This window comes from Lissotriton helveticus, chromosome 1_2, assembly GCF_964261635.1.
Source record: "Lissotriton helveticus chromosome 1_2, aLisHel1.1, whole genome shotgun sequence".
NCBI lineage: Eukaryota > Metazoa > Chordata > Amphibia > Caudata > Salamandridae > Lissotriton > Lissotriton helveticus.
The window spans coordinates 396193414-396337592 of NC_136058.1; positions in this window are offsets into that span (position 1 = coordinate 396193414).

Below are 144179 nucleotides of genomic sequence, written 5' to 3' on the forward strand. Positions count from 1 at the left end.
ACTGAGTGAGACAGGAAGTATGCACTGAGTGAGATGGGAAGTATGCACTGAGTGAGACGGGAAGAATGCACTGAGTGTGATTGGAAGTATGCACTGAGTGAGACAGGAAGTATGCACTGAGTGAGATGGGAAGCATGCACTAAGTGAGAGGGAAGCATGAACTGAGTGAGACAGGAAGTATGCACTGAGTGAGATGGGAAGTATGCACTGAGTGAGACGGGAAGAATGCACTGAGTGTGATTGGAAGTATGCAACGAGGGACACAGGAAGTATGCACTGAGTGAGACAGGAAGTATGCACTGAGTGACACAGGAAGTATGCAATGAGTGACACAGGAAGTATGCACTGGGTGAGATGGGAAGTATGCAATGAGTGACACAGGAAGTATGCACTGAGTGAGATTGGAAGTATGCACTAAGTGAGATGGGAAGCATGAACTGAGTGAGACAGGAAGTATGCACTGAGTGAGATGGAAGTATGCACTGAGTGAGACGGGAAGAATGCACTGAGTGTGATTGGAAGTATGCAATGAGTGACACAGGAAGTATGCACTGAGTGAGACTGGATGTTAGACGGACCGGGAGGGTCGGCCGAGATTACGGGGAGAGGTCTCCAGGGAGAGCCGTCTCCAACGACTGTACAGATAAGTAACTTCCCCCCCACAGACGGACACCACACAAGTTTGAAGGTTAACGAGACTTTATATGCAATTCTTAGGTTACGGTGATAGATACAAGGAGGTCTGGACTCAGGGGTCCCCTCGGTTCTAGTCTCTGGCTTTAGGAAAGGGGTAGCGGGACAGTCTTTGTTACCAATGAGTGGAAAATAGCTCTCAATCCTCGAGCTCGGCGTTTCTAGATGATCGGGCCGTGGCGGGGCCAGGCAGGTCCCGAGATGGACGAAGGAAAACAACGGTCCGCGGCGGAGCCTGCAGGTCCCGGTGAAGATGGCGGTTACAACGGTCCGCGGCCACGCCAGCAGGTCCCGACGACGATGAAGGTGATGAAGATTACGAAGGCTGTGGCAGCGCCAACAGGCAGGACGATGGTGCACAAGACAGAGCTACGGCAGCGCCAGTAGTCCGTCCAGGATGAGTTCTTCTTTACGTCTCTCGACTCCAAGATACAACTGCCTTCCTGCTCTGGAGCTGCCCCAGTTATAGGGCTGGTGTGCTTTGATGTCCGGGCCCTCGCACTTGGAGGTCGGGGGGTCCGGGATGAGGGAGTCCAGACACACAGCAGGGAGGTGGAGCCAGTGCCCGGGGAGGCGATGGGTGAGCGGCACTTGGCGGGGGAGAGCCATCGACACCTCTTTCTCCCATTGACTTGCCAAGTAGCCCGCTCACCTCCTGGGTGGAGGGTGGTGCCGGGATGTCTGAGGCCTGGCCAGGCCCAGGGTTGAGGTCGGCCGGAGGCCAGGCGGCCACGTGGTGGAGTGTCCAAGATGGCGCCCCGGGATGGGCGCGTAGACGGGCAGTGGATCGGGCCCACGAGGTTGACATACTCGAGGGCAGGGGTCCCTGAGGGGACGGAGGCCGTGCAAGAGTGGTGTGGGGTTCCTGCGGGACCGGGCTGAAGCCGGGTCGGGCTGGGGGAGAGCGGCCTTCCCTGTGGCCTGTCCAACACTGGAAGTATGCATTGAGTGAGAAGGGAAGCATGCACTGAGTGAGACAGGAAGTATGCACTGAGTGAGATGGGAAGCATGCACTGAGTGAGACAGAAAGTATGCACTGAGTGAGATGGGAAGTATGCCCTGAGTGAGACGGGAAGAATGCACTGAGTGTGAATGGAAGTATGCACTGAGTGAGACAGGAAGCATGCACTGAGTGAGATGGGAAGCATGCACTGAGTCAGACAGGAAGTATGCACTGAGTGAGATGGGAAGCATGCACTGAGTGAGACAGGAAGTATGCACTGAGTGAGATGGGAAGTATGCACTGAGTGAGACGGGAAGAATGCACTGAGTGTGATTGGAAGTATGCACTGAGTGAGATGGGAAGAATGCACTGAGTGAGACGGGAAGTATGCACTGAGTGAGACAGGAAGTATGCACTGAGTGGAAGGGAAGCATGCGCTGAGTGAGACAGGAAGTATGCACTGAGTGAGACAGGAAGTATGCACTGAGTGAGACGGGAAGTATGCACTGAGTGAGACGGAAATATGCACTGAGTGAGACAGGGAGTATGCACTGAGTGAGACAGGAAGCATGCACTGAGTGAGACAGAAAGTATGCACTGAGTGAGACGGGAAGTATGTACTGAGTGAGACAGGGAGTATGCAGTGAGTGAGACAGGAAGTATGCACTGAGTGAGACAGGAAGCATGCACTGAGTGAGACAGGGAGTATGCACTAAGTGTGACAGGAAGTATGCACTGAGTGAAACGGGAAGTATGCACTGAGTGAGACAGGAAGTATGCACTGAGTGAGACTGGAAGTATGCACTGAGTGAGACAGGAAGTATGCACTGAGTGTCACAGGAAGTATCAATGAGTGAAACAGGAAGCATGCACTGAGTGAGACAGGAACCATGCACTGACAGGGAGTATGCACTGAGTGAGACAGGAAGTATGCACTGAGTGAGACAGGAAGCATGCACTGAGTGGGAAGGGAAGTATGCACTGAGTGTGACAGGAAGTATGCACTGAGTGACACGGGAAGTATGCACTGAGTGAGACAGGAAGTATGCACTGAGTGTGACAGGAAGTATGCACTGAGTGAGACGGGAAGTATGCACTGAGTGAGACAGGAAGTATGCACTAAGTGTGACAGGAAGTATGCACTGAGTGAGATGGGAAGTATGCACTGAGTGAAACGGGAAGTATGCACTGAGTGAAACGGGAAGTATGCACTGAGTGAAACAGGAAGTATGCACTGAGTTAGACAGGAAGTATGCACTGAGTGAGACAGGAAGTATGCACTGAGTGAGACAGGAAGCATGCACTGAGTGAGACAGGGAGTATGCACTGAGTGTGACAGGAAGTATGCAATGAGTAAGACAGGAAGTATGCACTGAGTGAGACAGGGAGTATGCACTGAGTGAGACAGGAAGTATGCACTGAGTGAGACAGGAAGCATGCACTGAGTGGGAAGGGAAGTATGCACTGAGTGAGACAGGAAGTATGCACTGAGTGAGACGGGAAGTATGCACTGAGTGAGACAGGAAGTATGCACTAAGTGTGACAGGAAGTATGCACTGAGTGAGACGGGAAGTATGCACTGAGTGAGACAGGAAGTATGCACTGAGTGACACAGGAAGTATCAATGAGTGAAACAGGAAGCATGCACTGAGTGAGACGAGAGAGACGGGAAGTATACACTGAGTGAGACAGGAAGTATGCACTGAGTGAGACAGCAAGTATGCACTGAGTGAGGCGGGAAGTATGGACGGGAAGTATGCACTGAGTGAGACAGGAAGTGTGCACTGAGTGAGACAGGAAGTATGCACTGAGTGAGACTAGAAGTATGCACTGAGTGAGACAGGAAGTATGCACCGAGTCACACAGGAAGTATCAATGAGTGAGACAGGAAGAATGCACTGAGTGAGACGGGAAGTATGCACTGAGTGAGACAGGAAGCATGCACTGAGTGAGACAGCAAGTATGCACTGAGTGAGGCGGGAAGTATGGACGGGAAGTATGCACTGAGTGAGACAGGAAGTGTGCACTGAGTGAGACAGGAAGTATGCACTGAGTGAGACTGGAAGTATGCACTGAGTGAGACAGGAAGTATGCACTGAGTGTCACAGGAAGTATCAATGAGTGAAACAGGAAGCATGCACTGAGTGAGACAGGAACCATGCACTAGGTGAGACGGGAAGTATGCACTGAGTGAGACGAGAAGTATGCACTGAGTGAGACAGGAAGTATGCACTGAGTGAGACAGGAAGTATGGACGGGAAGTATGTACTGAGTGAGACAGGAAGTGTGCACTGAGTGAGACAGGAAGTACGGACGGGAAGTATGCACTGAGTGAGACAGGAAGTGTGCACTGAGTGAGACAGGAAGTATGCACTGAGTGAGACTGGAAGTATGCACTGAGTGAGACAGGAAGTATGCACTGAGTGAGACAGGAAGTATGGATGGGAAGTATGCACTGAGTGAGACAGGAAGTGTGCACTGAGTGAGACAGGAAGTATGTACTGAGTGGGACAGTAAGCATGCGCTGAGCGAGACGGGAAGTATGCACTGAGTGAGACTGGAAGTATGCACTGAGTGACACAGGAAGTATGCAATGAGTGACACAGGAAGTATGCAATGAGTGACACAGGAAGTATGCACTGAGTGAGATGGGAAGTATGCAATGGGTGACACAGGAAGTATGCACTGAGTGAGATGGGAAGTATGCACTGAGTGAGACAGGAAGTATGCACTGAGTGAGATGGGAAGTATGCACTGAGTGAGACCGGAAGAATGCACTGAGTGAGACGGGAAGAATGCACTGAGTGTGATTGGAAGTATGCAATGAGTGACACAGGAAGTATGCACTGAGTGAGACAGGAAGTATGCAATGAGTGACACAGGAAGTATGCACTGAGTGAGACAGGAAGTGTGCACTGAGTGTGACAGGAAGTATGCACTGTGTGTGACAGGAAGTATGCACTGAGGGAGACAGGAAGTATGCACTGAGTGAGACAGGAAGTAAGCACTGCGTGAGACAGGAAGTATGCACGGAGTGGGACGGGAAGTATGCAGTGAGTGAGACAGGAAGTATGCACTGAGTGAGACGGGAAGTATGCACTGAGTGAGACGGGAAGTATGCACTGAGTGAGACTGGAAGTATGCACTGAGTGAGATAGGAAGTATGCACTGAGTGAGACAGGAAGTATGCACTGAGTGAGATGGGAAGTATGCACTGAGTGAGACGGGAAGAATGCACTGAGTGAGACAGGAAGTATGCACTGAGTGAGATGGGAAGCATGCACTAAGTGAGATGGGAAGCATGAACTGAGTGAGACAGGAAGTATGCACTGAGTGAGATGGGAAGTATGCACTGAGTGAGACGGGAAGAATGCACTGAGTGTGATTGGAAGTATGCACTGAGTGAGACAGGAAGTATGCACTGAGTGAGATGGGAAGCATGCACTAAGTGAGATGGGAAGCATGAACTGAGTGAGACAGGAAGTATGCACTGAGTGAGATGGGAAGTATGCACTGAGTGAGACGGGAAGAATGCACTGAGTGTGATTGGAAGTATGCAATGAGGGACACAGGAAGTATGCACTGAGTGAGACAGGAAGTATGCACTGAGTGACACAGGAAGTATGCAATGAGTGACACAGGAAGTATGCACTGGGTGAGATGGGAAGTATGCAATGAGTGACACAGGAAGTATGCACTGAGTGAGATTGGAAGTATGCACTAAGTGAGATGGGAAGCATGAACTGAGTGAGACAGGAAGTATGCACTGAGTGAGATGGAAGTATGCACTGAGTGAGACGGGAAGAATGCACTGAGTGTGATTGGAAGTATGCAATGAGTGACACAGGAAGTATGCACTGAGTGAGACTGGAAGTATGCATTGAGTGAGAAGGGAAGCATGCACTGAGTGAGACAGGAAGTATGCACTGAGTGAGATGGGAAGCATGCACTGAGTGAGACAGGAAGTATGCACTGAGTGAGATGGGAAGTATGCCCTGAGTGAGACCGGAAGAATGCACTGAGTGTGATTGGAAGTATGCACTGAGTGAGACAGGAAGCATGCACTGAGTGAGATGGGAAGCATGCACTAAGTCAGACAGGAAGTATGCACTGAGTGAGATGGGAAGCATGCACTGAGTGAGACAGGAAGTATGCACTGAGTGAGATGGGAAGTATGCACTGAGTGAGACGGGAAGAATGCACTGAGTGTGATTGGAAGTATGCACTGAGTGAGATGGGAAGAATGCACTGAGTGAGACGGGAAGTATGCACTGAGTGTGATTGGAAGTTTGCACTGAGTGAGACAGGAAGCATGCACTGAGTGAGACGGGAAGTATGCAATGAGTGACACAGGAAGTATGCACTGAGTGAGACAGGAAGTATGCAATGAGTGACACAGGAAGTATGCACTGAGTGAGATGGGAAGTATGCAATGAGTGACACAGGAAGTATGCACTGAGTGAGACTGGAAGTATGCATTGAGTGAGAAGGGAAGCATGCACTGAGTGAGACAGGAAGTATGCACTGAGTGAGATGGGAAGTATGCACTGAGTGAGACAGGAAGCATGCACTGAGTGGGAAGGGAAGTATGCACTGAGTGAGACAGGAAGTATGCACTGAGTGAGACGGGAAGTATGCACTGAGTGAGACAGGAAGTATGCACTAAGTGTGACAGGAAGTATGCACTGAGTGAGACGGGAAATATGCACTGAGTGAAACGGGAAGTATGCACTGAGTGAAACGGGAAGTATGCACTGAGTGAGACAGGAAGTATGCACTGAGTGAGACAGGAAGTATGCACTGAGTGTGACAGGAAGTATGCACTGAGTGGGACAGGAAGTATGCACTGAGTGAGACAGGAAGTATGCACTGAGTGACACAGGAAGTATCAATGAGTGAAACAGGAAGCATGCACTGAGTGAGACGAGAGAGACGGGAAGTATACACTGAGTGAGACAGGAAGTATGCACTGAGTGAGACAGCAAATATGCACTGAGTGAGGCGGGAAGTATGGACGGGAAGTATGGACAGGAAGTATGCACTGAGTGAGACAGGAAGTGTGCACTGAGTGAGACAGGAAGTATGCACTGAGTGAGACTAGAAGTATGCACTGAGTGAGACAGGAAGTATGCACTGAGTGAGACGAGAAGTATGCACTGAGTGAGACAGGAAGTATGCACCGAGTCACACAGGAAGTATCAATGAGTGAGACAGGAAGAATGCACTGAGTGAGACGGGAAGTATGCACTGAGTGAGACAGGAAGTATGCACTGAGTGAGACAGCAAGTATGCACTGAGTGAGGCGGGAAGTATGGACGGGAAGTATGCACTGAGTGAGACAGGAAGTGTGCACTGAGTGAGACAGGAAGTATGCACTGAGTGAGACTGGAAGTATGCACTGAGTGAGACAGGAAGTATGCACTGAGTGTCACAGGAAGTATCAATGAGTGAAACAGGAAGCATGCACTGAGTGAGACAGGAACCATGCACTGAGTGAGACGGGAAGTATGCACTGAGTGAGACGAGAAGTATGCACTGAGTGAGACAGGAAGTATGCACTGAGTGAGACAGGAAGTATGCACTGAGTGAGGCGGGAAGTATGGACGGGAAGTATGTACTGAGTATGACAGGAAGTATGCACTGAGTGAGACAGGAAGTACGGACGGGAAGTATGCACTGAGTGAGACAGGAAGTGTGCACTGAGTGAGACAGGAAGTATGCACTGAGTGAGACTGGAAGTGTGCACTGAGTGAGACAGGAAGTATGCACTGAGTGGGACAGGAAGCATGCGCTGAGCGAGACGGGAAGTATGCACTGAGTGAGACTGGAAGTATGCGCTGAGTGAGACGGGAAGTATGCACTGAGTGACACAAGAAGTATGCAATGAGTGACACAGGAAGTATGCACTGAGTGAGATGGGAAGTATGCAATGGGTGACACAGGAAGTATGCACTGAGTGAGATGGGAAGTATGCACTGAGTGAGACAGGAAGTATGCACTGAGTGAGATGGGAAGTATGCACTGAGTGAGACCGGAAGAATGCACTGAGTGAGACGGGAAGAATGCACTGAGTGTGATTGGAAGTATGCAATGAGTGACACAGGAAGTATGCACTGAGTGAGACAGGAAGTATGCAATGAGTGACACAGGAAGTATGCACTGAGTGAGACAGGAAGTGTGCACTGAGTGTGACAGGAAGTATGCACTGTGTGTGACAGGAAGTATGCACTGAGGGAGACAGGAAGTATGCACTGAGTGAGACGGGAAGTATGCAGTGAGTGAGACAGGAAGTATGCACTGAGTGAGACGGGAAGTATGCACTGAGTGAGACGGGAAGTATGCACTGAGTGAGACTGGAAGTATGCACTGAGTGAGATAGGAAGTATGCACTGAGTGAGATGGGAAGTATGCACTGAGTGAGACGGGAAGAATGCACTGAGTGAGACAGGAAGTATGCACTGAGTGAGATGGGAAGCATGCACTAAGTGAGATGGGAAGCATGAACTGAGTGAGACAGGAAGTATGCACTGAGTGAGATGGGAAGTATGCACTGAGTGAGACGGGAAGAATGCACTGAGTGTGATTGGAAGTATGCACTGAGTGAGACAGGAAGTATGCACTGAGTGAGATGGGAAGCATGCACTAAGTGAGATGGGAAGCATGAACTGAGTGAGACAGGAAGTATGCACTGAGTGAGATGGGAAGTATGCACTGAGTGAGACGGGAAGAATGCACTGAGTGTGATTGGAAGTATGCAACGAGGGACACAGGAAGTATGCACTGAGTGAGACAGGAAGTATGCACTGAGTGACACAGGAAGTATGCAATGAGTGACACAGGAAGTATGCACTGGGTGAGATGGGAAGTATGCAATGAGTGACACAGGAAGTATGCACTGAGTGAGATTGGAAGTATGCACTAAGTGAGATGGGAAGCATGAACTGAGTGAGACAGGAAGTATGCACTGAGTGAGATGGAAGTATGCACTGAGTGAGACGGGAAGAATGCACTGAGTGTGATTGGAAGTATGCAATGAGTGACACAGGAAGTATGCACTGAGTGAGACTGGAAGTATGCATTGAGTGAGAAGGGAAGCATGCACTGAGTGAGACAGGAAGTATGCACTGAGTGAGATGGGAAGCATGCACTGAGTGAGACAGAAAGTATGCACTGAGTGAGATGGGAAGTATGCCCTGAGTGAGACGGGAAGAATGCACTGAGTGTGAATGGAAGTATGCACTGAGTGAGACAGGAAGCATGCACTGAGTGAGATGGGAAGCATGCACTGAGTCAGACAGGAAGTATGCACTGAGTGAGATGGGAAGCATGCACTGAGTGAGACAGGAAGTATGCACTGAGTGAGATGGGAAGTATGCACTGAGTGAGACGGGAAGAATGCACTGAGTGTGATTGGAAGTATGCACTGAGTGAGATGGGAAGAATGCACTGAGTGAGACGGGAAGTATGCACTGAGTGAGACAGGAAGTATGCACTGAGTGGAAGGGAAGCATGCGCTGAGTGAGACAGGAAGTATGCACTGAGTGAGACAGGAAGTATGCACTGAGTGAGACGGGAAGTATGCACTGAGTGAGACGGAAATATGCACTGAGTGAGACAGGGAGTATGCACTGAGTGAGACAGGAAGCATGCACTGAGTGAGACAGAAAGTATGCACTGAGTGAGACGGGAAGTATGCACTGAGTGAGACAGGAAGTATGCACTGAGTGAGACTGGAAGTATGCACTGAGTGAGACAGGAAGTATGCACTGAGTGTCACAGGAAGTATCAATGAGTGAAACAGGAAGCATGCACTGAGTGAGACAGGAACCATGCACTGAGTGAGACGGGAAGTATGCACTGAGTGAGACGAGAAGTATGCACTGAGTGAGACAGGAAGTATGCACTGAGTGAGACAGGAAGTATGCACTGAGTGAGGCGGGAAGTATGGACGGGAAGTATGTACTGAGTGAGACAGGAAGTATGCACTGAGTGAGACAGGAAGTACGGACGGGAAGTATGCACTGAGTGAGACAGGAAGTGTGCACTGAGTGAGACAGGAAGTATGCACTGAGTGAGACTGGAAGTATGCACTGAGTGAGACAGGAAGTATGCACTGAGTGAGACAGGAAGTATGGATGGGAAGTATGCACTGAGTGAGACAGGAAGTGTGCACTGAGTGAGACAGGAAGTATGCACTGAGTGGGACAGGAAGCATGCGCTGAGCGAGACGGGAAGTATGCACTGAGTGAGACTGGAAGTATGCGCTGAGTGAGACGGGAAGTATGCACTGAGTGACACAAGAAGTATGCAATGAGTGACACAGGAAGTATGCACTGAGTGAGATGGGAAGTATGCAATGGGTGACACAGGAAGTATGCACTGAGTGAGATGGGAAGTATGCACTGAGTGAGACAGGAAGTATGCACTGAGTGAGATGGGAAGTATGCACTGAGTGAGACCGGAAGAATGCACTGAGTGAGACGGGAAGCATGCACTGAGTGTGATTGGAAGTATGCAATGAGTGACACAGGAAGTATGCACTGAGTGAGACAGGAAGTATGCAATGAGTGACACAGGAAGTATGCACTGAGTGAGACAGGAAGTGTGCACTGAGTGTGACAGGAAGTATGCACTGTGTGTGACAGGAAGTATGCACTGAGGGAGACAGGAAGTATGCACTGAGTGAGACGGGAAGTATGCAGTGAGTGAGACAGGAAGTATGCACTGAGTGAGACGGGAAGTATGCACTGAGTGAGACGGGAAGTATGCACTGAGTGAGACTGGAAGTATGCACTGAGTGAGATAGGAAGTATGCACTGAGTGAGATGGGAAGTATGCACTGAGTGAGACGGGAAGAATGCACTGAGTGAGACAGGAAGTATGCACTGAGTGAGATGGGAAGCATGCACTAAGTGAGATGGGAAGCATGAACTGAGTGAGACAGGAAGTATGCACTGAGTGAGATGGGAAGTATGCACTGAGTGAGACGGGAAGAATGCACTGAGTGTGATTGGAAGTATGCACTGAGTGAGACAGGAAGTATGCACTGAGTGAGATGGGAAGCATGCACTAAGTGAGATGGGAAGCATGAACTGAGTGAGACAGGAAGTATGCACTGAGTGAGATGGGAAGTATGCACTGAGTGAGACGGGAAGAATGCACTGAGTGTGATTGGAAGTATGCAATGAGGGACACAGGAAGTATGCACTGAGTGAGACAGGAAGTATGCACTGAGTGACACAGGAAGTATGCAATGAGTGACACAGGAAGTATGCACTGGGTGAGATGGGAAGTATGCAATGAGTGACACAGGAAGTATGCACTGAGTGAGATTGGAAGTATGCACTAAGTGAGATGGGAAGCATGAACTGAGTGAGACAGGAAGTATGCACTGAGTGAGATGGAAGTATGCACTGAGTGAGACGGGAAGAATGCACTGAGTGTGATTGGAAGTATGCAATGAGTGACACAGGAAGTATGCACTGAGTGAGACTGGAAGTATGCATTGAGTGAGAAGGGAAGCATGCACTGAGTGAGACAGGAAGTATGCACTGAGTGAGATGGGAAGCATGCACTGAGTGAGACAGGAAGTATGCACTGAGTGAGATGGGAAGTGTTGGACGTGGCCCATCTGGCAGGTCCGCCCCTGAAGTTTTTATGGTATATGTAACCTGGGGATGGTGATTCCCCCTCTGAGTGAGTGTGAGGAGAGAGCGACCTACCCTTCCATAGGAATACATGGGGAATGGATGAGTCCTCTGTAGTTCCCGGTGCGTAGGGTGTGCAGGGTCAAGTCTGGTATGTATGAACTCGTGAGATTGAATGCTGCGCAACGGTATATGAGGTATGAGTGTGTCTAGTGTAGAAGTCCCCCTTTTGGAAGTTGGCATATTTGTGGAATATGTGCCTGGCGTATGATTGGCCGGGGCTGGCTGGTGAGCCTGGCTCCCAGGATCTGGGAGGGTCTGCCCCGGTGGTGAATGGAGTGTTTAGCATACTGATGTGAGGGGAGGAGTGAGCCTGGGTCTGCTTGTGGATTGACTGTCTGGTTTGAGTGTCATGAATGAGGCTGGGTTTTCCCCAGACAATGCTGGCTCCACCCCCTGGGGTGCGGCTGATGTTCCTAGCCTGGCCAGTGTAAAGAATCCCCCCATAACCAGTTCCAGCTGGTTCTCCCCCTGCCTGCCCCTTCAGACCAAGAATGTGTGTATAAAAAGGGTGCTGTGACACTCTGGACTTGTTCTTGTTCTCAACTTGAATCTACCAGGGGCTGCTGCTGCTTGGGCTCAGGGTTGGTTTGCCTCCCTGAGCCCTGCCCTACTCCTGGACTGCTGATGGCCTTTTTCCCTGCCAGGAGCTGCTGTGCTCCCCCTGAGTTCCTGGACTCTTTGCTGGACCTTGCTGTCTCTCTAACCTGTGGTGCTTAAGGACACTGTATCCCCGCTACCTGCACTGGGAGCACTGGTTCGGACCGGCGAGCGCGTGGGAGCAGGTCATCTTGACCTAGCGCTTGGGGTAGCGCCTTATTCTTCTTTCCCCGGCGGTCCATGCCGCTACTTGCTGATCATACCCCCCTGACAGGTGCCTACCCTGCACAGGGACTCTGCGCTGTGCCCATCGAGTGCCCACCTCGATTTCCGTCCCTTCTACCCGAACCGGTGCCCACCCGGCATTGCTCCGAGATCGTCTCCGCCGCTGCCGGATTCCGCCTGTGAGGCACGGCGCCCGCCTCCCTATCCAGGGCCGCGCTGCCATTGGCGGCCCCGGAGAAAGCAGGCTGCATGCTCATTGGTCCCGGCCGCCGGGACTCCGGCGACGTCATTGCTGGGCCGCGCAGGGATTGGCCCGGCCCGGAGGGCTTCCCCAGGCGCCCCCGGCAGTCTATCGATCTTCCCGAGGAAGGAGCGCTGCCATCGACGCACCAAGGAGCCTAGAGGAGAGGAGTTGAGACCCCGTAGAGCCGCCGCCTCTAACAGCCGGTGAGTGCGGACGCTCCCCTGCCCGGGGGAGTGCTGTGGGTCCGCGAGGCCTCCTCCCTGGGTCCCAGAGTCCGGAAGGACTCCCACGATGCTCCGCATTCGGCTCCTCCTTCCTTGAGCCCCAGAGAGGCTCCCTCTTGGCCCCCCCTCATCTCCGAGCCCGGCGAGGCTCCCCCTTGGGCCCCCTGTACCTCCGAGCCCGGCGAGGCTCCCCCTTGGGCCCCCTTTACCTCCGAGCCCGGCGAGGCTCCCCCTTTGGCCCCCTTTACCTCCGAGCCCGGCGAGGCTCCCCCTTGGGCCCCCTTCATCTCTCGAGCCCGGCGAGGCTCCGCCTTGGGCCCCCTCAACCCCAGAGCCCGAGAGGCTCCACCGTGTCATTACCCCCAGAGCCCCGAGAGGCTCCACCGTGCCAATGCCCCCTCGTTCTCGAGCCCGAGTGGCTCCACCAGTTGGCACCCTTTGTCCCCAGGGCCGGCGAGGCTCACACGATGTCCCTCAGTTGCCCAGCACTTAGTGGGCAACTGCTACGTTTAGGTTTGCCCCGGGCTCCCTGCCCTGAACATCGAGACTCCTGGGCCCCTTGCCCCAGAAAGGCCCGCTGGCCTGTGGATGGCTATGGACTAAGACTAAAGTGATCCCTACAAGTATTCTATGTGGCACCTCTACGGGTGCTCCTGTATGTTGTGTACCTTGTCCTACTTCCCCCCCCCCTGAATACCAGATGTCCCCGGTATGTGATTCCTGACAGTGGTCCCTTGGCCCTGTGCTGTACCTTCTTCCCTGTGGCCCCTGCCCGTGCCCCTGGCACCTTGTACAATGTGTGTTCCTATGTGTACTGCTTAATACAAAGACTATTTTCATATATATATTTGGTGTGGAGTCCCTTTTGTGGGAGGCCGGGGATGTTGTTGTTGGTAGGTGCGTGCGCAAATGCTTCACATGTCCTCCGAGATAGGCCTGGCTGCCCGCGCCGCGTTACCTAGAGGGCGAGCAGGGGTCGATTTTACATAGGAGTGGAGGTCTCTGACTGGCTGGGGTGCAAGTCCTGGCCGGCCGGGGGTCCCATTTCCTACACTGGTGGCTAGCGGTGGGATCCGGACTTGTGTTTGCGCAGTACCACAACGATAACTGGCCTCCCTACAAAACTCTGTATTGTAAATGGTCGCAAAGAAAGGAGATTATTGTTTTAAGAGTTTACGTAAATGTCCGTTCTGTGAAAGATGTGTTCTGGTTAGGTGGCCCTAGCTAGGGAGGGTAGATCAACTCCCTAGTACAATGTGCTTTCTGGACTCACCGGAAGGGTGGGATCCAGTGGTGGCAGCATAATTATGTTCAATGTATATGGTCCCTGTCCCTTCCCTGGAATAATGGTACCTGCCACATAGGGTCAGGTCAGGTTGATAAAAATGTCTGTGAAAAATGTTAAAGATTGTTAGAAATACCCGTCCTGTGGAAAGTTTTAAGGGTTACTTAAATATCTGTTCTGTAGAAAAAAATGTACATGTATACTGAGAGTTAGGTGTCCCTAGCTTGGGAGGGTAAATCATCTCCCTAGTGTAGTATGGTTTTCTGGATTCACCAGAAGGGTGGGATCCAGTGGTGGTTGCAAAATTGTGTTCAAATATGTATGGTCCTTGTCCCTGCCCTAGAGTAATGGTACCTGTGCCCCGAGGGGCAGGTTGAGGAATCAGGGGCGGTGGAAAACTGTCCTACCAGTCTAGGGAACGGTATGTGCATGAATGTTGAGGTATGCTGAGTAATGGAGTATAAGTTCTCTGGGATGGGGAGCTTGCTGAATCAACGTTAATCTTGTCCTTCCTTATCCCGATGAATGTGTTGGAGGCATCATGTGTTCCGTGCACCGCTGAATGTGTTTGATGCGTCAGGTGTCCCCCCCCCTTTTTGCCCTGCTAATTGTGTTTGATGCATCATGCGTTCCGTACCCCGCTGAATGTGGTTTAGGCGTCAGGTGTCGCCCTGGCTGAATTTATGTTAAGTTGTATCCCGGACAAGGAAGACCTGCTGGCGCTGCCGCAGCTTGCCTTGGGGAGAGCTGAACCTTGAGACCTGCTGGCGCTGCTGCAGCTTGTTTTGTTAAAGTTATGGTAGTTGTATCCCGGACAAGGAAGACCTGCTGGCGCTGCCGCGGCTTGCCTTGGGGAGAGCTGAACCTTGAGACCGGCTGGCGCTGCTGCAGCTCGTTTTGTTAAAGTTATGGTAGTTGTATCCCGGACAAGGAAGACCTGCTGGCTCGGCCGCGGCTTGCCTTGGGGAGAGCTGAACCTTGAGACCGGCTAGTACTGCCGCGGCTCGTTTTGTTGAATTCATGTTAGTTGTATCCCAGACAAGGAAGACCTGCTGGCGCGGCCGCGGCTTGCCTTGGGGAGAGCTGAACGCTTAGTTCCCAGGTGGAAGACCAGTGGAGGGAGGAAGTTCCAAGACTGATAGGAAAGTGTGTTCTGAGGGTGTTTCTCCTGGGAGAACGCGGAACCTCAGAAGTAGAGGTAGGGTGGGGCATTCTTGCCCGTGACCTCTGGCAAGCCTGAGGGTGTGGACCCTAGGTGGAAGGAACAGTGGTAGTCGTGGCTACCCTGAGAAAGGGAGTGGAGAAGGGCTATTGTGGGCCCGGGGTTACCACCCCCCACTTCGGATTCGCAGGGACCAGTGGTATCTGGGTGGCCTAGGGCCTGGTCCTAGTCACGGACAACTAAGGCGTGCCAGTGGGGTAGCCTGGTTGGACCTATGTCTTTATTATTTTTTTATTTTTTTATTTTTCTTAATTTTTAGCCTGTGTGTGTCTATCGGTCCAGGTAGGCGTCGAACTGGAGGGTGGCTCGGTAGCGCGGGCCACGTCCATGTTCTATCGCCCTGCAGCAGGGAAGTCCATCACGGTAGTGATTGGTTGTTGGACAGGCCACATGAAGGGCCGCTCTCCCCCGGCCCAACCAGGCCCGAGCCCGGTCACGCAAGAACCACACACCACCATTGCACGTCCTCCGTCCCCTCGGGGACCCCTGCCCTCGAACATGTCGACCTCGTGGGTCCGATCCACTGCCGGCCCACGCGCCCATCCTGGGGCGCCATCTTGGACACTCCACCACGAGGCCGCCTGGCCCCCGGTCGACCTCAACCCTGGGCCTGGCCCGGCCTCAGACATCCCGGCACCACCATCCACCCAGGAGGTGAGCGGGCTACTTGGCAAGTCAATGGGAGAAAGAGGTGTCGATGGCTCTCCCCCGCCAAGTGCCGCTCGCCCATCGCCTCCCCGGACGCTGGCTCCACCCCCCTGCTGGGTGTCTGGACTCCCTCATCCCGGACCTCCCGACCTCCAAGTGTGAGGGTCCGGACATCAAAGCACACCAGCCCTATAACTGGGGCAGCTCCAGAGCAGGAAGACAGTTGTATCTTGGAGTCGAGAGACGCAAAGAGGAACTCATCCTAGACGGACTACTGGCGCTGCCGTAGCTCTGTCTTGTGCACCATCGTCCTGCCTGCTGGCGCTGCCGCAACCTTCGCAACCTTCATATCCTTCATCGTCGTCGGGACCTGCTGGCGTGGCCGCGGACCGTTTGTAACCGTCATCTTCACCGGGACCTGCTGGCTCCGCCGCGGACCGTCGTTTCCTTCGTCCATCTCGGGACCTGCTGGCTCCGCCGCGGCCCGATCATCTAGAACGCCGAGCTCGAGGATTGAGAGCTATATCCATCTTTTGGTAACAAGACTGTCCCGCTACCCCTTTTCCCAAACCAGAGACCAGAATCGAGGGGACCCCTGAGTCCAGACCTCCTTGTATCATTTCATCGTAACTTAAAGAATTGCCTATAAAGTCTCGTTGAACTTTAACCTTGTGTGGTGTCCGTCTGTGGGGGGGAAGTTACTTGTCTGTACGATCGATGGAGACGGCTCTCTCCGGAGACCTCTCCCCTTATTCTCGGCCGACCCTCCCGGTCCGTCTAACATTGGTGGCCAGCGGCGCGATCCGAATCACCGCATAAACGTACAGAGAGTAGCTCACCCCACGACGGAATCACAATGACAACTAAAGAAAGCGGATCGACCGAGAAGTTCCAGATGGAGAAATTGGATGAGTACAGCCATCGTGAACTAAAACAATTCTGCATCGAACTAGGTATCGCTACCACCGGACTAAGCACCAAAGACGATTTTAAGCATGCCCTAGAATCTTGGGCAGAAACCGGGGCTGCTGGAACCCCCGATCAAAGCACCGCAGCAAAAACCACCACGGCCCCTGAAGAGCGAAGAACGGGTCTCTCGCAAGACGAGATCCAGGAAAGAGAAAAAACCCGACTACACGAGCTGGAAATGGCCCGACTCAAAATGGACGTTGAACTTAAGTTGGCCGAACAAAAAATCAACTTAGAGCACCTGCGTCTCCGAGAAGAAAGAGAGGAGAAACAGAGACAAAGGGAGCTCGAGGAAAAGAAACTGGCGTACGAACACGAGCGGAACCTAGCTGAGATCAACCTACGCAAGCAGAATAAAGGAGTAGGGGTGCCCGAGCAACCCCACACCCCAGGGGCAACAGAGAAAAAGGTACACATCCCCAAGGATGTCGTCCGAGAATACTTCCGAGAGGACGACATCCAGCAATGGTTTAAGGCCTATGAAATCGCTATGACTGGACACCGGATCGATAGAAGCGATTGGGGAGCCGGTCTATGGGGGAGATTCCTCAATGAGGGCCGCGATGCCCTGCTACAGCTCCCGGACCACCAGATGACCTCCTATGACCATATGAAAGCTGCACTCCTCACCCGCTATGGCCTCACACCCGAGATGTACCGTCAGAGGTTCCGAGACTGCACCCGCATCCCGGGTACAACTTGGGTGGACTATGTAAACTACTTTAGCCGAGCCTTCGAGGGCTGGATCAAAGGAAGCAACGTCACAACCTACGAACAACTGTTCAATCTTATGGTATGGGAGCATCTGTCGAACAATTGCTTCATTGAACTCCGCCAGCACCTCCTCGACAGCAAGTTAACGGATCCCCGGCAGCTCGCAGCCGAAGCTGACCGGTGGGAGATCACCAGAGTGGGCCGGAATGGGTCCTACGAACAGATCCGGAACAACAATGGTCAGCACCGACCCAGAGGAGGAGGAGGGGGCCAAGGACGCGGAAGAGACAACGGCCCGGTCGCCCCCGCTACCAACACCACCCCCCCGGCCAACCGGGGCAGCACCCCGGCGCGACCGGGATACCGAGCCAATGTTACGTGCCATCGATGCCAACGAGTCGGCCACTATGCAAACGACCCAAGCTGCCCCCAGTACCAGAGCCCAAGGCCCCGCCAAGTAGCCGCTGCTGCTCTAGGGGAGGAACAGATCACAGAGGAACAAGAGGAATATGAACAAGAGCATCAAGAGTGGGAGCCAGCCGCCATGGCTCTAGCATGCTTAGGGGGGAAAGACATGGTCCCGCGGGTCCCCCTACCCGCTAACACCCAGAAGTATAGCCAATGGGTGAGCATCAATGGACGCCGGGCCGAAGCCCTTCGTGACACCGGGGCCAGTGTAACAGCCGTCCGCTGTCACCTGGTGACCCCAGAACAGTATCTACCGAACATTCTCTGCCCTGTACGTTCAGCCGATAACTCAGAAAGTCTGTGTCGGATGGCCTGCGTCCCCTTCGAATGGGGAGGGGTCTCCGGCATGTTGAAAGTAACGGTCCGAGACGATGCCACCGTAGACTGCCTCCTGGGGAATGACCTTGAAAGCTCTCCGTGGGCAGCCGTAGAACGAAGAGAACACCTGGGGATGTTAGGCGTCCCGGACTGGGCGTGCGTCACCACCCGGTCCATGGCCGCCCGTGCCAACCACCGCCCAGAAGAACCCGAATGGCCGGCGCCACCGCCTCCGGTCGCCCCAGCCGAAACCACCGACCGTGACGTCCCCCCCGAACCAGCTCAACCTTCCGACCTCGCTAACCTCGACCAGTGGCCTCAAGAGGGGGGGCCCACGCAAGAACAATTTCGCCAAGAACAGAAGACCTGTCCCTCCCTCGAGGGACTCCGCCAGCAAGCGCTCGCCCAAAGCGCAGGGGATACCTCCGGAACTCACTGGGTCTACTGGGACAATGATCTGCTGTACAGTGAGCAAAGAATCGCAGAGCTGGGGGCCAGCCGAGTACTAGTGGTGCCACTCCGTTTTAGAGACTTTCTGCTAAACCTGGCCCACGATGTCCCCCTGGCAGGACACCTGGGACAAGATAAAACCTACAGTCGCCTAGTGACCCACTTCTTCTGGCCCAAAATGAGGAACGATGTACACCAGCATTGCCGATCTTGCCCCACGTGCCAAGCCAGTGGAAAGAGCGGCCGCAAACTAAAGGCCCCCCTGCAACCTTTTCCCGTGGTCACCACCCCGTTCGAGAGGGTCGGGATAGACATCGTGGGGCCCCTGGACCCGCGCACAAAACAAGGCCATCGATTCATCTTGGTGCTAGTGGACCACGCCACCCGCTACCCTGAGGCTGTTCCCCTGCGGACTGTGACAGCCCCGGTAGTCGGCCGGGCTCTGATGGGGATCTTCTCCCGTGTGGGCTTCCCCCGAGAAGTCGTCAGCGACAGAGGCACGAACTTTATTTCTAAATATATGAAATCCCTCTGGCAACAGTGCGGGGTTACCTACCGATTCACGACCCCCTATCACCCTCAAGGGAACGGACTCGTCGAGCGGTTCAACCGCACGCTAAAAGGGATGATCGGGGGGTTGGAAGAGCCCCTCCGTCGCCAGTGGGATGTGCTGCTGCCGTGCCTCCTCTTCGCCTATCGGGAGGTCCCCCAGAAATCCCTGGGCTTCAGCCCGTTTGAACTGCTATATGGACACCCAGTGCGGGGGCCGCTCAGCCTAGTCAAAGAAGGCTGGGAGATGCCTCCGCTAAAGAACCCTCCAGATGTCTTCCGGTACCTCCTAACCCTCCGCAACCAGACCCGGCGGTTCAGGGAGCTGGCAAAAGCTAACCTAGAGGCCAGTCAAGAGGACATGAAAAAGTGGTATGACCGGAATGCCTCATCCATTGAATTTGAACCTGGCCAGCAGGTATGGGTGATGTCCCCCACCGAGCCATGCGCCCTGCAAGACAAATGGATGGGGCCCTTCAAAGTAGTCGAGCGCAAGGGCCCTGCCACCTATCTCATCGACATGGAATCTTCCCGGAACCCCCTCCGGGTCCTCCACGCTAACAGACTGAAGCCCCACTTTGTGCGTACAGAACTCAGCCTCCTGATGGCCACAGACAATGAGGCTGAAGAAGACTCCGAGCCCCTCCCTGACCTCCTACGGACTCGGGAGCAAGACGGCTCCGTGGATGGGGTCCGACTCTCGGAGGCCCTCACCAGAGAGCAACGCCAGGAGTGTCGAGTCCTCCTGTCACAGTTCGCCAGCCTGTTCTCCCTCACCCCAGGTGTCACTTCCTGGTGTGTGCACGATGTGGACACGGGGGACAGCCCCCCTATCCGCCACCGGGCCTACCGCGTGCCAGATCGGGTACGGGCCTGCATCCAGGAAGAAGTAGCCAAGATGCTCACGCTCGGGGTCATCGAGCCCTCAGACAGCCCCTGGGCCAGCCCTGTAGTACTGGTCCCCAAAGCAGCTGCCCCCGGCACCACACCAGAACTCCGGTTCTGCGTCGACTACCGGGGCTTGAATGCGGTCACCAGAACAGACGCACATCCCATCCCCCGGGCAGATGAACTAATCGACCGCATGGGAGCTGCCCGCTACCTCAGTATCTTCGACCTGACGGCGGGCTACTGGCAAATCGGCCTCACACCCCGGGCGCAAGAACGTTCTGCCTTTTCCACCCCCGATGGCCATTACCATTTCACAGTCATGCCCTTCGGCATGAAGAATGCCCCAGCAACATTCCAACGGCTCGTCAATCAGGTCCTGGCGGGGCTCGAAGGATTCAGCGCCGCCTACCTAGACGACATCGCTGTATACAGCCACCATTGGACCGAGCACCTCCACCACCTCCGAGCAGTGCTGCAAGCCCTTCAGCGAGCTGGCCTCACGATCAAGGCCAGCAAGTGTCAAATTGGGCAAGGGTCTGTAACCTACCTCGGGCACCAGGTGGGAAGCGGCCTGGTGGCCCCTCTGCAGCTAAAAATTGCCGCCATCCAGTCCTGGCAGCCCCCCATCACCCAGACTGAGGTACGAGCCTTCCTGGGCCTCACGGGCTATTACCGAAGGTTCGTGAAAGACTATGGTACTATAGTGGGGCCCCTCACAGAACTCACGTCAAAAAATCAGCCCAAGAAAGTCAACTGGACCCCAGAGTGTCAAGCTGCATTTGAACAATTGAAAGCCGCCATGTGTTCCGCCCCTGTGCTCCAGGCCCCCGACTACAGCCGGGAGTTCGTCGTCCAGACGGATGCCTCCGACCATGGCATTGGGGCAGTCCTGTCTCAAGTGAACACCGAAGGCCTTGATCAACCGGTGGCCTTCATCAGCCGGCGACTCCTGCCACGGGAACAACGCTGGAGCACCATAGAGAGGGAGGCCTTCGCTGTGGTATGGGCCCTCAAGAAGCTCCGGCCCTACCTTTTTGGCACACACTTTCGGGTGCAGACCGACCACCGACCCCTGCAGTGGCTGATGCAGATGCGGGGGGAAAACCCAAAGTTACTACGCTGGTCCATCTCCCTACAAGGTATGGACTTCACAGTTGAACACCGGCCTGGGCCAGATCACGCCAACGCGGATGGCCTGTCCCGGTTCTTCCGCCTCGACGAGGAGAGTCCCCAAGAGGATGGGTAACTCTCCCCGCCTTCAGCTGGGGGGGACGCATGTTGGACAGGCCACATGAAGGGCCGCTCTCCCCCGGCCCAACCAGGCCCGAGCCCGGTCACGCAAGAACCACACACCACCATTGCACGTCCTCCGTCCCCTCGGGGACCCCTGCCCTCGAACATGTCGACCTCGTGGGTCCGATCCACTGCCGGCCCACGCGCCCATCCTGGGGCGCCATCTTGGACACTCCACCACGAGGCCGCCTGGCCCCCGGTCGACCTCAACCCTGGGCCTGGCCCGGCCTCAGACATCCCGGCACCACCATCCACCCAGGAGGTGAGCGGGCTACTTGGCAAGTCAATGGGAGAAAGAGGTGTCGATGGCTCTCCCCCGCCAAGTGCCGCTCGCCCATCGCCTCCCCGGACGCTGGCTCCACCCCCCTGCTGGGTGTCTGGACTCCCTCATCCCGGACCTCCCGACCTCCAAGTGTGAGGGTCCGGACATCAAAGCACACCAGCCCTATAACTGGGGCAGCTCCAGAGCAGTAGACAGTTGTATCTTGGAGTCGAGAGACGCAAAGAGGAACTCATCCTAGACGGACTACTGGCGCTGCCGTAGCTCTGTCTTGTGCACCATCGTCCTGCCTGCTGGCGCTGCCGCAACCTTCGCAACCTTCATATCCTTCATCGTCGTCGGGACCTGCTGGCGTGGCCGCGGACCGTTTGTAACCGTCATCTTCACCGGGACCTGCTGGCTCCGCCGCGGACCGTCGTTTCCTTCGTCCATCTCGGGACCTGCTGGCTCCGCCGCGGCCCGATCATCTAGAACGCCGAGCTCGAGGATTGAGAGCTATATCCATCTTTTGGTAACAAGACTGTCCCGCTACCCCTTTTCCCAAACCAGAGACCAGAATCGAGGGGACCCCTGAGTCCAGACCTCCTTGTATCATTTCATCGTAACTTAAAGAATTGCCTATAAAGTCTCGTTGAACTTTAACCTTGTGTGGTGTCCGTCTGTGGGGGGGAAGTTACTTGTCTGTACGATCGCTGGAGACGGCTCTCTCCGGAGACCTCTCCCCTTATTCTCGGCCGACCCTCCCGGTCCGTCTAACATTGGTCTACCCTGCGTTTGGGCTGGGAGGGGCATGTGTTGGACGTGGCCCATCTGGCAGGTCTGCCCCTGAAGTTTTTATGGTATATGTAACCTGGGGATGGTGATTCCCCCTCTGAGTGAGTGTGAGGAGAGAGCGACCTACCCTTCCATAGGAATACATGGGGAATGGATGAGTCCTCTGTAGTTCCCGGTGCGTAGGGTGTGCAGGGTCAAGTCTGGTATGTATGAACTCGTGAGATTGAATGCTGCGCAACGGTATATGAGGTATGAGTGTGTCTAGTGTAGAAGTCCCCCTTTTGGAAGTTGGCATATTTGTGGAACATGTGCCTGGCGTATGATTGGCCGGGGCTGGCTGGTGAGCCTGGCTCCCAGGATCTGGGAGGGTCTGCCCCGGTGGTGAATGGAGTGTTTAGCATACTGATGTGAGGGGAGGAGTGAGCCTGGGTCTGCTTGTGGATTGACTGTCTGGTTTGAGTGTCATGAATGAGGCTGGGTTTTCCCCAGACAATGCTGGCTCCACCCCCTGGGGTGCGGCTGATGTTCCTAGCCTGGCCAGTGTAAAGAATCCCCCCATAACCAGTTCCAGCTGGTTCTCCCCCTGCCTGCCCCTTCAGACCAAGAATGTGTGTATAAAAAGGGTGCTGTGACACTCTGGACTTGTTCTTGTTCTCAACTTGAATCTACCAGGGGCTGCTGCTGCTTGGGCTCAGGGTTGGTTTGCCTCCCTGAGCCCTGCCCTACTCCTGGACTGCTGATGGCCTTTTTCCCTGCCAGGAGCTGCTGTGCTCCCCCTGAGTTCCTGGACTCTTTGCTGGACCTTGCTGTCTCTCTAACCTGTGGTGCTTAAGGACACTGTATCCCCGCTACCTGCACTGGGAGCACTGGTTCGGACCGGCGAGCGCGTGGGAGCAGGTCATCTTGACCTAGCGCTTGGGGTAGCGCCTTATTCTTCTTTCCCCGGCGGTCCATGCCGCTACTTGCTGATCATACCCCCCTGACAGGTGCCTACCCTGCACAGGGACTCTGCGCTGTGCCCATCGAGTGCCCACCTCGATTTCCGTCCCTTCTACCCGAACCGGTGCCCACCCGGCATTGCTCCGAGATCGTCTCCGCCGCTGCGGGATTCCGCCTGTGAGGCACGGCGCCCGCCTCCCTATCCAGGGCCGCGCTGCCATTGGCGGCCCCGGAGAAAGCAGGCTGCATGCTCATTGGTCCCGGCCGCCGGGACTCCGGCGACGTCATTGCTGGGCCGCGCAGGGATTGGCCCGGCCCGGAGGGCTTCCCCAGGCGCCCCCGGCAGTCTATCGATCTTCCCGAGGAAGGAGCGCTGCCATCGACGCACCAAGGAGCCTAGAGGAGAGGAGCTGAGACCCCGTAGAGCCGCCGCCTCTAACAGCCGGTGAGTGCGGACGCTCCCCTGCCCGGGGGAGTGCTGTGGGTCCGCGAGGCCTCCTCCCTGGGTCCCAGAGTCCGGAAGGACTCCCACGATGCTCCGCATTCGGCTCCTCCTTCCTTGAGCCCCAGAGAGGCTCCCTCTTGGCCCCCCCTCATCACCGAGCCCGGCGAGGCTCCCCCTTGGGCCCCCTTTACCTCCGAGCCCGGCGAGGCTCCCCCTTGGGCCCCCTTTACCTCCGAGCCCGGCGAGGCTCCCCCTTTGGCCCCCTTTACCTCCGAGCCCGGCGAGGCTCCCCCTTGGGCCCCCTTCATCTCTCGAGCCCGGCGAGGCTCCGCCTTGGGCCCCCTCAACCCCAGAGCTCGAGAGGCTCCACCGTGTCATTACCCCCAGAGCCCCGAGAGGCTCCACCGTGCCAATGCCCCCTCGTTCTCGAGCCCGAGTGGCTCCACCAGTTGGCACCCTTTGTCCCCAGGGCCGGCGAGGCTCACACGATGTCCCTCAGTTGCCCAGCACTTAGTGGGCAACTGCTACGTTTAGGTTTGCCCCGGGCTCCCTGCCCTGAACATCGAGACTCCTGGGCCCCTTGCCCCAGAAAGGCCCGCTGGCCTGTGGATGGCTATGGACTAAGACTAAAGTGATCCCTACAAGTATTCTATGTGGCACCTCTACGGGTGCTCCTGTATGTTGTGTACCTTGTCCTACTTCCCCCCCCCCCTGAATACCAGATGTCCCCGGTATGTGATTCCTGACAGTGGTCCCTTGGCCCTGTGCTGTACCTTCTTCCCTGTGGCCCCTGCCCGTGCCCCTGGCACCTTGTACAATGTGTGTTCCTATGTGTACTGCTTAATACAAAGACTATTTTCATATATATATTTGGTGTGGAGTCCCTTTTGTGGGAGGCCGGGGATGTTGTTGTTGGTAGGTGCGTGCGCAAATGCTTCACATGTCCTCCGAGATAGGCCTGGCTGCCCGCGCCGCGTTACCTAGAGGGCGAGCAGGGGTCGATTTTACATAGGAGTGGTGGTCTCTGACTGGCTGGGGTGCAAGTCCTGGCCGGCCGGGGGTCCCATTTCCTACAGGAAGTATGCCCTGAGTGAGACGGGAAGAATGCACTGAGTGTGATTGGAAGTATGCACTGAGTGAGACAGGAAGCATGCACTGAGTGAGATGGGAAGCATGCACTGAGTCAGACAGGAAGTATGCACTGAGTGAGATGGGAAGCATGCACTGAGTGAGACAGGAAGTATGCACTGAGTGAGATGGGAAGTATGCACTGAGTGAGACGGGAAGAATGCACTGAGTGTGATTGGAAGTATGCACTGAGTGAGATGGGAAGAATGCACTGAGTGAGACGGGAAGTATGCACTGAGTGAGACAGGAAGTATGCACTGAGTGGAAGGGAAGCATGCGCTGAGTGAGACAGGAAGTATGCACTGAGTGAGACAGGAAGTATGCACTGAGTGAGACGGGAAGTATGCACTGAGTGAGACGGAAATATGCACTGAGTGAGACAGGGAGTATGCACTGAGTGAGACAGGAAGCATGCACTGAGTGAGACAGAAAGTATGCACTGAGTGAGACGGGAAGTATGCACTGAGTGAGACAGGGAGTATGCAGTGAGTGAGACAGGAAGTATGCACTGAGTGAGCGAGGAAGCATGCACTGAGTGAGACAGGGAGTATGCACTAAGTGTGACAGGACGTATGCACTGAGTGAAACAGGAAGTATGCACTGAGTGAGACAGGGAGTATGCACTGAGTGAGACAGGAAGTATGCACTGAGTGAGACAGGAAGCATGCACTGAGTGGGAAGGGAAGTATGCACTGAGTGTGACAGGAAGTATGCACTGAGTGACACGGGAAGTATGCACTGAGTGAGACAGGAAGTATGCACTGAGTGTGACAGGAAGTATGCACTGAGTGAGACGGGAAGTATGCACTGAGTGAGACAGGAAGTATGCACTAAGTGTGACAGGAAGTATGCACTGAGTGAGATGGGAAGTATGCACTGAGTGAAACGGGAAGTATGCACTGAGTGAAACGGGAAGTATGCACTGAGTGAAACAGGAAGTATGCACTGAGTGAGACAGGAAGTATGCACTGAGTGAGACAGGAAGTATGCACTGAGTGAGACAGGAAGCATGCACTGAGTGAGACAGGGAGTATGCACTGAGTGTGACAGGAAGTATGCAATGAGTGAGACAGGAAGTATGCACTGAGTGAGACAGGAAGCATGCACTGAGTGGGAAGGGAAGTATGCACTGAGTGAGACAGGAAGTATGCACTGAGTGAGACGGGAAGTATGCACTGAGTGAGACAGGAAGTATGCACTAAGTGTGACAGGAAGTATGCACTGAGTGAGACGGGAAGTATGCACTGAGTGAAACGGGAAGTATGCACTGAGTGAAACGGGAAGTATGCACTGAGTGAGACAGGAAGTATGCACTGAGTGAGACAGGAAGTATGCACTGAGTGTGACAGGAAGTATGCACTGAGTGGGACAGGAAGTATGCACTGAGTGAGACAGGAAGTATGCACTGAGTGACACAGGAAGTATCAATGAGTGAAACAGGAAGCATGCACTGAGTGAGACGAGAGAGACGGGAAGTATACACTGAGTGAGACAGGAAGTATGCACTGAGTGAGACAGCAAGTATGCACTGAGTGAGGCGGGAAGTATGGACGGGAAGTATGCACTGAGTGAGACAGGAAGTGTGCACTGAGTGAGACAGGAAGTATGCACTGAGTGAGACTAGAAGTATGCACTGAGTGAGACAGGAAGTATGCACCGAGTCACACAGGAAGTATCAATGAGTGAGACAGGAAGAATGCACTGAGTGAGACGGGAAGTATGCACTGAGTGAGACAGGAAGCATGCACTGAGTGAGACAGCAAGTATGCACTGAGTGAGGCGGGAAGTATGGACGGGAAGTATGCACTGAGTGAGACAGGAAGTGTGCACTGAGTGAGACAGGAAGTATGCACTGAGTGAGACTGGAAGTATGCACTGAGTGAGACAGGAAGTAGGCACTGAGTGTCACAGGAAGTATCAATGAGTGAAACAGGAAGCATGCACTGAGTGAGACAGGAACCATGCACTGAGTGAGACGGGAAGTATGCACTGAGTGAGACGAGAAGTATGCACTGAGTGAGACAGGAAGTATGCACTGAGTGAGACAGGAAGTATGCACTGAGTGAGGCGGGAAGTATGGACGGGAAGTATGTACTGAGTGAGACAGGAAGTGTGCACTGAGTGAGACAGGAAGTACGGACGGGAAGTATGCACTGAGTGAGACAGGAAGTGTGCACTGAGTGAGACAGGAAGTATGCACTGAGTGAGACTGGAAGTATGCACTGAGTGAGACAGGAAGTATGCACTGAGTGAGACAGGAAGTATGGATGGGAAGTATGCACTGAGTGAGACAGGAAGTGTGCACTGAGTGAGACAGGAAGTATGCACTGAGTGGGACAGTAAGCATGCGCTGAGCGAGACGGGAAGTATGCACTGAGTGAGACTGGAAGTATGCGCTGAGTGAGACGGGAAGTATGCACTGAGTGACACAGGAAGTATGCAATGAGTGACACAGGAAGTATGCACTGAGTGAGATGGGAAGTATGCAATGGGTGACACAGGAAGTATGCACTGAGTGAGATGGGAAGTATGCACTGAGTGAGACAGGAAGTATGCACTGAGTGAGATGGGAAGTATGCACTGAGTGAGACCGGAAGAATGCACTGAGTGAGACGGGAAGAATGCACTGAGTGTGATTGGAAGTATGCAATGAGTGACACAGGAAGTATGCACTGAGTGAGACAGGAAGTATGCAATGAGTGACACAGGAAGTATGCACTGAGTGAGACTGGAAGTGTGCACTGAGTGTGACAGGAAGTATGCACTGTGTGTGACAGGAAGTATGCACTGAGAGAGACAGGAAGTATGCACTGAGTGAGACAGGAAGTATGCACTGCGTGAGACAGGAAGTATGCACGGAGTGAGACGGGAAGTATGCAGTGAGTGAGACAGGAAGTATGCACTGAGTGAGACGGGAAGTATGCACTGAGTGAGACTGGAAGTATGCACTGAGTGAGATAGGAAGTATGCACTGAGTGAGACAGGAAGTATGCACTGAGTGAGATGGGAAGTATGCACTGAGTGAGACGGGAAGAATGCACTGAGTGAGACAGGAAGTATGCACTGAGTGAGATGGGAAGCATGCACTAAGTGAGATGGGAAGCATGAACTGAGTGAGACAGGAAGTATGCACTGAGTGAGATGGGAAGTATGCACTGAGTGAGACGGGAAGAATGCACTGAGTGTGATTGGAAGTATGCACTGAGTGAGACAGGAAGTATGCACTGAGTGAGATGGGAAGCATGCACTAAGTGAGATGGGAAGCATGAACTGAGTGAGACAGGAAGTATGCACTGAGTGAGATGGGAAGTATGCACTGAGTGAGACGGGAAGAATGCACTGAGTGTGATTGGAAGTATGCAATGAGGGACACAGGAAGTATGCACTGAGTGAGACAGGAAGTATGCACTGAGTGACACAGGAAGTATGCAATGAGTGACACAGGAAGTATGCACTGGGTGAGATGGGAAGTATGCAATGAGTGACACAGGAAGTATGCACTGAGTGAGATTGGAAGTATGCACTAAGTGAGATGGGAAGCATGAACTGAGTGAGACAGGAAGTATGCACTGAGTGAGATGGAAGTATGCACTGAGTGAGACGGGAAGAATGCACTGAGTGTGATTGGAAGTATGCAATGAGTGACACAGGAAGTATGCACTGAGTGAGACTGGAAGTATGCATTGAGTGAGAAGGGAAGCATGCACTGAGTGAGACAGGAAGTATGCACTGAGTGAGATGGGAAGCATGCACTGAGTGAGACAGGAAGTATGCACTGAGTGAGATGGGAAGTATGCCCTGAGTGAGACGGGAAGAATGCACTGAGTGTGATTGGAAGTATGCACTGAGTGAGACAGGACGCATGCACTGAGTGAGATGGGAAGCATGCACTGAGTCAGACAGGAAGTATGCACTGAGTGAGATGGGAAGCATGCACTGAGTGAGACAGGAAGTATGCACTGAGTGAGATGGGAAGTATGCACTGAGTGAGACGGGAAGAATGCACTGAGTGTGATTGGAAGTATGCACTGAGTGAGATGGGAAGAATGCACTGAGTGAGACGGGAAGTATGCACTGAGTGTGATTGGAAGTTTGCACTGAGTGAGACAGGAAGCATGCACTGAGTGAGACGGGAAGTATGCAATGAGTGACACAGGAAGTATGCACTGAGTGAGACAGGAAGTATGCAATGAGTGACACAGGAAGTATGCACTGAGTGAGATGGGAAGTATGCAATGAGTGACACAGGAAGTATGCACTGAGTGAGACTGGAAGTATGCATTGAGTGAGAAGGGAAGCATGCACTGAGTGAGACAGGAAGTATGCACTGAGTGAGATGGGAAGTATGCACTGAGTGAGACAGGAAGCATGCACTGAGTGGGAAGGGAAGTATGCACTGAGTGAGACAGGAAGTATGCACTGAGTGAGACGGGAAGTATGCACTGAGTGAGACAGGAAGTATGCACTAAGTGTGACAGGAAGTATGCACTGAGTGAGACGGGAAGTATGCACTGAGTGAAACGGGAAGTATGCACTGAGTGAAACGGGAAGTATGCACTGAGTGAGACAGGAAGTATGCACTGAGTGAGACAGGAAGTATGCACTGAGTGTGACAGGAAGTATGCACTGAGTCGGACAGGAAGTATGCACTGAGTGAGACAGGAAGTATGCACTGAGTGACACAGGAAGTATCAATGAGTGAAACAGGAAGCATGCACTGAGTGAGACGAGAGAGACGGGAAGTATACACTGAGTGAGACAGGAAGTATGCACTGAGTGAGACAGCAAATATGCACTGAGTGAGGCGGGAAGTATGGACGGGAAGTATGGACGGGAAGTATGCACTGAGTGAGACAGGAAGTGTGCACTGAGTGAGACAGGAAGTATGCACTGAGTGAGACTAGAAGTATGCACTGAGTGAGACAGGAAGTATGCACTGAGTGAGACGAGAAGTATGCACTGAGTGAGACAGGAAGTATGCACCGAGTCACACAGGAAGTATCAATGAGTGAGACAGGAAGAATGCACTGAGTGAGACGGGAAGTATGCACTGAGTGAGACAGGAAGTATGCACTGAGTGAGACAGCAAGTATGCACTGAGTGAGGCGGGAAGTATGGACGGGAAGTATGCACTGAGTGAGACAGGAAGTGTGCACTGAGTGAGACAGGAAGTATGCACTGAGTGAGACTGGAAGTATGCACTGAGTGAGACAGGAAGTATGCACTGAGTGTCACAGGAAGTATCAATGAGTGAAACAGGAAGCATGCACTGAGTGAGACAGGAACCATGCACTGAGTGAGACGGGAAGTATGCACTGAGTGAGACGAGAAGTATGCACTGAGTGAGACGAGAAGTATGCACTGAGTGAGACAGGAAGTATGCACTGAGTGAGACAGGAAGTATGCACTGAGTGAGGCGGGAAGTATGGACGGGAAGTATGTACTGAGTGAGACAGGAAGTGTGCACTGAGTGAGACAGGAAGTACGGACGGGAAGTATGCACTGAGTGAGACAGGAAGTGTGCACTGAGTGAGACAGGAAGTATTCACTGAGTGAGACTGGAAGTATGCACTGAGTGAGACCGGAAGTATGCACTGAGTGAGACAGGAAGTATGGATGGGAAGTATGCACTGAGTGAGACAGGAAGTGTGCACTGAGTGAGACAGGAAGTATGCACTGAGTGGGACAGGAAGCATGCGCTGAGCGAGACGGGAAGTATGCACTGAGTGAGACTGGAAGTATGCGCTGAGTGAGACGGGAAGTATGCACTGAGTGACACAAGAAGTATGCAATGAGTGACACAGGAAGTATGCACTGAGTGAGATGGGAAGTATGCAATGGGTGACACAGGAAGTATGCACTGAGTGAGATGGGAAGTATGCACTGAGTGAGACAGGAAGTATGCACTGAGTGAGATGGGAAGTATGCACTGAGTGAGACCGGAAGAATGCACTGAGTGAGACGGGAAGAATGCACTGAGTGTGATTGGAAGTATGCAATGAGTGACACAGGAAGTATGCACTGAGTGAGACAGGAAGTATGCAATGAGTGACACAGGAAGTATGCACTGAGTGAGACAGGAAGTGTGCACTGAGTGTGACAGGAAGTATGCACTGTGTGTGACAGGAAGTATGCACTGAGGGAGACAGGAAGTATGCACTGAGTGAGACAGGAAGTATGCACTGCGTGAGACAGGAAGTATGCACGGAGTGAGACGGGAAGTATGCAGTGAGTGAGACAGGAAGTATGCACTGAGTGAGACGGGAAGTATGCACTGAGTGAGACGGGAAGTATGCACTGAGTGAGACTGGAAGTATGCACTGAGTGAGATAGGAAGTATGCACTGAGTGAGATGGGAAGTATGCACTGAGTGAGACGGGAAGAATGCACTGAGTGAGACAGGAAGTATGCACTGAGTGAGATGGGAAGCATGCACTAAGTGAGATGGGAAGCATGAACTGAGTGAGACAGGAAGTATGCACTGAGTGAGATGGGAAGTATGCACTGAGTGAGACGGGAAGAATGCACTGAGTGTGATTGGAAGTATGCACTGAGTGAGACAGGAAGTATGCACTGAGTGAGATGGGAAGCATGCACTAAGTGAGATGGGAAGCATGAACTGAGTGAGACAGGAAGTATGCACTGAGTGAGATGGGAAGTATGCACTGAGTGAGACGGGAAGAATGCACTGAGTGTGATTGGAAGTATGCAATGAGGGACACAGAAAGTATGCACTGAGTGAGACAGGAAGTATGCACTGAGTGACACAGGAAGTATGCAATGAGTGACACAGGAAGTATGCACTGGGTGAGATGGGAAGTATGCAATGAGTGACACAGGAAGTATGCACTGAGTGAGATTGGAAGTATGCACTAAGTGAGATGGGAAGCATGAACTGAGTGAGACAGGAAGTATGCACTGCGTGAGATGGAAGTATGCACTGAGTGAGACGGGAAGAATGCACTGAGTGTGATTGGAAGTATGCAATGAGTGACACAGGAAGTATGCACTGAGTGAGACTGGAAGTATGCATTGAGTGAGAAGGGAAGCATGCACTGAGTAAGACAGGAAGTATGCACTGAGTGAGATGGAAAGCATGCACTGAGTGAGACAGGAAGTATGCACTGAGTGAGATGGGAAGTATGCCCTGAGTGAGACGGGAAGAATGCACTGAGTGTGATTGGAAGTATGCACTGAGTGAGACAGGAAGCATGCACTGAGTGAGATGGGAAGCATGCACTGAGTCAGACAGGAAGTATGCACTGAGTGAGATGGGAAGCATGCACTGAGTGAGACAGGAAGTATGCACTGAGTGAGATGGGAAGTATGCACTGAGTGAGACGGGAAGAATGCACTGAGTGTGATTGGAAGTATGCACTGAGTGAGATGGGAAGAATGCACTGAGTGAGACGGGAAGTATGCACTGAGTGAGACAGGAAGTATGCACTGAGTGGAAGGGAAGCATGCGCTGAGTGAGACAGGAAGTATGCACTGAGTGAGACAGGAAGTATGCACTGAGTGAGACGGGAAGTATGCACTGAGTGAGACGGAAATATGCACTGAGTGAGACAGGGAGTATGCACTGAGTGAGACAGGAAGCATGCACTGAGTGAGACAGAAAGTATGCACTGAGTGAGACGGGAAGTATGCACTGAGTGAGACAGGGAGTATGCAGTGAGTGAGACAGGAAGTATGCACTGAGTGAGACAGGAAGCATGCACTGAGTGGGAAGGGAAGTATGCACTGAGTGTGACAGGAAGTATGCACTGAGTGACACGGGAAGTATGCACTGAGTGTGACAGGAAGTATGCACTGAGTGAGACAGGAAGTATGCACTGAGTGAGACGGGAAGTATGCACTGAGTGAGACAGGAAGTATGCACTAAGTGTGACAGGAAGTATGCACTGAGTGAGACGGGAAGTATGCACTGAGTGAAACGGGAAGTATGCACTGAGTGAAACGGGAAGTATGCACTGAGTGAGACAGGAAGTATGCACTGAGTGAGACAGGAAGTATGCACTGAGTGTGACAGGAAGTATGCACTGAGTGGGACAGGAAGTATGCACTGAGTGAGACAGGAAGTATGCACTGAGTGACACAGGAAGTATCAATGAGTGAAACAGGAAGCATGCACTGAGTGAGACGAGAGAGACGGGAAGTATACACTGAGTGAGACAGGAAGTATGCACTGAGTGAGACAGCAAGTATGCACTGAGTGAGGCGGGAAGTATGGACGGGAAGTATGCACTGAGTGAGACAGGAAGTTTGCACTGAGTGAGACAGGAAGTATGCACTGAGTGAGACTAGAAGTATGCACTGAGTGAGACAGGAAGTATGCACCGAGTCACACAGGAAGTATCAATGAGTGAGACAGGAAGAATGCACTGAGTGAGACGGGAAGTATGCACTGAGTGAGACAGGAAGTATGCACTGAGTGAGACGAGAAGTATGCACTGAGTGAGACAGGAAGTATGCACCGAGTCACACAGGAAGTATCAATGAGTGAGACAGGAAGAATGCACTGAGTGAGACGGAAAGTATGCACTGAGTGAGACAGGAAGTATGCACTGAGTGAGACAGCAAGTATGCACTGAGTGAGGCGGGAAGTATGGACGGGAAGTATGCACTGAGTGAGACAGGAAGTGTGCACTGAGTGAGACAGGAAGTATGCACTGAGTGAGACTGGAAGTATGCACTGAGTGAGACAGGAAGTATGCACTGAGTGTCACAGGAAGTATCAATGAGTGAAACAGGAAGCATGCACTGAGTGAGACAGGAACCATGCACTGAGTGAGACGGGAAGTATGCACTGAGTGAGACGAGAAGTATGCACTGAGTGAGACGAGAAGTATGCACTGAGTGAGACAGGAAGTATGCACTGAGTGAGACAGGAAGTATGCACTGAGTGAGGCGGGAAGTATGGACGGGAAGTATGTACTGAGTGAGACAGGAAGTGTGCACTGAGTGAGACAGGAAGTACGGACGGGAAGTATGCACTGAGTGAGACAGGAAGTGTGCACTGAGTGAGACAGGAAGTATGCACTGAGTGAGACTGGAAGTATGCACTGAGTGAGACAGGAAGTATGCACTGAGTGAGACAGGAAGTATGGATGGGAAGTATGCACTGAGTGAGACAGGAAGTGTGCACTGAGTGTGACAGGAAGTATGCACTGTGTGTGACAGGAAGTATGCACTGAGGGAGACAGGAAGTATGCACTGAGTGAGACAGGAAGTATGCACTGCGTGAGACAGGAAGTATGCACGGAGTGAGACGGGAAGTATGCAGTGAGTGAGACAGGAAGTATGCACTGAGTGAGACGGGAAGTATGCACTGAGTGAGACGGGAAGTATGCACTGAGTGAGACTGGAAGTATGCACTGAGTGAGATAGGAAGTATGCACTGAGTGAGATGGGAAGTATGCACTGAGTGAGACGGGAAGAATGCACTGAGTGAGACAGGAAGTATGCACTGAGTGAGATGGGAAGCATGCACTAAGTGAGATGGGAAGCATGAACTGAGTGAGACGGGAAGTATGCACTGAGTGAGATGGGAAGTATGCACTGAGTGAGACGGGAAGAATGCACTGAGTGTGATTGGAAGTATGCACTGAGTGAGACAGGAAGTATGCACTGAGTGAGATGGGAAGCATGCACTAAGTGAGATGGGAAGCATGAACTGAGTGAGACAGGAAGTATGCACTGAGTGAGATGGGAAGTATGCACTGAGTGAGACGGGAAGAATGCACTGAGTGTGATTGGAAGTATGCAATGAGGGACACAGGAAGTATGCACTGAGTGAGACAGGAAGTATGCACTGAGTGACACAGGAAGTATGCAATGAGTGACACAGGAAGTATGCACTGGGTGAGATGGGAAGTATGCAATGAGTGACACAGGAAGTATGCACTGAGTGAGATTGGAAGTATGCACTAAGTGAGATGGGAAGCATGAACTGAGTGAGACAGGAAGTATGCACTGAGTGAGATGGAAGTATGCACTGAGTGAGACGGGAAGAATGCACTGAGTGTGATTGGAAGTATGCAATGAGTGACACAGGAAGTATGCACTGAGTGAGACTGGAAGTATGCATTGAGTGAGAAGGGAAGCATGCACTGAGTAAGACAGGAAGTATGCACTGAGTGAGATGGAAAGCATGCACTGAGTGAGACAGGAAGTATGCACTGAGTGAGATGGGAAGTATGCCCTGAGTGAGACGGGAAGAATGCACTGAGTGTGATTGGAAGTATGCACTGAGTGAGACAGGACGCATGCACTGAGTGAGATGGGAAGCATGCACTGAGTCAGACAGGAAGTATGCACTGAGTGAGATGGGAAGCATGCACTGAGTGAGACAGGAAGTATGCACTGAGTGAGATGGGAAGTATGCACTGAGTGAGACGGGAAGAATGCACTGAGTGTGATTGGAAGTATGCACTGAGTGAGACGGGAAGTATGCACTGAGTGTGATTGGAAGTTTGCACTGAGTGAGACAGGAAGCATGCACTGAGTGAGACGGGAAGTATGCAATGAGTGACACAGGAAGTATGCACTGAGTGAGACAGGAAGTATGCAATGAGTGACACAGGAAGTATGCACTGAGTGAGATGGGAAGTATGCAATGAGTGACACAGGAAGTATGCACTGAGTGAGACTGGAAGTATGCATTGAGTGAGAAGGGAAGCATGCACTGAGTGAGACAGGAAGTATGCACTGAGTGAGATGGGAAGTATGCACTGAGTGAGACAGGAAGCATGCACTGAGTGGGAAGGGAAGTATGCACTGAGTGAGACAGGAAGTATGCACTGAGTGAGACGGGATGTATGCACTGAGTGAGACAGGAAGTATGCACTAAGTGTGACAGGAAGTATGCACTGAGTGAGACGGGAAGTATGCACTGAGTGAAACGGGAAGTATGCACTGAGTGAAACGGGAAGTATGCACTGAGTGAGACAGGAAGTATGCACTGAGTGAGACAGGAAGTATGCACTGAGTGTGACAGGAAGTATGCACTGAGTGGGACAGGAAGTATGCACTGAGTGAGACAGGAAGTATGCACTGAGTGACACAGGAAGTATCAATGAGTGAAACAGGAAGCATGCACTGAGTGAGACGAGAGAGACGGGAAGTATACACTGAGTGAGACAGGAAGTATGCACTGAGTGAGACAGCAAATATGCACTGAGTGAGGCGGGAAGTATGGACGGGAAGTATGGACGGGAAGTATGCACTGAGTGAGACAGGAAGTGTGCACTGAGTGAGACAGGAAGTATGCACTGAGTGAGACTAGAAGTATGCACTGAGTGAGACAGGAAGTATGCACTGAGTGAGACGAGAAGTATGCACTGAGTGAGACAGGAAGTATGCACCGAGTCACACAGGAAGTATCAATGAGTGAGACAGGAAGAATGCACTGAGTGAGACGGGAAGTATGCACTGAGTGAGACAGGAAGTATGCACTGAGTGAGACAGCAAGTATGCACTGAGTGAGGCGGGAAGTATGGACGGGAAGTATGCACTGAGTGAGACAGGAAGTGTGCACTGAGTGAGACAGGAAGTATGCACTGAGTGAGACTGGAAGTATGCACTGAGTGAGACAGGAAGTATGCACTGAGTGTCACAGGAAGTATCAATGAGTGAAACAGGAAGCATGCACTGAGTGAGACAGGAACCATGCACTGAGTGAGACGGGAAGTATGCACTGAGTGAGACGAGAAGTATGCACTGAGTGAGACGAGAAGTATGCACTGAGTGAGACAGGAAGTATGCACTGAGTGAGACAGGAAGTATGCACTGAGTGAGGCGGGAAGTATGGACGGGAAGTATGTACTGAGTGAGACAGGAAGTGTGCACTGAGTGAGACAGGAAGTACGGACGGGAAGTATGCACTGAGTGAGACAGGAAGTGTGCACTGAGTGAGACAGGAAGTATTCACTGAGTGAGACTGGAAGTATGCACTGAGTGAGACCGGAAGTATGCACTGAGTGAGACAGGAAGTATGGATGGGAAGTATGCACTGAGTGAGACAGGAAGTGTGCACTGAGTGAGACAGGAAGTATGCACTGAGTGGGACAGGAAGCATGCGCTGAGCGAGACGGGAAGTATGCACTGAGTGAGACTGGAAGTATGCGCTGAGTGAGACGGGAAGTATGCACTGAGTGACACAAGAAGTATGCAATGAGTGACACAGGAAGTATGCACTGAGTGAGATGGGAAGTATGCAATGGGTGACACAGGAAGTATGCACTGAGTGAGATGGGAAGTATGCACTGAGTGAGACAGGAAGTATGCACTGAGTGAGATGGGAAGTATGCACTGAGTGAGACCGGAAGAATGCACTGAGTGAGACGGGAAGAATGCACTGAGTGTGATTGGAAGTATGCAATGAGTGACACAGGAAGTATGCACTGAGTGAGACAGGAAGTATGCAATGAGTGACACAGGAAGTATGCACTGAGTGAGACAGGAAGTGTGCACTGAGTGTGACAGGAAGTATGCACTGTGTGTGACAGGAAGTATGCACTGAGGGAGACAGGAAGTATGCACTGAGTGAGACAGGAAGTATGCACTGCGTGAGACAGGAAGTATGCACGGAGTGAGACGGGAAGTATGCAGTGAGTGAGACAGGAAGTATGCACTGAGTGAGACGGGAAGTATGCACTGAGTGAGACGGGAAGTATGCACTGAGTGAGACTGGAAGTATGCACTGAGTGAGATAGGAAGTATGCACTGAGTGAGATGGGAAGTATGCACTGAGTGAGACGGGAAGAATGCACTGAGTGAGACAGGAAGTATGCACTGAGTGAGATGGGAAGCATGCACTAAGTGAGATGGGAAGCATGAACTGAGTGAGACAGGAAGTATGCACTGAGTGAGATGGGAAGTATGCACTGAGTGAGACGGGAAGAATGCACTGAGTGTGATTGGAAGTATGCACTGAGTGAGACAGGAAGTATGCACTGAGTGAGATGGGAAGCATGCACTAAGTGAGATGGGAAGCATGAACTGAGTGAGACAGGAAGTATGCACTGAGTGAGATGGGAAGTATGCACTGAGTGAGACGGGAAGAATGCACTGAGTGTGATTGGAAGTATGCAATGAGGGACACAGGAAGTATGCACTGAGTGAGACAGGAAGTATGCACTGAGTGACACAGGAAGTATGCAATGAGTGACACAGGAAGTATGCACTGGGTGAGATGGGAAGTATGCAATGAGTGACACAGGAAGTATGCACTGAGTGAGATTGGAAGTATGCACTAAGTGAGATGGGAAGCATGAACTGAGTGAGACAGGAAGTATGCACTGCGTGAGATGGAAGTATGCACTGAGTGAGACGGGAAGAATGCACTGAGTGTGATTGGAAGTATGCAATGAGTGACACAGGAAGTATGCACTGAGTGAGACTGGAAGTATGCATTGAGTGAGAAGGGAAGCATGCACTGAGTAAGACAGGAAGTATGCACTGAGTGAGATGGAAAGCATGCACTGAGTGAGACAGGAAGTATGCACTGAGTGAGATGGGAAGTATGCCCTGAGTGAGACGGGAAGAATGCACTGAGTGTGATTGGAAGTATGCACTGAGTGAGACAGGAAGCATGCACTGAGTGAGATGGGAAGCATGCACTGAGTCAGACAGGAAGTATGCACTGAGTGAGATGGGAAGCATGCACTGAGTGAGACAGGAAGTATGCACTGAGTGAGATGGGAAGTATGCACTGAGTGAGACGGGAAGAATGCACTGAGTGTGATTGGAAGTATGCACTGAGTGAGATGGGAAGAATGCACTGAGTGAGACGGGAAGTATGCACTGAGTGAGACAGGAAGTATGCACTGAGTGGAAGGGAAGCATGCGCTGAGTGAGACAGGAAGTATGCACTGAGTGAGACAGGAAGTATGCACTGAGTGAGACGGGAAGTATGCACTGAGTGAGACGGAAATATGCACTGAGTGAGACAGGGAGTATGCACTGAGTGAGACAGGAAGCATGCACTGAGTGAGACAGAAAGTATGCACTGAGTGAGACGGGAAGTATGCACTGAGTGAGACAGGGAGTATGCAGTGAGTGAGACAGGAAGTATGCACTGAGTGAGACAGGAAGCATGCACTGAGTGGGAAGGGAAGTATGCACTGAGTGTGACAGGAAGTATGCACTGAGTGACACGGGAAGTATGCACTGAGTGTGACAGGAAGTATGCACTGAGTGAGACGGGAAGTATGCACTGAGTGAGACAGGAAGTATGCACTAAGTGTGACAGGAAGTATGCACTGAGTGAGATGGGAAGTATGCACTGAGTGAAACGGGAAGTATGCACTGAGTGAAACGGGAAGTATGCACTGAGTGAAACAGGAAGTATGCACTGAGTGAGACAGGAAGTATGCACTGAGTGAGACAGGAAGTATGCACTGAGTGAGACAGGAAGCATGCACTGAGTGAGACAGGGAGTATGCACTGAGTGTGACAGGAAGTATGCACTGAGTGAGACAGGGAGTATGCACTGAGTGAGACAGGAAGTATGCACTGAGTGAGACAGGAAGCATGCACTGAGTGGGAAGGGAAGTATGCACTGAGTGAGACAGGAAGTATGCACTGAGTGAGACGGGAAGTATGCACTGAGTGAGACAGGAAGTATGCACTAAGTGTGACAGGAAGTATGCACTGAGTGAGACGGGAAGTATGCACTGAGTGAAACGGGAAGTATGCACTGAGTGAAACGGGAAGTATGCACTGAGTGAGACAGGAAGTATGCACTGAGTGAGACAGGAAGTATGCACTGAGTGTGACAGGAAGTATGCACTGAGTGGGACAGGAAGTATGCACTGAGTGAGACAGGAAGTATGCACTGAGTGACACAGGAAGTATCAATGAGTGAAACAGGAAGCATGCACTGAGTGAGACGAGAGAGACGGGAAGTATACACTGAGTGAGACAGGAAGTATGCACTGAGTGAGACAGCAAGTATGCACTGAGTGAGGCGGGAAGTATGGACGGGAAGTATGCACTGAGTGAGACAGGAAGTTTGCACTGAGTGAGACAGGAAGTATGCACTGAGTGAGACTAGAAGTATGCACTGAGTGAGACAGGAAGTATGCACCGAGTCACACAGGAAGTATCAATGAGTGAGACAGGAAGAATGCACTGAGTGAGACGGGAAGTATGCACTGAGTGAGACAGGAAGTATGCACTGAGTGAGACGAGAAGTATGCACTGAGTGAGACAGGAAGTATGCACCGAGTCACACAGGAAGTATCAATGAGTGAGACAGGAAGAATGCACTGAGTGAGACGGAAAGTATGCACTGAGTGAGACAGGAAGTATGCACTGAGTGAGACAGCAAGTATGCACTGAGTGAGGCGGGAAGTATGGACGGGAAGTATGCACTGAGTGAGACAGGAAGTGTGCACTGAGTGAGACAGGAAGTATGCACTGAGTGAGACTGGAAGTATGCACTGAGTGAGACAGGAAGTATGCACTGAGTGTCACAGGAAGTATCAATGAGTGAAACAGGAAGCATGCACTGAGTGAGACAGGAACCATGCACTGAGTGAGACGGGAAGTATGCACTGAGTGAGACGAGAAGTATGCACTGAGTGAGACGAGAAGTATGCACTGAGTGAGACAGGAAGTATGCACTGAGTGAGACAGGAAGTATGCACTGAGTGAGGCGGGAAGTATGGACGGGAAGTATGTACTGAGTGAGACAGGAAGTGTGCACTGAGTGAGACAGGAAGTACGGACGGGAAGTATGCACTGAGTGAGACAGGAAGTGTGCACTGAGTGAGACAGGAAGTATGCACTGAGTGAGACTGGAAGTATGCACTGAGTGAGACAGGAAGTATGCACTGAGTGAGACAGGAAGTATGGATGGGAAGTATGCACTGAGTGAGACAGGAAGTGTGCACTGAGTGTGACAGGAAGTATGCACTGTGTGTGACAGGAAGTATGCACTGAGGGAGACAGGAAGTATGCACTGAGTGAGACAGGAAGTATGCACTGCGTGAGACAGGAAGTATGCACGGAGTGAGACGGGAAGTATGCAGTGAGTGAGACAGGAAGTATGCACTGAGTGAGACGGGAAGTATGCACTGAGTGAGACGGGAAGTATGCACTGAGTGAGACTGGAAGTATGCACTGAGTGAGATAGGAAGTATGCACTGAGTGAGATGGGAAGTATGCACTGAGTGAGACGGGAAGAATGCACTGAGTGAGACAGGAAGTATGCACTGAGTGAGATGGGAAGCATGCACTAAGTGAGATGGGAAGCATGAACTGAGTGAGACAGGAAGTATGCACTGAGTGAGATGGGAAGTATGCACTGAGTGAGACGGGAAGAATGCACTGAGTGTGATTGGAAGTATGCACTGAGTGAGACAGGAAGTATGCACTGAGTGAGATGGGAAGCATGCACTAAGTGAGATGGGAAGCATGAACTGAGTGAGACAGGAAGTATGCACTGAGTGAGATGGGAAGTATGCACTGAGTGAGACGGGAAGAATGCACTGAGTGTGATTGGAAGTATGCAATGAGGGACACAGGAAGTATGCACTGAGTGAGACAGGAAGTATGCACTGAGTGACACAGGAAGTATGCAATGAGTGACACAGGAAGTATGCACTGGGTGAGATGGGAAGTATGCAATGAGTGACACAGGAAGTATGCACTGAGTGAGATTGGAAGTATGCACTAAGTGAGATGGGAAGCATGAACTGAGTGAGACAGGAAGTATGCACTGAGTGAGATGGAAGTATGCACTGAGTGAGACGGGAAGAATGCACTGAGTGTGATTGGAAGTATGCAATGAGTGACACAGGAAGTATGCACTGAGTGAGACTGGAAGTATGCATTGAGTGAGAAGGGAAGCATGCACTGAGTAAGACAGGAAGTATGCACTGAGTGAGATGGAAAGCATGCACTGAGTGAGACAGGAAGTATGCACTGAGTGAGATGGGAAGTATGCCCTGAGTGAGACGGGAAGAATGCACTGAGTGTGATTGGAAGTATGCACTGAGTGAGACAGGAAGCATGCACTGAGTGAGATGGGAAGCATGCACTGAGTCAGACAGGAAGTATGCACTGAGTGAGATGGGAAGCATGCACTGAGTGAGACAGGAAGTATGCACTGAGTGAGATGGGAAGTATGCACTGAGTGAGACGGGAAGAATGCACTGAGTGTGATTGGAAGTATGCACTGAGTGAGATGGGAAGAATGCACTGAGTGAGACGGGAAGTATGCACTGAGTGAGACAGGAAGTATGCACTGAGTGGAAGGGAAGCATGCGCTGAGTGAGACAGGAAGTATGCACTGAGTGAGACAGGAAGTATGCACTGAGTGAGACGGGAAGTATGCACTGAGTGAGACGGAAATATGCACTGAGTGAGACAGGGAGTATGCACTGAGTGAGACAGGAAGCATGCACTGAGTGAGACAGAAAGTATGCACTGAGTGAGACGGGAAGTATGCACTGAGTGAGACAGGGAGTATGCAGTGAGTGAGACAGGAAGTATGCACTGAGTGAGACAGGAAGCATGCACTGAGTGGGAAGGGAAGTATGCACTGAGTGTGACAGGAAGTATGCACTGAGTGACACGGGAAGTATGCACTGAGTGAGACAGGAAGTATGCACTGAGTGTGACAGGAAGTATGCACTGAGTGAGACGGGAAGTATGCACTGAGTGAGACAGGAAGTATGCACTAAGTGTGACAGGAAGTATGCACTGAGTGAGATGGGAAGTATGCACTGAGTGAAACGGGAAGTATGCACTGAGTGAAACGGGAAGTATGCACTGAGTGAAACAGGAAGTATGCACTGAGTGAGACAGGAAGTATGCACTGAGTGAGACAGGAAGTATGCACTGAGTGAGACAGGAAGCATGCACTGAGTGAGACAGGGAGTATGCACTGAGTGTGACAGGAAGTATGCACTGAGTGAGACAGGGAGTATGCACTGAGTGAGACAGGAAGTATGCACTGAGTGAGACAGGAAGCATGCACTGAGTGGGAAGGGAAGTATGCACTGAGTGAGACAGGAAGTATGCACTGAGTGAGACGGGAAGTATGCACTGAGTGAGACAGGAAGTATGCACTAAGTGTGACAGGAAGTATGCACTGAGTGAGACGGGAAGTATGCACTGAGTGAAACGGGAAGTATGCACTGAGTGAAACGGGAAGTATGCACTGAGTGAGACAGGAAGTATGCACTGAGTGAGACAGGAAGTATGCACTGAGTGTGACAGGAAGTATGCACTGAGTGGGACAGGAAGTATGCACTGAGTGAGACAGGAAGTATGCACTGAGTGACACAGGAAGTATCAATGAGTGAAACAGGAAGCATGCACTGAGTGAGACGAGAGAGACGGGAAGTATACACTGAGTGAGACAGGAAGTATGCACTGAGTGAGACAGCAAGTATGCACTGAGTGAGGCGGGAAGTATGGACGGGAAGTATGCACTGAGTGAGACAGGAAGTTTGCACTGAGTGAGACAGGAAGTATGCACTGAGTGAGACTAGAAGTATGCACTGAGTGAGACAGGAAGTATGCACCGAGTCACACAGGAAGTATCAATGAGTGAGACAGGAAGAATGCACTGAGTGAGACAGGAAGTTTGCACTGAGTGAGACAGGAAGTATGCACTGAGTGAGACGAGAAGTATGCACTGAGTGAGACAGGAAGTATGCACCGAGTCACACAGGAAGTATCAATGAGTGAGACAGGAAGAATGCACTGAGTGAGACGGAAAGTATGCACTGAGTGAGACAGGAAATATGCACTGAGTGAGACAGCAAGTATGCACTGAGTGAGGCGGGAAGTATGGACGGGAAGTATGCACTGAGTGAGACAGGAAGTGTGCACTGAGTGAGACAGGAAGTATGCACTGAGTGAGACTGGAAGTATGCACTGAGTGAGACAGGAAGTATGCACTGAGTGTCACAGGAAGTATCAATGAGTGAAACAGGAAGCATGCACTGAGTGAGACAGGAACCATGCACTGAGTGAGACGGGAAGTATGCACTGAGTGAGACGAGAAGTATGCACTGAGTGAGACGAGAAGTATGCACTGAGTGAGACAGGAAGTATGCACTGAGTGAGACAGGAAGTATGCACTGAGTGAGGCGGGAAGTATGGACGGGAAGTATGTACTGAGTGAGACAGGAAGTGTGCACTGAGTGAGACAGGAAGTACGGACGGGAAGTATGCACTGAGTGAGACAGGAAGTGTGCACTGAGTGAGACAGGAAGTATGCACTGAGTGAGACTGGAAGTATGCACTGAGTGAGACAGGAAGTATGCACTGAGTGAGACAGGAAGTATGGATGGGAAGTATGCACTGAGTGAGACAGGAAGTGTGCACTGAGTGAGACAGGAAGTATGCACTGAGTGGGACAGGAAGCATGCGCTGAGCGAGACGGGAAGTATGCACTGAGTGAGACTGGAAGTATGCGCTGAGTGAGACGGGAAGTATGCACTGAGTGACACAAGAAGTATGCAATGAGTGACACAGGAAGTATGCACTGAGTGAGATGGGAAGTATGCAATGGGTGACACAGGAAGTATGCACTGAGTGAGATGGGAAGTATGCACTGAGTGAGACAGGAAGTATGCACTGAGTGATATGGGAAGTATGCACTGAGTGAGACCGGAAGAATGCACTGAGTGAGACGGGAAGAATGCACTGAGTGTGATTGGAAGTATGCAATGAGTGACACAGGAAGTATGCACTGAGTGAGACAGGAAGTATGCAATGAGTGACACAGGAAGTATGCACTGAGTGAGACAGGAAGTGTGCACTGAGTGTGACAGGAAGTATGCACTGTGTGTGACAGGAAGTATGCACTGAGGGAGACAGGAAGTATGCACTGAGTGAGACAGGAAGTATGCACTGCGTGAGACAGGAAGTATGCACGGAGTGAGACGGGAAGTATGCAGTGAGTGAGACAGGAAGTATGCACTGAGTGAGACGGGAAGTATGCACTGAGTGAGATGGGAAGTATGCACTGAGTGAGACTGGAAGTATGCACTGAGTGAGATAGGAAGTATGCACTGAGTGAGATGGGAAGTATGCACTGAGTGAGACGGGAAGAATGCACTGAGTGAGACAGGAAGTATGCACTGAGTGAGATGGGAAGCATGCACTAAGTGAGATGGGAAGCATGAACTGAGTGAGACAGGAAGTATGCACTGAGTGAGATGGGAAGTATGCACTGAGTGAGACGGGAAGAATGCACTGAGTGTGATTGGAAGTATGCACTGAGTGAGACAGGAAGTATGCACTGAGTGAGATGGGAAGCATGCACTAAGTGAGATGGGAAGCATGAACTGAGTGAGACAGGAAGTATGCACTGAGTGAGATGGGAAGTATGCACTGAGTGAGACGGGAAGAATGCACTGAGTGTGATTGGAAGTATGCAATGAGGGACACAGGAAGTATGCACTGAGTGAGACAGGAAGTATGCACTGAGTGACACAGGAAGTATGCAATGAGTGACACAGGAAGTATGCACTGGGTGAGATGGGAAGTATGCAATGAGTGACTGTTAGACGGACCGGGAGGGTCGGCCGAGGATAAGGGGAGAGGTCTCCGGGGAGAGCCGTCTCCAGCGATCGTACAGACAAGTAACTTCCCCCCCACAGACGGACACCACACAAGGTTAAAGTTCAACGAGACTTTATAGGCAATTCTTTAAGTTTACGATGGAATGGTACAAGGAGGTCTGGACTCAGGGGTCCCCTCGATTCTAGTCTCTGGTTTGGGAAAAGGGTAGCGGGACAGTCTTGTTACCAAAAAGATGGAAATAGCTCTCAATCCTCGAGCTCGGCGTTCTAGATGATCGGGCCGCGGCGGAGCCAGCAGGTCCCGAGATGGACGAAGGAAACGACGGTCCGCGGCGGAGCCTGCAGGTCCCAATGAAGATGATGGTTACAAACGGTCCGCGGCCACGCCAGCAGGTCCCGACGACGATGAAGGATATGAAGGTTACGACGGTTGCGGCAGCACCAGCAGGCCAGACGATGGTGCACAAGACAGAGCTACGGCAGCGCCAGTAGTCCGTCAAGGATGAGTTCTTCTTTGCGTCTCTCGACTCCAAGATACAACTGCCTTCCTGCTCTGGAGCTGCCCCAGTTATAGGGCTGGTGTGCTTTGATGTCCGGACCCTCGCACTTGGAGGTCGGGAGGTCCGGGATGAGGGAGTCCAGACACCCAGCAGGGGGGTGGAGCCGGCGCCCGGGGAGGCGATGGGCGAGCGGCACTTGGCGGGGGAGAGCCATCGACACCTCTTTCTCCCATTGACTTGCCAAGTAGCCCGCTCACCTCCTGGGTGGATGGTGGTGCCGGAATGTCTGAGGCCGGGCCAGGCCCAGGGTTGAGGTCGATCGGGGGCCAGGCGGCCTCGTGGTGGAGGGTCCAAGATGGCGCCCCAGGATGGGCGCGAGGGCCGGCAGTGGATCGGACCCACGAGGTTGACATGCTCGAGGGCAGGGGTCCCTGAGGGGACAGAGGACGTGCAATGGTGGTGTGTGGTACTTGTGGGCCTGGACTCGGGCCTGGTTGGGCCGGGGGAGAGCGGCCCTTCATGTGGCCTGTCCAACATGCGTCCCCCCCAGCTGAAGGCGGGGAGAGTTACCCATCTTCTTGGGGACTCTCCTCGTCGAGGCGGAAGAATCGGGACAGGCCATCCGCGTTGGCGTGATCTGGCCCAGGCCGGTGTTCAACTGTGAAGTCCATACCCTGCAGGGAGATGGACCAGCGTAGTAACTTCGGGTTTTCCCCCCGCATCTGCATCAGCCACTGCAGGGGTCGGTGGTCGGTCTGCACCCGGAAGTGGGTACCAAAAAGGTAGGGCCGGAGTTTCTTGAGGGCCCAGACTACAGCGAAGGCCTCCCTCTCTATGGTGCTCCAGCGTTGTTCCCGTGGTAGGAGTCGCCGGCTGATGAAGGCCACCGGTTGATCCAGGCCTTCGGCGTTCACTTGAGACAGGACTGCCCCAATGCCATGGTCGGAGGCATCCGTCTGGACGACGAACTCCCGGCTGTAGTCGGGGGCCTGGAGCACAGGGGCGGAACACATGGCGGCTTTCAATTGTTCAAATGCAGCTTGACACTCGGGGGTCCAGTTGACTTTCTTGGGCTGATTCTTTGACGTGAGTCCTGTGAGGGGCCCAACCATCGTACCATATTCTTTCACGAACCTTCGGTAATAGCCCGTGAGGCCCAGGAAGGCTCGTACTTCGGTCTGGGTGATGGGGGGCTGCCAGGATTGGATGGCGGCAATTTTTAGCTGCAGAGGGGCCACCAGGCCGCTTCCCACCTGGTGCCCGAGGTAGGTTACAGACCCTTGCCCAATTTGACACTTGCTGGCCTTGATCGTGAGGCCAGCTCGCTGAAGGGCTTGCAGCACTGCTCGGAGGTGGTGGAGGTGTTCGGACCAATGGTGGCTGTATACAGCGATGTCGTCTAGGTAGGCGGCGCTGAATTCTTCGAGCCCCACCAGGACCTGATTGACGAGCCGTTGGAATGTTGCTGGGGCATTCTTCATGCCGAAGGGCATGACTGTGAAATGGTAATGGCCATCGGGGGTGGAAAAGGCAGAGCGTTCTTGCGCCCGGGGTGTGAGGCCGATTTGCCAGTAGCCCGCCGTTAGGTCGAAGATACTGAGGTAGCGGGCAGCTCCCATGCGGTCGATTAGTTCATCTGCCCGGGGGATGGGATGTGCGTCTGTTCTGGTGACCGCATTCAAGCCCCGGTAGTCAACGCAGAACCGGAGTTCTGGTGTGGTGCCGGGGGCAGCTGCTTTGGGGACCAGTACTACAGGGCTGGCCCAGGGGCTGTCTGAGGGCTCGATGACCCCGAGCGCGAGCATCTTGGCTACTTCTTCCTGGATGCAGGCCCGTACCCGATCTGGCACGCGGTAGGCCCGGTGGCGGATAGGGGGGCTGTCCCCCGTGTCCACATCGTGCACACACCAGGAAGTGACACCTGGGGTGAGGGAGAACAGGCTGGCGAACTGTGACAGGAGGACTCGACACTCCTGGTGTTGCTCTCTGGTGAGGGCTTCCGAGAGTCGGACCCCATCCACGGAGCCGTCTTGCTCCCGAGTCCGTAGGAGGTCAGGGAGGGGCTCGGAGTCTTCTTCAGCCCCATTGTCTGTGGCCATCAGGAGGCTGAGTTCTGTACGCACAAAGTGGGGCTTCAGTCTGTTAGCGTGGAGGACCCGGAGGGGGTTCCGGGGCGATTCCATGTCGATGAGATAGGTGGCAGGGCCCTTGCGCTCGACTACTTTGAAGGGCCCCGTCCATTTGTCTTGCAGGGCGCATGGCTCGGTGGGGGACATCACCCATACCTGTTGGCCAGGTTCAAATTCAATGGAAGAGGCATTCCGGTCATACCACTTTTTCATGTCCTCTTGGCTGGCCTCTAGGTTAGCTTTCGCCAGCTCCCTGAACCGCCGGGTCTGGTTGCGGAGGGTTAGGAGGTACCGGAAGACATCTAGAGGGTTCTTTAGCGGGGGCATCTCCCAGCCTTCTTTGACTAGGCTGAGTGGTCCCCGCACTGGGTGTCCATATAGCAGTTCAAACGGGCTGAAGCCCAGGGATTTCTGAGGGACCTCCCGATAGGCGAAGAGGAGGCACGGCAGCAGCACATCCCACTGGCGACGGAGGGGTTCTTCCAACCCCCCGATCATCCCTTTTAGCGTGCGGTTGAACCGCTCAACGAGTCCGTTCCCTTGAGGGTGATAGGGGGTCGTGAATCGGTAGGTAACCCCGCACTGCTGCCAGAGGGATTTCATATATTTAGAAATAAAGTTCGTGCCTCTGTCGCTGACGACTTCTCGGGGGAAGCCCACCCGGGAGAAGATCCCCATCAGAGCCCGGCCGACTACCGGGGCTGTCACGGTCCGCAGGGGAACAGCCTCAGGGTAGCGGGTGGCGTGGTCCACTAGCACCAAGATGAATCGATGGCCTTGTTTTGTACGCGGGTCCAGGGGTCCCACGATGTCTATCCCGACCCTCTCGAACGGGGTGGTGACCACGGGAAAAGGTTGCAGGGGGGCCTTTAGTTTGCGGCCGCTCTTTCCACTGGCTTGGCACGTGGGGCAAGATCGGCAGTGCTGGTGTACATCGTTTCTCATTTTGGGCCAGAAGAAGTGGGTCACTAGGCGACTGTAGGTTTTATCTTGTCCCAGGTGTCCTGCTAGGGGGACATCGTGGGCCAGGTTTAGCAGAAAGTCTCTAAAACGGAGCGGCACCACTAGTACTCGGCTGGCCCCCAGCTCTGCGATTCTTTGCTCACTGTACAGCAGATCATTGTCCCAGTAGACCCAGTGAGTTCCGGAGGTATCCCCTGCGCTTTGGGCGAGCGCTTGCTGGCGGAGTCCCTCGAGGGAGGGACAGGTCTTCTGTTCCTGGCGAAATTGCTCTTGCGTGGGCCCCCCCTCTTGAGGCCACTGGTCGAGGTTAGCGAGGTCGGAAGGTTGAGCTGGTTCGGGGGGGACGTCATGGTCGGTGGTTTCGGCTGGGGCGACCGGAGGCGGTGGCGCCGGCCATTCGGGTTCTTCTGGGCGGTGGTTGGCACGGGCGGCCATGGACCGGGTGGTGACACACGCCCAGTCTGGGACGCCTAACATCCCCAGGTGTTCTCTTCGTTCTACGGCTGCCCACGGAGAGCTTTCAAGGTCATTCCCCAGGAGGCAGTCTACGGGGGCATCGTCTCGGACCGTTACCTTCAACATGCCGGAGACCCCTCCCCATTCGAAAGGGACGCAGGCCATCCGACACAGACTTTCTGAGTTATCGGCTGAACGTACCGGGCAGAGAATGTTCGGTAGATATTGTTCTGGGGTCACCAGGTGACAGCGGACGGCTGTTACACTGGCCCCGGTGTCACGAAGGGCTTCGGCCCGGCGTCCATTGATGCTCACCCATTGGCTGTACTTCTGGGTGTTAGCGGGTAGGGGGACCCGCGGGACCATGTCTCTCCCCCCTAAGCAGGCTAGGGCCATGGCGGCTGGCTCCCATTCTTGATGCTCTTGTTCATATTCCTCTTGTTCCTCTGTGATCTGTTCCTCCCCTAGAGCAGCAGCGGCTACTTGGCGGGGTCTTGGGCTCTGGTACTGGGGGCAGTTTGGGTCGTTCGCATAGTGGCCGACTCGTTGGCATCGATGGCACGTAACATTGGCTCGGTAACCCGGTCGCGCCGGGGTGCTGCCCCGGTTGGCCGGGGGGGTGGTGCTGGTAGCGGGGGCGACCGGGGCGTTGTCTCTTCCTCGTCCTTGGCCCCCTCCTCCCCCTCGGGGACGGTGCTGACCATTGTTGTTCCGGTTCTGTTCATAGGACCCATTCCGGCCCACTCTGGTGATCTCCCACCGGTCAGCTTCGGCTGCGAGCTGCCGGGGATCCGTTAACTTGCTGTCGAGGAGGTGCTGGCGGAGTTCAATGAAGCAATTGTTCGACAGATGCTCCCATACCATAAGATTAAACAGTTGTTCGTAGGTTGTGACGTTGCTTCCTTTGATCCAGCCCTCGAAGGCTCGGCTAAAGTAGTTTACATAGTCCACCCAAGTTGTACCCGGGATGCGGGTGCAGTCTCGGAACCTCTGACGGTACATTTCGGGTGTGAGGCCATAGCGGGTGAGGAGTGCAGCTTTCATATGGTCATAGGAGGTCATCTGGTGGTCCGGGAGCTGTAGCAGGGCATCGCGGCCCTCATTGAGGAATCTCCCCCATAGACCGGCTCCCCAATCGCTTCTATCGATCCGGTGTGCAGTCATAGCGATTTCATAGGCCTTAAACCATTGCTGGATGTCGTCCTCTCGGAAGTATTCTCGAACGACATCCTTGGGGATGTGTACCTTTTTCTCTGTTGCCCCTGGGGAGTGGGGTTGCTCGGGCACCCCTACTCCTTTATTCTGCTTGCGTAGGTTGATCTCAGCTAGGTTCCGCTCGTGTTCGTACGCTAGTTTCTTTTCCTCGAGCTCCCTTTGTCTCTGTTTCTCCTCTCTTTCTTCTCGGAGACGCAGGTGCTCTAAGTTGATTTTTTGTTCGGCCAACTTAAGCTCAACGTCCATTTTGAGTCGGGCCATTTCCAGCTCGTGTAGTCGGGTTTTTTCTCTTTCCTGGATCTCGTCTTGCGAGAGACCCGTTCTTTGCTCTTCAGGGGCCGTGGTGGTTTTTGCTGCGGTGCTCTGATCGGGGGTTCCGGCGGCCCCGGTTTCTGCCCAAGACTCTAGGGCATGCTTAAAATCGTCTTTGGTACTTAGTCCGGTGGTAGCGATACCTAGTTCGATGCAGAATTGTTTTAGTTCACGATGGCTGTACTCATCCAATTTCTCCATCTGGAACTTCTCGGTTGATCCGCTTTCTTTAGTTGTCATTGTGATTTCGTCGTGGGGTGAGCTACTCTCTGTACGTTTATGCGGTGATTCGGATCCCACCGCTGCCACCAATGTTAGACGGACCGGGAGGGTCGGCCGAGGATAAGGGGAGAGGTCTCCGGGGAGAGCCGTCTCCAGCGATCGTACAGACAAGTAACTTCCCCCCCACAGACGGACACCACACAAGGTTAAAGTTCAACGAGACTTTATAGGCAATTCTTTAAGTTTACGATGGAATGGTACAAGGAGGTCTGGACTCAGGGGTCCCCTCGATTCTAGTCTCTGGTTTGGGAAAAGGGTAGCGGGACAGTCTTGTTACCAAAAAGATGGAAATAGCTCTCAATCCTCGAGCTCGGCGTTCTAGATGATCGGGCCGCGGCGGAGCCAGCAGGTCCCGAGATGGACGAAGGAAACGACGGTCCGCGGCGGAGCCTGCAGGTCCCGATGAAGATGATGGTTACAAACGGTCCGCGGCCACGCCAGCAGGTCCCGACGACGATGAAGGATATGAAGGTTACGACGGTTGCGGCAGCACCAGCAGGCCAGACGATGGTGCACAAGACAGAGCTACGGCAGCGCCAGTAGTCCGTCAAGGATGAGTTCTTCTTTGCGTCTCTCGACTCCAAGATACAACTGCCTTCCTGCTCTGGAGCTGCCCCAGTTATAGGGCTGGTGTGCTTTGATGTCCGGACCCTCGCACTTGGAGGTCGGGAGGTCCGGGATGAGGGAGTCCAGACACCCAGCAGGGGGGTGGAGCCGGCGCCCGGGGAGGCGATGGGCGAGCGGCACTTGGCGGGGGAGAGCCATCGACACCTCTTTCTCCCATTGACTTGCCAAGTAGCCCGCTCACCTCCTGGGTGGATGGTGGTGCCGGAATGTCTGAGGCCGGGCCAGGCCCAGGGTTGAGGTCGATCGGGGGCCAGGCGGCCTCGTGGTGGAGGGTCCAAGATGGCGCCCCAGGATGGGCGCGAGGGCCGGCAGTGGATCGGACCCACGAGGTTGACATGCTCGAGGGCAGGGGTCCCTGAGGGGACAGAGGACGTGCAATGGTGGTGTGTGGTACTTGTGGGCCTGGACTCGGGCCTGGTTGGGCCGGGGGAGAGCGGCCCTTCATGTGGCCTGTCCAACAGTGACACAGGAAGTATGCACTGAGTGAGATTGGAAGTATGCACTAAGTGAGATGGGAAGCATGAACTGAGTGAGACAGGAAGTATGCACTGAGTGAGATGGAAGTATGCACTGAGTGAGACGGGAAGAATGCACTGAGTGTGATTGGAAGTATGCAATGAGTGACACAGGAAGTATGCACTGAGTGAGACTGGAAGTATGCATTGAGTGAGAAGGGAAGCATGCACTGAGTGAGACAGGAAGTATGCACTGAGTGAGATGGGAAGCATGCACTGAGTGAGACAGGAAGTATGCACTGAGTGAGATGGGAAGTATGCCCTGAGTGAGACGGGAAGAATGCACTGAGTGTGATTGGAAGTATGCACTGAGTGAGACAGGAAGCATGCACTGAGTGAGATGGGAAGCATGCACTGAGTCAGACAGGAAGTATGCACTGAGTGAGATGGGAAGCATGCACTGAGTGAGACAGGAAGTATGCACTGAGTGAGATGGGAAGTATGCACTGAGTGAGACGGGAAGAATGCACTGAGTGTGATTGGAAGTATGCACTGAGTGAGATGGGAAGAATGCACTGAGTGAGACGGGAAGTATGCACTGAGTGAGACAGGAAGTATGCACTGAGTGGAAGGGAAGCATGCGCTGAGTGAGACAGGAAGTATGCACTGAGTGAGACAGGAAGTATGCACTGAGTGAGACGGGAAGTATGCACTGAGTGAGACGGAAATATGCACTGAGTGAGACAGGGAGTATGCACTGAGTGAGACAGGAAGCATGCACTGAGTGAGACAGAAAGTATGCACTGAGTGAGACGGGAAGTATGCACTGAGTGAGACAGGGAGTATGCAGTGAGTGAGACAGGAAGTATGCACTGAGTGAGACAGGAAGCATGCACTGAGTGGGAAGGGAAGTATGCACTGAGTGTGACAGGAAGTATGCACTGAGTGACACGGGAAGTATGCACTGAGTGAGACAGGACGTATGCACTGAGTGTGACAGGAAGTATGCACTGAGTGAGACGGGAAGTATGCACTGAGTGAGACAGGAAGTATGCACTAAGTGTGACAGGAAGTATGCACTGAGTGAGATGGGAAGTATGCACTGAGTGAAACGGGAAGTATGCACTGAGTGAAACGGGAAGTATGCACTGAGTGAAACAGGAAGTATGCACTGAGTGAGACAGGAAGTGTTGGACAGGCCACATAAAGGGCCGCCCTCCCCCGGCCCAACCAGGCCTGAGTCCCGTCACGCAAGTACCACACACCACCATTGCACGTCCTCCGTCCTCTCAGGGCCCCTGCCCTCGAGCACGTTAACCTCGTGGGTCCGATCCACTGCCGGCCCACGCGCCCAGCCTGGGCCGCCATCTTGGACACTTCACCACGAGGCCGCCTGGCCCCCGATCGACCTCAACCCTGGGCCTAGCCCGGCCTCAGACATTCCGGCACCACCCTCCACCCAGGAGGTGAGCGGGCTACTTGGCAAGTCAATGAGAGAAAGAGGTGCCGATGGCTCTCCCCCGCCAAGTGCCGCTCGCCCATCGCCTCCCCGGGCGCTGGCTCCACCCCCCTGCTGGGTGTCTGGACTCCCTCATCCCGGACCTCCCGACCTCCAAGTGCGAGGGTCCGGACATCAAAGCACGCCAGCCCTATAACTGGGGCAGCTCCAGAGCAGGAAGGCAGTTGTATCTTGGAGTCGAGAGACGTAAAGAGGAACTCATCCTGGACGGACTACTGGCGCTGCCGTAGCTCTGTCTTGTGCACCATCGTCCTGCCTGTTGGCGCTGCCACAGCCGTCGTAATCTTCATCACCTTCATCGTCGTCGGGACCTGCTGGCGTGGCCGCGGACCGTTGTAACCGCCATCTTCACCGGGACCTGCAGGCTCCGCCGCGGACCGTCGTTTTCCTTCGTCCATCTCGGGACCTGCCTGGCTCCGCCGCGGCCCGATCATCTAGAACGCCGAGCTCGAGGATTGAGAGCTATTTTCCACTCATTGGTAACAAAGACTGTCCCGCTACCCCTTTCCTAAACCAGAGACTAGAACCGAGGGGACCCCTGAGTCCAGACCTCCTTGTATCCATCATCGTAACCTAAGAATTGCATATAAAGTCTCGTTAACCTTCAACCTTGTGTGGTGTCCGTCTGTGGGGGGGAAGATACTTATCTGTACAGTCGTTGGAGACGGCTCTCCCTGGAGACCTCTCCCCGTAACCTCGGCCGACCCTCCCGGTCCGTCTAACATTGGTGGCCAGCGGCGGGATCCGAATCACCGCATAAACGTACAGAGAGTAGCTCACCCCACGACGAAGTCACAATGACCACGAAAGAGAGCGGATCAACCGAGAAATTCCAAATGGAGAAATTGGAGGAGTACAACCATCGTGAACTAAAACAATTCTGCATCGAACTAGGTATCGCTACCACCGGACTGAGTACCAAGGACGATTTTAAGCATGCCCTAGAATCTTGGGCAGAGACCGGGGCTGCCGGAACCCCTGATCAAAGCACCGCAGAAAAAACGACCACGGCCCCTGAAGGACAAAGAACGGGTCTCTCGCAAGACGAGATCCAGGAAAGAGAAAGAACCCGACTACACGAACTAGAAATGGCCCGACTCAAAATGGACGTTGAACTTAAGTTGGCCGAACAAAAAATCAACTTAGAGCACCTGCGTCTCCGAGAAGAAAGAGAGGAGAAAGAGAGACAAAGGGAGCTCGAGGAAAAGAAACTAGCGTACGAACACGAACGGAACCTAGCCGAGATCAACCTACGCAAGCAGAATATGGAAGCAGGGGTGCCCGAGCGACCCCCCACCTCAGGGGCCACAGACAAAAAGGTACACATCCCCAAGGATGTTGTCCGAGAATATTTCAGAGAGGACGACATCCAGCAATGGTTTAAGGCATATGAAATCGCTATGACTGCACACCGGATCGATAGAAGCGACTGGGGAGCCGGTCTCTGGGGAAGATTCCTCAATGAGGGCCGCGACACCCTGCTACAGCTCCCGGACCACCAGATGACCTCCTACGACCATATGAAGGCGGCACTCCTCACCCGCTATGGTCTCACACCCGAGATGTACCGTCAGAGGTTCCGAGACTGCACCCGCATCCCGGGTACAACTTGGGTGGACTATGTAACATACTTTAGCCGAGCCTTCGAGGGCTGGATCCGAGGAAGCAACGTCACGACCTACGAGCAACTATTTAATCTGATGGTATGGGAGCATCTGTCGAACAATTGCTTCATTGAACTCCGCCAGCACCTCCTCGACAGCAAGTTAACGGATCCCCGGCAGCTCGCAGCCGAAGCTGACCGGTGGGAGATCACCAGAGTGGGCCGGAATGGGTCCTATGAACAGAACCGGAACAACAATGGTCAGCACCGACCCAGAGGAGGAGGAGGGGGCCAAGGGCGAGGAAGAGACAACGCCCCGGTCGCCCCCGCTACCAACACCACCCCCCCGGCCAACCGGGGCAGCACCCCAGCGCGACCGGGGTACAGAGCCAATGTCACGTGTCACCGATGTCAACGAGTCGGCCACTATGCGAACGACCCAAACTGCCCGCAGTACCAGAGCCCAAGACCCCGCCAAGTGGCCGCTGCAGCCCTAGGGGAAGAACAGATCTCCGAGGAGCAGGAAGAATACGAACAAGAGCATCAAGAGTGGGAGCCAGCCGCCATGGCTCTAGCCTGCTTAGGGGGGAAAGACATGGTCCCGCGGGTCCCCCTACCCGCTAACACCCAGAAGTACAGCCAATGGGTGAGCATCAATGGACGCCAGGCCGAAGCCCTTCGTGACACCGGGGCCAGTGTAACAGCCGTCCGCTGTCACCTGGTGGCCCCAGAACAGTATCTACCGAACATTCTCTGCCCTGTACGATCAGCCGATAACTCGGAAAGCCTGTGTCGGATGGCCTGCGTCCCCTTCGAATGGGGGGGGGTCTCCGGCATGTTGAAAGTAACGGTCCGAGACGATGCCCCCGTAGATTGCCTCCTGGGCAATGACCTTGAAAGCTCTCCGTGGGCCGCCGTGGAGCGAAGAGAACACCTGGGGATGTTGGGCGTCCCGGACTGGGCGTGCGTCACCACCCGTTCCATGGCCGCCCGTGCCAACCACCGCCCAGAAGAACCCGAATGGCCGGCGCCACCGCCTCCGGTCGCCCCAACCGAAAACACCGACCGTGACATTCCCTCCGAACCAGCTCAACCTACCGACCTCGCTAACCTCGACCAGTGGCCTCAAGAAGGGGGGCCCACGCAAGAACAATTTCGCCAAGAACAGAAGACCTGTCCCTCCCTCGAGGGACTCCGCCAGCAAGCGCTCGCCCAAAGCGCAGGGGATACCTCCGGAACTCATTGGGTCTACTGGGACAATGATCTGCTGTACAGCGAGCAAAGAATCGCCGAGCTGGGGAGCAACCGAGTACTGGTGGTACCCCTCCGTTTTAGAGACTTCCTGTTAACCCTGGCCCACGATGTCCCCCTGGCAGGACATCTGGGACAAGATAAAACCTACAGTCGCCTAGTGACCCACTTCTTCTGGCCCAAAATGAGGAACGATGTGCACCAGCATTGCCGATCTTGCCCCACGTGCCAAGCCAGTGGAAAGAGCGGCCGCAAACTAAAGGCCCCCCTGCAACCTTTTCCAGTGGTCACTACCCCGTTTGAGAGAGTCGGAATAGACATTGTGGGGCCCTTGGACCCACGCACAAAACAAGGCCATCGATTCATCTTGGTGCTAGTGGACCACGCCACCCGCTACCCTGAGGCTGTTCCTCTGCGAACTGTGACAGCCCCGGTAGTCGGCCGGGCCCTGATGGGGATCTTCTCCCGTGTGGGCTTCCCCCGAGAAGTCGTCAGCGACAGAGGCACGAACTTTATTTCCAAATACATGAAGTCCCTCTGGCAACAGTGCGGGGTCACCTACCGATTCACAACCCCCTATCACCCTCAAGGGAACGGACTCGTTGAGCGGTTCAACCGCACGCTAAAGGGAATGATCGGGGGGTTGGAAGAGCCCCTCCGTCGCCAGTGGGATGTGCTGCTGCCGTGCCTCCTCTTCGCCTACCGAGAGGTCCCTCAGAAATCCCTAGGCTTCAGCCCATTTGAACTGCTATATGGACACCCAGTGCGGGGGCCGCTCAGCCTAGTCAAAGAGGGCTGGGAGATGCCTCCGTTAAAGAACCCTCCAGATGTCTTCCGGTACCTCCTCACCCTCCGCAACCAGACCCGGCGGTTCAGAGAACTAGCGAAAGCCAACCTAGAGGCCAGTCAAGAGGACATGAAAAAATGGTATGACCGGAATGCCTCATCCATTGAATTCGAACCTGGCCAACAGGTATGGGTAATGTCCCCCACGGAGCCATGCGCTCTACAAGACAAATGGACGGGGCCCTTCAAAGTAATCGAGCGCAAGGGTCCTGCCACCTATCTCATCGACATGGAATCCTCCCGGAACCCTCTCCGGGTCCTCCACGCTAACAGACTCAAACCCCACTTTGTACGAACAGAGCTCAGCCTCCTGATGGCCACAGACAATGGGGTTGAAGAAGACTCCGAGCCTCTCCCTGACCTCCTACGGACTCAGGAGCAAGACGGCTCCGTGGATGGGGTCCGACTCTCGGAGACCCTCACCAGAGAACAACGCCAAGAGTGTCAAGCCCTCCTGTCACAGTTCGCCAGCCTGTTCTCCCTCACCCCAGGTGTCACTTCCTGGTGTGTGCACGATGTGGACACGGGGGACAGCCCCCCTATCCGCCACCGGGCCTACCGCGTGCCAGATCGGGTACGGGCCTGCATCCAGGCAGAAGTAGCCAAGATGCTCACGCTCGGGGTCATCGAGCCCTCAGACAGTCCCTGGGCCAGCCCTGTCGTACTGGTCCCCAAAGCAGCTGCCCCCGGCACCACACCAGAGCTCCGGTTCTGCGTCGACTACCGGGGTTTGAATGCGGTCACCAGAACAGACGCACATCCCATCCCCCGGGCAGATGAACTGGTCGACCGAATGGGAGCTGCCCGCTACCTCAGCATCTTCGACCTGACAGCAGGCTATTGGCAGATCGGCCTCACACCCCGAGCGCAAGAACGTTCTGCCTTCTCCACCCCCGATGGCCATTACCATTTCACGGTCATGCCCTTCGGCATGAAGAATGCCCCAGCAACATTCCAACGGCTCGTCAATCAGGTCCTGGCGGGGCTCGAAGGATTCAGCGCCGCCTACCTAGACGACATCGCTGTATACAGCCACCACTGGACCGAGCACCTCCACCACCTCCGAGCAGTGCTGCAAGCCCTTCAGCGAGCTGGCCTCACGATCAAGGCCAGCAAGTGTCAAATTGGGCAAGGGTCTGTGACCTACCTCGGACACCAGGTGGGAAGCGGCCTAGTGGCCCCGCTACAGCTGAAAATTGCCGCCATCCAGGACTGGCAGCCCCCCATCACCCAAACCGAGGTACGAGCCTTCCTGGGCCTCACGGGCTATTACCGAAGGTTCGTGAAAGACTATGGTACCATAGCGGGGCCCCTCACAGAACTCACGTCAAAGAATCAGCCCAAGAAAGTCAACTGGACCCCAGAGTGTCAAACAGCATTCGAACAATTGAAGGCCGCCATGTGTTCCGCTCCTGTGCTCCAGGCCCCAGACTACAGCCGGGAGTTCGTCGTCCAGACGGACGCCTCCGACCAGGGCATTGGGGCGGTCCTGTCTCAAGTGAACACCGAAGGCCTTGATCAACCGGTGGCCTTCATCAGCCGGAGACTCCTACCACGGGAGCAACGCTGGAGCACCATAGAGAGGGAAGCCTTCGCTGTGGTATGGGCCCTCAAGAAGCTCCGGCCCTACCTTTTTGGCACCCACTTTCGGGTGCAGACCGACCACCGACCCCTGCAGTGGCTGATGCATATGCGGGGGGAAAACCCAAAGTTGCTACGCTGGTCCATCTCCTTGCAAGGTATGGACTTCACAGTCGAACACCGGCCTGGACCAGATCACGCCAACGCGGACGGCCTGTCCCGGTTTTTCCGCCTCGACGAGGAGAGTCCCCAAGAGGATGGGTAACTCTCCCCGCCTTCAGCTGGGGGGGACGCATGTTGGACAGGCCACATAAAGGGCCGCCCTCCCCCGGCCCAACCAGGCCTGAGTCCCGTCACGCAAGTACCACACACCACCATTGCACGTCCTCCGTCCTCTCAGGGCCCCTGCCCTCGAGCACGTTAACCTCGTGGGTCCGATCCACTGCCGGCCCACGCGCCCAGCCTGGGCCGCCATCTTGGACACTTCACCACGAGGCCGCCTGGCCCCCGATCGACCTCAACCCTGGGCCTAGCCCGGCCTCAGACATTCCGGCACCACCCTCCACCCAGGAGGTGAGCGGGCTACTTGGCAAGTCAATGAGAGAAAGAGGTGCCGATGGCTCTCCCCCGCCAAGTGCCGCTCGCCCATCGCCTCCCCGGGCGCTGGCTCCACCCCCCTGCTGGGTGTCTGGACTCCCTCATCCCGGACCTCCCGACCTCCAAGTGCGAGGGTCCGGACATCAAAGCACGCCAGCCCTATAACTGGGGCAGCTCCAGAGCAGGAAGGCAGTTGTATCTTGGAGTCGAGAGACGTAAAGAGGAACTCATCCTGGACGGACTACTGGCGCTGCCGTAGCTCTGTCTTGTGCACCATCGTCCTGCCTGTTGGCGCTGCCACAGCCGTCGTAATCTTCATCACCTTCATCGTCGTCGGGACCTGCTGGCGTGGCCGCGGACCGTTGTAACCGCCATCTTCACCGGGACCTGCAGGCTCCGCCGCGGACCGTCGTTTTCCTTCGTCCATCTCGGGACCTGCCTGGCTCCGCCGCGGCCCGATCATCTAGAACGCCGAGCTCGAGGATTGAGAGCTATTTTCCACTCATTGGTAACAAAGACTGTCCCGCTACCCCTTTCCTAAACCAGAGACTAGAACCGAGGGGACCCCTGAGTCCAGACCTCCTTGTATCCATCATCGTAACCTAAGAATTGCATATAAAGTCTCGTTAACCTTCAACCTTGTGTGGTGTCCGTCTGTGGGGGGGAAGATACTTATCTGTACAGTCGTTGGAGACGGCTCTCCCTGGAGACCTCTCCCCGTAAGTATGCACTGAGTGAGACAGGAAGTATGCACTGAGTGAGACAGGAAGCATGCACTGAGTGAGACAGGGAGTATGCACTGAGTGTGACAGGAAGTATGCAATGAGTGAGACAGGAAGTATGCACTGAGTGAGACAGGGAGTATGCACTGAGTGAGACAGGAAGTATGCACTGAGTGAGACAGGAAGCATGCACTGAGTGGGAAGGGAAGTATGCACTGAGTGAGACAGGAAGTATGCACTGAGTGAGACGGGAAGTATGCACTGAGTGAGACAGGAAGTATGCACTAAGTGTGACAGGAAGTATGCACTGAGTGAGACGGGAAGTATGCACTGAGTGAAACGGGAAGTATGCACTGAGTGAAACGGGAAGTATGCACTGAGTGAGACAGGAAGTATGCACTGAGTGAGACAGGAAGTATGCACTGAGTGTGACAGGAAGTATGCACTGAGTGGGACAGGAAGTATGCACTGAGTGAGACAGGAAGTATGCACTGAGTGACACAGGAAGTATCAATGAGTGAAACAGGAAGCATGCACTGAGTGAGACGAGAGAGACGGGAAGTATACACTGAGTGAGACAGGAAGTATGCACTGAGTGAGACAGCAAGTATGCACTGAGTGAGGCGGGAAGTATGGACGGGAAGTATGCACTGAGTGAGACAGGAAGTGTGCACTGAGTGAGACAGGAAGTATGCACTGAGTGAGACTAGAAGTATGCACTGAGTGAGACAGGAAGTATGCACCGAGTCACACAGGAAGTATCAATGAGTGAGACAGGAAGAATGCACTGAGTGAGACGGGAAGTATGCACTGAGTGAGACAGGAAGCATGCACTGAGTGAGACAGCAAGTATGCACTGAGTGAGGCGGGAAGTATGGACGGGAAGTATGCACTGAGTGAGACAGGAAGTGTGCACTGAGTGAGACAGGAAGTATGCACTGAGTGAGACTGGAAGTATGCACTGAGTGAGACAGGAAGTATGCACTGAGTGTCACAGGAAGTATCAATGAGTGAAACAGGAAGCATGCACTGAGTGAGACAGGAACCATGCACTGAGTGAGACGGGAAGTATGCACTGAGTGAGACGAGAAGTATGCACTGAGTGAGACAGGAAGTATGCACTGAGTGAGACAGGAAGTATGCACTGAGTGAGGCGGGAAGTATGGACGGGAAGTATGTACTGAGTGAGACAGGAAGTGTGCACTGAGTGAGACAGGAAGTACGGACGGGAAGTATGCACTGAGTGAGACAGGAAGTGTGCACTGAGTGAGACAGGAAGTATGCACTGAGTGAGACTGGAAGTATGCACTGAGTGAGACAGGAAGTATGCACTGAGTGAGACAGGAAGTATGGATGGGAAGTATGCACTGAGTGAGACAGGAAGTGTGCACTGAGTGAGACAGGAAGTATGCACTGAGTGGGACAGTAAGCATGCGCTGAGCGAGACGGGAAGTATGCACTGAGTGAGACTGGAAGTATGCGCTGAGTGAGACGGGAAGTATGCACTGAGTGACACAGGAAGTATGCAATGAGTGACACAGGAAGTATGCACTGAGTGAGATGGGAAGTATGCAATGGGTGACACAGGAAGTATGCACTGAGTGAGATGGGAAGTATGCACTGAGTGAGACAGGAAGTATGCACTGAGTGAGATGGGAAGTATGCACTGAGTGAGACCGGAAGAATGCACTGAGTGAGACGGGAAGAATGCACTGAGTGTGATTGGAAGTATGCAATGAGTGACACAGGAAGTATGCACTGAGTGAGACAGGAAGTATGCAATGAGTGACACAGGAAGTATGCACTGAGTGAGACAGGAAGTGTGCACTGAGTGTGACAGGAAGTATGCACTGTGTGTGACAGGAAGTATGCACTGAGGGAGACAGGAAGTATGCACTGAGTGAGACAGGAAGTATGCACTGCGTGAGACAGGAAGTATGCACGGAGTGAGACGGGAAGTATGCAGTGAGTGAGACAGGAAGTATGCACTGAGTGAGACGGGAAGTATGCACTGAGTGAGACGGGAAGTATGCACTGAGTGAGACTGGAAGTATGCACTGAGTGAGATAGGAAGTATGCACTGTGTAGGAAATGAGACCCCCGGCCGGCCAGGACTTGCACCCCAGCCAGTCAGAGACCACCACTCCTATGTAAAATCGACCCCTGCTCGCCCTCTAGGTAACGCGGCGCGGGCAGCCAGGCCTAACTCGGAGGACATGTGAAGCATTTGCGCACGCACCCACCAACAACAACATCCCCGGCCTCCCACAAAAGGGACTCCACACAATATATATATAAAAATAGTTTCTGTATTAAGCAGGACACATAGGAACATACATTGTACAAGGTGCCAGGGGCACGGGTAGGGGCTACAGGGAAGAAGGTACAGCGCAGGGCCAAGGGACCACTGCTATGAATCACATACAGGGGACATCTGGTATTCAGAGGGGGGCGAAGGAGGTCAAGGTACACAACATACAGGAGCACCGGTAGAGGTGCAACATAGAATACTTGTAGGGATCACTTTAGTCTTAGTCCATGGCCATCCACAGGCCAGCGGACCTTTCTGGGGCAAGGGGCCCAGAGTCTCGATGTTCATGGCAGGGAGCCCAGGGCAAACCTAAACGTAGCAGTTGCCCACTAAGTGCTGGGCAACTGAGGGACGTCGTGTGGGCCTCGCCGACCCTGGGGACAAGGAGTGCCAACTGGAGGAGCCACTCGGGCTCGAGGACGAGGGGGGCATTGGCACGGTGGAGCCTCTCGGGCTCTGGGGTTGAGAGGGGACCACAGGTGGAGCCTCGCAGGGCTTGGAAGTAAAGGGGGGCCAAAGGAGGAACCTCGCCGGGCTCAGAGATGAAGGGGGCCCAAGGCGGAGCCTCGCCGGGCTCAGAGATGAGGGGGGGCCCCAGGCGGAGCCTCGCCGGGCTCGGAAGTAAAGGGGGGCCAAAGGGGGAGCCTCGCCGGGCTCAGGGATGAGGGGGGCCCCAGGCGGAGCCTCGCCGGGCTCGGAAGTAAAGGGGGCCAAAGGGGGAGCCTCGCCGGGCTCAGAGATGAGGGGGGCCAAGAGGGAGCCTCTCTGGGGCTCAAGGAAGGAGGAGCCGTATGCGGAGCATCGTGGGAGTCCTTCCGGACTCTGGGGCCCAGGGAGGAGGCCTCGCGGACCCACAACACTCCCCCTGGCAGAGGAGCGTCCGCACTCACCGGCTGATAGAGGCGGCGGCTTCACGGGGCCTCAGCTCCTTGGCGTGGCGATGGCGGCGCTCCCTCCTCCGGGAGAGCCATAGACTGCCGGGTGCGCCTGGGGAAGCCCTCCAAGGTCGGGCCAATCCCTGCGCGGCCCCGCAATGACGCGGTAGGAGTCCCGGCGGCCAGGACCAATGGCGGGGCGGCAATGCTTTCTCCGGGGCCGCCAATGGCAGCGCGGCCCTGGATAGGGAGGCGGGCACAGCGCCTCCACAGCCGACTCCGGGCTGCAGCGGTGAACTCGGGGAGGTAGCGAGGAGTAGGCTCCCTCGTAAACATGCCACGCAAGGGGGTAGGCGAGGTAGGCACTCGCTGGGCGTCTGGCAACTCCGTGGGGCAGGGCAAATGCCGGGTGGCACCGGCTCGATGAATCCAGCGCTCCCAAGCGCTAGGGTATAGATGCCGCGCTCTCAGCGCTAGGGATCAGGAGAAAAGCGCTCCCCAGAGGCCAGATGAAAGTAGCAAAGTCCATAGGGAGTCTAGGACCTCAGGTGGAGCGGAGCCGCTCCTAGGAGGGGGAAAACCATCAGGAGTCCAGGAGGAGGGCAGGGCCCAGGGAGGCAAACCAACCCTGAGCCCAAGCAGCAGCAGCTCCTGGTAGATTCAAGTTGAGAACAAGAACAAGTCCAGAGTGTCACAGCACCCTTTTTATACACACATTCTTGGTCTGAAGGGGCAGGCAGGGGGAGAACCAGCTGGAACTGGTTATGGGGGGATTCTTTACACTGGCCAGGCTAGGAACATCAGCCGCACCCCAGGGGGTGGAGCCAGCATTGTCTGGGGAAAACCCAGCCTCATTCATGACACTCAAACCAGACAGTCAATCCACAAGCAGACCCAGGCTCACTCCTCCCCTCACATCAGTATGCTAAACACTCCATTCACCACCGGGGCAGACCCTCCCAGATCCTGGGAGCCAGGCTCACCAGCCAGCCCCGGCCAATCATACGCCAGGCACATATTCCACAAATATGCCAACTTCCAAAAGGGGGACTTCTACACTAGACACACTCATACCTCATATACCGTTGCGCAGCATTCAATCTCACGAGTTCATACATACCAGACTTGACCCTGCACACCCTACGCATCGGGAACTACCGAGGACTCATCCATTCCCCATGCATTCCTATGGAAGGGTAGGTCGCTCTCTCCTCACACTCACTCAGAGGGGAAATCATCCTCCCCAGGTTACATATACCATAAAAACTTCAGGGGCGGACCTGCCAGATGGGCCACGTCCAACACATGCCCCTCCCAGCCCAAACGCGGGGTAGACCAATCACTACCGTGATGGACTTCCCTGCTGCAGGGCGGTAGAACATGGACGTGGCTCGCGCTACCGAGACACCCTCCAGTTCGACGCCTACTTGGGCCGATAGACACACACAGGCTAAAAATCAAGAAAAATAAAAAAATAAAAAAAAATAATAAAGACATAGGTCCAACCAGGCCACCCCCCTGGCACGCCTTAGTTGTCCGTGACTAGGACCAGGCCCTAGGCCACCCAGATACCACTGGTCCCTGCAAATCCGAAGTGGGGGGTGGTAACCCCGGGCCCACAATAGCCCTTCTCCACTCCCTTTCTCAGGGTAGCCACGACTACCACTGTTCCTTCCACCTAGGGTCCACACCCTCAGGCTTGCCAGAGGTCACGGGCAAGAATGCCCCACCCTACCTCTACTTCTGAGGTTCCGCGTTCTCCCAGGAGAAACACCCTCAGAACACACTTTCCTAACAGTCTTGGAACTTCCTTCCTCCACTGGTCTTCCACCTGGGAACTAAGCGTTCAGCTCTCCCCAAGGCAAGCCGCGGCCGAGCCAGCAGGTCTTCCTTGTCCGGGATACAACTCAACATAAATTCGACAAAACGAGCCGCGGCAGTACTAGCCGGTCTCAAGGTTCAGCTCTCCCCAAGGCAAGCCGCGGCCGAGCCAGCAGGTCTTCCTTGTCTGGGATACAACTAACATGAATTCAACAAAACGAGCCGCGGCAGTGCCAGCAGGTCTCGAGGTTCAGCTCTCCCCAAGGCAAGCCGCGGCCGAGCCAGCAGGTCTTCCTTGTCCGGGATACAACTTAACATAAATTCAGCCAGGGCGACACCTGACGCCTAAACCACATTCAGTGGGGTACGGAACGCATGATGCATCAAACACAATTAGCAGGGCAAAAAGGGGGGGGACACCTGACGCATCAACCACATTCAGCGGGGCACGGAACACATGCTGCCTCCAACACATTCATCAGGATAAGGAAGGACAAGATTAACGTTGATTCAGCAAGCTCCCCATCCCAGAGAACTTATACTCCATTACTCAGCATACCTCAACATTCATGCACATACCGTTCCCTAGACTGGTAGGACAGTTTTCCACCGCCCCTGATTCCTCAGCCTGACCCTCGGGGCACAGGTACCATTACTCTAGGGCAGGGACAAGGACCATACATATTTGAACACAATTTTGCAACCACCACTGGATCCCACCCTTCTGGTGAATCCCAAAAAAAACCATATTACACTAGGGAGATGATTTACCCTCCCAAGCTAGGGACACCTAACGCTCAGCATACATGTACATTTTTTTTCTACAGAACAGATATTTAAGTAACCCTTAAAACTTTCCACAGGACGGGTATTTCTAACAATCTTTAACATTTTTCACAGCCATTTTTTAGCAACCTGACCTGACCCTATGTGGCACAGGTATCATTATTCTAAGGAATGGACAGGGACCATATACATTGAACATAATTATGCTGCCACCACTGGATCCCACCCTTCCGGTGAGTCCAGAAAACACATTGTACTAGGGAGTTGATCTACCCTCCCTAGCTAGGGCCATCTAACCAGAACACATCTTTCATAGGACGGACATTTACGTAAACTCTTAAAACAATAATCTCTTTTCTTTGCGACCATTTACAATACAGAGTTTTGTAGGGAGGCCAGTTATCATTGAGGTACTGCGCAAACACAAGTCCGGATCCCACCGCTAGCCACCAGTGTAGGAAATGAGACCCCCGGCCGGCCAGGACTTGCACCCCAGCCAGTCAGAGACCACCACTCCTATGTAAAATCGACCCCTGCTCGCCCTCTAGGTAACGCGGCGCGGGCAGCCAGGCCTAACTCGGAGGACATGTGAAGCATTTGCGCACGCACCCACCAACAACAACATCCCCGGCCTCCCACAAAAGGGACTCCACACAATATATATATAAAAATAGTTTCTGTATTAAGCAGGACACATAGGAACATACATTGTACAAGGTGCCAGGGGCACGGGTAGGGGCTACAGGGAAGAAGGTACAGCGCAGGGCCAAGGGACCACTGCTATGAATCACATACAGGGGACATCTGGTATTCAGAGGGGGGCGAAGGAGGTCAAGGTACACAACATACAGGAGCACCGGTAGAGGTGCAACATAGAATACTTGTAGGGATCACTTTAGTCTTAGTCCATGGCCATCCACAGGCCAGCGGACCTTTCTGGGGCAAGGGGCCCAGAGTCTCGATGTTCATGGCAGGGAGCCCAGGGCAAACCTAAACGTAGCAGTTGCCCACTAAGTGCTGGGCAACTGAGGGACGTCGTGTGGGCCTCGCCGACCCTGGGGACAAGGAGTGCCAACTGGAGGAGCCACTCGGGCTCGAGGACGAGGGGGGCATTGGCACGGTGGAGCCTCTCGGGCTCTGGGGTTGAGAGGGGACCACAGGTGGAGCCTCGCAGGGCTTGGAAGTAAAGGGGGGCCAAAGGAGGAACCTCGCCGGGCTCAGAGATGAAGGGGGCCCAAGGCGGAGCCTCGCCGGGCTCAGAGATGAGGGGGGGCCCCAGGCGGAGCCTCGCCGGGCTCGGAAGTAAAGGGGGGCCAAAGGGGGAGCCTCGCCGGGCTCAGGGATGAGGGGGGCCCCAGGCGGAGCCTCGCCGGGCTCGGAAGTAAAGGGGGCCAAAGGGGGAGCCTCGCCGGGCTCAGAGATGAGGGGGGCCAAGAGGGAGCCTCTCTGGGGCTCAAGGAAGGAGGAGCCGTATGCGGAGCATCGTGGGAGTCCTTCCGGACTCTGGGGCCCAGGGAGGAGGCCTCGCGGACCCACAACACTCCCCCTGGCAGAGGAGCGTCCGCACTCACCGGCTGATAGAGGCGGCGGCTTCACGGGGCCTCAGCTCCTTGGCGTGGCGATGGCGGCGCTCCCTCCTCCGGGAGAGCCATAGACTGCCGGGTGCGCCTGGGGAAGCCCTCCAAGGTCGGGCCAATCCCTGCGCGGCCCCGCAATGACGCGGTAGGAGTCCCGGCGGCCAGGACCAATGGCGGGGCGGCAATGCTTTCTCCGGGGCCGCCAATGGCAGCGCGGCCCTGGATAGGGAGGCGGGCACAGCGCCTCCACAGCCGACTCCGGGCTGCAGCGGTGAACTCGGGGAGGTAGCGAGGAGTAGGCTCCCTCGTAAACATGCCACGCAAGGGGGTAGGCGAGGTAGGCACTCGCTGGGCGTCTGGCAACTCCGTGGGGCAGGGCAAATGCCGGGTGGCACCGGCTCGATGAATCCAGCGCTCCCAAGCGCTAGGGTATAGATGCCGCGCTCTCAGCGCTAGGGATCAGGAGAAAAGCGCTCCCCAGAGGCCAGATGAAAGTAGCAAAGTCCATAGGGAGTCTAGGACCTCAGGTGGAGCGGAGCCGCTCCTAGGAGGGGGAAAACCATCAGGAGTCCAGGAGGAGGGCAGGGCCCAGGGAGGCAAACCAACCCTGAGCCCAAGCAGCAGCAGCTCCTGGTAGATTCAAGTTGAGAACAAGAACAAGTCCAGAGTGTCACAGCACCCTTTTTATACACACATTCTTGGTCTGAAGGGGCAGGCAGGGGGAGAACCAGCTGGAACTGGTTATGGGGGGATTCTTTACACTGGCCAGGCTAGGAACATCAGCCGCACCCCAGGGGGTGGAGCCAGCATTGTCTGGGGAAAACCCAGCCTCATTCATGACACTCAAACCAGACAGTCAATCCACAAGCAGACCCAGGCTCACTCCTCCCCTCACATCAGTATGCTAAACACTCCATTCACCACCGGGGCAGACCCTCCCAGATCCTGGGAGCCAGGCTCACCAGCCAGCCCCGGCCAATCATACGCCAGGCACATATTCCACAAATATGCCAACTTCCAAAAGGGGGACTTCTACACTAGACACACTCATACCTCATATACCGTTGCGCAGCATTCAATCTCACGAGTTCATACATACCAGACTTGACCCTGCACACCCTACGCATCGGGAACTACCGAGGACTCATCCATTCCCCATGCATTCCTATGGAAGGGTAGGTCGCTCTCTCCTCACACTCACTCAGAGGGGAAATCATCCTCCCCAGGTTACATATACCATAAAAACTTCAGGGGCGGACCTGCCAGATGGGCCACGTCCAACACACTGAGTGAGACAGGAAGTATGCACTGAGTGAGATGGGAAGTATGCACTGAGTGAGACGGGAAGAATGCACTGAGTGAGACAGGAAGTATGCACTGAGTGAGATGGGAAGCATGCACTAAGTGAGATGGGAAGCATGAACTGAGTGAGACAGGAAGTATGCACTGAGTGAGATGGGAAGTATGCACTGAGTGAGACGGGAAGAATGCACTGAGTGTGATTGGAAGTATGCACTGAGTGAGACAGGAAGTATGCACTGAGTGAGATGGGAAGCATGCACTAAGTGAGATGGGAAGCATGAACTGAGTGAGACAGGAAGTATGCACTGAGTGAGATGGGAAGTATGCACTGAGTGAGACGGGAAGAATGCACTGAGTGTGATTGGAAGTATGCAATGAGGGACACAGGAAGTATGAACTGAGTGAGACAGGAAGTATGCACTGAGTGACACAGGAAGTATGCAATGAGTGACACAGGAAGTATGCACTGGGTGAGATGGGAAGTATGCAATGAGTGACACAGGAAGTATGCACTGAGTGAGATTGGAAGTATGCACTAAGTGAGATGGGAAGCATGAACTGAGTGAGACAGGAAGTATGCACTGAGTGAGATGGAAGTATGCACTGAGTGAGACGGGAAGAATGCACTGAGTGTGATTGGAAGTATGCAATGAGTGACACAGGAAGTATGCACTGAGTGAGACTGGAAGTATGCATTGAGTGAGAAGGGAAGCATGCACTGAGTGAGACAGGAAGTATGCACTGAGTGAGATGGGAAGCATGCACTGAGTGAGACAGGAAGTATGCACTGAGTGAGATGGGAAGTATGCCCTGAGTGAGACGGGAAGAATGCACTGAGTGTGATTGGAAGTATGCACTGAGTGAGACAGGAAGCATGCACTGAGTGAGATGGGAAGCATGCACTGAGTCAGACAGGAAGTATGCACTGAGTGAGATGGGAAGCATGCACTGAGTGAGACAGGAAGTATGCACTGAGTGAGATGGGAAGTATGCACTGAGTGAGACGGGAAGAATGCACTGAGTGTGATTGGAAGTATGCACTGAGTGAGATGGGAAGAATGCACTGAGTGAGACGGGAAGTATGCACTGAGTGTGATTGGAAGTTTGCACTGAGTGAGACAGGAAGCATGCACTGAGTGAGACGGGAAGCATGCACTGAGTGGGAAGGGAAGTATGCACTGAGTGTGACAGGAAGTATGCACTGAGTGACACGGGAAGTATGCACTGAGTGAGACAGGACGTATGCACTGAGTGTGACAGGAAGTATGCACTGAGTGAGACGGGAAGTATGCACTGAGTGAGACAGGAAGTATGCACTAAGTGTGACAGGAAGTATGCACTGAGTGAGATGGGAAGTATGCACTGAGTGAAACGGGAAGTATGCACTGAGTGAAACGGGAAGTATGCACTGAGTGAAACAGGAAGTATGCACTGAGTGAGACAGGAAGTATGCACTGAGTGAGACAGGAAGTATGCACTGAGTGAGACAGGAAGCATGCACTGAGTGAGACAGGGAGTATGCACTGAGTGTGACAGGAAGTATGCAATGAGTGAGACAGGAAGTATGCACTGAGTGAGACAGGGAGTATGCACTGAGTGAGACAGGAAGTATGCACTGAGTGAGACAGGAAGCATGCACTGAGTGGGAAGGGAAGTATGCACTGAGTGAGACAGGAAGTATGCACTGAGTGAGACGGGAAGTATGCACTGAGTGAGACAGGAAGTATGCACTAAGTGTGACAGGAAGTATGCACTGAGTGAGACGGGAAGTATGCACTGAGTGAAACGGGAAGTATGCACTGAGTGAAACGGGAAGTATGCACTGAGTGAGACAGGAAGTATGCACTGAGTGAGACAGGAAGTATGCACTGAGTGTGACAGGAAGTATGCACTGAGTGGGACAGGAAGTATGCACTGAGTGAGACAGGAAGTATGCACTGAGTGACACAGGAAGTATCAATGAGTGAAACAGGAAGCATGCACTGAGTGAGACGAGAGAGACGGGAAGTATACACTGAGTGAGACAGGAAGTATGCACTGAGTGAGACAGCAAGTATGCACTGAGTGAGGCGGGAAGTATGGACGGGAAGTATGCACTGAGTGAGACAGGAAGTGTGCACTGAGTGAGACAGGAAGTATGCACTGAGTGAGACTAGAAGTATGCACTGAGTGAGACAGGAAGTATGCACCGAGTCACACAGGAAGTATCAATGAGTGAGACAGGAAGAATGCACTGAGTGAGACGGGAAGTATGCACTGAGTGAGACAGGAAGCATGCACTGAGTGAGACAGCAAGTATGCACTGAGTGAGGCGGGAAGTATGGGCGGGAAGTATGCACTGAGTGAGACAGGAAGTGTGCACTGAGTGAGACAGGAAGTATGCACTGAGTGAGACTGGAAGTATGCACTGAGTGAGACAGGAAGTATGCACTGAGTGTCACAGGAAGTATCAATGAGTGAAACAGGAAGCATGCACTGAGTGAGACAGGAACCATGCACTGAGTGAGACGGGAAGTATGCACTGAGTGAGACGAGAAGTATGCACTGAGTGAGACAGGAAGTATGCACTGAGTGAGACAGGAAGTATGCACTGAGTGAGGCGGGAAGTATGGACGGGAAGTATGTACTGAGTGAGACAGGAAGTGTGCACTGAGTGAGACAGGAAGTACGGACGGGAAGTATGCACTGAGTGAGACAGGAAGTGTGCACTGAGTGAGACAGGAAGTATGCACTGAGTGAGACTGGAAGTATGCACTGAGTGAGACAGGAAGTATGCACTGAGTGAGACAGGAAGTATGGATGGGAAGTATGCACTGAGTGAGACAGGAAGTGTGCACTGAGTGAGACAGGAAGTATGCACTGAGTGGGACAGTAAGCATGCGCTGAGCGAGACGGGAAGTATGCACTGAGTGAGACTGGAAGTATGCGCTGAGTGAGACGGGAAGTATGCACTGAGTGACACAGGAAGTATGCAATGAGTGACACAGGAAGTATGCACTGAGTGAGATGGGAAGTATGCAATGGGTGACACAGGAAGTATGCACTGAGTGAGATGGGAAGTATGCACTGAGTGAGACAGGAAGTATGCACTGAGTGAGATGGGAAGTATGCACTGAGTGAGACCGGAAGAATGCACTGAGTGAGACGGGAAGAATGCACTGAGTGTGATTGGAAGTATGCAATGAGTGACACAGGAAGTATGCACTGAGTGAGACAGGAAGTATGCAATGAGTGACACAGGAAGTATGCACTGAGTGAGACAGGAAGTGTGCACTGAGTGTGACAGGAAGTATGCACTGTGTGTGACAGGAAGTATGCACTGAGGGAGACAGGAAGTATGCACTGCGTGAGACAGGAAGTATGCATGGAGTGAGACGGGAAGTATGCAGTGAGTGAGACAGGAAGTATGCACTGAGTGAGACGGGAAGTATGCACTGAGTGAGACGGGAAGTATGCACTGAGTGAGACTGGAAGTATGCACTGAGTGAGATAGGAAGTATGCACTGAGTGAGACAGGAAGTATGCACTGAGTGAGATGGGAAGTATGCACTGAGTGAGACGGGAAGAATGCACTGAGTGAGACAGGAAGTATGCACTGAGTGAGATGGGAAGCATGCACTAAGTGAGATGGGAAGCATGAACTGAGTGAGACAGGAAGTATGCACTGAGTGAGATGGGAAGTATGCACTGAGTGAGACGGGAAGAATGCACTGAGTGTGATTGGAAGTATGCACTGAGTGAGACAGGAAGTATGCAGTGAGTGAGATGGGAAGCATGCACTAAGTGAGATGGGAAGCATGAACTGAGTGAGACAGGAAGTATGCACTGAGTGAGATGGGAAGTATGCACTGAGTGAGACGGGAAGAATGCACTGAGTGTGATTGGAAGTATGCAATGAGGGACACAGGAAGTATGAACTGAGTGAGACAGGAAGTATGCACTGAGTGACACAGGAAGTATGCAATGAGTGACACAGGAAGTATGCACTGGGTGAGATGGGAAGTATGCAATGAGTGACACAGGAAGTATGCACTGAGTGAGATTGGAAGTATGCACTAAGTGAGATGGGAAGCATGAACTGAGTGAGACAGGAAGTATGCACTGAGTGAGATGGAAGTATGCACTGAGTGAGACGGGAAGAATGCACTGAGTGTGATTGGAAGTATGCAATGAGTGACACAGGAAGTATGCACTGAGTGAGACTGGAAGTATGCATTGAGTGAGAAGGGAAGCATGCACTGAGTGAGACAGGAAGTATGCACTGAGTGAGATGGGAAGCATGCACTGAGTGAGACAGGAAGTATGCACTGAGTGAGATGGGAAGTATGCCCTGAGTGAGACGGGAAGAATGCACTGAGTGTGATTGGAAGTATGCACTGAGTGAGACAGGAAGCATGCACTGAGTGAGATGGGAAGCATGCACTGAGTCAGACAGGAAGTATGCACTGAGTGAGATGGGAAGCATGCACTGAGTGAGACAGGAAGTATGCACTGAGTGAGATGGGAAGTATGCACTGAGTGAGACGGGAAGAATGCACTGAGTGTGATTGGAAGTATGCACTGAGTGAGATGGGAAGAATGCACTGAGTGAGACGGGAAGTATGCACTGAGTGTGATTGGAAGTTTGCACTGAGTGAGACAGGAAGCATGCACTGAGTGAGACGGGAAGTATGCAATGAGTGACACAGGAAGTATGCACTGAGTGAGACAGGAAGTATGCAATGAGTGACACAGGAAGTATGCACTGAGTGAGATGGGAAGTATGCAATGAGTGACACAGGAAGTATGCACTGAGTGAGACTGGAAGTATGCATTGAGTGAGAAGGGAAGCATGCACTGAGTGAGACAGGAAGTATGCACTGAGTGAGATGGGAAGTATGCACTGAGTGAGACGGGAAGAATGCACTGAGTGAGACAGGAAGTATGCACTGAGTGAGATGGGAAGCATGCACTAAGTGAGATGGGAAGCATGAACTGAGTGAGACAGGAAGTATGCACTGAGTGAGATGGGAATTATGCACTGAGTGAGAAGAAGAATGCACTGAGTGTGATTGGAAGTATGCACTGAGTGAGACAGGAAATATGCACTGAGTGAGATGGGAAGCATGCACTAAGTGAGATGGGAAGCATGAACTGAGTGAGACAGGAAGTATGCACTGAGTGAGATGGGAAGTATGCACTGAGTGAGACGGGAAGAATGCACTGAGTGTGATTGGAAGTATGCAATGAGTGACACAGGAAGTATGCACTGAGTGAGACAGGAAGTATGCACTGAGTGAGACAGGAAGTATGCACCGAGTCACACAGGAAGTATCAATGAGTGAGACAGGAAGAATGCACTGAGTGAGACGGGAAGTATGCACTGAGTGAGACAGGAAGCATGCACTGAGTGAGACAGCAAGTATGCACTGAGTGAGGCGGGAAGTATGGACGGGAAGTATGCACTGAGTGAGACAGGAAGTGTGCACTGAGTGAGACAGGAAGTATGCACTGAGTGAGACTGGAAGTATGCACTGAGTGAGACAGGAAGTATGCACTGAGTGTCACAGGAAGTATCAATGAGTGAAACAGGAAGCATGCACTGAGTGAGACAGGAACCATGCACTGAGTGAGACGGGAAGTATGCACTGAGTGAGACGAGAAGTATGTACTGAGTGAGACAGGAAGTATGCACTGAGTGAGACAGGAAGTATGCACTGAGTGAGGCGGGAAGTATGGACGGGAAGTATGTACTGAGTGAGACAGGAAGTGTGCACTGAGTGAGACAGGAAGTACGGACGGGAAGTATGCACTGAGTGAGACAGGAAGTGTGCACTGAGTGAGACAGGAAGTATGCACTGAGTGAGACTGGAAGTATGCACTGAGTGAGACAGGAAGTATGCACTGAGTGAGACAGGAAGTATGGATGGGAAGTATGCACTGAGTGAGACAGGAAGTGTGCACTGAGTGAGACAGGAAGTATGCACTGAGTGGGACAGTAAGCATGCGCTGAGCGAGACGGGAAGTATGCACTGAGTGAGACTGGAAGTATGCGCTGAGTGAGACGGGAAGTATGCACTGAGTGACACAGGAAGTATGCAATGAGTGACACAGGAAGTATGCACTGAGTGAGATGGGAAGTATGCAATGGGTGACACAGGAAGTATGCACTGAGTGAGATGGGAAGTATGCACTGAGTGAGACAGGAAGTATGCACTGAGTGAGATGGGAAGTATGCACTGAGTGAGACCGGAAGAATGCACTGAGTGAGACGGGAAGAATGCACTGAGTGTGATTGGAAGTATGCAATGAGTGACACAGGAAGTATGCACTGAGTGAGACAGGAAGTATGCAATGAGTGACACAGGAAGTATGCACTGAGTGAGACAGGAAGTGTGCACTGAGTGTGACAGGAAGTATGCACTGTGTGTGACAGGAAGTATGCACTGTGTGTGACAGGAAGTATGCACTGAGTGAGACGGGAAGTATGCACTGAGTGAGACTGGAAGTATGCACTGAGTGAGACAGGAAGTATGCACTGAGTGAGATGGGAAGTATGCACTGAGTGAGACGAGAAGAATGCACTGAGTGTGATTGGAAGTATGCACTGAGTGAGACAGGAAGTATGCACTGAGTGAGATGGGAAGCATGCACTAAGTGAGATGGGAAGCATGAACTGAGTGAGACAGGAAGTATGCACTGAGTGAGATGGGAAGTATGCACTGAGTGAGACGGGAAGAATGCACTGAGTGTGATTGGAAGTATGCAATGAGGGACACAGGAAGTATGCACTGAGTGAGACAGGAAGTATGCACTGAGTGACACAGGAAGTATGCAATGAGTGACACAGGAAGTATGCACTGGGTGAGATGGGAAGTATGCAATGAGTGACACAGGAAGTGTGCACTGAGTGAGATTGGAAGTATGCACTAAGTGAGATGGGAAGCATGAACTGAGTGAGACAGGAAGTATGCACTGAGTGAGATGGAAGTATGCACTGAGTGAGACGGGAAGAATGCACTGAGTGTGATTGGAAGTATGCAATGAGTGACACAGGAAGTATGCACTGAGTGAGACTGGAAGTATGCATTGAGTGAGAAGGGAAGCATGCACTGAGTGAGACAGGAAGTATGCACTGAGTGAGATGGGAAGCATGCACTGAGTGAGACAGGAAGTATGCACTGAGTGAGATGGGAAGTATGCCCTGAGTGAGACGGGAAGAATGCACTGAGTGTGATTGGAAGTATGCACTGAGTGAGACAGGAAGCATGCACTGAGTGAGATGGGAAGCATGCACTGAGTCAGACAGGAAGTATGCACTGAGTGAGATGGGAAGCATGCACTGAGTGAGACAGGAAGTATGCACTGAGTGAGATGGGAAGTATGCACTGAGTGAGACGGGAAGAATGCACTGAGTGTGATTGGAAGTATGCACTGAGTGAGATGGGAAGAATGCACTGAGTGAGACGGGAAGTATGCACTGAGTGTGATTGGAAGTTTGCACTGAGTGAGACAGGAAGCATGCACTGAGTGAGACGGGAAGTATGCAATGAGTGACACAGGAAGTATGCACTGAGTGAGACAGGAAGTATGCAATGAGTGACACAGGAAGTATGCACTGAGTGAGATGGGAAGAATGCAATGAGTGACACAGGAAGTATGCACTGAGTGAGACTGGAAGTATGCATTGAGTGAGAAGGGAAGCATGCACTGAGTGAGACAGGAAGTATGCACTGAGTGAGATGGGAAGTATGCACTGAGTGAGACGGGAAGAATGCACTGAGTGAGACAGGAAGTATGCACTGAGTGAGATGGGAAGCATGCACTAAGTGAGATGGGAAGCATGAACTGAGTGAGACAGGAAGTATGCACTGAGTGAGATGGGAAGTATGCACTGAGTGAGAAGAAGAATGCACTGAGTGTGATTGGAAGTATGCACTGAGTGAGACAGGAAATATGCACTGAGTGAGATGGGAAGCATGCACTAAGTGAGATGGGAAGCATGAACTGAGTGAGACAGGAAGTATGCACTGAGTGAGATGGGAAGTATGCACTGAGTGAGACGGGAAGAATGCACTGAGTGTGATTGGAAGTATGCAATGAGTGACACAGGAAGTATGCACTGAGTGAGACTAGAAGTATGCACTGAGTGAGACAGGAAGTATGCACCGAGTCACACATGAAGTATCAATGAGTGAGACAGGAAGAATGCACTGGGTGAGACGGGAAGTATGCACTGAGTGAGATGGGAAGTATGCACTGAGTGAGATGGGAAGTATGCCCTGAGTGAGACGGGAAGAATGCACTGAGTGTGATTGGAAGTATGCACTGAGTGAGACAGGAAGCATGCACTGAGTGAGATGGGAAGCATGCACTGAGTGAGACAGGAAGTATGCACTGAGTGAGATGGGAAGCATGCACTGAGTGAGACAGGAAGTATGCACTGAGTGAGATGGGAAGTATGCACTGAGTGAGACGGGAAGAATGCACTGAGTGTGATTGGAAGTATGCACTGAGTGAGACGGGAAGAATGCACTGAGTGAGACGGGAAGTATGCACTGAGTGTGATTGGAAGTTTGCACTGAGTGAGACAGGAAGCATGCACTGAGTGAGATGGGAAGTATGCAATGAGTGACACAGGAAGTATGCACTGAGTGAGACAGGATGTTAGACGGACCGGGAGGGTCGGCCGAGACTACGGGGAGAGGTCTCCGGGGAGAGCCGTCTCCAACGACTGTACAGACAAGTAACTTCCCCCCCACAGACGGACACCACACAAGGTTGAAGTTTAACGAGGCTTTATATGCAATTCTTAGGTTACGATGATATGATACAAGGAGGTCTGGACTCAGGGGTCCCCTCGGTTCTGGTCTCTGGATTAGGAAAAGGGGTAGCGGGACAGTCTTGTTACCAATGAGTGAAAAATAGCTCTCAATCCTCGAGCTCGGCGTTCTAGATGATCGGGCCGCGGCGGAGCCAGCAGGTCCCGAGATGGACGAAGGAAAAACGACGGTCCGCGGCGGAGCCTGCAGGTCCCGGTGAAGATGACGGTTACAACGGTCCGCGGCCACGCCAGCAGGTCCCGACGACGATGAAGGAGATGAAGGTTGCGAAGTCTTGTGGCAGCGCCAACAGGCAGGACGATGGTGCACAAGACAGAGCTACGGCAGCGCCAGTAGTCCGTCTAGGATGAGTTCCTCTTTACGTCTCTCGACTCCAAGATACAACTGCCTTCCTGCTCTGGAGCTGCCCCAGTTATAGGGCTGGTGTGCTTTGATGTCCGGACCCTCGCACTTGGAGGTCGGGAGGTCCGGGATGAGGGAGTCCAGACACCCAGCAGGGGGGTGGAGCCAGCGCCCGGGGAGGCGATGGGCGAGCGGCACTTGGTGGGGGAGAGCCATCGACACCTCCTTCTCCCATTGACTTGCCAAGTAGCCCGCTCACCTCCTGGGTAGATGGTGGTGCCGGGATGTCTGAGGCCTGGCCAGGCCCAGGGTTGAGGTCGGCCGGGGGCCAGGTGGCCACGTGGTGGAGTGTCCAAGATGGCGCCCCGGGATGGGCGCGTGGGCTGGCAGTGGGTCGGACCCACGAGGTTGACATGCTCGAGGGCAGGGGTCCCTGAGGGGACGGAGGACGTGCAAGGGTGGTGTGTAGTACCTGCGTGACCGGGCTCAGGCCTGGTCGGGCCGGGGGAGAGCGGCCTTTCATGTGGCCTGTCCAACATGCGTCCCCCCCAGCTGAAGGCGGGGAGAGTTACCCATCCTCTTGGGGACTCTCCTCGTCGAGGCGGAAGAACCGGGACAGGCCATCCGCGTTGGCGTGATCTGGCCCAGGCCGGTGTTCGACTGTGAAGTCCATACCTTGTAGGGAGATGGACCAGCGTAGTAACTTTGGGTTTTCCCCCCGCATCTGCATCAGCCACTGCAGGGGTCGGTGGTCGGTCTGTACCCGAAAGTGTGTGCCAAAAAGGTAGGGCCGGAGCTTTTTGAGGGCCCATACCACAGCGAAGGCCTCCCTCTCTATGGTGCTCCAGCGCTGTTCCCGTGGTAGGAGTCGCCGGCTAATGAAGGCCACCGGTTGATCAAGGCCGTCGGTGTTCACTTGAGACAGGACTGCCCCAATGCCATGGTCGGAGGCATCCGTCTGAACGACGAACTCCCGGCTGTAGTCGGGGGCCTGGAGCACAATGGCGGAACACATGGCGGCTTTCAATTGTTCAAAGGCAGCTTGACACTCTGGGGTCCAGTTGACTTTCTTGGGCTGGTTTTTCGACGTGAGTTCTGTGAGGGGCCCCACTATAGTCCCATAGTCTTTCACGAACCTTCGGTAGTAGCCTGTGAGGCCCAGGAAGGCTCACACCTCGGTCTGGGTGATGGGGGACTGCCAGGACTGGATGGCGGCAATTTTTGGCTGCAGAGGGGCCACCAGGCCGCTTCCCACCAGGTGCCCGAGGTAGGTTACAGACCCTTGCCCAATTTGACATTTGCTGGCCTTGATCGTGAGGCCAGCCCGCTGTAGGGCTTGCAGCACTGCTCGGAGGTGGTGGAGGTGCTCGGACCAATGGTGGCTGTACACAGCGATGTCGTCTAGGTAGGCGGCGCTGAATCCTTCGAGCCCCGCCAGGACCTGATTGACGAGCCGTTGGAATGTCGCTGGGGCGTTCTTCATGCCGAAGGGCATGACTGTGAAATGGTAATGGCCATCGGGTGTGGAAAAGGCAGAACGTTCTTGCGCCCGGGGTGTGAGGCCGATCTGCCAGTAGCCCGCCGTCAGGTCGAAGATACTGGGGTAGCGGGCAGCTCCCATGCGGTCGATCAGTTCATCTGCCCGGGGGATGGGATGTGCGTCCGTTCGGGTGACCGCATTCAAGCCCCGGTAGTCGACGCAGAACCGGAGTTCTGGTGTGGTGCCGGGGGCAGCTGCTTTGGGGACCAGTACTACAGGGCTGGCCCAGGGGCTGTCTGAGGCCTCGATGACCCCGAGTGTGAGCATCTTGGCTACTTCTTCCTGGATGCAGGCCCGTACCCGATCTGGCACGCGGTAGGCCCGGTGGCGGATAGGGGGGCTGTCCCCCGTGTCCACATCGTGCACACACCAGGAAGTGACACCTGGGGTGAGGGAGAACAGGCTGGCGAACTGTGATAGGAGGACTTGACATTCCTGGCGTTGCTCTCTGGTGAGGGCCTCCGAGAGTCGGACCCCATCCACGGAGCCGTCTTGCTCCCGAGTCCGTAGGAGGTCAGGGAGGGGCTCGGAGTCTTCTTCAGCCCCAGTGTCTGTGGCCATCAGGAGGCTGAGTTCTGTACGCACAAAGTGGGGCTTTAGTCTGTTAGCGTGGAGGACCCGGAGTGGGTTCCGGGAGGATTCCATGTCGATGAGATAGGTGGCAGGACCCTTGCGCTCGATTACTTTGTAGGGCCCCGTCCATTTGTCTTGTAGGGCGCATGGTTCGGTGGGGGACATCACCCATACCTGTTGGCCAGGTTCAAATTCAATGGATGAGGCATTCCGGTCATACCACTTTTTCATGTCCTCTTGACTGGCCTCTAGGTTGGCTTTTGCCAGTTCCCGGAACCGCCGGGTCTGGTTGCGGAGGGTTAAGAGATACCGGAAGACATCTGGAGGGTTCTTTAACGGAGGCAGCTCCCAGCCTTCTTTGACTAGGCTGAGCGGCCCCCGCACTGGGTGTCCATATAGCAGTTCAAATGGGCTGAAGCCCAGGGATTTCTGGGGGACCTCTCGATAAGCGAAGAGGAGGCACGGCAGCAGCACATCCCACTGGCGACGGAGGGGCTCTTCCAACCCCCCGATCATCCCCTTTAGCGTGCGGTTGAACCGCTCAACGAGTCCGTTCCCTTGAGGGTGATAGGGGGTCGTGAATCGGTAGGTGACCCCGCACTGTTGCCAGAGGGATTTCATGTATTTCGAAATAAAGTTCGTGCCTCTGTCGCTGACGACTTCTCGGGGGAAGCCCACACGGGAGAAGATCCCCATCAGAGCCCGGCCGACTACCGGGGCTGTCACAGTCCGCAGAGGGACAGCCTCAGGGTAGCGGGTGGCGTGGTCCACTAGCACCAAGATGAATCGATGGCCTTGTTTTGTGCGCGGGTCCAGGGGCCCCACAATGTCTATTCCGACCCTCTCAAACGGGGTAGTGACCACAGGAAAAGGTTGCAGGGGAGCCTTTAGTTTGCGGCCGCTCTTTCCACTGGCTTGGCACGTGGGGCAAGACCGGCAATGCTGGTGCACATCGTTCCTCATCTTGGGCCAGAAGAAGTGGGTCACTAGGCGACTGTAGGTTTTATCTTGTCCCAGGTGTCCTGCCAGGGGGACATCGTGGGCCAGGTTTAGCAGAAAGTCTCTAAAACGGAGGGGCACCACTAATACTCGGTTGGCCCCCAGCTCGGCGATTCTTTGCTCGCTGTACAGCAGATCATTGTCCCAGTAGACCCAATGAGTTCCGGAGGTATCCCCTGCGCTTTGGGCGAGCGCTTGCTGGCGGAGTCCCTCGAGGGAGGGACAGGTCTTCTGTTCTTGGCGAAATTGTTCTTGCGTGGGCCCCCCCTCTTGAGGCCACTGGTCGAGGTTAGCGAGGTCGGAAGGTTGAGCTGGTTCGGGGGGGAGGTCACGGTCGGTGGTTTCGGCTGGGGCGACTGGGGGCGGTGGTGCCGGCCATTCGGGTTCTTCGGGGCGGTGGTTGGCACGGGCGGCCATGGACCGGGTGGTGACGCACGCCCAGTCCGGGACGCCTAACATCCCCAGGTGTTCTCTTCGCTCCACGGCTGCCCACGGAGAGCTTTCAAGGTCATTTCCCAGGAGGCAGTCTACGGGGGCATCGTCTCGGACCGTTACTTTCAACATGCCGGAGACCCCTCCCCATTCGAAAGGGACGCAGGCCATCCGACACAGACTTTCCGAGTTATCGGCTGATCGTACAGGGCAGAGAATGTTCGGTAGATACTGTTCTGGGGTCACCAGGTGACAGCGGACGGCTGTTACACTGGCCCCGGTGTCACGAAGGGCTTCGGCCCGGCGTCCATTGATGCTCACCCATTGGCTGTACTTCTGGGTGTTAGCGGGTAGGGGGACCCGCGGGACCATGTCTTTCCCCCCTAAGCATGCTAGAGCCATGGCGGCTGGCTCCCACTCTTGATGCTCTTGTTCGTATTCTTCCTGCTCCTCGGAGATCTGTTCTTCCCCTAGGGCCGCAGCGGCCACTTGGCGGGGTCTGGGGCTCTGGTACTGCGGGCAATTTGGGTCGTTTGCATAGTGGCCGACCCGTTGGCATCGGTGACACGTGACATTGGCTCTGTACCCCGGTCGCGCCGGGGTGCTGCCCCGGTTGGCCGGGGGGGTGGTGCTGGTAGCGGGGGCGACCGGAGCGTTGTCTCTTCCTCGTCCTTGGCCCCCTCCTCCTCCTCTGGGTCGGTGCTGACCATTGTTGTTCCGGTTCTGTTCGTAGGACCCATTCCGGCCCACTCTGGTGATCTCCCACCGGTCAGCTTCGGCTGCGAGCTGCCGGGGATCCGTTAACTTGCTGTCGAGGAGGTGTTGGCGGAGTTCAATGAAGCAATTGTTCGACAGATGCTCCCATACCATCAGATTGAACAGTTGTTCGTAGGTCGTGACATTGCTTCCTCTGATCCAGCCCTCGAAGGCTCGGCTAAAGTAGGTTACATAGTCCACCCAAGTTGTACCCGGGATGCGGGTGCAGTCTCGGAACCTCTGACGGTACATCTCGGGCGTGAGGCCATAGCGGGTGAGGAGTGCCGCTTTCATATGGTCATAGGAGGTCATCTGGTGGTCCGGGAGCTGTAGCAGGGTATCGCGGCCCTCATTGAGGAATCTCCCCCATAGACCGGCTCCCCAATCGCTTCTATCGATCCGGTGTGCAGTCATAGCGATTTCATAGGCCTTAAACCATTGTTGGATGTCGTCCTCTCGGAAATATTCTCGGACAACATCCTTGGGGATGTGTACCTTTTTCTCTGTGGCCCCTGAGGTGTGGGGTCGCTCGGGCACCCCTACTTCTTTATTCTGCTTGCGTAGGTTGATCTCGGCTAGGTTCCGTTCGTGTTCGTACGCCAGTTTCTTTTCCTCGAGCTCCCTTTGTCTCTGTTTCTCCTCTCTTTCTTCTCGGAGACGCAGGTGCTCTAAGTTGATTTTTTGTTCGGCCAACTTAAGTTCAACGTCCATTTTGAGCCGGGCCATTTCTAGCTCGTGTAGTCGGGTTCTTTCTCTTTCCTGGATCTCGTCTTGCGAGAGACCCGTTCTTTGCCCTTCAGGGGCCGTGGTGGTTTTTTCTGCGGTGCTTTGATCGGGGGTTCCGGCAGCCCCGGTCTCTGCCCAAGATTCTAGGGCATGCTTAAAATCATCTTTGGTGCTTAGTCCGGTGGTAGCGATACCCAGTTCGATGCAGAATTGTTTTAGTTCACGATGGCTGTACTCCTCTAATTTCTCCATTTGGAACTTCTCGGTTGATCCGCTTTCTTTAGTTGTCATTGTGATTTCGTCGTGGGGTGAGCTACTCTCTGTACGTTATGCGGTGATTCGGATCGCGCCGCTGGCCACCAATGTTAGACGGACCGGGAGGGTCGGCCGAGACTACGGGGAGAGGTCTCCGGGGAGAGCCGTCTCCAACGACTGTACAGACAAGTAACTTCCCCCCCACAGACGGACACCACACAAGGTTGAAGTTTAACGAGGCTTTATATGCAATTCTTAGGTTACGATGATATGATACAAGGAGGTCTGGACTCAGGGGTCCCCTCGGTTCTGGTCTCTGGATTAGGAAAAGGGGTAGCGGGACAGTCTTGTTACCAATGAGTGAAAAATAGCTCTCAATCCTCGAGCTCGGCGTTCTAGATGATCGGGCCGCGGCGGAGCCAGCAGGTCCCGAGATGGACGAAGGAAAAACGACGGTCCGCGGCGGAGCCTGCAGGTCCCGGTGAAGATGACGGTTACAACGGTCCGCGGCCACGCCAGCAGGTCCCGACGACGATGAAGGAGATGAAGGTTGCGAAGTCTTGTGGCAGCGCCAACAGGCAGGACGATGGTGCACAAGACAGAGCTACGGCAGCGCCAGTAGTCCGTCTAGGATGAGTTCCTCTTTACGTCTCTCGACTCCAAGATACAACTGCCTTCCTGCTCTGGAGCTGCCCCAGTTATAGGGCTGGTGTGCTTTGATGTCCGGACCCTCGCACTTGGAGGTCGGGAGGTCCGGGATGAGGGAGTCCAGACACCCAGCAGGGGGGTGGAGCCAGCGCCCGGGGAGGCGATGGGCGAGCGGCACTTGGTGGGGGAGAGCCATCGACACCTCCTTCTCCCATTGACTTGCCAAGTAGCCCGCTCACCTCCTGGGTAGATGGTGGTGCCGGGATGTCTGAGGCCTGGCCATGCCCAGGGTTGAGGTCGGCCGGGGGCCAGGTGGCCACGTGGTGGAGTGTCCAAGATGGCGCCCCGGGATGGGCGCGTGGGCTGGCAGTGGGTCGGACCCACGAGGTTGACATGCTCGAGGGCAGGGGTCCCTGAGGGGACGGAGGACGTGCAAGGGTGGTGTGTAGTACCTGCGTGACCGGGCTCAGGCCTGGTCGGGCCGGGGGAGAGCGGCCTTTCATGTGGCCTGTCCAACACAGGAAGTTTGCACTGAGTGAGACAGGAAGCATGCACTGAGTGAGATGGGAAGTATGCAATGAGTGACACAGGAAGTATGCACTGAGTGACACAGGAAGTATGCACTGAGTGAGACAGGAAGTATGCAATGAGTGACACAGGAAGTATGCACTGAGTGACATGGAAAGTATGCACTGAGTGAGACGGGAAGCATGCACTGGCCAAGCATGCTGCGGGCGGGCCACCCCCTGCAGAATGTAATGAGTGTACCCAGAATATACCAGATTTAACAGCTATTCAGTGGGGGGCCTCCATGACAGTAGAGGGTCCTGCAGGAATGTGGGACCCCATGAGCCACAGGGGCTTGTGTTAGGGCCGCAACGGTTTAACCTCTTCTCCCATCACTCTCACACAGTAACCCAAAAAATGCAGAAGAGAAACAGAGCTAAGTTGGGAGTCTCCCAGTAAAACGAATAAACCTCCCCATCCCACTGAACAGTAAAATGAAGAAGCACCGACTATCCAGTCCTCAAGGACGTTACAAGAAGCAGCCTAGGCATCACCTCATAACACGCAACACAGCGTCACACACTTAAAAGCCTTCACTGAGCCAAGGCTCAAAAGTAATACCCAGTGAAGCTACTCCCCCATTCCACTTCAAAGGGGAACAAGCAGCGTGAATTCTCTAAAGTGGACGGAAGTGTGAAGGCAGCGGGAAGCTTCGCCCCGGGGAACTTTTTAGGGCAATAAAGTCAAACGGAGTCAAATCAGTTTTATCATGTTTTCCGTTCTGATAAAAACACCAAATAGAAAAAATGATGGGGAATTAGTCAACGCTATTCAATATAATATTGCATTTTCGGAGAAACTTTCTGGTGGTCTTATGTTTGACAATTTTCAAATTGGCCTCCGCAAAGAAAAACCAACACATTTCGGAAATTATCTAAAAACACCGCTTGTCTTTCTTTCTGCGCCATAATGCTTGCTCAAACGGAAACTTTAAACGTTTCTGAAAGATTTTACATCTTTTTTTCTTTTATAATTCTTTTTTTCTTAATTGGCTGCCACATGCATCAACATTAGGATTTGCGATTCCCAAATAGCGATTTTTAAGGAATCGCAATTTTGGAATTGCAAATCCTTATGCATGTAGAAATCGCAAAATAAATTGTGATTCCTTACCCCGTTTACCGCGGCGGCGATTCAGCCAAGGTGCGGCGGGTTTAATGAGTGGGCGGGCCAAACCAGCCAAGGGATGTGCACAGCACTACAAAAGTAGTGCGCGCAACGACAATTGGCGACTGAAGCACACAAGGGGTTAATATTACCTAATAGCACTTTGAAAAATGCATTTTGGGGCATTTTTCAATGCATGCGTAAATTACCATCAACTTGAAGCTGATGGTAATCAGCATTTTCTAAATGCACAGGTCGCATATAGGAAAGGCAACTTGCAGCGCATTAGGGAATGACAAATTGCAATTTCCTAAATATAGGTAATCGCAAAAAAATTGCAATTACCCAATTTGCAAATGCCAAGGCTTTTAATGCTTCAGAAAAGTCCTTTTTGCCCTCGCAAACGGGCTGATTCAATGCTTGATACATGTGGCCCTTGGTCTTCTAAAGCTATAAAACTGAGGCTTGGCCTGTGTGATTTCCGACAATCAATCAATCAATCAAAACATTTGTAGAGTGCACTACTTACCCGTGAGCGTCTCATGGCGCTGGGGGGGCGCTACTACTGCTCGATTAGCCAGGTCTTGAGGAGTCTTCTGAAGGTTAGCAGGTCCTGGGTCTGCCGTAGGAGGATGGGGAGGGTGTTCCAGGTCTTGCCGGTGAGGTGGTGGGAGACAAGGGCGCGGTCAGCGGAGCGGAGCTGGCGGTTGGGGGTGTAGAAGTTAAGTCGCCTGTTGAGGCATGCTGTTCCGGTGTTGTGGAGTGCATTGTGTGCGTGGGTGAGGAGCTTAAAGGTGATCCTCTTGTTGGGTAGCAAGTGCAGGTCTCTCAGGTGGGGGATGATGTGGCTGCGGTGATTGATGTCGAGGATCAGACATGCAGAGGCGTTTTGAATGCGCTGAAGTCGTTTCAGGAGTTTGGCTGACGCTCCTGCGTAGAGGGTGTTTTCGTAGTCCAGCCTGCTGCAGACAAGGGCCTGGGTGACTGTTCTTCTTGTTTCGGTGGGGATCCACCTGTAGATATTGCGGAGCATGCAGAGTCGAGGATGAACTCAAGTTACGTACATGGTCGGTGGGTGTTGGAGCAGTTCCCAGTGCGGTTGGCCACCAGGAGTCATCCCAGGCTGAGGGGGTGGAACTGAGTATGAGGACTTCCATCTTGTCTGAGTTTAGCTTCGGTCGGCTGTTCTTCATCTACTCAGCGATGACTTTTATCCCTTCGTGGAGGCTGGTTTTGGCAGTGAGAGGGTCCTCGGTGAGGGAGAGGATCAGCTGAGTGTCAGCTGAGTGTCGTCAGCGTAGGAGATGATGTTGAGGTTGTGTAGTCGGGCGACGTGGGCGAGCGGTGCCATGTAGATGTTGATCAATGTAGAGCTGATGGATGAGCCTTGGGGTATGCCGCAGATGATCTTGGTGGCTTCGGAGCCGATGGGGGGAGGCAGACGCTCTGAGTTCTTCCGGAAAGGAAGGTGGTCCAGTCCAGAGCCTTGTCTTGGATCCCAGCGTCTTAGAGGCGTGCGCGTAGGGTACGGTGGTAGATGGCATCAAAGGCAGCTGACTGGTCCAGGAGGATGAGGCTGTGGTTCCTCCATTGTCCAGCAGGGCCCTGATGTCATCAGTGGCGGCGATTAGAGCAGTTTCGGTGCTGTGGTTACTGCGGAACCTGGACTGAGAAGGGTCCAGGATACTGTTCTCCTCAAGGTAGCGGGTCAGTTGTCTGCTGAAGGTCTTCTCGATGACCTTCGCCGTGAACAGGAGGAGGGAGATGGGCCGGAGGTTCTTCAGGTCTTTGGGGTCAGTCTTGGTTTTTGTGAGTAAGGCTTTGATCTCTGCGTGCTTCCAGCTCTCCGGGAAGGCCGCTGTCTCGAAGGAGAGGTTGATGGTTTTCTGGAGATGCGGTGCGATGGTGGTGCAGACTCTGTTGAAGATGTGGTGTGGGCATGGATCTGATGGAGATCCAGAGTGGATGGAGTTCATGATTTTGATGGTGTATTCGTCGCGTATGTTAATCCAGGTGAACAGGGGGTCGGTGTGGATGGCGGCCGTGGGGACGGAGGTCTCAGCGGGTTTTGGGGTGGTCGTGGCATTGAAGCTGTCCTGGATGTCTGCGATCTTGCAATGGAAGAAGGTGGCATGGGAATCGCACAGGTCTTGCGAGGGTGGGATGTCGTTGATGTTGAAGCTGGGGTTGGAGAGTTCCTTCACGATGTTGATGAGCTCTTTGCTGTTGTGCGCGTTGCTGTCTAGGTGGTCTTTGAAGGAGGTCCTTTTGGCGGATCTGATGAGGTGATGGTGTCTGTGGGTGGCGTTCTTGTGGGCTGCGTAGCTGTCCGGTGTCTGTTCACGTTGCCATTTCTTCTCTAACTTTCGGCAGGTTTGCTTGGAGGCCTGGAGGTCCTCAGCGAACCAGCTGGCTTTCTTGCTAGTGTGTCTGTTGGAGGGTTTATTGATTGGTGCAAGGCTGTTGGTGCAGTCGTCGATCCATTGTCTGAGGTTGCAAGTGGCGGTGGCGGGGTCGGTGGGGCCGCTAGGTGGGCTCCGGGCGAGGGTGGTGGTTAGCTGGTCTTCAGGGACTTTGCTCCAGCAGCGTCGGGAGATCTGTTGGGTGCAGTGGTGCGTGGTGGGTTTCCGGAAGGTGAAGTGGATGCAGCAATGGTTGGTCCAGTGGAGTTCGGTGGTGTGGTTGAAGGAGACATGGGAGTTTGCAGAGAAGATGGGGTCAAGCGTGTGGCTGGCAGAGTAGCTGGGTGTTGTGACGAGTTGTCGAAGTCTGAATTTGGCAAGGTTAGCAATCAGGGTGGTGGAGTTGGTGTCGTTGTTGTTCTCGAGGTGGAAGTTCAGGACAACGAGGAGGATGTAGTCTGTGGAGGCGAGTGCGTGTGAACTGACGAATTCGGCAATGGAGTCGCTGAACTGTGGTCGGGTCCGGGGGGTCTGTAGACGAGGGTTCCTCTGAAGGTGGTGTTGGGATCAGTGTGGATCTGGAAGTGAAGGTTTTCGGCGGTGCTGAGGGTGTCGACAGGCCCATTTGAGAGTGTTTTAAGTAGCATCAAAGGTAATTATCCACAACATAATGTTCAATACAGCACTAAATTGCATGTTTTCATATGTGCTTGAAGTGCTATTCCCAAACACTTGCTCACAGAAAATAACAAGAGACAAAAAAGGGGTTCCAAGTCCCCAAATAGCAAAGAAAGCTTTGGGGATTCATGGCTAGGATAACAATAAAACACTTTAAAATATGAGCTCTTCGTAAGGACAAAGAAAGGAAAGGAGATAAAGGCATTCAAGCAGCAAGCATGGCGCTGCTCGTTCCAGAGGCAATACTCCATGGGAATTAATTTGCAAGAAATGGTAGGGCGTGTTCCAACCATTAACCAATTGTAGGCTATGATTTTGGAATGACACAGACATAAGCCAATCCGAACCGTTGGGATCGATCAGACCCCACAGAGTTCGTACAACAGATCACCTGGCAGCTACGATGTCTAGGCTCGACCTAAAAAAAGAAGGAGGGATGACAATAGCTCACAGCCGTGAAAAAATAGTAATCTTCACAAGCACCGCTGTCTAGGGAGACAAGCATTTGCAATGCATTAGGTCTGTCGTTTGCAAGAGTTTGAGCTATAGGCATTGTAAATGACAATACCTTTTATGTATGTGTTGGTTTTTAAAACATAAATTAAAGGCATTGTCGTTTATAATGCCAGTAGCTTCAACTCTCGCAAATGCAAGACCTTTTGCATTGCAAATGCTTGTTTTTAGTAATGGAGTCCACCAGTGCCGGTATCAGTGGGTTATCGATTATCAGAATGGAAGGAGCTTAAAGGCATGGGAGCCATGCCCGACGTCTTAGGCCATCCCATGCCCATTTCATAGTCAGTTATGGTAACTTCTGTTCTTCTGTATGGGTGGGTGATATAGTGCCGTGGATAGGGGGTGCGATGTACCAGGTCTGCCTCCGCCGCCACGTGCGGTTGAAATTTGATGGGATATGTCCAGTTTTGGACATATTGAGCCTGCGCACATAGTGCATATAATAATGATAATAAAGTCATTTGTAAAGTGCCTGGCTACACCGACTGGTGTGTCCCCGCGCTATGGAAACTGTTATATGCAGGAGTCAAACCGAGAGGCACAGCTTATAACTGGTAAAGCCAGGTTTTTAGGCCTCTGCGGAAGATCTTCTCTGATTTTTCTACATGCAGTAAAGGTGGCAGAGTGTTCCAATTTTTGTCTGCCAGATAGCCAAAGGAGCGTGCACCCATCCTTGCCCTTTTAATTTTCGTTACTTTGAGCACATGTGCTCCTGTCAATCTCAACTACCGATCAGGCTTGTAGTGGGTCAGGAGATCATACAGGTAGCTAGGGCCTTTCCCCTGTAGACTCCGGTGACAGAAACATAAAGCTTTTAAGAGAATTCTTATACTGATTGGCAGCCAGTGAAGTGAGTCCAGAGCTTTCGTCGCTGAAGCCCATCTGGGTAGATTGAGAACTAGGGTTACCACTACATTCTGAATGTGTTGCAACCGTTGCAGGCTTCATTTTGATACTCCCAATTAGTGGACATTCCCATAGTCCAGCTGCGAGGTCACCAGAGTGTGGACTAGAGTTTTGCTTGCAGAGGCGGGAAGATTGTCCAAGATTTTCTTTAGCTTTTTATGAGTGCCAAAACATATAATGTCATATCTGGGGCGTTTAATCCACCCTGCCGTAGGGGAAGGTGAGGACTACTCATGCTATAATGGGCTGTTTCCCAGCCCATGCAAATGTTATTAATAGTGATCTTAGGCGCTTTAGGAATTTGGAGGATAGAGTCAGGTTGACAAATTGATACAGGAATTTTGGCAGAACCACCATCTTGGCTATTGCCAACATTCCCGCGAGGGAGAGTGGTAAAGTCTGTCTTCTAGACAGGTGATTGCCCTACCGCAGTTTGCTGTCCACAGGTCTACACTCTTGTGGCTGAGCCATAACCCCAGATATTTGACTGGTTCGGTCACCCATGTTAGTGAGTATTCCGATTCAATTTGTGGGGTGTTTTCCGTGAGGGGGAAGATAATGGACTTAGTCCAATTAATGTTAAAGCCCCACAATTCTCCGATGTGTTTGAGCTCCCAGATAACTACATCAAGATAATATGGGGTTCTAGATCGTAAAGGGCTATGTCATCTGCATACATGGAGACCAGCACTCTGCGGAGTCTGAAGTTAAGCTCTCTGTGCTCGTGGTGTTGTCGTAGTCGGGCTGCTAGTGGTTACATTGCCATGGCAAACTGAATTTGAGAAATAGGACATGACTGTCGGTTACCTCTTGGAATGGGGCTGATGTCATTCCGTTAAGGCGTTAGGGTGCCATCGGGGACTGATATAGCAAAGTTATGAGGTGGATGAATTGGGGGTAAAATCCTAATTGCTGGAGGAGACCAAACAGGAAAGGCCATTCCAGTGACTCAAACGCCTTTGTGGCGCCTAGGAGGGCAGCGCCTGTCACTAATGTGGGCTCCACACATTGTATGACTGTGAACTGTGTTCTGAGATTATGTGCTATCGAACAGTCTGGGACAAAGCCCGATTGGTCGGGGAGAATTATGTCTGGTAAAACGGGCCATATTTGATTGGCAATCAGTTTAGCTAGGATTCTGTTATCAATGTTAATCTCTGACAACGGGCGATACGAGTCACATAAATGTGGTGATTTCCTGGTTTTCGGTATGGAAATGATCAATGCTTCTCTTAAGGAGGGTGGCAGCATTTGGACCTCTACATAACAACCATATGGGGGACTAGCAGGGTGGCATATTCTTTATAAACAGAGGCAGGTTGGCCGTCCAGACCAGGGGCTTTGTCGTTCTGGAGACTGCGGTTGACTTGCCGGACGTCCTCTTCAGTGAAGGGTGAATCCAAGTACTGTCACCGCACATCGTCAAGCCACAGCAGTTCAATGGAATCAAAGTATTCTATTAGCATTTCCTCAGGTATCTCTTCCGTAGTATGGTAGAGATTAGAGTAGAAGGAGGTAATTTTGTTGAGTATGGTCTGTGGGAAAGTCTGGTTTGTTGATTGCTCATCCTGGAGTTCCGTAATATAGTGTTGCGCTTGAGGTCTGCGCAGCATATCGCCCAGGATTTAGCTAGCACCTTCGCCTCCCCTGTACTGTCTTGCTTGGGATTCGCAGGTTAAATAGTGAAGTTAGCGGTTTGCTTCTTCCTCGTATTCAGTGAGTTTCTCTCGTATTGACGCTAGTGTAGCAGGGGATCTCATGTCACAGTGTAGCGTTTCGAGTTCCCGCAGATCTTATTCCAGCAAGCCTGGAATGGATTGCTTTTAGCACCCCAGTCTGCTTTGTGATACAAGCCCCTCTTACCACAGCCTTGAAGGCCTCCCATAGTATCTGGGGGGAGCTGACTGAGCCCTCACTGACTACAAAAAATTCTGTGATGGCCTGGTGTATTTCAGCCTAGAATACCTGATCACGCAGTGCGCCGCTGTGTGTGGCGCCATGTGAAGGCGCAGTTTGAGGTCGAGGGAAGGGTACGCTCTAGAAGCACTAGAACATGGTCAGACAGTGTCCGATGGTGGTGTGTCATGGCTGTTGCTGTTGACCATGTAGTCATGTTTCTGGTGGTCAGCCAGTAGTCTATGCGTGACCAGGCTTTGCGTGCCAATATCACGCATGTTCCCTCCCTACGTGTCCCGTTCTTATATCTACATACATAATTTATGTTGAAATCCTGCATTACAGCATGGAGTTGTGCCACTGCTTTAGGGTGGGGCCGCCGAGCAGCTCCCGATCTGTCTAGTTCAGATCTAGGATTACATTAAAATCTCCCCCCAGGTTATAGCTCCGTGGCTCATTTTCACTATTTGGTGCCACAGCTCAGTGTAAAAGTCTGGGTCGTCTATGTTAGGGCCATATATCCAAACCAGTATGAGGGATTGCTGTTGGAGTTGTCCTGCCGCTATAGCATACCGCCCCTCAGTATCCTTTTTAATCTGACTGAGCATCCATGGATTACCTTTCCTTATAAGTATTTCAGTGCCCCTGGCATAGTTGGGATTCAGGGAGTGGTGTACCTCTGCTCACCAGCGCACCTCTAGGTGAGTGGAGGTGGGTGGGGTCAGGTGTATTTCCTGAAGGAAGCAGATATCTGTGTGGTGTCTATTAATGTATGTGTAAACAAGGTGAGCTTTCCTGGGGTTGTTGAGCAGTCTAACATTCCACGTTAGGAGCCTAAATCCTCTGGGTGCCATTGGTATGTTATGGGTATCTAGGTGATGGTATGTAGGGTCATCTTCTTGGTGTGCTGTCTTCTCGGTTGGGGTAATTGGGAGCTCAGTCTGGTGTCTACTGTGTTACAGTGGGGCAGTAGTATGGGATCTGTCCTACAGACTGTCTGCCTCAGTGTCTTACCTATGTGTATTTGACAGGGGCCTCCTCTAAAACGTAGACAAAATCTAACACTCTCAAAACAGTAGAAAAATGAACCCCCCTCCCTCTCCCACTTGAACCCCTGAAATTGGTTGAGTAATCCATCGCCACCCGCTCACCATCCCCTCACCATCCCCTCCCCAGTCTGAATAGAAGAGCGTGGGACTTATCCCTGGGGGTGAAGAAGAGCCTCGCGTACACCCAGCCTTCCTCCAGCTTCGTGGGTGAAACAGTGGCTCATGCCTTGTGGATGGCTCCATCGGCGGTAGATCACATAAACTGTGCTAAGGAACCCTGAAGTGGGCTCTGCACAGGTCTTTCCAGCCAGTTACAGTGCTGCTTTGTACTGTGGTGATTGTTTGAAGTGGATCAGAGAGGTTTGAATTTAAAGTTCACTAATTTTCGTCCAGATTACATGATCTTGATCCCTTGGAGAGTGTCTGGACAACTTTGCAATTAGGAAGTTTGGGGGGACGCCTTCTAAAAACTTTGTTAACCTTCGTGACACCCTACCTGCCTTCCTCGGGGTCGCCCTTGATTTTGAGACGCCGCCTCATGCTGCTTGCCCACTCACCCCCCTCCGCTGCTTCCTTCAATCGCATAGCGGCCGCTGAGTGGGGGAGAGCGCCAGGTACAAGAGACTACAAATCCCAGCACCCCTCTTGGCCTTACCTTTTAGGTGTGATGTATATTAAATACTATACGCCACTAAATAGTCATAGGCGTATCTTATTTTAATTTGTGAAGCAATCATTTTTATATGAGTATTAATGTTCTAATATTGTGAAGGTTTAACTTCTATTTGGAGGTTCATGGTTTTATAATTTGATTGTGCCATCACTTAAATATACTTACATTCATCACAGAAAAATGGGGAAGAATACTCCCATTCAACCGATCTCCAATGGGAAACAAAGCGTAGGTCTTCACACCCCCCTACCTAGTTTGACAGCAATAGATCGAATGCTGCAGAAGACGATTGGGGTGGTCGCTTCTGCAATTGAAAGCATAGAAAGACGCTTCTCACTCCCACCTGGTACCCTTCCGCCTTTACCCAATACAAACATCTCAATGCTAACTACTAACTCCCGGGATTCCATATTAGCCCCATCCTTTGTTGCTTTGCCTGGGGCACATCCTAATATGTCAACACATGAGATACTTCTTGGGGCACCCACTGATATAACTTAACTCTTGCCTCTGACCTCGAGGCTATCTGTGACCCCCACAATTTTTACCAGTAATGAAATAGGTGATCTTGCTCCTCTACATGAGGACGTCCCAGATAAGGAGGGACAAGGTATCTATGTGAGTCCAATTTCTGTCCTAAATGTCAGTGATAGCCCGTGTGTGAGGACTAGAGGGCAGAAGGCTAGATGTAAGCAAAAACATATTATTAGGGAAAGGCAAACTACTAAAACTGTTACAAATAGTAAAAGGAATACCAAAAATAAACAAAATTATGTTGCTGACAAGTTAAGTGGAAGTAGAGGAAGTGAGGAGAATAATCAATCCGAAACTGTAGCTCCACCAACTACTGTTAGGGACCCAACAAAAGATGACTGCTTTTGGGAAAGAATGGAAACCCTTCTAATGACTTTTCTAGAACCCCTCACCCTAAAAGTTAAGACCATAGAATCAAGGTTGACTAACATTGAGGGAAAGCTTGATAAGAAGCAGAGACCAACTGAGGAAAATTCAACTTTTAAATTACCTCAACTTAGTGCCACTTGCTCGGATGTAAACTCTAAAATTGTTACACCAGCTTCAGCTAATGCACCAGCTCCAGCTAAAGCACTATACAAAGCCGAAAATCCTAACACAAAGACTACCGGTCGACTAGAGCATAAAGACTCAAGAAGGCATATTACAATTAATGACAATAGACCACCTGTCTCAGTCTCGGTAGCTTCTAATGTATCTTCCTATTTACCACCTCATCAAAACGGAAGAGCAGAGGATAAATTGGAGACAAGAGCAACATCAAATTTATTTAATTTAAATCTGCCCCCAGAAGCAACACCATATACTGTGGTTCTGGCGAATGTTCGATCATTACCCCCCCAATGCCTTTGAAGATTGGTCGACCCTAAGAAACAAATCTCTTTATTTCCTATCTTCTAGAATCGGACTTAAAAATCATCTTTTCTCGGAGTTCAAAATGGCTAGAAGAGCGAGATGGGTAGACACCTCAAACAAAACGCTGAGGGGTGACTGTGTAGTTCTATCATTCCGGTCCCTACAACTGGTTCATACAGTGCTCGAGAGAGTAGCCATGGGGACACATGATCCACACTTTGTTAATATTCTTCCCCTTGGTTACTTTTATCCTCCGCCTCGACCAATTAGGTGCCCTGCCCTCCCTTGCCCGCCTTTGAACTTGGAAGAACCATGGGGTAGAAGATATGGTATTCCAACATTTAATTACTATGAAACTCTTAGCGGTCTAGAAAATAATGATTGACTACAGTTAGACACTAGTACCTCTAGTGCACCTGATATAGAGGTAGACCTTACTCCCGACTCTTGTAAAAGAGAAAATACAGGTGTAACCGGGGAGAAACTATCATGTGTAGTCTCAGCCATATGTGAGGCTCAGGAACCTGCGGAGGGTGTTCTGATAGCAGATGAGGGCACAGAGGGGGGAATTGATCAAATGGCCCCCTTCTTACAAACTGGCCCCTCTACTGTGACTCCTGCTCTCATGCCTATTCCCTTGACAGATCCATTGGTTTTTAAAATTTCATCTTGGAATATAGCCGGAATTAGATCTAAAATTACAAATCCAATTTGGTGGGATTTTATCCAAACACAAGACCTGCTCTGTTTCCAGGAAATGTGGAGTCTTGAACCTGTCCACCTGAACGGTTATAGGACCTTTCATACTCCGGCCCTTGCTGTTTTGGACGGAAGACCAAAGGGTGGTTGGAGTGTCTATTTGTCCAACAAGTTAGATCTTGTAAGAGTTATTGAACCTGTTATAGACACTTATTTCCAAATGTTGGTACTTGTTCTGGTTTGTGATACTCCAATTGCTATTGTCAATCTATATAATAATATTCACTATGGTGATGTATTGATTGTTCTAAGAAAACTGAGTAATACTTTGACTATACAGGGGATTTTAACTGTAATTTGTGTGATGTAACACAGGATAATAGGTGTGGCCTAGCACAGGACGAAGGTGAAGGCCGGGTACATTTTAATCATTCCTCTTTAGGGGAACAGTTTAATAGTCTGCTAGCTAAATTTGATTTGGGGTTTGCAAACGAAATGTGTACCTCACCGTCGGTGTCATCTACAACATTCAATGGTAGGGGTTGCTCTACAACTATAGACTATGTTACTGTTTCTAATAAATATGGTACTAGAATCCACTCTTTTAGTGTTTCTGATATAGTATCGAGCGATCACTTTTCGCTCTGTGTGACTGTCCTGCTACCTACTGCATCCACTCTGATTAATGAGAAAGAATGTGACAGTTTGGACATGAATTTAGCTATTGGTAGCGTTAATGGCTATACACTAAAATGGGCTATGGTAAATGAGGCAGAGATAATCAAATCAGTGGTTGATAAATGCTTTTCAGAAATGATGATGTGTTTAAGGGCAGACTCATCCCCTCAAAGTCGTCTTGTATCTTTCCTCTCAATCTCAAACGAAATTAAGGCTTCCCTTATGAGGCAATTTAAGAATCAAAAAAAGGGGGGAGGTTGGTTTGACTCTAAGTGTACCAGGGCCTATGCGCTCCTAAAGAAGGTGCTGCACAAAAAACCTAGATCTGCTGAGGAGGTTAGTAGATGTAGGAAGGATTACAAAATGGCAAATAAAGAAAGGAAGAATACTCTGAGGTCTGAAGCTTGGGAGGCTCTTTATTCTGCTTCTATAAGGAATGATAGTGCGAGCTTTTGGAAACTTGTGAGAACTCCCTTTCTTAGGGAAGAGGCCGGCCCGAAAATAGAAAAAGCAATCCCTGAATCAGATTGGGTTAGACACTTCTCGAGCGTATATGAGGGTGAGCAACAAGCAGGATCCTTGATTCCTGCTTTTGAGTACCCCCCCAATAGAAATCTGCATTTCACTCTCGAGGAGGTTGAAGAAGCTCTGTGTAAAAGTCAGAGCGGGAAGGCGCCTGGCCCAGACGGGGTCCCCATAGATATATTAAAGACCACCTCTTCCCTGTGGGCCCCCCTTCTGGTCCAGGTGCTTAACGCCAGCTGTGTTGCTAATTTCTTGCCCACTTGGGTGGAATCTGTAATAGTTCCTATCTACAAGAAGGTGAATAGACACGACCCGGGCTGTTACAGGCCTATTTCCCTTCTGGATTCCTTTACTAAAATAGCAGGCAGAATAATCTTGGACCGGCTTCTGGAGGGGGGAGAGGAAAACTCTGTTCTGTCTGATCTTCAGTACGGCTTCCGCTCTGGCCTGGGGACAGTGGAGCAGGGATTGAACCTCTTAATGCTGGTCAAGAAATACACGAGGGCAAAACAGGGCAACTTGTTTTTGGCCTTCGTTGATCTCTCAGCCGCTTTCGATTGTGTGTTCCATTCTAAGCTGTGGTTCCTTCTAGAACAACTTGGGGTTGAAGCTAACATTATTTATGATCTTAAACATTTTTATAGCAACGCCTCAGCCCACGTTCGCTTTGGGCTAAAGGGAGAACGCACTGACAAAATTCCAATTAAAAGTGGGGTCAGGCAGGGCTGTGTCCTGGCCCCTTTCCTTTTTAACTTGTATATAAATGGATTGGAAGACGTCTTGTGCAAAGATAGCTTAGATCCCCCATATGTAGGTGGCCGCCCAATACCAGCACTTCTGTACGCGACTGATGCTGTACTTATGTCGCGTACTCAAGTGGGCTTGCAGCGTGTGGTTGATAGCTTTTACCGTTTTATGAATGAGCTGGGCCTAAAAGTTAACACTTCAAAAACGTTCACTATGTATTGTGGTAGGCAACGTAAACCTAAGAGGCCCATATTTATAGCAGGACAGAAGCTCGTATTTGCCAAGCAGTTCTCGTATCTTGGGATACTCTTCGCTCAGAATGAGACGTGGACGCAAGCTGTGTCTGCAAAAAAACTTGAGCTGTTAAGATCGACTGCTGCTCTTAAAATCTTTTCAAATAAATTAGGGACTAGACCACCTGTAGAATTAATTAAAATCTACCAAGCGTGTGGCTGGCGCTACCTATGGTAGTGGGGTTTGGGGTTTTGTAAACCATGCACCCATCCAGGTGGCTGAAAACTCATTTTTAAAATATATCTTGGCACTTCCCAAAAGCTCTCCTAATTATAATTGCCACGCAGAACTGGGTCTTTCTTACATATCTGACCTAATTAAGCTAGAGTCTGTGCTACTATGGCACAGGCTCCGGACGCAAGAAGCAACACATCTAAATAGAGATGTTCTGACAGACATTTTAAAATTAGAGGGAGCTACAAGGATACCATGGGTGAACTATGTTCGTAACTTTCTAAAGGATATTGGGAGAGAAGCCTATTTCTTGAACCCTACCAATGTTTCAGCTATCTCACGGAAAGATTTGAAGAGGGAGGGTCTAGCCTTTCTGGACTCTCATAGAATGGCAACGGAGGTCCTAAAACCTTCTGTTCTGCAGCATCAAAAGGTTTTAATGACTTTTAACATTCAGACCTATCTAATTTATGTATCTAATAAATATGAACGCTTTTTACTTTCACGCTTCAGATTTGGTATTTTCCACAGATTAGTTAGTTTTCCTATGATTAATAATTGGACGCACGATTTACCTCCCTGCCCTGTGACAATATTTCACCTCAGAGTACTATCCATGTTTTTCTCTTTTGTAAATTTTATGATTGTGAGGAAGTACTCACCGATGCGGTCCCGTGGGCCGATAACCTTCATGAGCGGACTCCCGATACAGCAACTCCCAATCCGGATCCATGTCGTCTTTTCCTCTCCCTACAGAGAGCTGGGAGGCAGACCCGGAAGAGGACGGCGGCAACCCCGGAAGTGGTCAAAGGAGACCAATGAAAACAGCGAATTGCGAGGACAGGGGCGGGCATCCAGACGAAGCAGGAGAGCGGGATAAGACATCAGGAGGAGCGGCGCAAGAAGAGAAACCGTAGGGAGGAGACTGCGTGGAGAGGCCCAGGACAAGTAATCGGACGAGCCCTGGAGTGAGGAGTGGTGGATCCCACCGGAGGACGCTGAAGAGCGGCCGCGGACTCAGGAGAGTTTGCGGCAGGGGCCGGTGAGTGAGGGGTTACCACGTGGACTGAGGAGTGGGGGAAAAGAACTGGAGGGTGGCCGGAAGGTACCGGAGGGTGGCGGGAGGAGTAACATTTCTTGTTGATTGAATACCACCACTAATTTCGCTGTAAACCTGAACTTGACCCGTGATATTGGTTATTGAACTCATGTGCCTAGATAACCAGAATCTATGTTTGATAAGTTTAAAGGCATCTCTTTAAGGCGTGGGCTCCTCACTGGATTCTTGATTTTCCTTGACTCCCCCTCCCATGATTCCTTACCCTCCCTGCTTCCCTACTTTGGCATAATCACTGACTTCACGCCCAAATCTGCCTAGTACTGAACACAACCGAGGTGCGGTGACGGGTTAAGACTTTCTTGATAAAAAGGTAAACTAGTGTTCTGACGGCTCCCTCTCTTTCCTCTTTTATGAGCCTCCTGGGAACACCCTTCGACTCCGAAGACAAGGAGCCAGAACCATCGCCCTCTGTACCCCTAAATAAAGAAGAAGACTCACAGGAAGAGGACTATTGTGACGCCCGGACATCTGTGTTACCTAAAATAAAACTTTGCCTGTTCGCAAACTCATCCATCCTCCTCGCCTGTATATTAGAGCCGCACTCCCACAATGATGTAATAAGAAAGAATGTTTCATTATCATTTTTAAGAGAATTAGGACATCGTCAGTGTCGGGTGGCGATGCTCAATATTCAATGTCTTGACAACCACTTATGTGTAGCAACAACAACACTGTATTTAAAAAATGTGATGCGTACTAGGAAAAGCATGAATATCTGAACGCACTCTTAACTTTAAATTCTCTTTTTGAGTTTGAATCCCTTGAAATTAATGAATTCCTGTATTGTATATATGTATTTTTAATATTGTAATGAATGTGTTTTTTTATCCGTACTTTTATGATTGCTTCCAACAATCGAAATAAAGATATTTTGACTTGACTTGACTTTGACAACTTTGCAATCTGAAAATCAGGAAATGTGAGCGCTGCTTTGACGTCAGTGAACTGATGAGCTCTGCCACCATGTGTTATGCGTCGTTTGGCTGGGTAGAGAGGAGCAGATTTTATCTCAGCTTTTTGGAGTAATTTTTTAGCTGGTAAAAATTCCTTACGGGCAGTCTGAAGTATAATTGTGAAGTCCGGGTAAAAGGAGATCATAATTCCTTTGTATTGTAGGTTGCAGTGTTCACTTGAAAGTCGCAGTACTGTGTCTCAATCCTTGATGTTTAGGATTCACAATATTATGGGGTGGGCTGGTACACCTGGGAGCGGTCTGGGGTCCAGCGTTCTTTGAGCCCGCTCTATTATGAATCAGGAGAGAAACCCTTCTCCATACATGTTCATTATGGCCGTGGACTCCGGGACTCCAATGATTCTCAGGTCATTTCATCTAGATTGTGCCTCTTGGTCTTCATTTTTGGCTCTTATTACTTCAAGTATTTTCTCTATCTTGAGTAGTTGTTCATTCCACTTTGTTTGGTCATTCTCTACGTCAGAGACTCTAGTTTCAAGGTGCTCTAGTCAATTATTGTATTTTTCCACCTGTTCCTTTATTCTATTGAGGTGACTGGCCATGAGGTCTAGTTTGGTGTCTATGTTGCAGAGACTGGACATAACTTCCACCAAGATTTGCTTTGATGTCGACATCTTGGGCGTCTTCCTCCTTCCTCCTGGGGGTTCTCTAGGCTGGTCGCGGGTTGTGGATGTTCACTTATCCTATCTTTTTTTCCCTTTTGAAAGAGAGTTAGGTCTGTCTAGTGTCAGCATTGCCCTTGTGGATGAATATTCTAGTTATTGCTTTCACTTTCCAGCCGCAGCAGGTATCGCGTCTTCTGTATGAAGATCAGCAGGGGGCTTCCACAGACATTCAAGTTTCGCAGGTCGAGTTTGGTGTGCTAGCGCCATTGTTCTGATCGATCTCTGTCTCACCCGGGGGCCGTCCCAGAGTCCCGCGGGGCCTGCGCTCCCAGGGAGGGGGGGCCCAAGAAAGTGTATGCTCGCTGCACCGGGAGAGTCAGCTTTTCCTCAAGTGCAGCCCCATCAGGGTGAGCTCCCAGACCTCTGTCTTCTCCAAGAGATGTTGTGTCGTAGAAGGAGTTATAAGGGGCCTTGCCCGTCCCTCTTCGGCTTCCTCTTTGGCCGGTCTCTGGTCTTTGCAAGACCCAACCTCGTCAGGCCTGTTGCTCAAACTCAGATTCACAGCCCCCTCTTGTGTACTTTTTGCAGTGGGCCGGCTTGTATGTTAGTATAGCAGGTCGTCTCTCCCCGGCATCAGTGTTGGGGGGTATTCAGTGGGTTCTCAACAGAATGCGGTGGGCAGCCACAGCATCTATCTGCAACACTGAGGGCATATTCTCAAGGAGCTATCGCGTAATTAACGTCACTTTATCGCTGCCATAGTATTGATAAATGTATCTCTCCATTTACAAGCCGGTGTTAACAGCCCACAGTACCAGTTCAACCGCGATAGCAGCCGCAAAACACATCGACACAGATGACTCCTGCAACTATCACTAATGAGATGCAGAGTAGGCGTTCCTGTGCCCAAAGCCGCGACAACACCACTCCACAACATTCACAAAGACCAGAGAGAACTGCAATAAGAACACAAAACAGGCGATAAGGCGCGTTAGCACCAGGAAAATAACACCTGCTCTGACCTGGTGCAAAGTCGGACCACAGCCTGCACCACAAAAGGGAGAACAGCCCACAGCCACATCGGAAGGGCAACAGATGCCATGGAGCCACGGGTCATGCTGCCTGGACACCCAAGAGGGCCACAACATTCACCGCCACCACCCCAGGACCCAAACGCACACCCGGAACACTCCTCCAGAACACCACAGAGGCAGCGTAGACAAAGACAACGGTCCCCCAGGAAATGCACCAGCCTCATAGACCCAACACCTGACAATGTAATTGCCCACTACAGGCCCAAAAGAACAGCCGTCCTACGCATCTTGGCCAACAAGGCCCAACAGGCCGACTGAACCAACACAGCGGACAACCAACATCCCACTCCACACAAAGCTGCTGGCTGTGCTGCACCTGTTGGCCCCTGGTACCCCTCAACCAACACCTGCAAGAGTCGGAGAAGTCACACAGCCAGCCACATCCAAGTACCACACACCTGTCCTGGACATCAGCACAGCCTGGTACCCCAGTCCCTATAAGGCCAACACAATGCGCAGGATCCGATGGACACCAAGCAGGGACCATACGCCATAGCTGGATGCATGCACGTCTCAGGGCAATCAACAGCACACATGTCATACCTGTGCCCCCTGCAAACACAGCACATAATCGCCGCAACAGAAAGCACACGTCTCACATCAATATGCAGGCAATAACAGAACACTATGGAACCTCCACCAATGTCGCCTCCAACTACCCAGCCAGTGTGCATGATTCCTCCATCCTCCGACAGTCCATCAGCAACCAGCGTTCCCAGGATGGCACCAAGGGAAATGCACAGCCCCGTGGCAATTTCCAAATTAACAGTCCATTCACCTCAACTCCACAACCATGCAACCCACAACCCTTGCAATGCGCACATCACAAATTCACAACCAACATGCAAAACAACATGCCCACCCACCAGAAATGACAGAACAATGGTAACCTGGGCAAGCCCTGCACATGAGCCATCAACGGCATGGCACCTCAGCCTCACACTAGCCGAATATGTTGAGAGGTGGCAACCAGGCATGTGTGAAGGAGACACGAGAACTATGATTGGGAAAGTACACAATGCTAAGTGTGGGATAGATGTGCTAGACAGACTGCAGTATGCAGAACACACCCATATCCATGGAGACATACACACCTCTGGTGTATGTAGTGTGGTGGACAGTTGACGCAACTATGTCATCCCGGCCAGTGGGGGAGTACGCAGAAATGTTGCCTGTTATGTCCTCCCCTTAAGCGTGCGTAGAGTGGGATGGCCCGGCGTATGCCAGGTCAGCGTAGGGGTGTGAATAAATAGCATGTGGCCCTGGGCGTGGTCCTCTTCCGGAAAGCCCAATGTCATTGCCAGGGTGGTGCCGCTCCACGAGGCCGATGCCATCCACGTGAGCGGAGTTGCATGCGATCCTGTGCACCTGCCTTACCCCGACCAGCTGGACTCCAACCCCGTCAGGCTCGCCCCTGCGCAGCCAGGCCACACTGATTACCTGCCGACACCAGTGTGTGTCACGTAGGGCCGACCACGTGCAGGTGAAAGCAACAAGCGAGAGGGCCGCAACCCTGGCAGCCTTTCAGTCCATTGCTGGCCCCCAACGCTGTCCCACATTACTCCATCCTCATTCACATACTACACCGGCATCATCTTCAGCCCAGTAGGTACCATATGTGAAGCTGTGTCCTGAGGCCTGGATGGCAGTGACCCCAAACCGAGGCTGTGGCTACAGCACCAGACCCACGATCAGTGAGGCATAGTTCCATATGGGCATCTTGCGACACGTGGTGCCACTAACCCTGTTGAACGCAACCCGGCAACACGTGGATGAAGGGCCAGGACGACCCTGCAGACCAGTAGGACCCACATCCAGCACCTAGTTGCAAATCACGAATGGCAGAGTCCACACCAGTGGTCGCACCGAGAAGAGTAAGAGGAAGATGCGGCTCATTCAGATGAAAGCCGGGTCACAGTCACGGAGGGTACCGAACACTATCAACAACTGACCTGGTGCCATCAACCCTGTTCATCGCAAGTCTGCGTCCCGTGGTGCCACTGAAGCTGAATTACGCCAGCTGGTGAAGCCATCCATCCTATGCTGGCGACACTCGATGAATGGCCTGTGCTGACCACTGCCACAGGCCTGCACCGCGGTCCAATAGGTCACACATGTGGAACTGTGTCTAGGGTAAGATGTGGGGACTCCACACCATTGGACACGCCCCATTGCAGGAGGCATCCCCTAACAGTACTGGTGTCACTAACTCTGTGTGCAATGAGCCATGGGTGCCATCTGGTTGGACCTTGGTGGCATCAGAGCCCATGGCCTGGTGGGTTTCTGCATCTTCTTCTGGCTGGACTGGACTTGGAGTCCGACATGTATCTGTCCCATTCATCTCCACCATGGTGACTGTATCAGAGGGGGCCTGCCCTCTGCTTTCTGCCCTGGGGTACACCTTCCACTGTCCATCGATACACTCTGCGACAAGGCCCCTTGTCATCCCGTGAACCTGCTCTGCACCTGTGACCTTGCCCCAGTGCACCGCGAGTCAGCAGCCCGTGGCGGCAGGCCCATGCAGGACCCACTGCATCCGTAGCTACTAACTCTTGCTGACTGGTGTGCACACACCCCACACACAACCAACACAGGTTTCACTCAGTAAGTGTGCCTGATAATAAATGTGGCAGTACGCACGTGTCCGTAGCCATTTTCTCTATCTACAAGGTAGAGGCAGCCACTAACAATTGCTCGCTGGCCAGGGAAAGCGATACGCTGTCTAATATTGTTTTAGCTGCTATTTGGATTTTTATTCTTGCTGCTAGCTCATTTTGCACAGCGCGATCGCTCACATCTTTTAATAGTTTTTACTTGCTAAACCTGCTTTTAAATACCTTGGGGCTTTGATATACTACTTGTGACTCCCCGTTCCACCACAGCTTTCAGAGCTGCTTGTTGTGGAGGGAGGCTCACTTTCCTAACTTCCCGACTTCCTGGTGGCCATCAAGCAACGGCCATCTTTGAAATCGGCGCTCTAGTCTATCACCGCATTAGGGGGCAGATCACATCAAGCATGGCACTGACGCACAGCGGGCGTGCCAAAGGCGCGTCTGTACCCGTCCGCGTCCATCCGGGAGCAGGGGCCAGGAACCCTGCCCTAATTGCCTCACTCCCTAGAAACATATTTATCTACACTAACACGGAGCTTCAAGCCTTAAACACAGCAGCCCAGCCACAGTGTAAGCACAACCATTGTGCTGCCCGGCCTGTGGGTTCACAGGAATAACCAGGGAGCACCACGTACAGGGACTGGATGCCAGAATGGCTCAATGTAAAGTCATAAAATAAATTGGGATTAATTAATAGCAGATCCTTACCGAAGCACGCGGTGGAAATCATACTCTTAATAGAAGATAAGGAATTGAAGGTCCTATTTCCTAACCGAAAGCTGGCTTACGGAAAGTTCAGCCCCTGAAATAGTAGAGGCTTTACCCCTGGGCTACGAAATTTCCCGCCTTCATAGAGCGGGAGCCACAGTGGGAGACATAGCAATTATTCACAAGGCGCAGTTAGGATGCACAACACCCCCCTTTAATATCGTCAAATCTGAGGCCCTCAGCTTTAGAATTTCTCTTTCCGTGACATGTTCTTTCTCAGGGGGACTGATTTACAGACCCCCTAGGATCATGCGGGTAGTTTCTAGAATCAGCCCGGGGCCTGTTGGCAAGCATGCTCATTGAGAAGAGTGCCATTACAGTGTTAGGCGACTTTAACATCCACCTGGATGAGCTTAATGATCCTGCAGCCAGGAGATACCTAGCTTATATGGAAGCTTTACAGCTTTCACAATTTGTACTTTTTCTATTTGCACCCATGAGGAAGGCCATGTTAGACTCTATTTTCTCAAATGAACTGAGGCTGAAGGTACTAAATCCCGTATTGTTGCCGTGGACTGATCATGCCCTGATTCCGCTGCATCTCCGGATACCTTTGGTAGGGGAACAAAAGAAAGAACACACAATAGTAGGAAGAAAATGGCCTAGGATAGTTCCGGAGGCCTGGATCTGCCTGGATCTGCGACCTGGAGTCCTCTGTGCCTCCAGACACAAAAGACCTAGAAGAGGCCCATGGCAACTGGCTAACATAGATCAATAGCTCTATTGACAGGAAGTTTAGGAAGCCATGCCCTCTAACTCACTAAACTTTGAATATATCCTCTTGGTTCTCACCTATGCTGGTTGCACAAAAAAACTGTAAAACATTGGAACAAGACTGGAGGAAGTCTTATGACCCTGAACTAAAAAGATCTTATTAAATAGCCATGCAGCTCTATCATAAGAACATTAGGAAAGCTCAGGCTGTTTTCTATGAAGAAAAAATAACAAAATCTACCAACTCCTCTAAGGAGCTCTTTAAAATTGTTAAATCACTTACCACCGTAGACCAGGGAGTAAACAGCCCCTAATATTCCAAAGAAAGCTGCAATGGGTTGGCCACTTTCTTTAAAAGCAAAGTGGAACATATCTACAACTTTCTCCCCCCCAATCCAATGATGACCTTAGGAGCCCCACAAAACCCTTATAATAAGTCACAAAGTGAGCATAGGGAATCAATTCACCTGCTCTCATGTCCATCCCGCCGTTGAATACAGATCATATATCTTCTCTACTAAAGAAAATTAAGTCAGGATACCCACTGGACCCGGCCCCACCGCATATCCTTGCACAGGGGGGGTAACCTGTTATCACCCAACTATGCAACCTAATTAACCTCTCTTTTGAAAAAGGCAAGGTACCCAGAGAGTAGAAACATGCAATCATTAGGCCCCTGCTGACCTATTAAATTACCGCCCAATATCGCTACTGCCCATAGTGGGAAAGATCGCAGAAAAACATGTGAACACCACAATCTCGACCTTTCTCGAAAATAATAACGTTATTCATCAGACTCAGATGGGGTTCAGACCCAAACATAGTACTGAGTCAGCCCTGTTAGTAGTCACCAAAAAACTCAAATCTATCCTTGACCAAGGAAGAACTGCGGCTGTGGTACTCTTAGATTTGAGTGCCGCTTTTGATACGGTAGACCACTCAGTACTGACTTAGAGGTTGGAAAACATTGGAATTGGAGGAACAGTGAAGCAATGGGTTGCGTCATTCCTGAGCGACGGGACCTTCCAATGTATGGAGGCTGGCTTTAAGTCAGACTCTCTCTGCACCTTGGGGAGTCCCGCAGGGATTCCTCCCTGAGTCCGACTCTTTTTAATATTTACCCCTAGTGCTTTTGCCCATATAATACAGGAATTCGGTATCTCTATTGTGTCATATGCAGATGACACGCAACTAGTGTTTTCAATCTCAGACTCTCTCAACTCAGATCACCGGCAACTTGTTCCCTGCCTCGAAAAAATTGGATAATGGATGTTGAACTGTAGACTCAAGTTGAACTGGGATAAGACAGAACTGATGATTCTGGGTAACAATTTCAATCCTCGATTAGAGATCCTCTGGCCTAGCAAGTTGGGGCCATCTCCACCCCCAAAGCAGCCATAAAAAACCTAGGCATGTGGCTGGACCAGATTTTAACTATGGAGGTACAGGCCAAAAAATTGTCTGGGACCTGTTTCGGGATGTTTCGCCTGATTAGAAAAATCATATCCCTACTCCCAGAGGACGCAAGGAGGACCATAGTCCAGGCCTTAGTTATATCGAGACTGGACTACGGCAACTCTCTCTCTCTGGGCTCTCCTAAATATGTAACAAACAGACTACACATTGTTCAGATTGCTGCTGCCCGACTGCTTCTGAACATACCCTGACGTCAATCAGTCAAATCAGGATTGAGGGAATTGCATTGGCTCCCGATCCAAGCCAGAATCAAATGTAAGTCCTTAAGCCTTGCCCATCGAGCCAAGTATGGGAGGGGCCCTGCCCTTATCCAAAAGCTGGTTCCTCACTATTCGCCCCACCGACATCTCAGATCAAGTTCAAAATTCCTGATGAAAGAGGCTACAATCAAAAGAACCAGATGGGGTGGAAAATCCTTCACCCATCTGGTACCCACGCTCTGGAACAGCCTAGACCAAGAGCTCGGACTCACTGAAAATGAAGCCTCCTTTAGGAAAAGACTTAAGACATGGCTCTTCCCGTAGGACCGAGCGTTGATTGTCTTTTCATCTGAATCACCCCAGCGCTGAGATGGATGCCCAAGGGTAGTCAAGGGCTTTCCAAATCCCATAAACATAAACATCGGAGAAAGTGTGCCCGTGTGTTCATTGTGTCAGCATTATGGGCACGGGCCCTGCAACATCACAGTTTTCTGTCTTCTGTGGACGTTGCCATGTCACCTCTGCATTGGCAGTGATCCTTGATATGTAGCCCCACACCTGCCCCCCTGCATGCACAGGCTGCGTGTGTTGGTTCGGCGGGGGGCAGGGTGTGGTCCAGACATGTACTGATGCATGAAGTATGGTAAGTGTGTCTTTGTTTTGGGGTATTGTTGCCACCAGGGCCACAGTACGCGATTTTGCAATGTGGCATGTACCAGGAGGGCGGGCCCGCCGGGACGGGGACATGTAGGAGCGCGAGGATGCTTGGGTTCTTGGCACATGCATGCCAGGTGTCATGTGTATCAGTCTTGCAGATGCATTAGTCTGTTGCCTGGCCTCATTCGCAGCGCGATCCCAGTCAGCCATGTGCTGAACACCTGTGTCTGACCTGCCAGGACCATTGCCCTACACCCAATTGGGCGCAAACCTTCGAAGGCCAACGTTATTGTTGGCAGGGCACTGGACATGCACGGACGGACATTAGAATGGTGTCCAATAGGAGTGCACATGATGCAACCGTGCATCGTACACAAGTGAGGGTGCCCGTTGCAGGGAGGTGAGGCTGTGTGGCAACGGGACACATAGAGTCCGCTCATGTGCATCGTGCTGGGCATGTCATCCATAAATCCCAGGGTCCCAGATGTCCCACCATACCCACGACCGTCCTCTGTACATCTCCGGTATGCATGCAGCTGTTGAAGTTATTGTAGGGTTGAAAGGTCCTTTGTCTGTACTGTCAGGCGGTAGCACATCTGCAGCTCCGAGCAGAAACTTGCATGTGCCTAGCACCCCCTGACAGATACGATAGCATTTGTTTGCGACTCACACACTTCGCACTGCCCGACATGAGTCCAACGTGTACACATCCCACACGCAGTAGTCCTTGGTCATAGTTGGCGTGTGTGAAATGGCCTTCACACGTAATCCCACCCCAACCAAGGCCTGCACCCATTGCACACAGACACTGCTCATTGCACCGAGCTGTGCCATTTCATCCACCGGACTGTCTCAGGGCAAGCCAGTGCCGCTTCAAGCAGAGCCACTGATGCAATGGCAGACCATCCCAGACACATGCTCGACTCCAGTCATGTGGAGTTGCACCATGCATGTCTGCTGCATGTACTGGGGGCACTGCCGTTGGCAGTGCTGCATAACAGTTACCGGCTGAGCTGCCGCCTTGCGCACATCACCTGCGTCTGCCTCTCCAACGTAGTAGTAGCTGACCTAGATTACTAGGTGTGTGTGAGCCCCCTGTGGGCCCACGACCAAGAGTATCACCAGGATGACCGCTTATGGCATGCATGGATCTTTAGCATGCAGGCTGAAAACTGGACCTGGGAGATTGCACGAGTTGTAGTGTGCAGTGAGCACAATGAGCCACGACCCGATTGGGCTTTGGTGCACAATGGGTCCAGTGGTTGGAGTCAGCACATCTGTCCGGGTCAGCTGATGGATTATGTCGCAACATGTCAGATGTGGTGGACGATGATCGCTCATTTGAGATGTTGGCCTACGCAGCTGCAGTCGCGTTCATGGATGAGTGACAAGGTACCTGTAGCCACAACTGGATGTGAGCCATTGCACATGTCCCGACACATGGTTGCATGTTGTGGGTATGGTCACACGTCCCAAGATGACAGTGGACATGGCTGCATTGGCCAGGATTCATGTTCCAGGCGCGGACAACCAACACGGGTTGGCACTGACTTGTGTTGGTGAATTACTCTCCCGGGGTGGACATGGGCGCTTTCCTACGTTCCTCATTCTGACATTCTGCTGCTGTTGCCTGCATATCGTGGCACTTCTCTTAATGTAGAGTAGTTTGTTTGTTTGTTTGTTTTATTGTTCAGTTAGTTAAAACCATAACAATATACCAAATTCAAATTTTAAAAAGTCTGTGTCACATAAAAATTACATCTCTGTAAAAGCATAAAATCCTAGAAAGTTATATAATTGTAAAATGCTTATCAGATTATTACTGTGATTTAACATGCAGTTCGTGCTCGTGGATCCGTAAAAATGTAATCAATTTGCAGTTCATTTGGGGGTCGTTGGAGTCTAGTCCACATATGATAACTGACCGGCACGATCTTATGCCTCTGTCCTGAATTGCTCGCCGCAATATTGTGGTTCGGGCTGGTTGCAATGTCTTACAGTGGCATACAAGATTAATCTTCTTTTTTATAACCACAATGCCGGCAATTTTCGCTTTCTTTTAGTTTCCAGTGAGGGGCTTCCGCAAGAGTAGGGAACTGACCGAACCTTAACGTTATTAATTTCCTCTTTATGTAGATGGAATAAGCAGAGTCCAGATAGGCTGCTTGTTTCAAGGTTTTATAGGTGTTGATCAGTGTCCACGAGTGACTTCTTGTGCGAAAAAGATCTTTATCGGTCAGTAATGAGTGGCACCTTGCAGCTTTATTTATTATTAATTTGAATGCTTGGCAAGGCATTTGTTTACTCGACAGCTCCCTTGTGCTTGTGATCTTTAAGGAGTGTTCAAGATATTTGTGTGCTGCCGAATATTTATCTTGATCCATTTCCTGCCATAGGGATTCATTAAGGCCGTTTTTTTCTACATTTTGTTTTATTTGATACCATACTTTAATGTATGAGTAGAGCCTACCCAATGTTTCGTTCATTAGCCTGAACTCCAAGCGCATCTGAGCTGGTGAGGCAGTCTTCAGAAGTAGAAGAAGCTTTAATACTTTAATGTATGAGTAGAGCCTTCCCAATGTTTCATTCATTAGCCTGAACTCCAAGCGCATCTGAGCTGGTGAGGCAGTTTTTGTAAATGGCGTTATTAGACTTTTTAGGGTTTCTGCGTCGTTTCCATGCATTGCAGCGCTGGCATATGATAATGTCGGCAAAGCTTTGTCTGACATTATCGTTAGTAATAGTTTCAAGGACGGACCCTCCAACTTCTTTGCCAGGGTTTTGAGGGTGAATGTTAGGGCCCCTTCTCATTGTTTCGTGTACTTTTGGTGATCATGAAACAAAAGTTTATCGTCAATGAAAAATCCCAGATATTTATAGCATGATACTTTCTCCAGCGGGTTTACCTTTAGTCCAATTCGTTGAGTCATAGCTGTCCGATTTGTAATAAGCATCGTTTTAGTTTTTGAGAGATTTAATTCCAGGTTGTTTGCCAACAGAAAATCGGAGAGTTCATTTAATAGCCTTATCAGACCTAACTTAGTCAGGCTTAAGAGAACAATATCATCTGCGTAGACCAGGTGCGATAATAAAAGTTTTCCTATTTTAGGTGGGTGTGAGTTAATTCCATCTAGTTTTCTTGAAAGGTCTGAAAAAAATAAATTAAAAAGGTGTGGTGCTAGTACGCACCCCTGCTTTAGACCCATGTGGGTGTACACTTTCCGCAATAGTCTGGCTCCATTTCCAAGTTTCATACATACCCAGGTATCTATATAAAAATGTAGTAGACCTTTCAATATCCTTTCAGCTTTACCCCAGGATTTTAATTTGGACTACAAGAGTTTCTGATCGACACTGTCGAAGGCAGCTTTTAGATCGATGTAACACAGATGGAGATCTTGTTTTCTGTTTTTACATCTTTCTGCGATCAACAAAAGCAACAATATGTTTGTAGGTATTCCGATGCCCTTCCTAAATCCAGTTTGATTGATTGGTATAAGGTTTCTATCACTAGACCATTCAGATAGATCTTTAAGGATTAATGAGGCAAAATATTTGGCTTCAACATCCTGTCAGGCGATTAGCCTATAATTGTTTGGACTCGATCTGTCCCCTCCTTTAAAAATGGGAATAATGATTGATCCTTGCCAGCTTTCTGAGATTTGATTGATTAATTCTACATCAGTGTATAGTTTCCCTAGTATTGGGCTCCAGTACTCCGAATCATATTTAAAAGTAGCCTGGGGAATGCCATTTGGACCGGGAGCACCATCACTTTTGCCTTTCTTTATTATGTTTGTTATTTCTTCTGTTGAGTAATTTACTCCAGTGATCTGCCATTGTATTCCTTTTTCACTAATGTGCTTCACAGTTGGTAAATGGAAGTTGTCCAGGTCATGTGGTTGTTCTTCTTTAAATTTCACCCTGAGGAAATTAACCCACTCCATCTCCTGTTTATGTGATGTTGCAATATTTCGTGGTCTCCACAGGTTGTTTATTGACTTCTCTTGGCCGTACTGACTCGCACTTGGTGATAAAGTTTCTGCACTTTCACTTGTCTCCAACTGTCTTATGTCTTGATTTATAGGCCAATGTGTGTGTTACGGACTCTCTGGCATTGCTACCCCATCAGGACTATGTGTTTGTACTTGGACATTATCATGTCCCTGTTTCGTCCTTTGCCAGTTGCGTATGGACGTTTACCGGCCACAGCCTTGTGCACGTGTGTCCTGTGTTTGTTTGTGCACAACTTGGTGTTTGTACCACATTGTGTGCGATATTGGGGTGCTCTGCTTCCTATGTGTGTGTGCTGCATTGTGTGTGAGATGTTCCTTCCGCTCTGATGTGGCTCACCCTTCTTCCTTTCAGGTGGTGTTGTCTTCACTTCTGTGCTTGTTCAGTGGTGGACATTGCCGTGTTGTGTGACTTGTGCTCCTGGTTGGTTTTGTTACTCTTGGGCATGGTTTGTCTGCAGTTGTGCTGTGCTTAGGTGCGCATGTGTGCCATTGTGCCCACCTCCCCCTACCCCCAGTCCCTGCTAGTTCCTCTCCCTGTTACTGTTGTGTCTGTTGTTTGGTGCAGTTTCCTGATCCCGAGTCCTGCCACCGTCTCCAGACTGATGTGGTGGACACCATTTCCTCCATGTCATCCAGTTCCTGGTGTGGCGCTGGACTCACACCTCCAGTGTGCATTGCTGCCTTCTTGTTATTGGCATGTTTCTGCTTGTTTGTGCCTTTCGCATCATTTCTGCAGTTCTTGTTTTCTGCCATTCTCCTCCTCCGCTTTCAGGCTGCATTCATCTTGTCCAAGATGGCCTCCAATGTACAATGTTTTGTTGCCAATGGGTTTGGTGGGGTTGTCTGCTGGCTCAGGTTGCCTCCATTGTGTTTGGCAGTTGTTTTCTATTTGGTCTGTCCTACTTTTACAGACTTTTGTTGTGCTTACTCCCAGCTGCCATGTGTTTTGCAGTCCTGGCGGTGCTTATCACTGCTTTCTCATCGCGAATGGGCTCATCTCACGTTTTCTGGTGTTGTGGTTTGTGTTTTTATCTCCATCAGGGTGGTTGTATCGCTGACATTGGCCGCGTTTTTGGCAGACTATCGCATGCTACTGCCGGGTTGCGAATTCTACATTAACACAGGGTTATTTTCCCGCGATGGGCTGCGATGTTTAAAGTTGCGTTAGCAATTTTTGGTGATGTTTATCACACGTTGTTGTGAATATACCCCTGAATTTTAGTCCTAGGCGCAGCGCATTTTCGGCACAGCTCTTAGCCTGGTTTGCTTCTGCTCAGAATTGTCCCAGACTGCCGCAAATCCAGTGCAGTAGAGAGAAGGGGTCCCAAGCGGAATGTCCACGCAGCCCCTGGCCCCCACCGCAGCCCTATATTGGGTGCACTTCCCCCCGCCCCTCAGCAGATCGTCGCTTATTGAGTCCTCTCGATTCATCACCCACCATGGGCATTTGCCGTGCTGTATCACTATGTGTGGCCAGTGTTTGTCATTACGGGTCAATGCCCCCGCCGATATTTGTAGTCTCCCTTTTTGCCGGTGCTGTGCTGATTTTGACTAGTCTGACTGGGATCCTGCTAATCAGGACCCCAGTCCATCTGTTTTCTCCTTAAAACTGTTATGATATGTACTAGATACTCCAGATTGGAAACTGGGGTATCCTTGTCAGTCCCTAGTATATAGTACACCAGGGCATAGGTACCCCCAGAGGCCTCTCATGGGCTGAAGCATGTATTATGCCACCCATGAGAGGCCATGCAAAATGGAAATACAGGTCTGCCATTCTGTCTCATGAAGGTGTGACCACCTCTCAGACAGGATTTGGTATTGGGGTTTGGTGGGTGCACTTCCAAAGTGTCTGAAAGTCTGCACAAGAGGCACAGTTGGTGTCCCTGTGCATAGTCCAGCTCAAACCAGTTCTGGGAGCCGATGGCTCCCAATCTGGCGCGAAACTGGACAAAGGACAGAGGAGTATCCTCCCCACTGTCCAGACCTCCCCTGGGAGGATCCCCAGAATCTGTCCAACCCTCTCCTGTGGGTACAAAGGGGTGTACCTGGCTGTAGGATCCTAGATTCGACGTGGACAAGATTCTGAACCAGAACCCACTGAACTTTGACCATCTGGACACTTCGACGTCGCTGGACTTTGCTTGGGCCCGACTTCATCTCCCACTCAGTCTGCTGCATTATCTGTGCCCGTGCACCATACAGGATCTGTGCAGGACCTGTGGATCATCATGGACAACTGAAGACATCTCCCTATGAGGGAAGGAGTCACTCCCCTGCATCCACAGGCACCACATACCAAAGTACCAGTCTGCTGTTCCTGAGCTCCTATGGACTCTAAAGATCCCAGCAACACAGGAGGTAGGTGCCTATATCTCTTAAGGCCCAAGGTGCCCTTTCACCACGTTTCAGGTCAGAATCCCTTGTGGGGGCTGCGAAACCTGAACCCCTGTGCACTGTATACTTTTGCAAGTGCATATGTTTGTTGGCTGTTGCCAGACAAGTGCATTGGGCTACTCATAGCCCCAATCTCTGGGCACATTTTTTACCAAGATCTTTCTCCTCCTCACATTGAGTGTTCCATGGACTGTCATCTTGTGAATCCACCTGAGGTCCTTTTGTGACTCCTTTGCCTCGAGTCTGTGAATCCACTTGAGGGTCAACTTTGTTTTCCATTGGCTTCCCTAGTTGCTCCAGGCTTGCCCTGACTCCCTTTCCTGTGGTGAATCTCCTGTACTTTGCTGGTCCAAACCGTTACTCTTCTTGACCTTCTGCGTGGGTTGCCATTGCCAAGGCTTGTTGGTGCCCATGCAGGACACCGAAACCCCAAGCATTTGACATCCTTTATGGGACAACTTGCATCCAGCTCCTGGTTGTCTTCAACATCTATGGGTGCCCGTGGCTGCAGAGTCAAAAACACAGTCAACGCACCTGAAGCACCCGACATCGGTGGGCATTCGTCTACCGAGCCCATGGTAACTCCCAGTGACCCAGACTCTGTCCCCTCTGCTTTCAGGAACACTTCATCCTAAATACATGTTTGGATTCCACCGGACCTTCTTCATCCTTCCAGCAGTGACTCTTCATTGAAGTCTCCCACTGAGATCGATGGGCGGTTTCCGACGCCACTTCAGACCTTTGCACCCGGCTTCCCTGGGATAGGTAACTCTGGTACTAAAGTATCCTCGGATGGGGTGGCTCTCCAACCTCCTAACTTCCACTGGGTTTCTTTGAAGCACACTGGGAAGGGTCCTTAAACTTTAGAACTTCAACCGCAACTTCCACATAGAATTGTACGGATCACGCAGTCGTGTTCTGACACTGCACCTGTCCTCCGTGGGGGTTCCTACTTACTCACCTTGGGTGGTTCCTTGGGGTCCCAGCGATTCTACTTACTCTAGACCTTGTCTTGACTCGAGTTGTGGTTCTTATACTACTATTTAATATATGGTTTGGTCCCTCTCTGGGCTCACTGTCTTTTATTGCTACTTACGATCGTTTCTGTGCTACAGTATTATTTGCTTTGTGAATATCTTCATGTAGAAGATATTGTGTCATACTAGAGAGTGTTATATAAATAAATACATATTTTTATAACTACTGTATGGTTCTCCTTTCATTTAATTAATACAATAGGATTGCATTCTGGTAAAACAAGCTGCTTAACATTCCTTCAAGACTAAGCCTGAAGGCTGCTCTCCACAGCTACCTCTTGGATAGCTTTCTAATGTGATCTTTGACCTCTTAAATCAGCCTCAGGGCTGTTTGGACTGGTGCGAGGTGCCCACTTTAATTAGTGGACAGCATATACCAGGTCAACGACTCACAGGGAGGCTACTATATTCACTACAATTGATTTGCCCAGCGCATACCAGACTCTAGGCATTGCACAGCTTTTATAACAACTGAAAGCAGGATCCAGTATAGAAGAATGCCTTTACGGGCGGCAGGTGCACCTGCTGATTTTCAGAGGGAGATGTCCAGAGTATTATCAGGCATAACAGGAGGGAAGGTGTTTAGGATTACATTTTAATAGTTGGAAAGGACAAAAAAGAGCATGATGGGACATTGAAGGAGGGTTTACATGCTCTAATGAAAAATGTTCTGAGTGTGAAGGAAGAGAAATTGATTTTGGAAAACGGCAGGTGGAATACTTGGGGCACATTATATCTAAGGAAGCCGTCAGTCATGTTGAAGCTATTGTGAATGCTCCTGAGCTCAATCCTAAAGAACAATTAATGTCTTTTTTGGGGCTAACAGAGTTTTATTCCCATTTTGTGAAAAATTATGTCTCGAAGGTGGAAAATTTATGAGCGTTATTAAAGAAAAATTCAACATTTGGTTGTTGGCAAGGAGGAGTTTGTAGCAATCAAGAATGAGGTTGTAAATGCGCCATGGGGTTGGATTTACAATATCTGTGGATGCCAGTGGTTACGGAGTAGGAGCTGTTCTATCACAAAAGAAGGATGGTAATAAGTGGGTGGTTGCCCATGCATCTCGCACCCTTACACAAGTGAGCAGAAATTATTCAGTGATAGAGAAAGAATTACTCTCTCCAACTTGGACTGTAAAGTGTTTCAGGATGCATGTTTGGGGAAGGAAATTGGGAATCTGTGCAGAACATAACACTTTAGTGAATATTTCAAAACCAGGAAGTGGGAAAAATATAACAACACAGTTAGCACGATTGACTTCAAAATTGTAAATGTATTATTATGATATTGTATGTGTTCCAGACAAAAATACTTGTGTTGCTAATGAATTGTCACAGTTACCAGCGGAATGGTGCAACGCACAGGAAATGGAGGAGAGTGGACGTGATGTGGCGTACATGTATGAAGATGTGATGTGTTGTAGGAACAGAGATGTGGCAAATGGGTTGGAGTTGTCTGAGGTGAAATGGATAGAGGAAATGGAAAAAATGTGGTGCTGTTGGATGTAAAAAAAATAATTGTAAATGGGTGGCCATTGGAATGGCAATTGCAAGCTGAATTTTGCACATTTTGGAAGGTAAAGGAGGAATTATCATTTTGTAATGGTATTGTCCTAAGAGGAGATAGATTTGTACCTCCTATTGGGAAGGGCAAATCATCATCAAGTTAAGACATGAAGACCATTGGAGGATGTCAAGCATGAGGTGGAAAGTTTAAGAAGAAATTTGGAGGTCAGGTTTGGATGGTATGGTGGATCATTGGGTGAGGGAATCTAATGCATGCATGTCAAATGACAAAGTGATCAAACCAGTGGTGGTCCCTTTGCAAACAGTAAATGTATCTGATGGGCCATGGTGGAAAGTAGCAATTGATATTATGGGGCCATTTACCACATTACCATCCAAGGAGGCATATGCCATTGTTCTCATTGGGCATTACTCTAAGTGGGCGGAAGTTCATATGGATGCCAGTGTGACCACGGAGGTGGATATTGATTGATTTTTTGGAGGATGTTTTTTTCAGAGACGGTGTACCAGAGTTGTTGGTGTCTGATAATGGGGTGGTGCTTAAATCAAGTAAGATGCAGTCGCTTTTGTAAAAGTGTGGTGTTAATCATGTAAGCGCGTCATTGGATTATTCCAAAAGTAATGGCCAGGTTGAGCGGTTCAATGGAATTGTCAAAGAGTCAATACAATTGCACTTAAGTTTGGGTCATCATGGAAGAAAGCTCTTCAAAGTATGTTGTTATCAAACACGATTACACCTCATTCAGTAAAAGGTAGAATGCCATTTGAGGGGTGAAGAGGAAGGAAACCTTCTTCAAAACTTGTACCTTGCTTGTTGAGGATTAAGAAGAAAGAGAAAGGGAAGTCAGAGGTTGAGTTTCTGATGAAGAGGAATGCGGAACAGAGTCAACCGAAGGTCATTAACAGAATCAACATTATTATTATTATTATTATTTGAAGCTTGTAAAGCGCACAGCTACCCCCAGCTGGCGTTTCCCGGCTCTAAGACAGGCGGCAGGTGCGGCTACTCATAGAGGGCTAAAAGTTGGAAAACAGCCAGGTCTTCAAGTGGCATCGGAAAATAGATTCAGATTCAGCCATCTGCAAGGACATTGGCAGGCTGTTCCAGGCTTTGGCCGTGATCACTGGGAAAGCTCTGACATCCATTCTGGAGCGGCGAAAACAGGGAGTCACCAAAAGGCGGAGTTGGTTTGATCTGAGTGAGCGGTTAGACAAAGCATGCTTAAGTCGGGCTCTAAGGTAGGTCGGTCCCTGACCCTGCATTGCTCTAAAAGCCAAAACCAGTGACTTAAACTGAATGCGCCTGGTCACTGAAAGCCAGTGAAGCTTCTTCAGGTGGGTAGAAATAGAGTGCCGATATGGGATGTTATCAATCAACCTGGCCGCCGCGTTCTAAACAATCTGTAAGCGTTTGATCAGGTAGGCAGGAGCCCCAGCGTAGATACAGGTTGCATAGTCCAGATGTGAGGTCATCAGGGCGTGAACAATGGTCCGGCGAAATTCCCAAAGGAGAAAAAGGAGAATTTTGCGAATCATGTGCAATTTACCGAAACACGCTGATGAAACCTGGTTGAATTGAGATTTACAGGATAACTCGTTGTTGAACCAGAATCCGAGATTCCCGGCTGAGTCCACAGGTTCCGGAGGGGGTTTAACTCCAATGGCCACCATCATAAATCATGGACGCGCTGACACTGGGATGCAGCAATAATGTTTTAATGGTTCGTTTTTTAGCACTTTGTAATTTGTTAGTCAGAGCGGCTAACAAGTGGCATTTTTAAATAGAAAATCTTTTTTACTTATTCAGTTCTATTCTTCTGCTCCAAACTCCCCGGTCCATCACGAGCATTGCTCGATTGTTGTGGAGGGAGTCTCTCCTTCTTTTCTATTTCTCCTCAGTGGCATTTTACACACTTCCGGTAGGAAGAGATGAGCGTTCTAGCGTTCTAACATCTTTCCCTTTAAAAGCAGATGCTAGGGGCGCCGTGCAGCGGACGCGCGCAGCGGACGCGCGCAGCGGACGCGCGCAGCGGGCGCGCCAGCAGCGCTCCAAAGGCAAGCCCGTCTGCGCGCGCCCGCGCCATTTCGTCACCCGGAGCCAAATCGGGCTCTCTAATATATTTATTACCCACCAAAGAAGCCTATCTGCTCCATCCTCAATTGCTCCATTAAACAGGGCCGTCTCCCTAAAGAATGGAAGGATGCGCCGATCATGCCCATTAGGAAAAATCTAAAACTATCTGCTAGTGAGGTGTCCAACTACCGCCCTATCTCTTTACTTCCTCTATGTAGCAAACTATTGGAAAAGCATATTAACGTCCATCTCTCTACTTTTAACGAAGCTTCCAACTGGCTTGATCATTCCCAGTCAGGGTTTTTGCCCCTTGCACAGCACTGAACTAGCATTGGTGAGCGTAACTGACGATATTCGTATGCTGTCGGACGATGGTCAAGCAGTGATTCTTGTACTGCTTGACCTGTCCGCCGCTTTTGATACCATTTCTCATCAAATCCTGCTGGACAGATTGAGCTCTAAAGGCATCCAGGGTTCTGCTTTGGCCTGGCTTCAGGACGCAAACAGTCAAACTTGGACCTTTTTTTTCTAAGACCACCCAAGTCACCAAAGGGGTACCGCAGGGGTCCTGCCTGAGCCCATCCCTGTTTAATGAATATATTGCTCCTCTCTCAGCTCTGCTTAGGAAGATTGGGTTTATCCCAACCTCCCATGCGGATGACACTCAACTCATCCTATCTTACAAGAAAGATACTCCTGTCATCCGAAACATGTTCAGAGAAGGGATGAGAGCCACAACTTCTTGGACGAGCAGCAACTTCCTGCAGCTGAATGCAGGAAAGACTGGAGTCATACTCTTCAAAGACGCCATCACCAGTTGGTCCCCTAGTTGGTGGCCTGATGACTTGGGACCATCGCCTCTGCCAAAGAAAGTTGTCAAAAACTTAGGGGTGTTAATGGACAAAGATCTTAACATGGATAAAAACATAGCTTAAAAAAATGGTTGTTTCTATGCACTTAGCCTCCTCCGTAAGGTTTTTAATTTTTTACCCGTATCCACATGTAAAACTCTTGTTCACGCTCTGGTACTCAGCCGTCTGGACTTCAGCAATGCTTTGCTGATTGCCGCTAAGGAATCAGCATTGCAAGGTCTTCAGGTGGTCCATAATACTGCTGCTCGCCTGGTAACTTGCGCCCCCCACAGTGCCCCTTCACTTCCCCTGTTGCGTAAGCTTCGCTGGCTGCCGGTTCGCAAAAGAATACATTTTAAAATCTGTTGCATCATTTTTAAAGGCATGAACCAGATGGGCCCTGCCTATCTCGCAGATAAGCTAGTGAAATATTTACCAGCCCACTCCCTTCGTTCAGAAGGGAATGGCCTGCTCACGGTCCCGCGCATAAGGCAAACCAGGTTGGGAGGAAAATCTTTCTCCTACCTCGCCCCTAAACTGTGGAATCAACTGCCTCTTGAGATTCGTCTCACCACCAATTACTTAGACTTCAGAAAGAAGCTCTAAACGATACTCTTCTAATTTTGTTACCCAGCGCATCAGCTGTCCTTAGCACGGACAAGCCCCATTCGGGGTGATTCAGACGCTTTATAAATAACGTAAATAAAAATAAATAAAAATAGAGGTGCAGGAGGGTTTTTTGATGAAAAAACAGCACCTCAGTTTTATCAGAGTTCAGCCTAAGCGTGTTTGATGCCAACCAGGTGGAGATGTTGCACACGCAGTTCTAAAATTAGAGGAGGCTGCTTCAGAGTGATCCTTAAATGAGAACACCAATTGTGTGTTATCAGCATTAGAAATCACTCTGACACCACAAGACTCTACCACTGAAGCCAGAGGAGAGAGACATACATACAAAAATAGCCGGCCCAGCGTGGAGCCCAAAGGGACTCCACAGTTCAGTGGTTTCTCCTCTGACACAAATGGCTGAACGGAGACCTGTTGAGTGCGGCCATCTAGAAAGGATCTGATCCAGGATAGAGGGGTACCCTGAATCCCGAGACTGTATAGTCTCTCAAGCAAAGTATCATGAAAGACTGTATCGAATACCGCGGACAGGTCGAGAAGCACCAGCATCGCTGCTTCACCTGCGTCGAAACATTCACAAATGGTTTCAGATACCTCCAGCAGCGCAGTCTCTGTGCTATATCCGGATCTAAACCCGGATTGTGAGTTGTGTAAATGATGGCACGTCTCAAGATAGCTCGATAATTGCTCCTGAACTACTTTTTCCTGTACTTTGCCTCGTTTAGGTAGCAGGGAGATAAGCGGTGTTTTTTTAAAAACGGAAGAATTCGCATCTGTTTTTTTCAAAATAGGCATTAGCATGGCCTGTTTCCAGGTCGAGAGAAAGCCCCAGTTCACAGGGAGGTGTTCCAAATCAAGTTCAAAGGAGAGATAATGAGGGGGACTAAAGAGGTAAATAATAATGCCAGGCAGGGGTCCTTTGTGGAGCTTGATTTACAGGCAAGCAATTTCTTGAGTGCTAAATGAGTGGAGATCGGGTGAAAGGTGGTGAATGGCTCACTATTGGTTACCACTGAGTTTTGAACCGGGCAATCCAGAGTAGGGCCGGACGTAGAGTAAATGTCTAAAATGTTATCTTGAAAGAAGTCCGATAGTCCGTTACAGAGTTCCTGAGTAGGGGGAATCATGCTAGATAATGCGAACGGTTTAGTAAAATCTTTCACTATTTAAACAAGCCTTTGCAGACCTGTGCAGTAACGCCGCCACCGCCGAGAGTCAGAAAAACCTACCAGAGGGCTAGAGGACGCTGCCCATTTCGCCGCCACCGCCGCCAAGAGTCACAATACACCAGACTCCGCGCCGCCGCTCCGGGAGACTGCAAATCCCGGCAGGCACCGCGGCGGCGCGTCAGAGTGACGCGGAAGCGCCCTGAGAGCGCCAACGACAAACCCATAAAGGCGGAGCACCCCCGCGTCGCGGGACGCGAGCGGGACGCCCGGGGCGAAGCCCGGGCAAAGGGCGGGCCCTCTACGGCCCTCATCGGCAGGAGGAGGCAGGGGCAGGGCCAGAATCCCTGTCAGAAGCACAAGAGGCAATCAACGGACCAAGTAAGACTGTATTGTTTTTAACAGCCCCACGTACATTTTTAGCTGCCTAGGCTCTGCGCTACATTAGCTATAATGTCGAAAAAGAACCAAGTACCACAAGCTAATAATATGAAGAACTATTTGGTTCAGACTGTGGAAAAAATCAACTCTCAAAGGAGAGAATCATTGGGTCTTAGTCAGTCACCTGACCTACGTTGTTTATCCCCCTCCCTAACCCCATCACCGGAGGACATAGTCTCTTTACAGACCTTCCCTGATGCCAGTTTCATGTGTCCCACAACACTGGAATCCGGCCCCGTGACCAGTAACGTACCAACCGGATCTGGCTCCGAGGTTCTCTTAGTGGACCTTGGGAATCAAGTGGTCAGCGATGAGGACCAGGAAATTCTTGCATCCCCCACTGATGATGACACCTCTATCACTGAACTTCCTTCCCGATCGGATTCCGGGAAAAATTAAAATCCACCTAGGCGGGGTGGTCTGAGATCTGGGACTAGGAGGAAGAGGGTTAATACCCCAAAAGCTCCTCCTAAGGAGACTCGAGGGGGGCGTGCAAAGTCTACTAATACCTTTGATGAGGACTTACTCGATAGACTCACTGAGTTAATTGATTTGAAAATCAAAACCATTGTCAAGCCTTTGCTCTCTAAAATTGATAAACTTCAATCCGAGATTAAAAAGTTGGGAGGGCAGATGAACAAACTAACTGAGGGGGTTGACTGTGTTAAGACAGCTGTGGTAAATATGGGTAATAGCAGAAGTCAGGATGACGAACAAGAGAGGGTGATTCCAGTTGTAGCCCCTAGTAATTCACCACCCCAGCTTCCTGACCTACCTTTTAGCAGTTCAGGTACCAGCAGAGGGGAGGGCTCCTTAACGGTTGAGATACCCCCTGCTCAAGACCAACCAACTGACCCACTTCAATTTATAGTTGAAGCCTCCCCGGTCGTCCTAGTTCTGGCGAACGTCCCACCATTAGAAGCTGGTACTGAGGAATCTCCATCTTCCCTGTCTAATAAAGCCCTACAGTGGCTAACAACAAATATGAGATTAGCTCCAGGGGGTGGGCGGCAGCTGGCCCAGGAAATTAAAACAGCCAAAAGGGTCTCATGGCTGGGCAATCGCCCTAAAAAATTCAAGGGGGATTGTGTAGCAGTAAGTTTTACTCACACAGGGGTGTTACCCAACATCCTAATCAACTTACTCCCACCACAACGCAGGCAGGGTTCTGTTGTACCATTGACACTTAAATTCTTTTATGGTGAACAACAGAATGTCACATACCCTAAAACACCAGCTTTTGCCTGGGATTCTAACCCTGATACACACCAGAGATGGGGTTTTGAACAAACTCGCAACACAGTGAATCATTCTGTACCCCAAGGGTTTCAGAATCCTTTTGCTCAACCCCTCTTACTGTCCAACCGCTTTGCACCCCTTTCATTTTTAGACCACAATGATTGACTTCAGTCAGAACAACTCGTAAAGCCTAGGACCAATGTGCCTGTTTTTAGTATCCTTACCTGGAATATTGCTGGCATTAAGACAAAGGCAGATAATGCAACCTGGTTAGATTTTATATCCAAGTATGACGTTATCGCCTTTCAGGAAACCTGGGACACTAACAACACCTTTTCTCTTGATGGCTTCAGCTACTTTAGTATTCCTGCCGTGGCTAGCTCAGCAGGAAGGGCTAAGGGGGGCTTGATTAGCCTGTTTAAACTTGATATTAAGGGATGCCTCAAGGTACTAGCCTCAGGTTCAGAACATTGCCTTATCGTTGAATTGTCTCGTGCTGAGTCTCCTAATATTTTGTTTATTAATTTTTATAACTCCAATGCTGCCGATCGCACGTCATATAGTCTCGGTAGATTGGATGATTTCCTGTCAGTCTACAGTGAGGATGTTAATGTATTCGAAATTATTTTTTTAGGGGATTTTAATATACATCCTTGTTTACTATCATGTGTTTGTGATGACGTTGACTCCCCCCCGAACAGTGCAATGGTTCATCTGGCGCACAATAAGCAGGGGGAATGTTTAGAAAACTTTCTTGCTAGATGGAACCTTTATGAATCTAGTTGTGGGGAGGAGGTCAGGGCCCCTACTTTTAAGGGCTCAGACAATGGCTCTATCATTGATTATATTTTTATCTCTGCATGCTTTTTATCCAATGTTTTTATGTATAGAACTGTGATATCTGTTTTTAGTGACCACAACCCAGTTTCTCTGGATATAGGAGAGGGTGAATTATTAGGACGCATCCATGGTTCAACCTTTATGGATGGACCAATCAAAGTTAAGGACCAAAGACGCAGACTCAAATGGGACAGCATAACCCCAGAACCGTTCATTCAGGAACTTTTGTTAGATGCTGAGGAAGAGGTTGGGGTCTGCTTATCGAATGATGCTAATGATGGGGATGTCATTCTCGCATTTACTAATATATGCTGTAAGATAAATGGTAGGCTCTCTGTGATCAGTAAGACCAAGACAAAACCTCTTAAAAGATGGTTTGATCACAGTTGTTCCCTAGCACATTCTGCGCTGCTTAACGCCCTCAAATCCGATCCAAAGGATCGCGATCTTATTAGGATTAGTAGGGCCTTATATAAAAAAGCTATTGCAGCCAGAAAGAAAGAGCTTAAAGACGAAGCTTGGGCGCAACTTACAGATCCAGCCATATTAAAAAATAGTGGGGAGTTCTGGAGAATTGTTAATCAACCCCTTCTTACAGGCGAGGATAACTCCCCTCTGGAAGCAAATATTCCAGATCAGGACTGGATTCAACACTTTAGAGACATATACTCAGGTCAGTCTCTAGCTAAGAATAGTGCTCATGAAGAGTCTACTACCACACTGGGTAACCACCTGCACTTTGAAGTTGAGGACATTCTAGATGCCATTAGTCGCACTCTGACAAAAAAGGCACCGGGACCGGATGGTGTTCCGGCCGATGCCTTTAAATGTTTCCCCAACTTCTGGTCAAGACTGCTTTGCAGGGTTTTTAACGCCTTAAACCGTGACAACATTCCTGGGTCTTGGAAAACTTCAACTATTATCCCGGTTTTTAAAAAAGGCAATAGGCAGGACCCTGCATGCTATAGGCCCATTTCATTGATAGACTCCTCAGTCAAGATTCTAGGGAGAGTCCTATTAGCAAAATTGAATGAATGGGCCACCGAGAATAACATCTTGAGCAACGTGCAATACGGGTTTAGACCCAAGAGAAGCACCCTGGACCAGTGCCTCAATCTCCACCTACTGATTGAGAAATACACCAGAGCCAAGGATGGGTCCATGTACCTAGGGTTCATGGACCTCTCCTCTGCATTCGATATGGTCAATAGATCCAAGCTCTGGGGTAAACTGGTCGAGATGGGTCTGGACAGATCTATAGTCAACTTACTGTCCGACCTCCATTCTGGCCTGTCTGCTAAAGTTAGAGTCTCCACTGATGGAAGATGTACTGAAGTGTTTGCTTCTGAAAGGGGAGTCCGTCAGGGATGCATCTTGGCACCTTTACTGTTCACGTTGTATGTGAATGCCTTAGAGCCCGCTCTAAGAGGGGTTACAAGCGACATTCCACGTGCAGGGGAACAGGGTATACCAGTTCTCCTGTACGCGGATGACGCGGTGCTACTGGCTCGAACAGGAGTGGGGCTACAACGGCTGTTGGATGCTTTCGAATCCTTCATGGGTTCCTTAGACCTGAAAATTAATGCAAAAAAATCCCAGGTCATGTTTATGGGTCGGGCTTCAAGGAAATCCCTCCATAAAACTTTTTTCTGTGGAAGGGAAAAACTTGTTCGGGTTACTACTTTTCCCTACCTGGGGATCACCTTTGACGAGAAAGGTAGCTGGGGCCCACATGTAAAAAGTAGAGTAGCTACACTGGCCAGAACTTCCGCTGCCCTTCATGGCTTTTCAAAAAGACTAGGGGGCAGGCCTTTTGAAGCTATTAGCAAAATATACAAAGCTAAATGTATCTCTGTAGCTTCATACGGGAGCTCCCTTTGGGGGTACAAAAGAGTTGATCCCATTCAGACCGCGGAAAACAGATTTTTTAGATCAGTTTTGGGCGTCCCGCAGTCAACCCCATCTTATACTGTCCACCAGGAGCTAGGAGAAGGCTTCATTAGCGATTTGGTTAGAATAGCTCCATTAATCGTATGGCTCAAGTTGTGGCTCAATCCTGAAATTCCCCTAAACCATTCCATTATAAGGGACTGTTTGACCCTAGACAATGCACACAGGATTGGATGGTTAAAGTACATTAAGGACAGTTTTTGTAGGTTGGGGAGGCCTGAATTATACACAGCCACTGACTCCATAACATCCAATGACGTTGTCCTCACTAAGGCTGCTATGAAGGAGCTTCTTTCCTTGGAGAGGGAGGAAGTCGAGCTAAAGAAACCCTGTGTTAGGGCCAGCCTCCTGCTGGCTATACCTAGTGGTCCTGACAACTACCTCAATGTGGTGACTAATCCTTATCATAGGTTCATTTTAACCCGTTTTAGACTTAACCTGATTCATTTCAACTTGGGTTTTTATTCTGAGTGGAGTACCCCTGAAAAGGCCCCGCCCTGTCCTTGTGATCTTTTTTCAGAACAGAGCACAATGCACTTTATAATGTTCTGTAGCTATTATAATGATGCCCGGAGGTTGTTTCTCGTTCCTATACTTAAGGAAGCGGGATTTATTCTGGTCCGACCTGCTCTTATTCACCTACAAATGCTGCAAACCCCCAGGATCATGTTTTTCGTGGCGAATTTCCTGGTGAGAGCACTAAGAAGCAGGAATACCAGACTTAAGAGTGCAGACTCGTTTATTAATTAGTGTGGCTGTTGGCAACCTCAGGTTAACGAATTTTAGATCACAGTGTGTCAGGGCTTGTAGTTACCTTAGTAGAATATTTATGCGGGGATCATCCCTTGGAATATTGCACTTTATTATGCACTTTAGTATTATTGTACTTTAATACTACGTAACTACAAAGTCTTAATGATTTGCAACATGGTACATTGATTTTTATCTGAAATGCTCTTTTTTAATGTTTTAACTGTTTTTAACTGTTTTTATTCATGCTATTTGTTGTCTGTGTTTTTATGCCATTGTCTTTGTATGATATTAAGTTATCGCAATAAAGAACTTTGACTGACTGACTGACTGACTGTCCAGGGTGCAGAGGAGCTGAGGCCTCTCCAGGGGTGCAGAGGAGGTGAGGCCTGTCCCGGTGTGTGCAGAGGAGGTGAGGCCTGGCCCGGGGTGCAGAGGATGTGAGGCCTGTCCAGGGGTGCAGAGGAGGCGAGACCTGTCCGGGTTGCAGAGGAGGTGAGGCCTGTCCAAAGGGTGCAAAGGAGGGGAGGTATGTCCTTTTCAGGGGGTTGCAAAGAAGGTGACGCCTGTCCAAGAGGCGCAGAGGAGGTGAAGCCTGTCCAGGGGTGCAGAGGTGATGAGGCCTGTCCAGGGGTGAAGAGGAGATGCCTGTCCAGGGGGAGCAGAAGAGGTGAGGCCTGTCCCGAGCGTGCAGAGGAGGTGAGGCCTGTCCCGGTGCGTGCAGAGGAGGTGAGGCCTGTTCCGGGGTGAAGAGGAGGTGAGGCCTGTCCTGAGGGGTGCAGGGGAGATGCCTGTCCAGGGGGAGCAGTGGAGGTGAAGCCTGTCCGCGGTGCAAAGGAGGTGAAGCATGTCCTGTTCAGGGGGTGAAGCGCAGGTGATGCCTGTCCAGGGGTGCAGAGGAGGTGGTACCTGTCCTGGGCTGGGGGTGCAGAGGAGGTGAGGCGTATCTGGAGGGGTGCAGAGTGGTTGAGGCCTGTCCAGGGAGATGCAGAGGAGTGGAGGCGTGTCGTCAGCTGGGATGAAACCTGCCCTGTAGGGGTAGGAGGTGAGGCCTGTCCTGTTCTCTTAGTATGAAGAATGTGGACCGCCTCAGCCGCTGCTCTCACCGCCCAGAGATGCTCCTTTCCAGACATATAATTTTATTTTAAGAGCTCCTAATCCGCGTTTTTGAAAAGTATCTGGAGTTACCATTGAGCCGCAGATGGCTCCTGACAAAGGCACACATCTCCTCCAAGCATGGAGTTTATTTTTTAAACCACTGTCTTTAGTGAAGTAACCAAGACTACAACCCCCAGAATGCACTTACGTATCACATGAAAGTACAGGCATGAATATTCGGGGGACCACTCTATTGAAATATTTGGTACCTCCCGCGGCATCGTGGCAGGGAAGAGTAGAACAGTTCATGTGCAAGGACGTTCATTCTCAGCCTCTTTCTGCTGATTGTGAGTCCAGTGAGATCTGTGATAATATGAATCTCTCTCAAGGAGATTTCACACAGTTTTATCTATTTCAGGGAGAAATACAAGGAAAAACAGGGGGTGCAAGTCCAGCGCCCCAGTCTCTGGTATCCTTGGATCTCTGGACTGACCCTTCCCTGGTCCTGCAAGAGAGGACAAACCATGTGTTTAGTTTGGCCTCTCCAAAGAAGTGAGAGCTGGCTCAGGATCCTGGTCCACCAGGTCCCGTCTCCCATCCTGGTCCTAACAAGGCCCCAGCTCACGTCCTGGTCCTCACAAGGCCCTGGCTCACGTCCTGGTCCTCACAAGGCCATGGCTCACATCCTGTTCCTCACAAGGCCCTGGCTCATGTATTGATCCTCATAAGGCCCCGGCTCACGTCCTGGTGCTCACAATGCCCCGGCACACGTCCTGGTCCTCACAAGGCCCCAGCTCATGTCCTGGTCCTCACAAGGCCCTGGCTCACATCCTGGTCCTCACAAGGTCCCGGGTCACGTCCAGGTCCACCAGACCCCAGCTCACGTCCTGGTCCTCACAAGGTCCACAAGGCCCACGCTCACGTCCTGGTCCTCACAAGGCCCCGGCTCATGTCCTGGTCCACTAGGCCTTAGCTCACGTCCTGGTCCTCACAAGGCCCTGGCTCACATCCCGGTCCACCAGGCCCCAGCTCACGTCCTGGTTTACCAATCTCCAGCTCACGTCCTGGTCCTCACAAGGCCCTGGCTCGCGCCTTGGTCCCCACAAGGCCCTGGGTCATGTCGTGGTCCACCAGACCCTGGCTCACATCCCGGTCTACCAGGCCCATGCTTACATCCTGGTCCTCACAAGGCCCTGGCTCGCGCCCTGGTCCCCACAAGGCCCTGGGTCATGTCGTGGTCCACTAGACCCTGGCTCACATCCCAGTCTACCAGGCCCATGCTTACATCCTGGTCCTCACAAGGCCCGGCTCACGTCCTGGTCCACCAGGCTCCAGCTCACATCCTGTTCTAACAGGCTCCGGCTCATGTCCTGGTCCACACAATGCCCCATCTCACATCCTGGTCCTCACAAGGCTCTGGCCCACGTCCTGGTCCTCACAAGGCTCTGGCTCATGTCCTGGTCCTCACAATGCATCAGCTCACGTCCTGGTCCTCACAAGGTCCCTGCTCACGTCCTGGTCAAACAAGGTCCCGCTCACATCCTGGTCCTCACAAGGCCCCAGCTCACTTCCTGGTCCTCACAAGGCCCCAGCTCATGTCCTGGTCCTCACAAGGCCCTGGCTCACATCCTGGTCCTCACAAGGTCCCGGGTCACGTCCAGGTCCACCAGACCCCAGCTCACGTCCTGGTCCTCACAAGGTCCACAAGGCCCACGCTCACGTCCTGGTCCTCACAAGGCCCCGGCTCATGTCCTGGTTCACTAGGCCTTAGCTCACGTCCTGGTCCTCACAAGGCCCTGGCTCACATCCCGGTCCACCAGGCCCCAGCTCACGTCCTGGTTTACCAATCTCCAGCTCACGTCCTGGTCCTCACAAGGCCCTGGCTCGCGCCTTGGTCCCCACAAGGCCCTGGGTCATGTCGTGGTCCACCAGACCCTGGCTCACATCCCGGTCTACCAGGCCCATGCTTACATCCTGGTCCTCACAAGGCCCTGGCTCGCGCCCTGGTCCCCACAAGGCCCTGGGTCATGTCGTGGTCCAGTAGACCCTGGCTCACATCCCAGTCTACCAGGCCCATGCTTACATCCTGGTCCTCACAAGGCCCGGCTCACGTCCTGGTCCACCAGGCTCCAGCTCACATCCTGTTCTAACAGGCTCCGGCTCATGTCCTGGTCCACACAATGCCCCATCTCACATCCTGGTCCTCACAAGGCTCTGGCCCACGTCCTGGTCCTCACAAGGCTCTGGCTCATGTCCTGGTCCTCACAATGCATCAGCTCACGTCCTGGTCCTCACAAGGTCCCTGCTCACGTCCTGGTCAAACAAGGTCCCGCTCACATCCTGGTCCTCACAAGGCCCCAGCTCACTTCCTGGTCCTCACAAGGCCCCAGCTCACGTCCTAGATCCTCACAAGGGCCCGGCTCACATCCTGGTCCTCCAGGCCCCGGCTCACATCCTGGTCCTCATAAGGCCCTGGCTTTCGTCCTGGTCTTCACAAGGCAATGGCTCACGTCCTGGTCCTCACAAGGCCATGGCTCACGTCCTGGTCGTCACAAGGCCCTGGCTCATGTCCTGATCCTCACAACGCACCAGCTCACGTCCTGGTCCTCACAAGGTCCCAGCTCGCATCCTAGTCCTCACAAGGCCCCAGCTCACGTCCTGATCTTCACAAGGGGCCGGCTCACATCCTAGTCATCACAAGGTCCTGGTTCTCTAGTCCTGGTCTTCACAAGGCAATGGCTCACGTCCTGGTCCTCACAAGGCCATGGCTCACGTCCTGGTCCTCACAAGGCCATGGCTCATGTCCTGATCCTCACAAGGCCCCGGCACACGTTCTGGTCCTCACAAAGCCCTGGCTCACGTCCTGGTCCTCACAAGGCCCCAGCTCATGTCCTGGTCCTCACAAGGCCCTGTCCCACGTCCTGGTCCTCACAAGGTCCCGGGTCACGTCCTGGTCCACCAGACCCCAGCTCAGGTCCTGGTCTACCAGGAACACGCTCACGTCCTGGTCCTCACAAGGTCCACAAGGCCCACGCTCACGTCCTGGTCCTCACAAGGCCCTGGCTCATGTCCTGGTCCACCAGGCCTCGGCTCACGTCCTTGTCCTCACAAGGCCCTGGCTCGCGCCCTGGTCCCCACAAGGCCCTGGGTCATGTCGTGGTCCACCAAACCCTGGTTCACGTCTCAGTCTACCAGGCCCATACTTACGTCCTGGTCCTCACAAGGCCCAGCTCGCGTCCTGGTCCACCAGGCTCTAGCTCACATCCTGTTCCAACAGGCCCCGGCTCATGTCCTGGTCCACACAAGGCCCTGGCTCATGACCTGGTCCTCACAATGCCCCATCTCACATCCTGGTCCTCACAAGGCTCTGGCCCACGTCCTGGTCCTCACAAGGCTCTGGCTCACGTCCTGGTCCTCACAACGCACCAGCTCACGTCCTGGTCCTCACAAGGTCCCTGCTGACGTTCTGGTCCTCACAAGGTCCCTGCTCACATCCTGGTCCTCACAAGGCCCCAGCTCACTTCCTGGTCCTCACAAGGCCCCAGCTCACGTCCTAGATCCTCACAAGGGCCCGGCTCACATCCTGGTCCTCCAGGCCCCGGCTCACATCCTGGTCCTCACAAGGCCCTGGCTTTCGTCCTGGTCCTCACAAGGTCATGGCTCACGTCCTGGTCGTCACAAGGTCCTGGCTCATGTCCTGATCCTCACAACGCACCCGCTCACGTCCTGGTCCTCACAAGGTCCCAGCTCGCATCCTAGTCCTCACAAGGCCCCAGCTCACGTCTTGATCTTCACAAGGTGCCGGCTCACATCCTGGTCTGCCAGGCCTCGGCTCACATCCTGGTCATCACAAGGCCCTGGTTCTCTAGTCCTGGTCTTCACAAGGCAATGGCTCACGTCCAGGTCCTCACAAGGCCATGGCTCACGTCCTGGTCCTCACAAGGCCATGGCTCATGTCCTGATCCTCACAAGGCCCCGGCACACGTTCTGGTCCTCACAAAGCCCTGGCTCACGTCCTGGTCCTCACAAGGCCCCAGCTCATGTCCTGGTCCTCACAAGGCCCTGTCTCACGTCCTGGTCCTCACAAGGTCACGGGTCACGTCCTGGTCCACCAGACCCCAGCTCAGGTCCTGGTCTACCAGGCTCACGCTCACGTCCTGGTCCTCACAAGGTCCACAAGGCCCACGCTCACGTCCTGGTCCTCACAAGGCCCCGGCTCATGTCCTGGTCCACCAGGCCCCGGCTCACGTCCTGGTCCTCACAAGGCCCTGGCTCGCGCCCTGGTCCCCACAAGGCCCTGGATCATGTCGTGGTCCACCAAACCCTGGCTCACATCTCAGTCTACCAGGCCCATGCTTACGTCCTGGTCCACACAAGGCACTGGCTCATGACCTGGTCCTCACAAGGCCCCGTCTCACATCCTGGTCCTCACAAGGCCCCAGCTCATGTCCTGGTCCTCACAAGGCCCTGGCTCACGTCCTGGTCCTCACAAGGTCCCGGGTCACGTCCTGGTCCACCAGACCCCAGCTCAGGTCCTGGTCTACCAGGCCCATGCTCACGTCCTGGTCCTCACAAGGTCCACAAGGCCCACGCTCACGTCCTGGTCCTCACAAGGCCCTAGCTCGCGCCCTGGTCCCCACAAGGCCCTGGGTCATGTCGTGGTCCACCAAACCCTGGCTCACGTCCCGGTCTACCAGGCCCATGCCTGCATCCTGGTCCACACAAGGCCCTGGCTCAGGACCTGGTCCTCACAATCCACCAGCTCACGTCCTGGTCCTCACAAGGTCCCAGCTCAGATCCTGGTCCTCACAATGCACCAGCTCATGTCCTGGTCCTCACAAGGCCCCAGCTCACGTCCTGGTCCTCACAAGGCCCCAGCTCACGTCTTGGTCTTCACAAGGCGCCGGCTCACATCCTGGTCCTCCAGGCCCCAGCTCACATCCTGGTCCTCACAAGGCCCTGGCTCTAGTCCTGGTCTTCACAAGGCAATGGCTCACGTCCTGGTCCTCACAAGGCCCTGGCTCACGTCCTTGTCCTCACAATGCCCCAGCTCACGTCCTGGTCATCACAATACCCTGGCTCATGTCCTGGTCCTCACTAGACTCCGGCTCACGTCCTGGTCCTCACTAGACTCCGGCTCATGTCCTGGTCCTCCCATGGCACCGGCTCACATCCTGGTCCTCACAAGGCCTTGGCTCAGGTCCTGGTCCTCACAAGGCCCCGCCTCATGTCCTGGTCCACCAAGCCCCTGCTCACGTACTGGTCCATACCAGGCCAAGGCTCACGTCCTTATCCTCACAAGGTCCAGGCTCATTTTCTGGTCCTTACAAGGCCCCGGCTCACATCTCAGTCTTCACCAGGCCCTGATCACATCCTCATCCTCACTAGACTCTGGCTCACGTCCAGGTCCCCACCAGGCTCCGACACATGTCCTGGTCCTCAACAGGCCCTGATCACATCCAATAGGAGCAGTCCAGCCTGAAGAGCCAATCCAGATCCTTTCTGAACCAGAACACAATCAACCCAAGACCGGTTTAAGCCTATCTGGGCCTTCACTGTAGGGTGCGGCTTCATTCCAGTGGTGCAGCGAGCACGGAACCCACATCTGGGCTCTGACTCTAGGGTGCGACTTGATTCCAGTGGTGCAGCGAGCACGGGTCCCACATCTGGGCACACCTGGCGTATTTATGAATGAGTAAAATGATGGGTGGGATGTTTGAGTTCATCCCAGGCTCTGGTAATTACTCTGGGACACATCCAAGCCCAACCTTCTTGTTCTCGCCCTCCGTTGCACCCCAGCCTGCAGCCAATCAGAGTGTTTTAGGCAACATTACTTCCAGATGTCTGCTCCTGTAGTCACAGCAGTTCTAACTCTAAGGATTGGCCTGTCCCTCTACTCCTGATGTTCACCAAAGTTACTGAGGCCAGGGTGAACAAGCAGCTCACCAAATACCTTGAGTCCCACCAACTTCTGCACAAAGTCCATCCAGGGCTCCAAAAGAGCTAAAGCCACGTGGGATATTAGAAATATTATGTATGGAGGTGGGGAGGTGGGGCTCTGATCTGATTAGATCTATCAGAAGCCTTTGACACCATCTCCCACTCGACATTACTACAGAGATTGGAGATGATGGGTCTTTGGGGAAAGTGCCTGCTCGGTTCTAATCCTTTTTGAAAGATCTGACCCAAGCGGTGGCCTCAGCTAACTTCAGATCAACCCCTAAGACAATTCTCCCTCACCCCGGCTGATTTTGAGCCACAATCTTTTCAATCTTTACATGGCCCATTTGGCCAGCCTGATCGAGTCATTCGATATCACCTCTACTCGATGATACACAGATCATTAGATAGAAGAAAATACACCTGATCGAGTCATTTGATAATCAATATCACATCTACTCGATGATACACAAATCATTAGATTCGAAGAAAATACGCCTGATGGAGCCATTCAATATCACCTCTACTCGAATATACACAAATCATTGGTTTAGAATTAAATACAGATAAAATGCTCACTAATTTCAGGAGCTGCCGCCAGGAAGTAGCTGATTGGATGAGCTCAAACTCCCTGGTGCTAAACAGTGGAAAAACGGAAATAGTGGTATTTGGGACCGGAGCCTCATTGCACAAGGGTGGCGGCCGGTGTCTTTGGGAGCTCTGCTCACCCCATTCCCTCAGGTCAGCAAACTGAAAGTTTGGGTGGACTTGCATCTGTTCCTAAAAGGATACATTAAAATCACCTGCTCTATAGGCCTCTGACTGCTGAAAGTTATCAGAAAAATACTTCCATTAATCCCTGCTTTATCTAGGAGGGACCTGATACAGGTTCTGATTCTATAGAGAATGGATTCCTGCATCACCTTATACGTAGGCATATCTGAATATCGCCTACATAGATTGTTGCTGTTAAAAAGACAGCAGTTGGGCTTGTTCTGAGGTTAATAAAATCAAGGTCGATCTCCAACAAACTGGTCAAATTGCAACCACTTCCTGTCCTGAAAAGATGTCAATATAAAGCACTTCATGTCGTAAATGCTCTACAATCAGGGGGTTCATTCTTATATGTCCTCGCCTTTTGCCTGGTATCAGCTGGCCAAGTGGTAAGAAGAACCCATCATGCTTTGCGGCGTAAAGTCTCTAAGTTTATAAAAATCAGAATAGATGGCTTCTCTCTGCCTGCGATGACTGCAGGTACCTGGAATGGAATGCCCTCCCACCTGCCCTGTGCGCCCAAGAAAACATGAGTTCTTTCAGGAAACAAATCAGAACCTTTCTGTTCATGTTCAGCGGCTGTGGGATTTTGATACGTATGTGCTTACACTAGCGCCAGGACACTTCTTTCCCGAACTAGTTATTCAGTGCTATATTAATTTGCTTTCACATCCAGTCATAAGCCATCGATCTCTGGGCAACAGATCGTTGCAGCTATAGACGCCAGTTAGAAATGGGATTTCCGGTTGGCTAAGGCTTGCGCCAAAGTCAGGCAGAAACCACCACTCTAGTCAGAGCAAGGGAGCTACACGCCAAAGATAACCCCTGCACACCCTCTAGGTAACGTGACGCGAGCAGTAAGGCTTATCCCGGAGGCAATGTAGGTTAAGTATTTGCGCACGCACCCAGCAACAACACCCAAAGCCCACCACAAAGGAAACACCACACAAGGTTATATATAAAAATAGCCTTTGTATTATACCAAACACATTAGATGATAAACACACACTTTACAATGTGCCATAGGCACGGGCAGAATTTACAGGGGATTATGTACATGAGACAGGGCCACGTGGGCCACTGTCAGGACTGAGCACTTTTACAACTAGCACTTAGTAGAATTAGCACTTTGTAGAACATAGAATACTTTTAGGAATAGCACTTAGCACATATACAGGTACATGCATCATTGGTGCCGTTTGCAATTCCTTAATTGCGAAAATTAAGGTATCGCAATTAAGGAATTGCAAACGGCAATGCATCAAGAAATCGCAAAAGTTTTAGCGATTTCTTAATATTCCTTATTTGCGATTCCTTAATTGCGAATCACAAATAAGGAATCGCTTAACATTGATTCCTATGGGCCTAGAGGCCCATAGGAATCAATGGGAAGGCATTTTCATTTTGCGAATTTGCAATTAAGGAATCGCAAAATGAGATTGCAATTTCACGGGTGCAGGGGGGGTCCAAAGGACCCCCCCCCTGCACCCCTGAAATGTCACATAAGTACATTTTACTCACACACATGTCCAAAGGGCATGTGTGTGTGTAACATGTAAGTGTCAAATATGCATTTATTTGAATTTTTTACACTTTTCGCAAAATTACCATGAAGGTGTACTTCATGGTAATTTTTCCCTACAAAATTGCGAATTCGCAAAATAAAATTAATCTTGCATAGCATTTAAGAAATCGCAAATTTTACGATTTCTTAAATGCTATCGCAATTTGAGAAATCGCAAAAAATTGTGAATTCTTAAATTGCGATACGATACATGAAAAATAAATGATGCATCCCAATAAGTGATTTTGGAATCGCAAACGGCCGATTTTTGCGAATCGCACCGTTTGCGATTCCAAAATCGCTTGATGCATGTGCCTGATAATAACTGTAGCACCAAATAGCAAATGTAGCACACAACCAGTAGCCACTAGTAACAGGTAAGTACCACCTACGCAACCCTAACCACCTTAGGCATGTATCACGCAGGGAATCATGAACTCACTAGTATAACAATACTAGGAAAAACAACCACCTAAGCATGATAAAACACATTCAGAGGAATAGGCACAAAGACATTATACATGATGCAGAAATAACACTAGGCAGGTCATTACACATTGCGCAAAGATCACATAGGGCCAAAAACATGTACCCCACGCAAGGGCACAACACATGAACTGTCCCGAGGCCAACTGGCCTCTCAGGGGCTGAAACGCCCTGTGTCCAAAATGTCAGGGCAAGCTGCGTGGGCAGCCAAAGGAGATGCACCAGGGCCTAAACGTAGCCGCTGCCCACTAAGTGCTGGGCAGCTGTAGCAGGTTCATCCCCGTTATCAGGCTGGGACGCAGATGCCGTCGACCGATTTCGCTACCAGTCACACCTAGGAGTTGCTCTATAATACCTTGGGTCACCAGGCTCATAATAGTTTATAGAAAAGAGCGTCTTGAAATACGCGCCCCACTCTGGATTCGATATATATTTTCATGAGTACACTCTATCTTTCATTGGATCCCTGTTCTTCTTAAGGCGGCTCTCGCTGTGCCAAGTACCTCAGAGATATTCTGTGAAATTGATGCCTCCTGAATTTTGAATTTGAAGAGATAAGTACTTTGTTCTTGACCCATCGTCATAACACACGCCCAACTGCATATTGATATCCACACATTGGCTTAATATACGTCGCACCTAAACATTTGCCCTGACGAAGTTACATATTGTAACGAAACGCGTTGGCTGTTTTTACCTGGTTTAATTGACCGAAATAAAGAAGAATTATTTGGAACAATAACATCGTCTCCTTAATCTATTTGAGTGCACCTCCTACTTTCGTTTATAACTTCACCCATTTGGGACCTGTGCCCTAGGACAACAGGCACTTGGAGTGTGCAGCACCAACATCCACTTTTTTACTATTGTTTTGGTTGTGCTTAACCTTGGTCAGGTTGTCCTGTTCTTCTTTCTCTCAGCTGTAGCAGGGAGCCTGGCACCAGCGTGCCTCCTGGCTCTCCCGTGGGGCTCCGAACAACAATGGGGCCCAAGGACACGTTGGAGCCTCGTGGGCTCAAGAAACAAATGCCACCTCACAGGGGGGAGCGGCCCGTTGCCAACCGGGGCCGCTCTACCCTTCAAAACGCCCCTAACAATGCGGGTGTTGGATCCTCTCGGGCTCTAAACAACGATGGCCCCTTCGTTGGAGTCCCTCCTCTAGGGACTCGGGAAATAATGGCCCCTGAAGTCCGTGGAGCCTCGCAGGCTCTAAAATAAAATGAAGCAAGCACTTTACCAGTAGGGGGGCGGGCACCGGCAATGTGCCCCGACGCCCCCTCGAACAATAATGGCCCCTTCGTTGGAGTCCCCCTTCTGGGGACTCGGGAAACACCTGAAAAATGCAGTACTTTAGCAGGGGAGCGACCCGCTGCCAACTGGGCCACTCCTCATTAAATTGGGAACTCCCACCGAGACGCCCGCACTCACCAGCTGCATGGAGGAGGCGTCTCCGCGGGGCTTCTTTACGGCGGCGGATGCTCCTCTAATCCCCGGAGCGGAGTCTCCGTTGTCTTCCGGCTGCTCCTCGACCCGCACCCCGGGTCTTGCTCACTCCCAGCGCGGGGTAGGCTCCCCCCTGGGGTCGCTTAGGGCCACACTTCCCGGGACACTGGCACAGCTCTGCTGGTGTCCCAAAATGCACAAAGGGCCCTAGGATGCCGGAGCGCGGGGTGGGCTCCCGGCGGCTTCTGGTTTTGGAACAGTACTTCTGGGTCGCGCTAGGCAGCGGTCCGGAGGTAATTCTTCGCGGGCCGCGGCAACAACGGGGTAGGCTCCCGAAAATCGGCAGAAATACGGCAATGAGCGGGGTAGGCATTCGCGCCGCAGCTTAGGGCAAAATGCAGGCGAAATGCAAGGTGGGCACCTGTGCCGACAAACAAAGGCAGGGGGATCCCCACTCTGGGGAATCCCTCGTTAGAGGTGAAAGCCGCTTCGGCCTGCAGACAAAAGTAGGAGTGCTCCCAGCACTCAGGAAACAGCGCTCCCCTGGCGCTTGCACAGGTAGAGTCCTAGCCAAAGTCCAGCAAAGTTCCCAGGAAGAAGAGAAAGGTAGGGGGGGCAAAGGCTGGGTTCAGAGGCCAGCTCACAGGGCCCTCCAGGCAGGAAGGCAGTCCCAGTGGCGGTCCTCCTGGCGCCCAGCAGAAGCAGGCCCCCCCTCAGATTAGGATCAGGAACAGAGAACATTGGTATGGGGTCACATCCCCTTCTTATACCCAGAAATCCTTTGTCTAGGCTGAAGGGTGGGGGAAAAACCGGTCGCAGCTGGTTTTGGAGCACGCTGGTGTGCTCAGCCCCTCTTCTCATTCACTGGCCAGGTTAGGGACATTAGACGCACCACAGGGGGCGGAGCCAGCATTGTGTGGGGAAAGCCTAGCCCTATTCAGGTCCCAGGTGCACTCCTCCCTCACATCACTCATGCAGATCTCTCCACTCACCACCGGGGCAGACCCATCATGACTCATGGAGCCAGGCTCACCAGCCAGCTCCAGCCAATCACAAGCCAGACAGCCAATTCACATAAATTACACAGACAGGCCAACTTCTAGAAGTGGCACTTTCACACTAGACACAATAACGCCGCACACATCATTGCGCAGCATTTAATCACACGAGTCCGCACATACCAAACTCGCACCTGCACTCCCCATGCATCAGGAACTACCAGGGACACAACATTCCCCATGCATTCCTACGGGAGGGCAGGCCAACCTTACTACACGCACGCACTTTACCCTGGGACACCGTGGTAAAGTGCGCAGAAGTCAAAAATCACTAACACCATGTCACAAGTAAAAGCAAAAAGTTTAGGGGTGAACCTGCCAGAAAGGCCAAGTCCAACACGCCCTAGGAGGAGGAAAGGCTCCGGGATCTGAAGGTCAGATGTAGAGTTTTACAAAGCTTAGAAAGAAATTCCTGCCTGAGGTGATGCGACTCGGCTATCCCTCCTACGAAAGAGAATTGTCTCCCCGTTACAGTTGGGATTTGTCCGTCATAAACCCACAGTGGTTCATCTACGGACGGTATTCGCAGTGCTGCATCGGGAAAACACACACATGAAGGCTGAAAATGCCGATAAGGCGTTTGACTCCCTGGAACAGTCTTTTATGATCAAGACGTTTAGGCGCCTTGGTATGTCAGGGAGTTTGAGATCACATAGGAAGCTGCTGGACACACAGCCTATGGCCTGAGTTTACGTAAATGGGCTCAACTCAGACGCCATTCAGATCACCCGGGGCATTGGGCGGGGATGCCCTCTGTCATCCATTCTATATACCAGGAACGAACCCTTAGGTCTGTGAACTCCAGGAGAGGCATACCAAAACCATACTTGGCTGACACCTTTTAGACACTGAAACCAAGAAGAAAACACATCTTTATAAATTGACAGGTTTATAGTCACAGTGTCCAGGCCTGGAAGTGCGTTGAGAGTTGAGAAGTGCAGGCAACGGAACTTCAGAGTTCAATTGTTCGAAATCCTTGAAGTAAGAGGTTTTCTGGACAGGTCCGCTGTCCCCTGGAGATCTGGTCTTTATTGAAGAGTAGAAATTTAAATATCCTCTTGGAATCAAAAGTATCACCAAGTAGTTATAGCCACCATTCAATCCACTCTACGCAATCACATCTACACTAGACCCGTTAATTATACATATATACCACCAAGAAAGAAATTCCACATAGTAGCTTTAATATAGAAAAATACAACTCATGTTATTTCCTTTGTACGTAAAAAGGAGATTATGTATGTGACTCCCTATAAACAGTTCTAATTTTAATCCCCCAGTACAAAATATAATTTGGCGCACTAAAACACTTCAGATAAATATACATGAGGTACTGGCATCAGTGTGGGTTTAATGTGCTGAGAAGTTTGATACCAAACTTCCCAGGTTTCAGTGTAGCCATTATGGTGTTGTGGAGTTCGTAATGACAAACTCCCAGCACCATATACTCTTAATGGCAGGACTGTACTTACAATGCCCACGAATGGACTTGGGCACTGTATGGGTACAGAGCTCATTCACCTGTACCCTCACCACTGGTATAGTAAACCTAGCTGGAGGGGTGGCTGATCTAGGCCAGGGCAGTGGGTTGTAGGCATGGCTCACAAGGATGTGTGCCATGTTGACTCTTCACTTTGTTCTACATCAAAACACGCAGCCTGCAAAGGCAGTATGTGTGTGTAGAGGTACCGGGCCTCTAAGGGTGGTACAATAAGTGCTGCAGCCCTTAGAGGCCTTCTCTGGTCACAGTGCCCTGGGTACCTGTGGTACCATTTACCAGGGGCTGACCTGGGGTCATGTGAGATCTAGCTATTTTGTCTGATGCCCGATGGAGCTACCTGGTTTAGCTTTAGGGGAGACAGGTCAGTGATTCCCTCCTTGGACGTCACCTACCCAGTCGGTCGTCAGCCAGACTTCCTTTCGTCTCTCCTGTTGTCTCTTCTCGCGTACTCCCTGTATCTTTGTCTCTCCCTCTCTACTCTCTCAATGTATTGAGACTGAACTATTTTGTTGAATGCCCGATGGAGCTACCTGGTTTAGCTATAGGGGAGATGGGCCGTAGACTCCCTCCTTGGTCGTCACCTACCCAGTTGGCCGTTAGACAGACTTCATTTCGTCTCTCCCTGTTGTCTCTTCCCCTATCCCCCCTTTCTCTCCTTCCATGCCCCCTACCCTCTACGCTCCATTTATCTTGCCATCCATGCTTTTTCTTTTGTTTTTTTTCTCACATCGAGACCATGCTATTTGACCAACGCCTGGTGGAGCCACCTGATAGCTATAGAGGAGATGGGTTTTGGGACTTCCCCTCGACCGTCACCTACCCAGACTTTCCTTTCGTCTCTCTGCCGTTATCGCCCTACTATCCCTTTACTCTTACCCCCTTCCCCTCTACACTTCAATCATCCCGTCTTCTATGCTCTTGCATTTATTTGTCTAGCAACTGATGTAAATTGAACTGACGTAATCTTGTAATGTAATTTTTGTGGAACCTCATGTAAAGCGCTCTGATACCTCCGGGTCTAGCCAGCGCTATATAAAACTCTTGAATAAATAAATAGGCAAATTGGGTTAGTTTTGGGGAAAGAACACAGGCCCTGGGAACCTGATTGGCAGGGTACCAGGGCACATCAAGTCAAATTGCATCAGCGGTCTGGCAAAAAGTGGGGGGTTACTATAACAGAAACCCACTTTCCTACAGGTAGTCTTTGAACAAAATGTGGAGATGCATACCATGCGTTCTAACTTGTCATTTGCTGGTCTATTTTCCAGAAGGGTCTCTCTTGGAGTCCACCAAGCACGTTTCATCTCATTTTCAGCAACTTGTTTGGGTATCCGCGTTCCTTTAATTTGTTCACAAGAATTTCTGCATTCATGAAATAATCACTTTTACCTGAGCAATTCCCTCTTATTCTGAGAAATTGGCCCGAAGGCAAATTGTCACGTAAACTGTGTGGATGATGACTTGTATAATGCAGGGCATTGTTCCTAACCCTTGATTTGGTAAACAATGTATTTATTCATAAAGTTTTATATAGCGCAAACTTGATCCCGAAGGATATCAGAGCGCTTTACAGTTAGAGGGAGAGGAAGGAAAAAGATCACAACAAGACTAATATGGTGAAACTAATATGCATAAAATCATATAGTGCAAACATAACAGATCCTATCTAATTCAGGGTTAACGTAGAGTGGGCTAGTCAATGATAAAATGACATCAAGGGAGTGATGATACATAATGATGTAAGCGGGGCGAATACAATTATAACAAATAGAATTATTAACCAATGCTGTAGTATTTACAGAGCGATTAGGGTCCGTCGTGTTAAGGTAAGAACTTATTCATGAGGAATCTTTTTGCTTCCAATTTGAAAGCATCCTTGGAGGAGATTCTATGAATTTCCGTGGAAGAGAGTTCCAAATTTCTGGTGCAGCGCAAGAGAAGGCTCGTTGATGGTAGTTCATAATCTGCCATTGTGGCCAAAGACTGCTACATCCAAAAATGTGATAGATGACTGGCTACTGGACACACAGAATTGTATATCTACTGATCTGGCATTCAACCATTCAATAAACACATTTAAGATATCATCTTGTCCATCCCAAATGCAAAAAATGTCATCAATAAACCGAAACCATTTGTGGATATGATGCACAAATGGATTGCTGTCTTAGGTACATTTCTCCTAAAACTTGGCCATGAATAACTCGGCCAGCTCTGGGGCAAAGGGACAGACCATCGCTGTCCCTTTGATTTCCTCTCCATGGGAAGCTCGCTGGTGTGACAGTGTCTCCATGACGACACGTTGAGATGTCTGCCCCAGTACTCATGGCGGAAGGTCGAGCAGTCGCGGTTGAAGGATCTCCTTCTTGGGTCTGAGGTGCTGGTGTTATCGCAGAAGTGCAACAATGGTAGAGTAAGCAGTGGTTGTCTGCTTCTTCCCCTCTGCGGTCTCCGAATCAGCTTTTTTTATTTAGCAGTTGACACTGGCAAGTGAGACACAA